General features: G+C 56.2%; 4 protein-coding genes and 1 long non-coding RNA gene across 18 annotated transcripts in view; 2 read left to right on the forward strand and 3 right to left on the reverse strand.

Moving 5' to 3' along the window:
- LOC148646697 (uncharacterized) overlaps positions 1–4662 on the forward strand; it is a 32879-nt gene extending 28217 nt beyond the window's left edge. The window contains exon 2 of the long non-coding RNA XR_015927775.1: positions 1–4662. This exon is cut by the window's left edge and continues 20466 nt beyond it. This is a non-coding gene — a long non-coding RNA (uncharacterized LOC148646697).
- A 22879-nt stretch (positions 4663–27541) lies between these two features.
- On the forward strand, positions 27542–42559 carry scyl1 (SCY1-like, kinase-like 1). Its single transcript, XM_088609439.1, has 18 exons — positions 27542–27721; positions 29844–29984; positions 30075–30197; positions 31090–31310; positions 32095–32185; positions 32699–32854; positions 33094–33252; positions 33398–33505; positions 33981–34094; positions 34745–34900; positions 35617–35805; positions 36292–36367; positions 36722–36910; positions 37282–37424; positions 38275–38379; positions 38547–38879; positions 39232–39313; positions 40598–42559. The coding sequence occupies exons 1-18, from the start codon at positions 27614–27616 to the stop codon at positions 40723–40725; spliced, it is 2622 nt and encodes an 873-aa protein (XP_088465565.1). The 5' UTR covers positions 27542–27613; the 3' UTR covers positions 40726–42559.
- Positions 42560–42710: 151 nt separating this feature from the next.
- Positions 42711–58088, reverse strand: top6bl (TOP6B like initiator of meiotic double strand breaks). Of its 5 annotated transcripts, none has more exons than XM_088609444.1 (16): positions 57449–58088; positions 54947–55073; positions 53089–53142; positions 52750–52859; positions 51848–51931; positions 51244–51299; positions 50689–50757; positions 49561–49768; positions 48771–48918; positions 47794–47922; positions 47163–47284; positions 46136–46246; positions 45707–45805; positions 44776–44902; positions 44050–44234; positions 42711–43043 (listed from the first exon to the last, which is right to left on the reverse strand). In XM_088609444.1, exons 1-16 carry the CDS (start codon positions 57467–57469, stop codon positions 42993–42995), a joined length of 1701 nt encoding a protein of 566 aa, XP_088465570.1. In that variant the 5' UTR covers positions 57470–58088; the 3' UTR covers positions 42711–42992. The 5 variants fall into 5 exon arrangements, with proteins under 5 accessions (XP_088465570.1, XP_088465569.1, XP_088465573.1 ...); XM_088609443.1 differs by having other exon boundaries at positions 42711–43275; XM_088609447.1 differs by lacking the exon at positions 57449–58088 and having other exon boundaries at positions 42711–43275; positions 54897–55018.
- A 150-nt stretch (positions 58089–58238) lies between these two features.
- Positions 58239–118874, reverse strand: sptbn2 (spectrin, beta, non-erythrocytic 2). Of its 7 annotated transcripts, XM_088609435.1 has the most exons (38): positions 118775–118848; positions 118307–118355; positions 111569–111756; positions 92350–92501; positions 91014–91187; positions 90816–90907; positions 90649–90729; positions 90291–90406; positions 89734–89846; positions 89016–89203; positions 88220–88337; positions 87733–87891; positions 86741–87043; positions 86011–86164; positions 85042–85912; positions 84642–84779; positions 82392–83148; positions 82084–82286; positions 81894–81984; positions 81572–81718; positions 80903–81166; positions 79546–79770; positions 78806–78895; positions 77676–77951; positions 76947–77077; positions 74791–74995; positions 71612–71986; positions 69589–69833; positions 69347–69485; positions 69059–69143; positions 67190–67386; positions 66654–66793; positions 66170–66245; positions 65684–65734; positions 63496–63689; positions 62649–62822; positions 62123–62165; positions 58239–61070 (listed from the first exon to the last, which is right to left on the reverse strand). In XM_088609435.1, the coding sequence occupies exons 3-38, from the start codon at positions 111723–111725 to the stop codon at positions 60849–60851; spliced, it is 7146 nt and encodes a 2381-aa protein (XP_088465561.1). In that variant the 5' UTR covers positions 111726–111756; positions 118307–118355; positions 118775–118848; the 3' UTR covers positions 58239–60848. The 7 variants fall into 7 exon arrangements, with proteins under 7 accessions (XP_088465561.1, XP_088465560.1, XP_088465559.1 ...); XM_088609434.1 differs by having other exon boundaries at positions 118307–118874; XM_088609433.1 differs by lacking the exons at positions 118307–118355; positions 118775–118848 and adding an exon at positions 117833–117966.
- Positions 118875–123631: 4757 nt separating this feature from the next.
- On the reverse strand, positions 123632–133451 carry LOC148646701 (acylphosphatase-2-like). Of its 4 annotated transcripts, none has more exons than XM_088608823.1 (4): positions 133325–133451; positions 130659–130675; positions 129116–129225; positions 123632–124935 (listed from the first exon to the last, which is right to left on the reverse strand). In XM_088608823.1, exons 1-4 carry the CDS (start codon positions 133365–133367, stop codon positions 124821–124823), a joined length of 285 nt encoding a protein of 94 aa, XP_088464949.1. In that variant the 5' UTR covers positions 133368–133451; the 3' UTR covers positions 123632–124820. The 4 variants fall into 4 exon arrangements, with proteins under 4 accessions (XP_088464949.1, XP_088464948.1, XP_088464951.1 ...); XM_088608822.1 differs by lacking the exon at positions 133325–133451 and adding an exon at positions 132652–132885; XM_088608826.1 differs by lacking the exons at positions 123632–124935; positions 133325–133451 and adding exons at positions 124942–125653; positions 132652–132897.
- Between the last annotated feature and the right edge of the window lie 5112 nt (positions 133452–138563).

Here is a 138563-nt window from a genome sequence, read left to right on the forward strand (position 1 = left end):
TCCTGTAGTTTTCAGATTTATAATTTTAGTCTCAAAAACCCCAAATTTATGGTCAGTTGTATATAATCCAGCATTTCAAATCCAGAGTGTTTTAATCGTTTAGCAATGAGCTGTAAACCTCTTTAATCTGTACGGATTATTTCATTGTCGAAAGTTCTAAAGTCAATTGGCTTTTTATCCTATGAAATTCCATTTGTTTTAAATCTTTAACATGACATTTAGATCATATTGAATTTAACGTTGCACCAGCCCACTAAAGATTCATATGATTCAGTTGCTTATAAAATACTCCTGTTAATCTGACTGTGGTTTCTAGTTCAGAGTTGAGACTTCAGTGGTCTTTATTAATGAGAGGAATTTGAGAAATCAACCATAATTAAAAATGGGTACAATTAGCTCTTTAACAAGATTTCAGTGAATCGTGGGTCAATTAAATGGTTTTTATTTGCAGACCTTTTATTTTCAAAGGGGTTTTGACACCCTGAAAATGTTCTGAACAAGTGAACATTGAATCCGATTTATTCCTAAATATTGTGAGATGTCCTAAAAACACTGGGTATCAATTTAAAATGAGTGAATTCGAAATGGGTGAAATTGTCAATCAGTGTTTAAAAAAATGATGTAGTTGGTTTCTAAAGGGTACAAATGCATCCTAAATCTCTCATTTAGTGGTCTAATGGAAATGTGGAGGTCTTCCAGTTTCATAAGGCTTTTGAAATCTTAAAAAGGTCCCAAAATATTCAATATTAACAAGATACAAATTTTAATCTGTCCTCTGTTCTGAGTTAAAACAAGGTGTCCAAAGAGGTACAGCTGTTTTGCTTTTAATAAAAAAAAGGTTTCAATGAATCGCGAGTCTGAAAAGGTTTTTTGTTAATTTTGCAGATCTTGCAGTCTCATAGGTGTTCAAGGTCCTGACAAATTCTGCTCTTGAAAAAGAAACTGCTGGTGTTCCCGACAGATCTGTCCTCTGTGCTCGGGGTACAACGTTCAGATCTACAGACCAGATTGTTCAGAAACAATGGCAAAGGTTCTGTGTCCAGTGTTGACAGAAGGTGTATTTCAGGAGCTCATCCTGGTTTAGAGAAATTGGTCTGCTCCTCTTCAATGACTGGAGACTTGCTCAATCAAATGGGCTGTGAACAAGGTTACGGTAAATTCTGTCAGGGTTATATCCCATGTGCTTCACGTGTAGAAGCACAAAGTTTAAAATTCAAAAGTGTCATCATAGAAGTTTTCTGAAGCCCTCGGTGTTGAGACCAGTAGTTTAATGTTGGAAGAAAGTCCCTCGGTTCTCCTGAGTCCGGACTGTGTTGAGAGCCGATTCCAGCTCTAGGAAGGGAATTTGTCTCCAGCTCTGTTAAGAGAAGGAGTCTTAGCCTTTCAGTATTGAGGAGTGAAAATATCAAGTTGGAAATGAATATTTAGTTGAAATCGTGAGTTCTGTTACAGTAAATGGCTGATTGTATCTTCATCTGCAGATTTCATGGTTATTATAGTTACTGCCCTAGTCATATTTAATACTCCAGGCTTGACAAAGAATGTGGTATCTATGGTTTCTCTCCCTTCAGATTTTATATTTCATTTTGTAGCTTGTAGTTTTTGGGTATCTTGAGTTTTTAAAGCCTAAATTTATTAAGGTTAACAAAATCCAGCATTTCAAATCCAGAGTATCTTACTCTCTTAGCACTGAGCAGTACAACCTTTTTTAGTCTTCAAGCCAATTTCATTGTCAAAAGTTTTATATTCGCCATCAATTGACTTTGTCTGCAAAATTCCATATTTAATGACCATTTTGAAATTTTACAACCTTTTGTAATACAAAATTTAGGTATTTAATTTGATGTACTACATACACTCTTAAAGAACTACCGATGGATATAACTGGTTCAGTTGCTTATAAAATTAAGTGTTAGTCTTATTGTGGTTTTTAGCTCAGACTACAGAGTTCTTTATTAATGAGTGAAATTCAAAGAAATTACTCTAATGGGTACAGTGAGTTCCCATGGTTGGGTTTTGCAAAGTTTCATTTTCAAAGGGGTTTTGTCATACTAAAAAAGTTCTGAACAGGTGAACATTGAATCTGATTTATTCATAAGGATCTGGTGGTGTTACTGTCAGATGTCCTCTCTGCTCTGGGTTAAACATTCTTTACAACACTGGGTAAGTTAAAAACGGAGTGAAATTGAAATGGGCGAATTCTTTCAAATGTCTAGAAATGGTCCATTTGTTTTTAAAAGGTATTAATGAATACTGAGTCTTTATTAAATGGGTTAACATTTGAGGCCTTCCACTTTCAGTTTTTTATATTCCTGAAAAGGTCACAAAATTATATTTCTTATGATGTGTTAATGAGATCATTGTTATCGATTACTCTGTCCTTTCTGGTCTGGATAGAGCATTCTTCAAAGACCCCAAAAAATGGAATAGGTAAAATGAATGGCTCCAGAGAGTATGTACAATAATGTGTTGGTTTCAATGAATTCTAAAGCTGAAATGGGTTTTAAGATTTGCAGATCCATAGGTGTTGAACTACAGAGGTCTTTATTAATGAGTATCAACTATAAGCATTAAAACTGGGTCCTGAAAAATTCTGCTCTTTAAAAAATGAAACTGCTGGTGTTCCTGAGGTCAGTCCTCTCTCTGCTCTGGGTGCAACATTTAAATGTTGACTCGTGAAGAGACAACTTGCTTAATGACAACTAATATTGAGTTACTTGTGTGAAGTCAGTCATCAGTATGAGCAGGATTTCCATTAGGCCTGTCTGGTTAATTTACTAAGTGCACATTAATTATCAACGCAAGTATAAAGCATGGAAAAGTTCCAAAGTCAGGAACTTTTCTTGGAGAAATTGGGCTACTCTTAGCTGAAGGCTTGTTAGACAAAACTGACGTAATTAGTATTCAGTAAAATCGGTTGTGAGCTGAAATAGGATTTTAGGGAGTGCTATGTGAATTATTTACTCTGTACTTAAAGAAGTGCACATCTGTTTTCCATCTTTTGTTCTTGTAAAAGCTCTAAATCAAGTAACGTTCCATAATCAAATGTTACTGTATGTGCTTGATATCATAGTCTCAGAAGCCCTGTCTCTTGAGACCAGTAGTTTAATGTTAAAGTCCCTCAGCTCTCCTGAGTTGGGACCGTTAAGAGTTGGTATTCCATGCAGATTCCAGCTCTCGGAAGGGAATTTGTCTCCAGTTCTGTTAAGTTGAGAGGGAGTCTTAGCCTTTCAGTACTGAGCAGTGAAAATATTCATTTTGAAATGAATATTTACAGTTGAAGTCAAGTGAGTTCTATCGCAAACGGCAACTGGCTGTATCTTCATCTGCAGCTTTGAAATTGGGCCTTTCTCAGAAAACAGAGTAGCAGCAAACTGGAGGGTGATAATTTTGTAGCAGATTTAATGGTTTTCATGTTTTATAGCTACAATAAAAATAACTTCTGCCCTAGTCACATTTAATACTCCAGGCTTGATGGGTGATGTGGTATCTAATGGTTTCTAATATTCAGAAAACATTCCTCAGTTTTGTTTACAGAATGAAACCTAAAAGGGAAACCTTGCTTACCTAAAACTTAATTTGTGAAGCATATGATAATTCCCTGTTTTATATATTGTAGCCCTTAAGTTGAGGTCTTTAAAAAGTCAAAATTTATGATCAGGCTTACTAAAGGATCCAGAATTTCAACGCCAGAGTGTCTTGAAGTTTTTAGCACTCAGCAGTAGAACCTATTCAGTTTGAAGATTAAATATTGCATTGTCAAGAGTTTTAAAGTCCCCATCAATTGGCTTTTTAACTACAAGATTTAATTGGTTTAAATATTTTACAACATGTAAAATGAAATTTACATGAGATTTGATGTACTGTACCACTAATTCTCTAAAGAACTAAAATGTATAGGACTGGTTCAGTTGCTTATAAAGCACCTTGTTAGTCTTGTTTTTTTTAATTCAGTTAAAGCTACATTGGTCTTTTATTAATGAGTGAAATTGGATAAATCAAACCTGAGCATTTAAACTTTAAGGTTCTAAACAACCACGAATTTGAAGTGATAAGTGAATCTGATTTATTCATAAGGAACTGAGGGTGTTAAACCTAGATGTGTCCTCTCTGCTTTTGATAAGTCTTTAAAATTGGGTTAAAATTTAAAATAAGTGATACTGAAACAGAATCAATCAACAATGAGCATGTCAAACAGGTAAAACATTTCTTCGGAATACTTGTGAAATTTAGTTTTACAACTGGCATTACATTGAGGTTTAGAATTCAGTTTAATGTAGCTGTTGCTCCTAAATTTCCCAGATTCCTGTTTTATTTGTGGGCTCTAATGAACTATTTCCCACTTACGGTTAATTTGCTTGTCATTTAGGAGATTAAATTTGAGTGGTATTTTTTTAAAGTGAAAATAATCTGCCAGAAGCATTTAAAAATGGGTTAAATCCGTTCTTATTTTTACATGATTTCAGTGAATCCAGAGTCAAATGGTTTTAATAGATTTGCGGACCTTTCACTTTTCAAAGGGTTTTTGACATCCTGAAAATATTCTGAACAAGTCAGAATTGAATCTGGTTTATTCATATGAGACTGTTACTGCTAGATGCATCCTCCCTGCTCTGGGTAAAGCATTCTTTGAAACCTAAAAAATAATGACTGAAAATGAAATGGGAAATATCAGCAAACAGCATTTAAATATGGGTAAAATCATTTTTCAAAGGTTTTAATGGATCCTGAGTTTTGTTATGGGTTTCATAGAAATCTGGAGGTCATCCCTTTTCATTGTGCTTTCCACATCCTGAAAAGGTCACAAAATATTTCTTAGGATATATTGAACCAGCAAAATGACTGATCAATCTGGGTAAAACACAAGATTTAGTGCACTGTACCTTCATGAATAAATGCACATTTTGTTTTATAAAAAAATTGAAAAGTTCCAACTCAAATAACATCGCATAACCTTTCATCAAATGTTACTATACAGTTATGTTCTTGGTATCATGTACTATTTCAAAAGTCTTCTCTTGATACCAGTAGTTGAAGAAAGTCCAGGCTCCAGACTAAGTTATTTCCTAGAAATTTCGGTTCTAGGAGGAGAATTTGTCTCCAGCTCTGTTAAGTAGAGATGGAGTCTTAGCTATTCAGTGTTATACATAGCGAAATGATCACGGTTAATATTCAGTATTTGAGTCAAATGAAATTTTAATGACCAGTGAGTGACTGGCTGATTTTGTATCTGTATCATCTGCAGTTTTGAACTTGGGACCTTGGTCCCAGGAATATACGGTACTTAAATACTTCAGTCTAGGTGAAGAAAGATGCAATAATAGTTTCTAACTCTGTTCAGAAAACAGCACAGTTTTAATTAATTTTATACTGTAGTTGCAATGGAAACCTCAGAGGTAAATCTTGCATACCTAGAAATCTAAATTGTGATGAGTTATGATGCACATTATCATTTCCAATGCTTTATCTTGTAGCATTTGGTTATTTATAATAAAAGCCCAAATTTATGATTTATGAGCATTTCAAAGCCAGAGCATCTTAATCTTTCAGTACTGAGCAGCAGAAGTATCTCATCTCCATACAAGTTTGTAAAATGACATACAATATTGAAGGATTTGGAGAAACCACGAACATTTAAAAATGAGTAGAAATGATTCTTGTTTTCAGTGAATCCTGGGTTCTAATGGGTTTTAAGTGGCTCTAATAGAAATTTGCAGACCTTTCCTTTTCAAAGGGACTTTGACATCCTGCGAAGGCTCTGAACAAGTGAGAATTGGATCTGGTTGATTCCTAAGAAACGGACAGTGTTATTGCTAGATGGGTCCTCTCTGCTCTGGGTAAAACATGTTTATACTAGTGTAAAACATGGAAATGAATGGTCAGCATTTTAAGTTGGGTAAAATCTATTATTCAAAGAGTTTAATGAATCCTGAGTGCTTTATTAAGTGGGTTTTCATAGAAATTTGGTGCATTCAAATTATCACATCCTGAAAAGGTCACAAAGTAATTTCTTAGTTTTATCAAGGTTTTAGTGACTCATATTAATTAAATGGTTTTCATAGGGATTTATAGACCAATAATTTTCTTTAATGTTTTCATCCTGAAAATGTTCTGCACAGGTGAGAAATCTGATTTATTCCTAAGAAACAGATGCTGCGTCCTTTACAAGTGGGTTAATTCTTAATGACTCAAATGGGAGAAACTCTGCAGTCAGCGTTTTATAGATGGGTAAAATCTCTTCAAAGGTTTCTGTAAATGCTAAGTGTTCAATAGAAATTTGAAGGCCTTACATTTTCATAGGGTTTAAACATGGTAAAAAGGTCACTATTTAATTGTGAAGGTGCTTTATTATTGAAGTCAGTGGTGTTACTGATAATTCAGTCCTCTGTGCTCTGGGTAAAAAGTGGCTAAAATTTAAGAACTAATGAGTGAAATTAAAATGGTGGAACTTCTAATTCGTTCTATTAATGACTGGAAAGTTTTTTCCAACTGGTTTTATGAGATCAAATCTAGAATATTTAATGGAGCAAAGACCCTAAGGTCCCTAGGAAGGGGTCCGCACGTCAAGAGGAATATTCATTTTAGAGCTCAAAGTGATAGTGATCTTTTAACAATGCAATTGTTTTTACACATTTTGAAGAGCTCATTCCCGGTCTGGTTTTGAATAAAAGGCCTTAAAGTTGGGAAAAGGCTTCTATTCCCCATTCAAGGGTTAATGTGTTGGAGTCGTTAACAGGGTCCGATTGAAAATGGAGCGATTTCATTTATCGAAATGGGTTCGAAAGACGTACAAGGTCTATTGCAGTGGCTGATCGTGGCTAGGGACTCTGGGACTTTATTACCTAATGACATCTTCCAATGCAAATTAGACTAATCATCATCATGGTGGTTTCAGCAAGTATTGGTCAAATTATTCCTCAACTTCCTGTCGGCCGTGTCTGTGGAAGTACTTTTGGGTGGGGGGTGCACAGGGAGGTACCAGCGGTTTAAAGGGGATCTGTGCTTGGGACTGGAGGGTCCTGGGTCCGAGTCCTGCCTGTCCTACCCCTGAGGAAGGCACTTCTCTAACAGGGCTTCAGAAAAAGACGTCACATGCCAAGGTGACTCTTCAGAAAGAATAGATTTAATGTGAAAACGGTACCGCTGGGTTTTAAAGTGGTGCTGATAGACTGGCATGTGAGAGAGTCTGGTTTCTCAGTCTCCAGCTACTTCCAGTCCTCTGTATTTCTCCCAGATGGGTTAAGACGGGTTCTGGTGTAGCTTAATTTTTTATTGTAGTTTTTTTTTAATCCAAAGTAACTTGGATTCAGTAGCATTGCTGTGCAGGCCGTGTGTTCGACATGGCAAAATCATACAAGATACAGCCACCACAGCAAAACCCTGCATAAGCCCTTCTAGGTATAGGGTTCATGCCTATGTTTTACAACGTAAAATCTCTAATAACCTAATGCAAACAGACGCTCCCCGACCCAAATTAAGACCTTGGAATTTTGAAGAGGTTTTTCTTTTTTCCTGGAGGGGCAAACCTCACTCTGTTCCTCCAGGTTTTGCTTTTTCTCCTTCGTGAAGACCCAACGGGGGGTGGTGGTGGGAGTGGAAAAAAAAAAGCAAAAGACGCTGGTGGTGGCACTCCTGGTCTCCGGGATGGGGTTCGACTCCCCGCGGCGTCGGTGCTGCAGCAGGGGCCCGACGGGTCATCTCCGTGGAGCTCTGGATCCCTCTCGACCGGAGCAATGAGTTCACGGTCACCGGCCCTAGACTGACCCCACACATCGGGAAAAGAAACAGGTTTAGTCCACGTTCACGTGGACTCATTCGCGGGTATATGGTAGAACGAAATGCTATTAATCTAGCCCTCAGACGATGCGTAGTACAAAAAAACAACACAATTGTATAATAAAAGAGACAACAGGCAGTGTGCAAAACAACAGATGTGCAGAAACACACATCAACAGAATGAAATAAAGGATAGACGATGACGGGGAGTGAGCTTCTTGACATGTTAGGTGAAGGTAGATTTCAGTGTGTGTTTGAGGTTTTGATGAAGAGAGAAGGCACTGTGAGGTTCTGGTCAGAGGTGAGAGGTTTACAAATGTATCCAATTGTAAGATAAATGCAGATGGTGAAAGAAGTTACACAAATTCAGATGACCGAGTCTTCTCTATTAATAAAGACATTCTACATACAGTATTTCCCCCCAAGTACGTTACTCATTTATAAACGCCACAATTCTGTCTGATCCGGATCTCACTGATGGCGAAGGAGACATTTGAAACCTTGGCCTGTCTGAATACAGCAGGTTCCCAGCGACGTCCGTCAGGGCTGCGATCCAGACAATCCGGACTCCCGTTTTCCTGCCTCTCTGCCTGCTGTTTTCCCAGGATTTCTCCCAGAGTGCAGTTCTGGGGTTTGGCTGTAGGCTAATGAGAAACGTGGTAGGTGTTTCTTCCCAGAGTCTCTCCCTCGTATTTCTCTGTAATTTCGCACACGACCAGAAGGATTTGGGCTCCGCTGGGAAATACACCTGTAACTGGGGGTTTCTGAGCAGGTTTGAGTTCAGGTGTTTGACTGGCTGAAGGAAAGGTTTCCCCAGTTGTCCAGAAACCCCACAGCCTGGACACACACTGGACACAGGCAGACCCGGCTGTCCACAGAGCACAGGCTCAGTGACCACAGCCTGGACACACACACTGGACACAGGCAGACCCAGCTGTCCACAGAGCACAGGCTCAGTGACCACAGCCTGGACACACACGCACACACTGGACACAGGCAGACCTGGCTGCCCAGAGAGGACAGGCTCAGTGACCACAGCCTGGACACACACACACACACTGGACACAGGCAGACCCGGCTGTCCACAGAGCACAGGCTCAGTACCACAGCCTGGACACACACACTGGACACAGGCAGACCCAGCTGTCCACAGAGCACAGGCTCAGTGACCACAGCCTGGACACACACACACCACACACACACACACTGGATACAGGCAGACCCAGCTGTCCACAGAGCACAGGCTCAGTGACCACAGCCTGGACACACACACACTGGACACAGGCAGACCCGGCTGTCCACAGAGCACAGGCTCAGTGACCACAGCCTGGACACACACACACACTGGACACAGGCAGACCCGGCTGTCCACAGAGCACAGGCTCAGTGACCACAGCCTGGACACACACACTGGACACAGGCAGACCCAGCTGCCCGGAGAGGACAGGCTCAGTGACCACAGGTTGGACACACACACTGGACACAGGCAGACCCAGCTGTCCACAGAGGACAGGCTCAGTGAACACAGCCTGGACACACACACACACACACACTGGACACAGGCAGACCAGGCTGCCAACAGAGGACAGGCTCAGTGAGCACAGCCTGGACACACACTGGACACAGGCAGACCCAGCTGCCCGGAGAGGACAGGCTAGATGCATCCTCCCTGCTCTGGGTAAAGCATTCTTTGAAACCTAAAAAATAATGACTGAAAATGAAATGGGAAATATCAGCAAACAGCATTTAATATCAGCACACACACTGGACACAGGCAGACCAGGCTGCCAACAGAGGACAGGCTCAGTGAACACAGCCTGGACACACACACACACACACACACATCCTGCTGGCGGAAGAAACGCAACAGAGCCGCAGCCCAGTGTGTGATCTCCTGTCCCAGCCTGAGGAACGGACAGTGAGCCTGTCTCTCAATAATAATAGTACAGTGTGAGATCTCCTGTCCCAGCCTGAGGAACAGACAGTGAGCCCGTCTCTCAATAATAGTACAGTGTGTGATCTCCTGTCCCAGCCTGAGGAACAGACAGTGAGCCCGTCTCTCAATAATAATAGTACAGTGTGTGATCTCCTGTCCCAGCCTGAGGAACAGACAGTGAGCCTGTCTCTGAATAATAATCATACAGTGTGTGATCTCCTGTCCCAGCCTGAGGAACAGACAGTGAGCCTGTCTCTCAATAATAATAATAATAATACAGTGTGTGATCTCCTGTCCCAGCCTGAAGAACAGACAGTGAGCCTGTCTCTCAATAATAATACTACAGTGTGTGATCTCCTGTCCCAGCCTGAGGAACAGAGACTTCATATTCTAAATGCGTGTTAATATGCTAAATAGTTTGCATTGTTATTGCTTTGGTAACATTAATGTCGTGTCAATAAAGTTCTCTGAATTTGCATCATTTTTTTTTCTCATCTTTGATTGAATTATTATTCACAGTTTCAACAGAAAATATGCATCCTTGCTGTGTAAGCCTAATTTCACAATTTTTATACGAGCTCAACATTTTTATACAAATTTGATGTTTGAAATTTAGTTTGTGGGGGCAGGGGGAACTGAAAAAGACATATAATCCATCCAGAGAAAATGGTTTGTTATTCACTCTGCATTTGTGACCTAAGCTTGCTGTGTTCCTTAGCTTCTAAAGGGATTCTCCCGAGATTCAGTTAATACCTTAAGGAGTGCCCAGTTCCACACTCCCAACACTCTCTGTGTAAAGCAGTCTCTCTTGTCCTCAGTCCTGAGTGATTATTTGATTTTCTGGGGGGGAGAGAAGCTGAAGATCCACTTAAAGAGCCTCAGTATATATTTTCCTTCAGGACCGGAGTTCATCTGGTCTCTCCTCTGCATTTCACCCACAGCAGTGATGTTTCTGGCAAGGTGACGTGCTGATTACATCATCAGGTGATGTCATTGCAGAAACTCACGGCTGCCATCCTAAAGTGATCACAGAATTGTGCAATAATGGGATAGATGGGTAATAGTTCTTTGTGTTAATTTAGCTTTTATTTTTATCCCACTGGTTCCCAAAAGGCTAATAGGAGGGGACCCACTTCATCCCCCAGGGGAGTGCTGCCCCACCTGGGACACACACAGTGGTCATTCTGCACCAGCAGCCCCACCTGGGAGACGCACAGTGCTCATTCTGCACCAGCAGCCCCCACCTGGGAGACACACAGTGTTCAATCTGCACCAGCAGCCCCCACCTGGGAGACACACAGTGGTCATTCTGCACCAGCAGCCCCCACCTGGGAGACACACACAGTGGTTATTCTGCACCAGCAGCCCCACCTGGGAGACGCACAGTGTTCAATCTGCACCAGCAGCCCCCACCTGGGAGACGCACAGTGTTCATTCTGCCCCAGTAGCCCCACCTGGGAGACGCACAGTGGTCATTCTGCACCAGCAGCCCCACCTGGGAGACGCACAGTGCTCATTCTGCACCAGCAGCCCCACCTGGGAGACACACAGTGCTCATTCTGCACCAGCAGCCCCCACCTGGGAGACGCACAGTGCTCATTCTGCACCAGCAGCCCCACCTGGGAGACGCACAGTGCTCATTCTGCACCAACAGCCCCCACCTGGGAGACACACAGTGGTCAATCTGCACCAACAGCCCCCACCTGGGAGACACACAGTGGTCAATCTGCACCAGCAGCCCCCACCTGGGAGACACACAGTGGTCATTCTGCACCAGCAGCCCCACCTGGGAGACACACAGTGTTCATTCTGCACCAGCAGCCCCACCTGGGAGACACACAGTGTTCATTCTGCACCAGCAGCCCCACCTGGGAGACACACAGTGTTCAATCTGCACCAGCAGCCCCACCTGGGAGACGCACAGTGCTCATTCTGCACCAGCAGCCCCCACCTGGGAGACACACAGTGTTCATTCTGCACCAGCAGCCCCCACCTGGGAGACACACAGTGTTCAATCTGCACCAGCAGCCCCACCTGGGAGACGCACAGTGCTCATTCTGCACCAGCAGCCCCCACCTGGGAGACGCACAGTGCTCATTCTGCACCAACAGCCCCCACCTGGGAGACACACAGTGGTCAATCTGCACCAGCAGCCCCCACCTGGGAGACACACAGTGGTCATTCTGCACCAGCAGCCCCACCTGGGAGACGCACAGTGCTCATTCTGCACCAGCAGCCCCACCTGGGAGACGCACAGTGTTCATTCTGCACCAGCAGCCCTACTGGAGATCCTTTGCAAGTTGTTGTTGTTGTTGTTGTTGTTTCCGTTCTAAAAAGGTTTGTCAGTTGGTGACTTTACTGTGCTTTTAGATTGTGGCACCTCTGATGTGGAGGAACGGAGATTTGGGTGTGTGTGGGGGGTATCTGAATCGTCCTGGTGTGTGTGTGCGCGTCTGCTTCTGCAGGCTCGCCGTCCGGGGAGCAGACCAGCTCTGTGACCCAGAAATACCGATGGACGGGGGGCGTTGTTTCGGTGAAGCAGTTTCTCTCTCGCCCTCCGGATCTGCTGCGCGGCGTGCGGGCGGGCACTTGGCGTTTACGTGGGGGAAGTGTTTTTAACACAGAGGCGCCGGGGCGGAGGGCTCGGTTTTTATTTGTATTTTTTAACCGGCCCCCGGGCGCCCCCTGGCGGATTTCTCCAGTAACTGCAACAAACTGGATTTACTAAATAATAATAAAACCACGCCAGCTCTCAGTGGGGAGGAGAGCAGAGTGATGGAGCCAGTTCAGAGAGGGGGGTTATTAGGAGGCCATGATGGGTAAAGGCCAGGGGGGGAATATGGCCAGGACACCGGGGTAACACCCCTACTCTTCTCGAGAAACACCCTGGGGTTTTTAATGACCACAGAGAGTCAGGACCTCGGTTTTATCAGAAGGACGGCGCCTTGTACAAGTATAGTGTCCCCGTCGCTATTGTGTCCACAGACAGTCAATAAAACGTGCCCCCTCTTCTCAGTCAGAGTTCAGTTCCCGGACCCGGGGTGCTGTCTGTGTGGAGTCTGCATGTTCTCCCCGTGTTCAAGTGGGTTCCCTCCCACAGTCCTGAGACGGGCTGGGGGGCTAATTAGGTTCTGGGGAAAACTGACCCTGGTGTGAGTGTGTGTGTCCTGTGATGGGACTGGGTTCCCGTCCAGGGTGTTCTGCACCAGTGCTTACTGGGATAGGCCCCAGCTCCCCTGTGATCCCAGTTGGACAAAGTGCTTAGAAGCTGGTTAGGCAGAGCCCCCCCTATGTATGTATTGTACTATTATTATATAATTCGTTACACTGTGGCTGTGTTGTGTTAAGCTGCTGTTATAATAATAATAATAATAAACTTTATTTTATATAGCGCCTTTAAAGGTGGCTTCTCAAAGCGCTTTACAGGATGACAATAACAATAAATAAGAAGACTACAACAATAAATAAGAAAATTTCACAAGACAGGACACAATTATAATTACAACAATACAACAATAACAATAGAGGAGACCGTGGAAGATGGTATTAAGAAGAGCAGAGGGGTGAAGAGTGGAACCAGTTAAGTAAAGGCTTTACTGAAGAAGAAGGTTTTGAGTCTGTTGCACTGCAATTTCCCTCACGGGATCAATAAAGTATCTATCTATCGCTCTGAACATTTGTGTGGTCAGTTTATGTCACAAACAACACCGCGTGTGCTGCGAAATCACTACACCCCCCCGGGGGAAAAGGGGGTAAAACACTCCGCTTGTCGTGTCAGCCTGCGTGGGGAAACTCGCAGGCGGAAAACACGGACTCCCCTATTCACACATTCTCGGCCCCCGAGTGGGTGACGAGTTAAGACAATGCCGAGCTTTCTACAGCCTCCTTCGCTGTGATGCACAGCCAGGCGGGTAGGGGTCATGGGGAGAGGGCAGATCATGGCGCATTTCTGAAAAAACTTCCCGACTCCACCGCGCTGAGTCACGTCCCCAGCATCCGGGCCCCGCCGCCAGGACGAGGCGGCGCATGCGCGCTGGGGCACTGCAGCAAAAAAAAAAAGGGAGAGACGGGAGCGAGGACGGCCAAGCCGCCGGCCGCCGCCGGTTCGAACCGGATCGCCGGGGCCTCCGAGCCGGCGCTTTCCGTATCCATCCGCCGGGCGGCCGCCTTCGCGTGTGACGTCACTCCTTGTTGTTATTTGAAACTTTTTCGGGGTCCTTAACGACGGGGGTGGGGGAGGGCGAGCGAGTCTGTTGATGTCTGTAGATCTGTGACAAACCTCGGGTTTTCTGTGGTTGTTTTGGTTTTCTTTGTCGTAAATCTGCATGAGCGAAGTCGATATCATAGATAATGAATAATAGTCGAAAATAGTCATTATTTTCTCTTCTAAAATGCGACCCCCCCCCCTCCCCCCTTTATGTGCACGTCTCTCTTTTTTTATGGAGGACGTGGAAGGTTATTGAATGAAAAATCCGGAAAAATGTTCGAACTAAAACTCGTTAACCTCACCAGAGACAAATCGCCCTTGCTGTGTTCAAATCCTGAGCTGGGCCCTTACGCACCAACCCTGCACACCAGCCCCAGATTGGCGGAGGGGGGGAGGGGATCCCCCAAAATACCGAGAATATCCCACCCTGTGATACCACACTGTGTCTTATTGGGGTGTCGGAGAAGAGAACTGACACTTTCCTGGTCAGAAATAATGTCTCCCTTTACTTAACAGCAGTGACCTTTCCTCATGTTCTCCCAACAGATACATCTGGCCTGGTCCGGTTTTGGAAAATTAAAAAACAAACAAACAAACAAACAAACAAACCGCAATTTCTATACATTGAACACCCATCTCTTTCACCCATAGACACACAGTTCCCACACAAAACCGTGCAAAACTTTTCCTGGGGAGGGGGGGATGACGGAGGTTAATGGGTCTTTTTAAGTACAATTGTTCTTTCTCAAAATGTTGATTTGAAAATAAAATCGCGGTACTGTACATTACCACCCCGTCGTTGTTACATCACTACAACGAAACTCGTTTAAAAAAGACACTCTCGATACAGTGAAAAAATGTTTTATTTTAAAATCAAGGGAGCCTTTCTCCTTAAAATGTGTTTATCTAAGCAACAATAACGACTTAAACAGCACCTACGATGCAGCCTGGAAGAGATCGTGTATCAGTATTTTTATTTCATCAAGAATAACGACGGCGATAATTACGAGCATTGAAACTGATTTATCAGTTAAATTCAATACTGTTTTCCAGTTTTAAAATAATCAGGACACATGCCAGCGTGTGGGTAAATTGAATCAATGATCCTCGACAGTGGTATGAAGTGTTAACATGTAAACTGCACAAACTCGGGCAAGGGTCAGGCGGATTTTGATCGGATTTGGGGAAATAGGACCAGTTTTTTTAACCGGTTTTATTTTATTTTTCTTAAATGTGAGACAAAAGCGACGCAGCCCTTCGCCGTCTGTCCCTGCCCTCGCTTTCAGCTCCATCTTGATTTTCAAAACTGTTGTTTCATCGGTCCGCCGCTCAGACCAATGTACCAGGGGAGCTTTTCAATTTTTATTGTTTTAAAACGCAACGTACCTATTTCTGTGTGGCACAATTAACTCGGGTTTTGGGAAACTTCTCGAACAGAGTGGCCTCCATACAGCCCATTCTAGTAGATGTCTAATGTTTTTTTAACTGTTTTTGTTTTAAAAATCAGCGTTATCACGTTCTTATTTTAATTTATTGTCGTATTCACGGGTGGTCCCTAACAGAGATTTTATTGAGCCTCTCTCACGGAGTTTAAAGGTGAAGGGAAATCCTGAAACGTGAGAGAAAAGTTAACTATTGTTCCTACATACTTCCCTTTTACGATAAGATTTAACTGGTTATAAAACAGCACACTTCAACATGCTCCACGCCAAAAACACCGTGGCGATTTATTTCGTTTCAAAATGTTAAAATACAAGAACGGCCTCCATTTTGTGACATAGACGCCATTTTGTCTCTCTGTTTACTTCAGGGAATTTGGGGGAGGGGGTCGTTGATTTTTAGACAAGTAGGGGATCTTGCCTTGCCATATAAGCAGAAAAAAACATTAGACAGTTATAAATAATAAACCGATTATTTTGCCATATCGTGTATATTGTAAAGTCCGCTATTCAACGGAAATCGGGGAACTATTTTCGAGTCGTGAGGCGGATGTAGATCCATGACGCTAGAAGTGCTGCAGCCGGTCGTGGCCTATAAAAGGGCGCTCCCAGAGCTCCGTAGCACTTTTTGTTTTGGAGAGGTGGTAGGTTTTGCGAGGTGTATTGTCGGTTTGGGTCGGTTTTTTTTCTGTTGCGGCGTCTTTAGTTTTTTTGAATTCGATGCGTTAGTGTAGATAAAAGTAGAATCATCTGAGCTCGTTTGTTTTATTTATTTTTTTTCTAGAGGGAACAGCGAGGTTTAAATAGGATTGAAGTTAGCGAAAAGGCCAGAAACGGGTGACTTTATTTAACCGTTGTTTTTAGATTTTTTTTTTTAATAAGGCGACGTAGTTCGTGAACACGGTCGTAAGACGACTCGACACAACGCTCTCGGTATTTGGTAAGCCTCGAATCGCTTTTAGTCAGTATTAACGCTTTACAGCTGACGTCTCGCCGCGTAGTCGCAGCGAAAACGTCTTAGCTATGTCTCATGCGACGAGCTACTGTAATTTCAAGCTCGTCTTTTCGGTGGAAAACATTGTAGCCTATAAAAATGGATGAGGAGGACCATAGTTTTGTGAAGAGGATTGGAGAGCTTGGAAAAAAAATAGACGTGGAAATTCAAGATGGCGCCGGGGTACCTCCCCGTCAGCAAACGGTCGCCGAAAACAAATCCTTAGAAGAGGAGAATTACTGAAGATTATTTAAGTTGTAGAGAAGAAAATAGGAAGAGGGAACTCTAAAGCGTAAACGAAGATCTCAAATCAATCGTAGCTCGATTGACTTAAGCTTGGCACGTTAGATTTAATTCGAAGAGAAACCAGAAGCGGTAGAAGGGAGGAAAACGAAGCTTTTTTTTTAAAAAAAAAATAGAAGCTGAAGATTAGAAGGTTTTAGAAGAGAGAAGGGGAAAAAGTGGCCTCGATCGAAGATTTTAATTTAAAGGCGAGGCAGAAAAGGGCTCATTCAAGACCAGGTAGTCTGAAGCAAATGTCGCAGAAGAGTGAAAAGCCAGTTGAAGTTGAGCCTGAATTTGAACAGAAGTTGAGCCTTAAATTGAAGATAGCTCTTTTTTTTTTTTCCTGTTCGAAGAAACGAAATTTCCAAAGCACGAAGTTTTAATTTTTTTTTTTTAAGCCTGAAAGCGAGTGTCTAGCGGTGGGAGAGTCACGGTCCGGGGAAACGTGAGCGCAGCGAGGTAGTGACGTCAGCGGAAGGAGCGAAGGGGGGGGCTCGGTGGGCGGAGGGCACCGCCCGGTGGTAGCGCAGGGGAACTGCAGGTCGAAGATGCAGGCTTGTGTCATTCTAGCTAGAGGAATCTGAAGCCAGCAAGCTAAATTTAAACTCAGCTTGGAAGGAAATAGGAAGAGGCGATGGCCCCCTGTCATCAGGAAAGGCTTTCAAATGGACAGTGATGTGCTATTCAATAGCGAAGATGCAGAAGATTTTTCAAGAGGAGACAGGACTGAGTGTGTACCCTTTATGAATTGGGATGGACTTAGTTGGTAGCGGTTTGTATCTGAGGAGGAGGAGGAGCACCAGCGTCAGGAGGAGGTCATGGATCGCAGGAGCCAGGGGCAGGACGAAGAGGAAGGAAGCGAGTCGTGTAGCCGGGCGCGAGGACAGCGAGGGAGGGCGGCGGTAGCGGCAGGGTGGTGACGGCCGGCTGGTGGTCGACGCGGGTAGCGGGAGCGTCCGGTGTCCCAGCAGTCCGGGGGTCGGCGTGCGTAGCTGTGTGAGGGAGGTCCACTCGCTGGAAGAGCTAGGCCACAGAATCCGAGAATTAGTGTTTGGGTTTGTATGTTTGGGTAGAGGTAACACAAGTCGTTTTTTTTTGTTTTTTTAAATTACTTTCAAGCATTTACCACCATTTCAGCCACGCTCGGGATCTGGAACACACTTGCTCGCGTAGTTCTGTTTCTTTCTTTTCCAGGCGAGGTGTAATTTTGAGTTTCTACAGCCCAGGCCCCAGTGTCGCGCCTCTCGCCTGATGTGGTCTTGTGGTTCCTGGTAGTTCTGCGGCTAATAATCGTAACGCCCTGGTCCGTGGGCTGCCCCGATTCGGAGGAGAGGACTCGTATCGGACTCCCCCCAGTGATGTAGCGAGCGGCCGGCTCGTCTTTGTGTGTGTGTGTGCGCTGTGCGACGGTTAACTCCCATAGGCCTCTGCAGTGTCGGATTGGAGAGTCTTCCTCCCCCTCCCCCTTCCTGCAGCAAAGCATAAAAGCTTCCATGGGCTGCCTTCTGAGCACGAAGGAAAGGTAACAACCCGAGGCGAAGGGAGTATCTTCTCTTCGGAGATCCTGTAAGCTCTCCGTGTTAATGAGGGAGTAACTATTCCCTTTTTGAAGATTATGCTGTTAAGGAGCCGGGGGCGATGTGGGCTTGGGGGTGGTGGGGAAAACCCAGGGTCTTGAGTTTCTTTCTCCACAGGTTCCCCCCTCTAAACTAGGCTCCAAAGAGAATTGATGGCTGAAGAGCTAAAAGGCAATTTGACCCTGGTCTGGCACGTCTGCACAGCTATTCGGTAGTGTGGCAATACTTGAGTTCTATCAGGCAGTGGCCAGTTCTCTGGATGTCTGCTCTTGTAGGCAAGTAGACTATCCTTTTAGCAGTGAATCGGGTTCCTGGAAGTTGGGTTGTAATTATTGGAAGCCCTCGGAGATTGTGATGTTAATATGAAGAGGGGTAGAATACAGCAGGGGTGGTGGTGGGCGGGGGGTAATCTTAATCTTTTCCCCAGCCTTTTTGCAGCTCTGTATGTAAAGCAGTGTAAAGCCCAGTGGATGCAATAATTTGGATGTCCCAAGCGCATGGTGGGCAAGGGAAGCAACTGAGGGACCCACAGCAGCAAATGACCAGCACAGTCCTGGTGACAGGCAGGCAGGAGCCCACTGGCGTCCTTGTAGAGAGAGGAGTGTGCGATTGTGATGGCCCTGGCACTTGATCGTGTTCAGTCTCTGGGAGTTTCGCGATTGTGAGTGAGGAGCTGTGCACCTGCATCGCCTCTGATCTGGGAGCTGTCCCGGGAGGGGTGGGGCGTCCTCTTACTGTAAAGACTCTTCCAGATGTTGGGTGGAAAAGGCAGCTTGAGGCACCTACAGGCACATCCGCCGTCACTTGGAGAGTGGTTGGATCTTCCATTACAGCTCTTAACACACAGGCATGTGCGTTTTATCATCTTACATGGGTAATCTGCTGTCTATTAACATTGTACTGTTTTGAGTAGCTTTTGGATACATTGTGGAGTGTAACTCATGTTTGTGAATTGCAGCATTTGTATGTATTACTCCTTGGGGATGTGGAGGAGGTGTGACTGCCACTAGCGTTAGTGGCATCAGTCTTGCAGCGTCTCACGATCTGGGGGTGGGATTGCAGTAATAAACAGGAAGTGGGGGGGGGGGGGTGTGTTCTTGTTCTGCCTTTTTTTCATTCTGCAGTGCCCCAGATCGCTTAAATTCCTGATGCATCAGAAGCAGTCTCCACTAGCCCATGTAATGTCTCGCTTACACAATCCAAATAGTAGCGTCCACATACCAACAATGTTCTCTGCAAAAGAAGGTATTCAAACTGATCTATTATCGAAGTCTTGTTCAATTGCATTTGTAGCTGTGCTGCTTTTTTTCCTGCACTTAGTGCTTGCAGCTGGTTTGCTAGTTCTGTACATCTTTAAAAAAAAACGCCTTGTAAACTTTGAAATGGAGGATTCTCCGTATTGAAATGTAAAGTCTTATTTTACCACGTAATCTTTAAAGAGTAATAAATACTGTTCTGAATGAGTTTTTATTTTGGTATGCATTGTTTTTTGGGGATGGGGCGGGGCCTTTTCTTCTGTTTCCACTTTTTCAGGATCTCTGTACTGCTTTCGGCTTTGTAACATAACGTTGGATGGGCTCGGTAGCAAGTCGAGGTGGAATGAGAGATAAGTGCTGGGATTTTTGCCTTGGAAAGTGATTTGGAGTAGAGCCCAGTGGGGGCGTCAGACATGGGCGTGATCTGAAGATCAGTGGAGCTTAGAGCTCTGCTGTAGTTCTGTAAAGATCTGGGAATTCAGTGACTACTGGATATGGAAGCGGCGAGTCTTGGGATTGACGGTGGGGAGTTGTGCGGCAGTTTCTTCGGAAAATTGTATCTTGCAGTGTATGGAAAAGCCCAGCTTCTTCAGTTACAAAGGATTCCTGGAAAAGGCGAGGCCTTCACAGATAAGTCCCTTTCAGGAGTTTCCTGCCCGTTGTGCTTGAATCTAGGTAAATGAACGTCGGCGGGGCAGTGGGGAAACGTGCTTTGGTAATGTCGTACACCTCTTGGGGTGGGGTATTGTTGTCTTGAGAATGTAGTAGCTGGAGGGGTGGGTGTTTCTCTTTGCATCTTTGCAGAAAAGTCGTTTCAGCTTCACGAAGACAAGACAATCCTCTCAAGTGTGGGGGAATCTCGGCTCTTGACCCCAGGAATCGGCCATCTTGTCTCTCTCTCCTAACCAGGCAGGCAAAGGATCTTAAGGTGGTAAAATGGGTAGTCTTGGTTTGGGGGGGACTGAACTCGGTTACTGTGCAGCTGTGCAAATGTGCAGCAGCGCCGTCGGTTGTGCAAATGTGCAACTGGAAATGCCCGGGTGAGGGTGGTTGCGCAACTGTGCAGCGCGCGCTGTGTGATCTGGAAGGGTAACCGAGGAAGCCGCACAACTGTGCAGCTTGTCCAAAACGCATTGCGGCCGCGCAACTGTGCGGCGCGTCTCGACGACATCGGTTGTGCAACTGCGCAGCTGCGGCTTTCTTGTCGAGGGTGGGGTTGTGTCCAGCCTGTTGTCTTTGCAGAGACCCATTTTGAATGAGCAACAAAAGTCCGAACGCAGCCCAGCAAAAAGGTTCCTCGTTCCTGGAGTGTTGAGTAAGGTCAGAACCTTAAAAGCCTTTGATTTTGGGATCCAAGGTCTAAATGCTGGAAAACTCCCAGTAAAAAAAAAGAAATTGTGAACATCTTAATTTGAGGTGAGGATTTCAATTTCTTTAGAACACCTGTGGGGAAACTTGCACGCAGCTTAAACTGGCAACTGCATAAAACACTGGCTTGAAGCCTTCAGATGTGATGCTTTCCTACTTGTCTGTCCCATACGGTAGTGTTGGGTGGAATGTTGTGAGAGAGGGCATGTGGAAACTCTTCTTCCAGATTGGCTGTACCCACTTCTAGACTGCGATTGTGTGCAACTCGGGAGCTCTTGGCAAACTGAATGACCTGAATGGAGTCTCGTGGTGTGCCTGTGCTACGGACTGATCCCCCCCTCAAGTCCCGTGTGAAGAGGCTTCTCCCTCCTGCTTTTGTGTGTGTGCGCCCCTCTCGTTTCTTCCGGTTTCAAACAGGTGAAGCGAATGCAATGTAGTGAACTTGGGGTCACGAATGTAAAACGGGCTTGGAAGAGGAGTGGAAGTTGCCCTGTTGAGATGGATCTCGGGGGGTATGGGGGAAACCTTTTCCAGTCTTTCCCTTTCAGATGAACACCATGTGGCTAATAAGCAGCAGCTCCTCCCTGCAAGTTGCTTTGTTGGAAGTTAAGTAACCCTTTCAAGTTTTTCCACTTAACAACACTGATGAGCATGCAGCTTTTAATGCTTACAAAAAGAGCATTTGGTCTTTTTTTGAAGTAGATGTGATGTAAGTGAAGCTGTACTTTCTTTCAAGTTACTCTTGTAACTGGTTACATTTAGGCTCAGGCCTGGCACTGTTGTTAAGGGGGAGGGGGGGGTGGGCACAACAAATCTTGTTTCTTTCCAGATGTTCATCTTTAGTGTACACACACCTGCCCAGCAGTGAGGCACCAGTGAATCTGGCTCCGCCAGCGTAGAGGGGCCCGGCTCTTCTCTCCTGTTTCTCAGTCACTTTAACAGGTCAAACCTCCCCCCCGGATGGAAAATCTTGACTTACTGGCATAAGCGACTCCTAACTTGGAAAACGGCCACTGGAGCAGCATGTGCTTTTGGGGAGGGGTGTTCGGGTTGCTTTTCAGATGTTTACTCTTCAGTTCGATGACTTTTCCTGGCTCCTACTTAAGCTTGAGGACAAGGCTTTGGAGAGTAAGTTAATCCAACACCAAAACTGATATTACACAGACCTTTCAGAGCCTCAAATGCCCCTAGGGCTAGACCTGGGTGTACTACCTGGTCGAATGTCTTCCATTAAAATAGGGTATTTTAAGTAGTTTAGTAGGAATACATTAGAGCTAGTTTTGAGGCTCCAGAGTTAAGTGGGGATATCCTGCACACATAAGATAATTTCAGATTAGAAGTGCATTAAATAAACTCGACTTGGCAGTACAGTAAGCTGAGATCAAATCGGCGAAGCAGTTTTGAGGTTCTAATGGATGGGGTGGGGGGGCTATAAAGTGGTTCTTTAGTTTTTTTTCCCAACAGCTCTACGTTTTGAGAGGTCACCCAGCAACATACCAACTCCCTTAAAGTGTTTGACCAAGACGCACAGACCCGTGCAGCAACGGGTTCTCCTGGTAAACCATGCAGTTCGCTCTGGTGCGCACGCGCGTGCGGCGCTGATGTTCTCTGTGGGTGCTTGTTCTGTCTCTCTTTAAGAAAAAGAAACACGAAAACGGCGGTCGGAAGACCCGTTGGCCTCTCCAGTCGTAAGACAGTCCTTCGCTTCTCTCGTTTCGATTTTTTCAAATACATTTCGGGGGTTCGGTGGGGAATGGGGGACGGCAACCCTTCTCTGTAGTTGTTGCAGGCTCCGTGCGAGGTACGCAGGGACCGTAGGCGAAGCAGCTTTATCCAAGGGTTTTTCTTTTCCTGGGGGAACAAGCTCTTGTTCCTCCAGGTTTTGCTTTTTCTCCTTTTAACGAACGCAAAAAAAGCAAAAGACGCCGGTCGTGGGGCTCCCGGTCTCCGGGATGGGGTTCGACTCCCCGCGGTGTCTCTGCTGCGCCAAGACGCTTCAGCTCTCGGACCGTTGGTCTCTGTGCCGGAGACGGTCCTCCGGGCCGAGGGTCGTTCTCCCCCTTGTGTAAAGCTGCAGTGATCGAGTCTCAATGGAGGGTTTTTCTCTTTCCCTGGGGGAACAAAAACCCTGCGTCTCTGTTCCCCCAGGTTTTGCTTTTCTCCCTTTTGATTGGCTTTATTTTTTTTGAAAAAAAGCAAAAGACTCCAGTGGTGGCACTCCTGGTCTCCAGGGTGGGGTCCGACTCCCTGAGGGGTCCTTGCTTTGAATGGGATGATCTGTATCCCGGTTTAAATTGAATTTCATAGGAATAACGGTCCAATCCCAGCCTGTATGGGTTGACCACCAGTGGGGAATAGAGGTGTGTATGAAACTAGGTCAAACCTAGCCCAAATACCTCCATTCCTCTCGGGGCGGGGGGTGAGATCACAACTCCAGGATTTCTCAGGATCTGGTTTCATTTGTACTACTGCACCATAAACCAGACAGAACTCCGGCGTTTACTACTGCGTGCTTGATGTGGAACTTGCTAACCCAATCGACACTAGATAGATACTTTATTGATCCCGTGAGGGAAATTGCAGTGCAACAGCAGCTTAACACACACAACACAGCCACAGTGTAACGAATTATATACTAATAGTACAATACAATACAAGAGTTATGCACAGTCCGGACACACAAGAGGAAACTAGAACAGAACAGTACACAGAAAATCGTATCACACGTATGAATATAAATATAGATGTAACCATAGATATAAATATAAATGTATTGCACAGGTCCCTGGCGTATATTGCACAAAAGTGGTTGTAAACGGGAAAAAGAAAGAGAACAGATGTAGCAGTATATGTGTATATGCGTTTAGTCCAGAAACAGGTCACTGAAACCTGTTTGCGCCCCGGGAGCGGTTCATAATTCACGATCCCCTGTTTGAGCACATGAACTCGGCCCGTTTCAGTCGACACGGTGCTGTTGCAGAAGACGCCTGCCATCCTGGACCTGCGGATTCGCCGTCTGCTCTTGAGCTGCTCGCCTGCTTTGGTGTGCACTTTTGTGGAGTGTGTTTTTTTTTAGTGTGGCCCACGTGACTTGGGGGGGTGTCTGTTGGACTCGAGCTTGTCCGAGACCAGTTAGGAGTGTGCCCTTGAACGCCCTCGGCGAGTACTGAAGTCGCTGCTTGGGCGGGCAGCGCGTCTTGCCTTTTCCTCAGCTGAGGATGGGCTGTGCTCCCTCTCCCCTGTGGGAGAAATGGAGACGGATGCACTGTGACAAGTATTCTGGGTTTGGAATAACATGCTTGCACAAAATAACTATTGAGCTGACTGAACAGTACATGATCTGTCCCAGCCTGAGGAACAGACAGTGAGCCTGTCTCTCAATAATCATACAGTGTGTGATCTCCTGTCCCAGCCTGAGGAACAGTGAGCCTGTCTCTCAATATTAATAATACAGTGTGTGATCTCCTGTCCCAGCCTGAGGAACAGACAGTGAGCCTGTCTCTCAATAATAATAATACAATGTGTGATCTCCTGTCCCAGCCTGAGGAACAGACAGTGAGCCTGTCTCTCAATAATAATAATACAGTGTGTGATCTCCTGTCCCAGCCTGAGGAACAGACAGTGAGCCCGTCTCTCAATAATAATAATACAGTGTGTGATCTCCTGTCCCAGCCTGAGGAACAGACAGTGAGCCTGTCTCTCAATAATAATAATAGTGTGTGATCTCCTGTCCCAGCCTGAGGAACAGACAGTGAGCCCGTCTCTCAATAATAATAACACAGCGTGTGATCTGTCCCAGCCTGAGGAACAGACAGTGAGCCTGTCTCTCAATAATAATATAGTGTGTGATCTCCTGTCCCAGCCTGAGGAACAGTGAGCCTGTCTCTCAATAATAATAATACAGTGTGTGATCTCCTGTCCCAGCCTGAGGAACAGACAGTGAGCCTGTCTCTCAATAATAATACTACAGTGTGTGATCTCCCGTCCCAGCCTGAGGAACAGACCGGGAGCCGTCTCTTAATGTTCTGTGGTGTGCGTTAACGCCAATGATGCATTTGTATTGTAAATGTAAGTAGATGCTGTATTGACTGCTTTGGCAACACTTTTTACCAATAAAGCAGTTTGAATCTGTGAACCCAGTATCTGCAGAGTCCCACTAACCCCGTCAGTCTCGACTCCTCTGCAGGGTTCCTCTTGAAGTATTGTATTGCAACGTGTAAAAGATAAACTTGTCATTTTGGTAGCAGTGATGCATTGATCGCCACTAACCAGCAACCCCCGCATTCCACATTTTACCACCATGGAAGCCAGCCCGATCTACAACCAGCTCATCTTCAACGACACAAGGGGAGAAATTCGGTTTGCTCCTTTGGAGTAGATTTCTTTAATGCGAAAGGGTGTGTTTTCTGAAGTCTTTGTGACTTTTCATTCCTCCTGGTCTGTTTGCTCTGATCCACCTGCGTGTAAGATGCATGGCCATACCTAATCGAGACTCGGGGGGGTTTCTCGCTGGGTGCCGGTTGGAACCTTTGGGTACTGGGGGCTGCCCCTAAACCAGGGTACTGCACGTGGTACCCCTCACTGGTTCACACCTTCAGCTCGGGTCCGTTTAGTGCCAGAATATTCCTCAGGGCGTGAGAGGCGGGACTCCTGTCTGCCTCCGGTTCTTGTGACCCCCCAGTCTGTGTTCCCCCACTGAAGTCTTCATTCTGTCACCTAATAATGGACTAATTAGACCTGTTGCTTGTTAAATTTACCAACCGCTATCCTGCTGAACTTGGAGAACTCCGTCTCTTCATTTTAAGCCTCCCATCTGAGGAGCTGTAGATCGGGTTTGGAAGTCGACGGATAACCGGGGTCACATGAACTGTGATTTGGGGGACCCCGTGTTTGTGATGTGTTCGTTTCCCCCGAGCAGCACTTAAGCCGATCAAACTTGGGGAAAAATGGCGATTTTAATAACTTGACATCAGCTGTCCCCATCAAGAGTGTTAATAAGACCCCTGTTGTCTTGGTTCCAAGGGGCTCAGCTCACTGGTTCAAAAGCGACAGACGCAACTTTCTGAGAATCAGAGAACAGTTCAGTAAAGGACTCAGCCGGGCTGAAGGGCAGCCAGTGTTGGGGGGGACCCCCAAGTCCAGAATAATGAGCCCCCTTTTCTCGTACACTGCACTATGGGGGCTGTAATCCAGTTAAGATGCCGTGAACTTGAATAATGCTGTTTAGAATAGGTTTGCGATAGTGTGGCAGGAGGTACTTACACGCTCGGAAGACCACAGTGAACCATAGTGGTCTTGATTAATTTTTTTCCCCCCTTGGACTGTCGGTCTGAGGGTAGTAACGCGCCTACGGCGGGCCGACCTCTTCGTCTGCCCTCGTCCCATTGAGACCCTGTGCGGGAGAACAGGGCGAGGGTTAAATAATTAAATTCGCTGAGGAGCAGGGATATCATCACAACAGTCGGACGGCCTTCTGCTTTCTGATGGCGTCTGGTCGCCCTCTCCTGGACAGAGACGGCAACGACACGTTTCTCCTCTTTTGGTGGCTCAACTGTTGAATAAAGACGGCAGATTGTTTACTTATCCTGAATTCCTGGAGAGATTTCAGTTCCCTGTCACCCCCCCCTAAGAAATATGCGATAGTTTTTGATACCATTCCGGAAGGTGTAGTGAGCTTGTTAAAAGCAAATCAAAGTGTTAATAGGACTGACCTCCTTTTGGGTCCTACAACTGATTTATTCTGGGATGGCGTGGAAATAAAGGATAAGAAATGTAACAATACTCACAGAAGGAATCTCTGTGTAGACCCCCATCATCCAGGTGGGGCTGCACATTGGTGGTGGTGGAGGGGATCCCCATTACCTGTAAAGCGCTTTGAGTGGAGTGTCCAGAAAAGCGCTATATAAGTGTAAGCAATTATTATTATTATTATCATCATATCTCTATTTGTTTATCTTTTTGGAACGCAATGTTTTGAAAATATAAACTTAGGAGTTAGTTTGGACAACTCTTGATAGAGAGTGTGTTACAAACAAAGTTAAAGAGATATCGTTGAAAGTTGTTCATAAGTTTTATCCAGTTCAATTAGTGCTCTCTAAATCGCTCTAAAGCCTGAGCAGGGTGAGCTGTGTGTTTTTTGTCGAGCTGAAGGGGAGTCTTTGGTGCAGTTATTTGTGAGGTGTCGGTTTGCGGAGGTGTGTTGGCAGGCAGTTAAAGGTGTTTTTTAGCTTGAAGGATTTTGATATTTTATTGTAGTGTTTAATAGAACATTTGGAAAAAGAGTATTTCTTTATAGTCAATTCATTAGTCATTCTGGGTAAATTTCACATCCATAAATCAAAAGGGTCTAATAATCCTCCCCTTTGTAGTTCTTTTGAGGTGGAGCTGAAACTATTTAAATTCTATTAAAAATTTGACAATAAAGCAAGGAAAACGGATGATATATGTAAAAAAAAATACAATTTAATCACATAATTTACTTCATTACCTCAGGTTTTTTTTTCCCTGTTCGTGTTTTTTCCTCTTGTACCTGTTTTTGAGCCTCGGGTTGTATTTGTAAATTCTTTATACGTTTAAATAAAAAAAATTAAAATAAAAAATTAAACCCGTGCGAGGCCGACATCCTGCGGGCGTGTCTCCACCTAGCGGCCGGACAGCAATATAACACGCAGGCTTAGCCTCCCCCCCTCTAGCGGTGGCGCTGCGGTACTGCACGGCAGCGCTGCAGACGAGCCCGCAGTTCATTCCGTGTTTTGATGTCGGTAGCAAAGGTGGGATGTGGTCCTTCTTCGCCCGGGATCCAGTTAAAGATTTTCAGTACGAAATCTTACCGGACACCCAGGAGCCGTCCGGAATATGGACTCTGCACCGGGGGAAACGGAAGGTAAGGCCCGGGTTTGATTTAAAACGGTGAACGGAGAGGCGGCGGGGGGGGGGGATCGAGGCCTAGGATTTGGCGACGCCCCGGGCTCGAGTAGCGGCTGCGGCCGAGGTGGGACGGCTTGGCGGTGCGGGGAGGGCGGGGGGGGGGGCTTGTATGGTTGTGGGGGGAAATTGTGCAGGTAGGTTTAGGGAGACGGGGCAAAAAAACAAAAAGGGGGGGCCAAAATGCCTATTCGCACGAACTGTCAATGACTTTTAAAAATAATCACCTGAATGTCCGCCTTTGTCCGCTCCCCTATCCGGTATAAACACGTCTGTTGTCGCCACGTCGCTGGGTGTAGAGGACTTGAGTGAGACGCTTGTTTAAACTCTCATCTCCCTTGACGTGTTAATTGGCAAAATCCGGTGTCGTGGGGGAGACCTGAGCCTTTTATATAGGCAGGGGAAGCACAGCTGGACTGGCGTGCTGTTAATTTCTCTCCAGGCAGGACGGACCCCCCCTCCGCATCACCCACCCCCACCCCGGTCCAGCGGTTTCCCCCCTCGTTTATTTCAAGTGCTGGGGTCCCGCTGGACCTTGACCGGCGTTGAATCCCATTGAGTGCGGAGCTGTCGCTGCAGATGAGGAGGGCAGAATTCTTTTTTTTTTTCCTCCTCCTGAGGGTGACTTGCCAACACCACGCTTTCTGAAGCGCCGCCTGTTCCCCCTGGGCCCGATAGCAGCCGGTGTTTAGATCATCGTTCCCGGAAAGTCCGTTTAGCGGCGGGCCTTGTGTACAGAGGTTGGGTCCCAATTCATTGAAGAGCTCCAGGTTCTACAGCACGATCAGGCAAGGTTTTAGTGTGGCCGGGTACGCTCCCATTACACAGCAGTCTGATCCGCTCCAGGTTTTACAGAGCCTTCAGTTAGACTCTCCCATTACACAGCAGTCTGATCCGCTCCATCTTTTACAGTGCTGTCCATCAGAGCCCCCGCTGCACAGCAGACTGATCTGCTCCAGGTTTTACAGAGCTGTCAGTTAGACTCTCTCAGTGCACAGCAGTCTGATCTGCTCCAGGTTTTACAGTGCTGTCAGTTAGACTCTCCCAGTGCACAGCAGTCTGATCTGCTCCAGGTTTTACAGTGCTGTCAGTTAGACTCTCCCAGTGCACAGCAGTCTGATCCGCTCCAGGATTTACAGAGCCGTCAGTTAGACTCTCCCATTACACAGCAGTCTGATCCGCTCCATCTTTTACAGTGCTGTCCATCAGAGCCCCTGGTGCACAGCAGACTGATCCGCTCCAGGTTTTACAGAGCTGTCAGTTAGACTCTCCCAGTGCACAGCAGTCTGATCCGCTCCAGGTTTTACAGAGCTGTCAGTTAGACTCTTCCAGTGCACAGCAGACTGATCTGCTCCAGGTTTTACAGTGCTGTCAGTTAGACTCTCCCAGTGCACAGCAGTCTGATCCGCTCCAGGTTTTACAGTGCTGTCAGTTAGACTCTCCCATTACACAGCAGACTGATCTGCTCCAGGTTTTACAGAGCTGTCAGTTAGACTCTCCCAGTGCACAGCAGTCTGATCCGCTCCAGGTTTTACAGAGCTGTCAGTTAGACTCTCCCAGTGCACAGCAGTCTGATCCGCTCCAGGTTTTACAGAGCTGTCAGTTAGACTCTCCCAGTGCACAGCAGACTGATCCGCTCCAGGTTTTCCAGCCCAGCTCAGTGGAGGTCATTCCGGTGGTTCACACTGGGTGGCACGGGCACAGCCCTGGGCTCGCTTGCGGACCCTGGGGTGCTGTCTGTGTGGAGTTTGCATGCCCCTCACGTATTCACATGGGTTTCTTCTGGGTGCTCCGATTTCCAAAGACTTCTGGGGAAAACGGACCCTGGGGTGGGAGTGTGTGGGTGTCCCGTGACGGACTGGCGTCCCGTCCAGGGCGTACCCCGCCTTGCGCCTGTTGCTTGCTGGGATAGACTCCAGCTCCCCCACAACCCTCAACTGCATACAGGGGTTCGAAAATGCCTGGGTGGGCGAATCGTGCTCACTGTGCCGTTCGGAGCAGGCTGGGGCTCAGCTCAGGCGATGCGGCTGTGACCCCTCCCCCCCTCCACCCCAACCCGTCTCTGTGTCTCCCCCGCACAGGCGACGGGCGAGCTGGTCTCGGTGTTCGCCTTCGAGGTGAAGTCGGGTTCGGACGAGCAGACGGCGCTGGCGAAGGCGGCCTTTAAGCGGACAAAGACCCTCCGTCACCCCAACATCCTGGCCTTCGTGGACGGGCTGGAGGTAAGGGCCGGGGCTCGGGGCTCGGGGCGCCCCCCCCCGTCCCCGCGGCGCCCCGCGGTGCCCTGACGCCCTCTCGCCCTGTGCCCGCAGACGGAGAGGTGCCTGTACGTGGTGACGGAGCCGGTGACGCCCCTGGCTGTCCACCTCAAGGCCCAGGCGGAGGCAGGGGGCGCCAGAGAGCTGGAGGTCTCCTGGGGGCTCCACCAGGTCGTGGTGAGTGAGTGGGGGGGGGGGGGATGTTAGAGAGGATGGACGGATGGGGGGAGGAAGATAAGATCAGATCACTGTATCGGCCCTATACAGTTTCTTGCATGAGGGATGTGTCTTTTCACAGACCCCAGCTTGCTCTCCAGGAGACACACAGACAGGGAGAGAGAAGCTGGGGGTCAGAGCGCAGGGTCGGCCATTTATACGGCGCCCCTGGAGCAGCTGGGGGTGAAGGGCCTGGCTCAGGGGCCCAGCGGAGTAGGATTCCTCTGCCGGCTGCAGGATTTGAACCGGCAACCTCCCAGCCACAGGCACAGATCCTGAGACACAGAGCCACAGCTCTGCCCAGAAGGGGAAGATGGGGAATTGTGGGATGGACGGATGGGGGGGGCGGAAGATGGGGAATTGTGGGATGGACGGATGGGGGGGGGGCGGAAGATGGGGAATTGTGGGATGGACGGATGGGGGGGGCGGAAGATGGGGAATTGTGGGATGGACGGATGGGGGGGGCGGAAGATGGGGAATTGTGGGATGGACGGATGGGGGGGGGGCGGAAGATGGGGAATTGTGGGATGGACGGATGGGGGGGGGGCGGAAGATGGGGAATTGTGGGATGGACGGATGGGGGGGGGGCGGAAGATGGGGAATTGTGGGATGGACGGATGGGGGGGGCGGAAGATGGGGAATTGTGGGATGGACGGATGGGGGGGGGCGGAAGATGGGGAATTGTGGGATGGACGGATGGGGGGGGGGAAGATGGGGAATTGTGGGATGGACGGATGGGGGGGGGGAGATGGGGAATTGTGGGATGGACGGATGGGGGGGGGGAGATGGGGAATTGTGTCTGATTTTTTCATCCCCCCCCCCCCCTGTCTCCCTTCTCCGACGGCGCCGCCAGAAAGCGCTGAGCTTCGTGGTGAACGACTGCCACCTGGTGCACAACAACGTGGGCACCTGGTCCGTCTTCGTGGACCGGGCCGGGGAGTGGAAGCTGGGCGGGCTGGAGTTCATGACCTCGGCCCGGCCCCCTGCGGACCCCGGCCCCCCCCGGCGCCCCGGCCCCGAGCTGGAGAAGTACGAGCCCCCCGAGGGAGCTGGCAGCGCCGCTGGGGAGAAGTGGTGAGGAGCCGGGGCGACTGCGCTACGGCGGGGAGAGGGATCCCCATCTTCTGGTGACCCCGGAGAATTACAGCCTGTTGTATACCCCTGTAGAATTAGGCTCTCGTTTTTGTGGGTTCCGAACTTGTTTGCCACACTGGTCCTGGTCCCACATGCAGCTCTTCATGGTGTATTTCCGGTCTCTGGGGAGGAGACCGGGCCCATAAGAACAGCAAAACAGTTTCTGAAGCCTGTTTGGTTGGATGTAGATATTAGATCTACAGGATCTCATCCAGGTGTGTCTTGGGAGAAGCCAGGGTATCGGCCTCAACCACGCCGCCGGTCGGCTTGTTCCCCGCTCCCACCTCCCTCTGTGTAATGTAGTACCTCCTGTCCTGGCCGGGGGATCTCACCCTGCCCTTTTTTTTTTGTGTGTGCAAAAGAAACAGGTGGAAATGGGCTTAAAAAAAAGACCATGTTGTTCCCCGCCCCTACCTCCCTCTGTGTAAAGAAGAGCCTCCTGTTCTCAGTTTTTCAGAGCCCCCCCCACCCCGGTTTCCTTTTGTGCCCTCTGTTTTGTGTCTCGCTGTTTCACGGCACCGAGAGAATCGGGGAGTGCCCCCCCCCCCGTGTCCCATGGTCCTCCGCACACATGTGGGGGTCCCAGAGCTGCTGTCCTTAGACGAATCCTGTACTGTCCCAGCAAGCTGCTTGGTTGCTTCCATAGAGAGTCGGTCTCCCCCTGCGTCTCGGGGGCAGTCCGGAGGAGAGGACTGGTGCTGACGGAGTGCGTGTTGTCTTGCAGGTCGGCGGACGTGTGGCGTCTGGGCTGCCTGATCTGGGAGGTGTTTAACGGACCCCTGCCTCGAGCCTCCTCCCTGCGCTCGCTGGGCAAGGTAACGGCTGTGTGTGTCCTGGCCGTGTGTGTGTGTCCTGGCCGTGTGTGTGTGTCCTGGCCGTGTGTGTCCTGGCCGCCTGGCCGTGTGTGTGTCCTGGCCGTGTGTGTGTCCTGGCTGTGTCTGTCCTGTCTGGCTGTGTGTGTGTGTCCTGGCTGTGTGTGTGTGTCCTGGCTGTGTGTGTGTGTCCTGGCTGTGTGTGTGTGTCCTGGCTGTGTGTGTGTCCTGGCTGTATCTGTCCTGTCTGGCTGTGTGGCTGTGTCTGTCCTGGCTGTGTGGCTGTGTCTGTCCTGGCTGTGTGGCTGTATCTGTCCTGTCTGGCTGTGTGGCTGTGTCTGTCCTGGCTGTCTGGCTGTCCCTGTCCTGGCTGTGTGTGTGTCCTGGCTGTCCCTGTCCTGGCTGTGTGTGTGTGTCCTGGCTGTCTGGCTGTGTGGCTGTGTCTGTCCTGGGTGTGCGTGTCTCTGCCTGCTCCCGCTCGCCCTGACCCCTGACCCCTGACGGCGTCTCTCCCAGATCCCCAAGCAGCTGGTGCCCCATTACTGCGAGCTGGTGGGGGCGAACCCCAAGGCCCGGCCCAACCCGGCCCGCTTCCTGCAGAACTGCCGCGGCCCCGGCGGCTTCATGAGCAACAGCTTCGTGGAGACCAACCTCTTCCTGGAGGAGATCCAGGTACGGCCCGGCCCGGCCCGGCCAGCTGTGTTCCTGGGGGTAGGGAGGCATGGGTACCGACGCGCTCTCTAGCGCCCCCTGCGGGGAGGGGGTGTCTCTTTGCCGTTCCGGAAACTTCGGATCGGCTCCGGCTCCGGGACACAGGGAGGTCAGTGAAGGATGGATGTTGGGGGAGGAGGGGGGAAGGGTAACATCTCATTTTACACCGTTTTCACGTCATTTACCTTTCGATTTGTCAGATCAAGGAGCCGGCGGAGAAGCAGAAGTTTTTCCAGGAGCTGAGTGACAACCTGGACTCCTTCCCGGAGGACTTCTGCCGGCACAAGGTGCTCCCGCAGCTGCTGACCGCCTTCGAGTTCGGGAACGCCGGCGCCGTGATCCTCACCCCCCTCTTCAAGGTATCAGCCGGGTCCGGGATCCGTTTTCCGGGTTTTGTTTTTGGGGGGTTTTGTCTGATCTGAAGGGTGGTCCCGGGTTCAGGATGTGCCAGCTGTGATCCGCGTTTTCCCCGTTTCCCCCCCCCCCCCCCCCCCTTACGCGCAGGTGGGGAAGTTCCTGAGCGCGGAGGAGTACCAGCAGAAGATCATCCCGGTCATCGTGAAGATGTTCTCCTCCACCGACCGGGCCATGAGGATCCGGCTACTGCAGCAGGTCGGTCCGCGGTTCTGGTCCCCCTGTTCGGTTCGGCCTGGATCCCGGGTCACCCCAAGCAAGACCGGGAAGAATCTGGGCGGCTTGTTCCCCACCCCCGCCACCCTTTGTGTAAAGAAGCGGTTTGCCTTCCCAAATATAAGAAAAGCCGTCTTCTGCTGTATCTCAGAAATATGTGCACGCTGGGCGGCATTAAAGCAGCTGAGTGGATTAAATTAAGAAGATTAAACGGGTTCTTTACACAAAGGGTGTGGAGGAGCCCGCTCAGCTGGTGTTGTTGTTGAGGCTGATCCCCTGGCTGACCCGTCTTCTGTCCAGAAACAGCTGGATGAGATCACTGATCTGGGCTGAAGGGCCTCCTCTTGTTTACAGCCTTTGTACATTATTTCTCTCTCTCTCTCTCACCTCTCTCTCTGTCTTTCTCCATCTCCCTTCCTTCTCCCTCCCCCCCTCTCCCGATCTCTCCCGCTCTCAGATGGAGAACTTCATTCAGTACCTGAACGAGGCGGCTGTGAACTCCCAGATCTTCCCCCACGTTGTCCACGGCTTCACGGACACCAACCCCGCCATCCGAGAGCAGACGGTCAAGGTGGGGGGTCAGGACTGTCCGCCCGGCCAGCGGAGCCCTGTGGACCAGAGGAAACGAGACCAGACTAGCAGAGCCAGCAAAGAGCCTGTGTTTTCAGGGGTTCAGGTCCAGTCCTGTTAGACCAGGGGGACAGCTGGTCCAGTGGTTCAGGTCCGGTCCTGTCAGACCAGGAGGACAGCTGGTCAGTTGGTTCAGGTCCAGTCCTGTTAGACCAGGAGGACAGCTGGTCCAGTGGTTCAGGTCCGGTCCCGTCACACCAGGAGGACAGCTGGTCCAGTGGTTCAGGTCCAGTCCTGTCAGACCAGGAGGACAGCTGGTCCGTTTGTTCAGGTCTGGTCTTTTTTAGACCAGGGGGACAGCTGGTCCAGTGGTTCAGGTCAAGTCCTGTCAGACCAGGGGGACAGCTGGTCAGTTGGTTCAGGTCCAGTCCTGTTAGACCGGGAGGACAGCTGGTCCGGTGGTTCAGGGCCAGTCTTGTTAGACCAGGGGGACAGCTGGTCCAGTGGTTCAGGTTCAGTCCTGTCAGACCAGGGGGACAGCTGGTCCCGTGGTTCAGGTCCAGTCCTGTAGTGACCAGGAGAACAGCTGGTCCGGTGGTTCGGGTCCAGTGGCTCAGGTCCGGTCTGGTTCTCTCTCTCTCCCTCTCCCAGTCCATGCTGCTGCTGGCTCCCAAGCTGAGCGAGACGAACCTGAACGCGGAGCTCATGCGGCACTTCGCCCGCCTGCAGGCCCGCGACGACCAGGGCCCCATCCGCTGCAACACCACCGTGTGCCTGGGCAAGATCGCCCCCTACCTCAACGCCACGGTGAGCGCACCTCCCGCTCGGAGAGGGGCTGGGCTCTCGGCGGGCTTTGTGAACGCCGTCATCCAGCCTGCTCCATGCTCCTGCCCCCCCTTTGTGTAAAGGGTCTCCTGTTCTCGTGTTTTGAAATGCTCTTCCGTGTGCTGCGGCCTCTGCTTGTGCTCCCCGGGTCCCGAAACACTGAAACCCGTCGTGTCTGATTAACTGCAGTGTCAAACCTGGACACGGATCAGGCGGCTGTGCGGGAGGAGTCTTGATTACAGCAGTGTAGAACCCGGAGCAGATCAGACTGCGGTGTGATAGAAACCTGACAACACTAAAACCTGTTGTGCAGTGGGTGTCTGATTGGACTGCATTGTAAAACCTGGAGCAGATTAGACTGCAGTGCAGTGGGATTCAGGTGAACAACATCGTAAAACCTGGAGCAGATTAGACTGCAGTGCAGTGGGATTCAGATGAACAACATTGTAAAACCCGGAGCAGATCAGACTGCTGTGTGATAGAAATCTGACAACACTAAAACCTGTTGTGCAGTGGGTGTCTGATTTGACTGCGTTGTAAAACCTGGAGGCGGATCAGACTGCAGTGCAGTGGGAGTCTGACTTAGCCAGCTGGGTTGACCCCATCCGATGCCTCAGAGGAGGCGGTATGCTTGTAATCTCCTCTGCTCAAAACTGGAAGACACTCCTTCTCACGTCTCGCCCTCCTCCCCCCCCCAGACCAGGCAGCGCGTGCTGATCTCGGCCTTCTCCCGCGCCACCAAGGACCCCTTCCCGGCATCGCGGGCCGCGGGCGTGCTGGGCTTGGCCGCCACGCACAGCTTCTACGCCGCCAGCGAGTGCGCCTGCCGCATCCTGCCGGTGCTCTGCGCCCTGACCGTCGACCCGGACAAGAGCGTCCGAGACCAGGTACTGCCCCTCCTGGAGCTGCTCGGATTCGCTGCACTGTACCACCTGGAGCGGATCACACTGCCGTGCAACAGGATTCAGGAAACACTAAACCCTGCTGTGTAGTGATTTGTCTGATAGACTGCACTGTACCACCTGGAGCGGATCACACTGCTGAGCAACAGAATTCAGGAAACACTAAACCCTGCTGTGTAGTGATTTGTCTGATAGACTGCACTGTACCACCTGGAGCGGATCACGCTGCTGTGGAACAGGAGGCTGACAACACTGAAAACTGTTTTGTGTGGGCGTGGGGGTGTCTGATTGAGTGCACTGTAAGACCTGGAGTGGGTCAGACCGCTGTGCAGTGGGAGTCTGATTCTGCTAACAGCCGAGCAGACTGCACTGTAAAATGTGGAGTCAGTGAAACTGCTGTGCATCAGGAATTTCTCCCTGGCCCTTCTCTCATCACACACTCCTCGTCTGTCTCCCGTTTTGCCCGTACAGGCGTTTAAAGCAATTAAGAGCTTCCTGAGTAAACTGGAGACGGTGTCTGAAGACCCTTCCAAGCTGGCGGAAATAGGTGAGCAGATCTGTGTGTTTTTCGGGGTCCTGTTGTGCAGAAAAGTGGGGCCACTGCACTCCTTCAGAAGAACAGTTCCCAACCCGCTTGCCCTGCTGCTGTGGCTGAAAAACTGCGATAGTGAATAGCAGATAAAGCTGGGGGGAAAAATCTTTACGCCGAGGGTGGGAGGGGCGTGGGACAGGCTGTCCCAGCTGTGCTGTAGAAGCTGGTTCCCTGGAGATCCTGCAGGAAACAGCTGGAGCAGATCCTTGGATCGTTTTCTCTTTTGTGGCGGGTGTTTTCATCTTCAGTCTCCTCTTTCCTCCCCTTTCCACCTCCCCCCCCAATCCCGGATCCCGAACTCGGCTCCAGAGAAGGACGTCCACTCTTCGGCCTCCTCTCCCGGAGCCGCGGCCGCCAGCTGGGCGGGCTGGGCCGTCACGGGCGTCTCTTCCCTCACCTCCAAGCTCATCCGCACCGCGCCCGACCACGCCCCGCCCGCCACCGCGGCACCAGCGCCCCCCGCAGGGCCGCCCCCCAACGGCACAAGCGGGAGCAGAGGTACGGGGGACAGGAGGGGGTCAGAATGCCGGGATACCCATCCCAGAGCCCATGTTGAACTCCGCTTTGCAGTGGTGAGGAAGAGCGGGGAGGGAAAGTAGTACGATCCCACAGCAGATCGGATCAATGAGTGAATTAATTGATTCCACATCTGCTTAAAATTGCCATTTGTGCAGTGACGCTAACTCACCTGGTCGAATTCTTCTGGGCCTCCCAGGGGGGCGTCTTTCTTTCTGTGTGACTCAAGGAGTCCCCCCCCCCCAATCCCCCCTCCCCCATTTCCCCCCGAAAACAAGTTGAAGTTTGTCGGCCGTAGAAAATCTCCTGTTGCTTGTTCGGCTCCGTGTTTCCATCATCCCTCTGCCCGACAGTGGAGGAGGCCAAGAAGGAAGCTCCCCGCCCCCAGCCCGCCTCCTCCGGCCTCGCTGACCAATGGGGAGCCGCCAAAGAGCAGGAGGAAGAGGAGGAGCCTGCGAGCGACCGCTGGGAGGAAGAGGACTGGGGAAGCCTGGAGGTGAACGACAGACAGGATGTGCACCATCCTCACTCTGATGGGTTGCTCGGGACCAATCGTCCAGCCACCTTGGCTGAGCTGGTGAACTCTAGCAAGGGGCGCGATGGCTGGCTGCGTTTGCAAAATGCGCACGGCGCAGAATCGGCTCTCGCTTGGGGCGGCTTTTGTGTTTGGGTTGCAGGCGTTATTTCCCATGAATCATGTCCCAGGCTGGAACTGTAGGTTCCGTCAGGGGCTGAGTCCATGTGGAGGATGGCACAGAGTACAAAAGAAAACGAGACTTGTTATAAATAAGCAATGACGTGGTTTTCCGTGAAATAAAGCCCAGAGCGGGCAGAGAGACGCAGGCCGACAGTGGCGTGATTGGGGGGGGGGTTGTCTGCTGGCAGAAGAGACAGGCAGGCGTGGTTCAGAGCTGTAAATAGAGGGCCAGCAAAACTCCAAAACAAGAGACACAGTATAATTTGCCGGAGGAGAATCCAGAGAGCAAAGACAGAGGAGAATAAACCAGGGACCAGAATACAGGAAAAAAGAGAGAATTTGGGAACACGGAACGAAGCTGGAGACGTAGCGAATTCTGCGACTCCTGAGCTCCTGATCGCTGCCAGATCACGACTTATGTAGTCCTGAACCACCTGAGGCGGACGTAGTGGATAGTTGCCTCCAGGTGGTACAGGACTCCTGCGGCATTAATTACCATGGTAACCGGAGCAGAAAGACAGGAGACCGGCCATCTCCACTTATCCGTGGCGACGAGCGTACTGGGAAGAGGCGGGGAAGTTACGAGCCGTGTAAATGAGCAGCAGGCTGGAGGCTGAACAGATCTCTCTCTCCATCTCTTAACGTGCAGGAGCAGGACCCCGAGCCCTTGAAAGTGCAGGTGGACCCCGACGACTGGAACTCCTCCGATTGGTCGGCAGTGTCGTCAGTCACCAAGAAGGCCAATGAGAAAGGAGTAAGTAACCCGGAAGGAGTTCCCTCTGTGTTCGCCAGCTGCACGGCCCTCTGAGCCGTGTTCTCCCGGCTGGGTCGCGTGCGTTGTTGCGCCTAGAGACCAACCGCTCGATCAGAACCTTTTTGGGTTGCCGACTGGCCCAGTGCGAACCTGCCTGTGCCCCGCAGGTGGCCGGGACGTCCTCCACCTCCTCGGCGGTGAAGAAGCAGAGCTCGGACTGGAGCAGCTCGGGCTGGGAGGCGGACGACAGCTGGTCCAACGAGAAGGAGGCGGACGGGCAGGGCCAGAGCTCGCCGGGGGACGAGGGCTGGGGCCAGGACTGGGAGGAGGACCCCGGCTCGCGCCGGGAGGCCGCGCCCCTGGCCCTGCCCGAGGGCACGCGGCTTGCCAGCGAGTACAACTGGGACAGCGGCGGTGGCAACGGCGGCGGCGGCGGCGGAAAGGGCTCCCAGAATGACTTCTTCCTGGGAATATCCCAGAGAGCTGGTCCCACCAGCACGGTGAGTGAGCTGCCCGCAGAGTGGGTGCAGAGGGCGGGAATGGGGGTGCTGGATTAGAGGAGGCTGCAGTGGGTTTCCTCCCACAGGCCAAAGACAGGCTGGTGGGTTAGTTGGCTTCTGGGAAGACTGGCCCTGGTGTGAGTGTCTGTGGGTGCCCTGTGATAGACTGGTGTCCTGCCCAGGGCGTAGCCCGCCTTGTGCCCGGTGCTGGCTGGGACAGACTCCAGCTCCCCCTGCGACCCTGAACTGGAAGAGGCTGTTAGAAAGTGGCTGGCTGAAACGAACCCCAAAGCCTCCACCCCTGGCCTCTCCTGTAACCCGTGTGCGTCCGCGCGCTCTCTCTCTCTCGCAGAAAACGGGGGACCCCTGGGGTGCCGACACAGCTGGGGACTGGGGCGCCGAGGAGAACTGGGAGTCTCTGGAGGCCGAACAGGGTGAGTTGTTGATCTGAGTTTCGGTTTACCCCCACTTGCGCGCTGAGCTCCCTGTCGTTTGTTGATGAGAAACTCTGTCTGGAAACAGAAACAGTGTTTTCTTCAGTGTGACCATCCAGTCACTTCGGTGTTTGAATCGATACCCTGCTCGATTGCATAGATTTAATCAATGTCTACGATACATTGTCCAGCCAGAAGTACTGGCATAGTACTGCAGCCACTGGCCACGGTTTCTGGAGAGAACCAATTCCACGTTCGCGAGACACTGTTTTCGGAATTATGCTCATAAAGCAACAAATGAGGCAGTTTCTGTGGTCAGTCTGGCTGTGCACTGATAGAACAGTCTTCAACAAAATGCCAGACAAAATGACTGTCTGGTTGCCAGTCCACCAGCCAGGGCTTCGGGTGTGTGTGTGTGTGTGTGCGCGTGTACGCCCTGCGGAAGGCAACAGCAGACCTGGCTCAATTCAGGCTTGCGGCCGGAACTGGGAGCCGCCAGCGGGAAGCACCGAGGCCGCGTTCCCCCCCAACCCCTCACAGAGCAGCCTTGCCTGCGATTGGCCGGGGGGGTCCAAGATGCGCCCAGACCGTGTAGTGGGGTTGATAATAATTGCTTACACTTATATAGCGCTTTTCTGGACACTCCACTCAAAGCGCTTTACAGGTAATGGGGATCGCCTCCACCACCAGCAGTGTGTACCCCCACCTGGATGATGCGACGGCAGCCATAGTGCGCCAGAACGCTCCCCACACCCCAGCTCTCAGTGGGGAGGAGAGCAGAGTGATGGAGCCAGTTCAGAGAGGGGGGTTATTAGGAGGCCATGATGGGTAAAGGCCAGGGGGGGAATTTGGCCAGGACACTGGGGTAGCACCCCTACTCTTCTCGAGAAACACCCTGGGATTTTTAATGACCACAGAGAGTCAGGACCTCGGTTTTATGTCTCATCCGAAGGACGGCACCTGTTTACAGTTTAGTGTCCCCCGTCACTATACTGGGGCATCAGGACCCACACAGACCGCAGGATGAGCGCCCCCTGCTGGCCCCACTCACACCTCTTCCAGCAGCAGCCTCAGCTCTCCCAGGAGTCTCCCCTCCAGGTACTGGCCAGGCTCACACTGCTGGGCTCCAGTGGGGCTGCCAGTTGTGAGTTGCAGGGTGATATGGCTGCTGGTTGATGCCTCAGCTGTTGCTGTTGAAGAGGCTCTGCTGGTGGGCTGGTGCTTCTCTTTTTTTTTTCTTTTTTATTACCAACAACGTCTCTGTCGCCCCCCCCCCCCACCCAGGGCTGACCAAGGCTGAGCTGGCGAAGAAGAAGAAACGGGAGGATCGGAGGAAGGAGCTGGAGGCCAAACGGGCAGAGAGGAAGGGGGCGAAGGGTCCCCTGAAACTGGGTGCCCGCAAGCTGGACTGAGAGGAGGGGGTGGCCTGCCTGCAATCACCCTACCCCCCTCAATTACCCCACCTCTCCCCCCCTCACGTGCCCTCGGAGGGAGGAGAAGAGTGATGAAGTTTCTCCCATCTTTCGTTCCTGTTGCGATGCCCTCGCGGGCCGGTGAGCCCTGGGGAGGGGGGGCAGACGTTTTGCGGGTGGGGGTGTTCACTCGTGTGTGGGGGGTGGGAGTTTTCCGTGTTGGTAGTCCGAGAAGGGGGGGGGAGGGGGTGTTTGATGACAGAAGCTGAAGGCCTAGGGCGAGGCGCGGGCGAACTCTGTGACCAACACAAATTCACGGTACCGATTTCCTCCTGAGCCGGCCGTGCCCGACTCCAGTGCCCGAGGCCAGCAGAGGGCGTGCGTTTGTGTTCCACCTGTGCTATTAGTTCCCTGCTGGAGTTGATCCTTAGTTTAATTGGACCAGTTCAACTCTTTTTTTTTTCAAAGGCCTCCGAGAGAAAGCCGAGTCAAGTTGGTCATGTCTGAGAAGTCATTTGATTCGTTTGTTTGTTTTTAATACGGCCCTTAAGCCAGTTGGAAGTGTTTTGCAATGCTTGAGGCGTAACCCGATGTCTTTGTGCCTCTTTCGGGGGCTGAGATCAACCATTTCAGTGAGGAAATTGAGTAGGTCAGTGAATGAAGCAGCACGTGCCCTGATTAAAACCAGCTGGGAGTTGTGTTGAGGGTGGGCTGGGGAAACGTCTCTATCGAAGTCTGCTTTAGCAGGCTGCAGGACCTCAGACCAGCCCAAGCCCCCAGTAATCTGCCCAGTTAGCACGGGTTTTGGCTTTTCCGTTTCGCTGTATTGTTCCCTTCCCCGGAAAAAAACAAACTGGAAAGTCAGGATAAAAAAAAGAGAGAGAGGCAGAGCACAGAGGGGACAGCAGGTGTGTCCTGGCTTCAGGCCCGGAGGCCGACCCAGGAACTTGCCGAGCTCTCGGGACAGATGGAGGGGTAGCAGGTGCCGCTGCCGAACGTTGTGCAGAATGTGTTTTCGTGAACTCCTGCCCCCTGCGGTGCGACCCTGTGACCCCCCAGCCTCGGCTGGAGGGAAGGCGCCGTGGGGGGTCTCGCCGGGGGCGAGGAAGTGCTGGCTCGGCCTCCCCTGGGTTGAGCGATCCTGGCTCGCCCTGGGGTTGGGTGGCCCTGTCCCAGCGGGCCGTCCAGCTTTCCCACCTGGTATGGAGCCAGCCCAGGGGCAGGTCTCGAACCCTGGCCCTGGAGACCCCCCCCGGGTCCAGAAGGGTGGACAGGTAGTTTCCCAGTCCTGGTCCTGCTGTTCCCACTCCCCCCCCCCCCCCCCGCTGGTCTTCAATCCCTCCCTCCTTCACGAGACCACTGACGCCCGACCCGATCGGAGAAGTTTATTTCCAGTCACACGTCTGGGATTCTATTTCACTGACCAAACACAACAGCTGGAGCTCCAGCACCTGTACGAGCTGGGGGGGGGACACAGTTCCTGTCCATCTTGTTTTGAGGGGGGATGTTATTGGGGGGGGTAGGACTTGGGGGACACCCAGATTTTGGCAGAAGATGACTTGAAGGACCACGTATCGCTCCTGTTGCTTTTGGCTGGCCCCGGCTCTGGGCCAGGGCACCGCCAGCGCGTGCTACAATCCCCCCCCCCCCCAAAAAAAAAGACGTTCCTATAGCTGCTGTTTCCACATGTGACAAAAAAACAAACAAATACTTGCCTTGTTTTAAAAAGAAGAATCACATGATGTATATGTGTACATATGTAATACAATCAGGTGATCTCGAAGCACGTCCTGTTCGGTTTTATTTGTATTTGTATTAAATGAACTGCACAGCCCGTGTGATGTTTGAACCCGTGGGAGGGACAGGACAGCCGTTTTTCACGACTTGCCAAAGGGTACAGGGCTTTTTCTGAGCCTGACTGGAGCAGGCCATCAGGAGTCTGTATATTTCAGGTCTGAAAAAAAAAAAAGAGCAATCGTGCATCGTTTCCATTGAATGTTAATTTTATTTTCAAATCCTTGCAACACATCCAGTCAAGATAGCTGCTTTCCAAGAGGGGGAAAACACAAAACGCAGCCATCAGAAACGAAACATTAAAAACAAGACTTACCCTATATCGAACCTGTTTGAACATGGCTATTTTTATATAACTGTAAGATGTACTTTCACCATACGAGCACTACTGTTCACTTCTGCTCAAGGAGGAGATCCGTGTCTGGATCCTGGTCGCCTTCTCCTGGGCCTTGTAGCACCCCAGACCCTGCCTCTCACTCCCACTCGGGAAGGCTGGAGATGCCCTGTAGCCACAGCACCTCATCCTGCGAAAACCGGGACACCGGGCAATCAGCTCGGACGCCACAGGACACAAGTACTCCACCTGCAGGCTTCCTGTCTTCTTCCACTCAGGGCTGCTGAGCCCGGGGCACGACCCTCGTTCTAGTCGTGAAGCTGTACCTGACACGTTGCAGAGCACGGGCAAACTGAAGACGGACAGCAGGAGGCCTCTTCTGAGCTCGGAGCAGCTTTCCACAGGTGTAGGAATACTGATTTCTTAACGGCAGTTTAAAAAAAATAGAACGTGCTATAAAATGTGCACAATCGCAAGAAACGTAAAAAGGGAATACAAATACAATTTTAAATCCCTTAGAACAGAACCAGAAAGTTATGTTGAATAACTGTAATTCAAATTCCCAATTCATGGTAGCAGGGGAGCCGGAGTCTATCCCAGCAAGCTACAGGCAAAAGGCAGGGTACACCCTGGACAGGACGCTAGTCCATCACAGGACACACACACCAGGGCCAGTTTTCCCAGGAGCCCATTAACCCAGCAGCATGTCTTTGGACTGTGTGGGAGGAAACCCCACAACAATGTGGAGAGAACGTGCAAACTCCACACAGACAGCACCCCAGGTCTAGCCTGGAACCCAGGGCCCCCAGCACTGCGCCCCCCCATGCCAGCCGAATCACAGAAATATAAACGAGAATACCCATACAAGTGAGATCGGAGAGACTTGCAACAATGAGGCTTCGGGCTGGAAAAGGACTGGATTCCCAGGTGCCGCGGTACTGGTTTGGGGGGGGTTGTTGGTTCACCAGTGTACCCCAGACTTGCTGGGGGCCGGCTGTGGGCTGCAGTGAGGTCAGATAGAGGGGCCCACTCTCCCACTCGCAGCTCGACTCTGGCTGCGTGGCCCCAGCAGGGGTGGCCACCCCCCCATCCCCCCCGACACGGCTTGGGACACCCATGTGAAGGGGAAAGGGGGGTTCCCCTGTTCCCCGAGAGCCGATCCACCTGCTTCCCAGCTACCCCCTCCCACCCCTCACCTCCTGGAGCGCCGGGGCGACGGGGCAGGGCCTCCTTTTGGAAGGGCTGGGCCGGCTCTGGTCCGGGGCTGGGCAGGGGGGGCTGGCCTTCCTCCTGGCCCCCGGGCGTCTGAGCTTCCGGGCCTCTGTCCCCCAGCGCCGTCCCGCCCCGCCGAGCTCGCTGTCCAGCTCGCCGGGAGGCACCACTGCGCACGAGAAGAGGGAGGCGGTTTGGAAGAGCGTCTCAGAGCACCCCCCCTACCTGGTGAAAGGTTACTTCTGCGGGTCGATTGAGGACGAGATGGAAGTTAGCCAGGACAGCGGGATGAGCTCCACCGAAATACCCCAAATGAACGTGGACCATCGGGTTTGACGATTCACCCGGACAACAGCAGCTCCCAACAGCACGGAATCCCCCTGTGGTCCCTGTACTGGGGCACTGGGTTTGGAATTTAATTTCAAAACACAGCAAGCGAGCCGGACTGGCTGAACAGCTTTGTTTGTGTCTGGTCTCATGTTCTTGCGACATGCAGCTCGCTGAGCAGATCTCTCACAGCAGCAAACACTGGAGCCTTCTGGGGCTTCACCTGACCTTGGTGTTTTGACTTCCTGTGTTTGCTAGGTTTCCTCCCACAGTCCAAAGACAGGCTGGTGGGTTCATGGGCTTCTGGGAAAACTGGCCCTGGCGTGAGTGTACGTCCGTCTGTGCTCATCTCCCGGCCCTGGGATTTAATCTGGTTACTCAACCTTCCTCTGGACTCCGGCTCCGCAGAACCGCGTCCATGTCCTCTTCCTCATCCTCATCCTCGTCCCCTCTCTCCTCCCGGTGGCCCCGGATCGGAGCAGCGGCGTCGGCGGCGACATCTGGGGGCAGCTGGTGGGAGACAACAGCACAGCTGGGGGCAGAAGAGGGCTTAACGGGCCAGACGGCTCGCTGTAACTGCCTCTTGATTTTCCCCCGGTTCACACAAGGCCGCGAGCCGCCATCCTGCATGCGTGGGGCTATGTGGTATAAACACAGGAAGAGAAGCTCGAAACAGGCTGAATCTGCTCCAGAGGTCTGCGCGGGCTTGAAACTGAAGCCCGAACCCGGCCCCCCTCCAAGACCTTGAGACCCCACTCGACCGAGCCCGGATGGTGCTTGCCAAATTTGAAACCCGAACCCGAAAGCCGTCCCCTCTCTTTTTCCTCTCAGGGCGAGGAGCGCGCGCGCGGAGACAGGATTCTCACGTTCGCGGTTTTACAAGCGTTGGGAGACAGACGATGCCCGTGCGCCGAGGAAAACCGGCATTTTACAAATCAGTAATGCTTTTTCAAAGCGGGGAACTGATCACCCTATTAGGCCTGCTAAAAAAAAACGGGCGCTATAAGCGACTCATTTGGCATTTTGAGCAGTTCCCCCTTTGTGAGTTTTCATTTTATTTCATTTGTTGCGAACAGTTAGCCAGGCAGGCTCTGTCACACACACACACACACAAAATGAGTTACAAATTCCTTCTAAAAGAAACAGATTTAAAAACATAAAATAATAAGGATTCATTTTCACTTACTGGAAAACAAACCCGAACCCGGCCCCGAGCTCGCAGCTGTATGGGACAAACAGGCCTGAAGCCCGATGCGGACCTCGATCCTGCTCCCTCGGCCGGCCGCCGTGACAACCGAAACCACGGTGACTCACCCTCCTGTGGTCACTCCTGTGGCTGGGCAGGAAGCGGGCCTCGGTCACCCTCACCAGGGACTGCCGGACAGAGGCCACCAGCTCCTGTGTGTCCCGGACCTGCGGCCCAAGGACATAAATATATGTAAATATATGGGAATAAAGCACCAGTGATGAATTGTGGGATGGAGGGCATGAACAGGACTCGAGCAGCCACGCGGGGAGGGGGTACGGGTTCGATTCCAACCTCGGGGGCATAGCTGCACCCTGTCTGTGGCCGCCCACAGAGCAGAATCGGGGAGTCTCTTTAGGTGACCCTGTAGATCTCTGGATGGTGCGCATTTCACGTCTTGCGTGAGGGTCGGAGTGAACTGCTATTCAGGACCTTACTGACAGCCGCGGCCGTTCGCTCTGGAGAACACCGCAGGTCCCCCTGGACACCCCGGCTACCTTCATGCTGCGGAAGCAGGACGTCCTGAAGTCCAGGCAGGCGCTGCTGGACACCACGCTGGCGACCGAGCTCAGGATGACCGGCAGGGCCGAGCGCAGCCTCGCCTGGGCCTGGGAGGAGGAGAGTGAGACCACATCGACCCCTGCTCGCACCCCTTCACCCTGCACGACGAGGCCTGGGGGGGGGGGGGGCTCTGAAACTGAGCTTTATAATGAGTGCACTTATGGCTTACCCATCTGTCCATCTGTATTCCAGTAGCTTTATCCAATTCAGAGTCTATCCCAGCAAGCAACGGGCACAAGGCAGGACACACACGGGACACACACGGGACACACGCACCAGGGCCAGTTTTCCCAGAAGTCAGTTAACCCAGCAGCCTGTCTTTGGCCCGGGGGAGGAAACCCACACAAACCCAGGGAGAACATGCAAACTCCACGCAGACAGCACCCCAGGCCCGGTACTGAACCTTCGAGGCACCAATTCTAACCACTATTGCCACCAGGCCACTTACACATAGCTAAAGATATAATCAATATAAATCACTAGCTAGGCCCCCAATTTACCAAAACACCATTTACTACAAAGCACCTGAATTCTGGAACGCAGCACCTGCAGCGATTCTGCAGAGACCTGAGATTACGTTTACATGTTATTCAATGCATTTCTTCTCCCTTAAGAAATGGAGCCTGAGACTGTGACAGACATGCGATGACTAAAGAGGAACCGTCTGGAAAAACTGCACCCGAAAAACAAGTTGTGTTTTGTTTTTTTTTTAAACTGACTACGTCAATTCCTTCAATCGACAGAGTTTAATCTAGGGAACCATTTCAATCTGCAGAGTTGAGACACTGCAAATGAGCAGGGTGTTCTGTTTGATACCGAAACCCCATCGGATTCGACAGCGTGGCTGGGCGGCTGGTGTCACCCTCCCACCTCCCTTTGTGTAAAGGAAGGGAGGTGTTCAGCCCGTTCCTCTTCCTGTGGACGTGTGAGGCCCTACCAGCGTGCAGTGGACATGGCACCTGCCTTCTGTGCCTTGAGCCAATCCTGCAGGGCAGAGTCCAGCAGGAGGTGGATGGCCGACATCACCGCCTCCTCGTTGTACCGGAGGAGAGGGTCCAAATTCTGCTGCACCGTCTCCGCAGAGGCTGGGCAAGGTGGGTGGGGTGGGGGGGGGGGGAGAGAAAGAGAACGGGCGAGACGTGTGTGACTTATCGTCCTTTATTAAAGCGACCTGCTGTAAAGCACTGCGTCCTCCGTCACGCCCACAGGCCGGGGTGGCAGGACAGGGCGCGCAGTTCACAAGGCGGTGAAATATCTGCAGCAGGAATCCAGGCCCACTCTCTCATCAGGACTGCCTCCACCCCAGGACTTGACGTTTGGGGTGGGACTGAGAAGCTGGTCCTGCTCTGACCGGTCAGGGCGAGGGAAGAGGATGAAGATGGGATTCAAGCCTACCCCCGAGAGGCTGTGTTCGTCTAAGTTCAGATGTGGGCGTACTGGATTAACGGCTACAAACCTCCCTGGATTCGTGAGGGAGACAAACGTTGATTTACGCTGCGAAACCTGATCTTGGACGCCGATATAACGGGCGACCGTTTAGCTCTACTCGAAAGGAGCTCCGCAGCGAACCCCGGCCAGCGGCCCCGTCATTCACCCACGAAGTCGCCCAGCTCGGACTGGAAGGGGTCAGCGTGCTCGACGAAGAGGAAGAGGAGGAGGGTCTGTCGCGCAGCCGGGCTCCTGCGACCGGCGACGGTGAAGACGGCATCGGGCCACGGCGAACCTGGGGGGGGGGTAACACCTTCAGCAGACCTGCCGCGGGCAGACCTCTACGCCCCGCCAAGACACACCGACGACCCCCCCTCAATCGGTCCCAGGCTCCGCGAAACCGTCCCTGGACTTCCAGGCCACAGGGGAGTTTGGTTGATCGAGGGTCCCCGAGCTTCACAGTTGCTGCTCCAGCGCCGCCCGGGAGAGACTGAGAAGTGGTGTTAGTGGGGCCAGCAGGGGGCGCTCACCCTGCGGTCTGTGTGGGTCCTGATGCCCCAGTATAGTGACGGGGACACTAGACTGTAAACAGGCGCCGTCCTTCGGATGAGACTTCAGACCGAGGTCCTGACTCTCTGTGGTCATTAAAAATCCCGGGGTGTTTCTCGAGAAGAGTAGGGGTGTTACCCCGGTGTCCTGGCCAAATTTCCCCCCTGGCCTTCACCCATCATGGCCTCCTAATAACCCCCCCTCTCTGAACTGGCTCCATCACTCTGCTCTCCTCCCCACTGAGAGCTGGTGTGTGGGGAGTGTTCTGGCGCACTATGGCTGCCGTCGCATCATCCAGGTGGGGCTGCACACTGGTGGTGGTGGAGGGGATCCCCATGAGCTGTAAAGCGCTTTGAGTGGAGGGTCCAGAAAAGCGCTATATAAGTGTAAGCAATTATTATTATTACTACAGCCGTAGGGGTCGAGTCCAGCAGCGACTGGAGGGTCGGCTCTTGCCCGGCAGCGAGAAAACCCAAACCACGCTGTCGCTGGCAAGAGCTGGCAGGAGGAAACTCGGGACGAGTCGGGGGGCCAGGAAGGAGTGAAATAAAAAAAAAGAGCCCGCTCGAGGCGGTGGTCACCGAGGGGCGGTACCTGCTGGTAGCTGCCCGTCCTCGCACTGCACCCCCTCCAGGCCGTACGTCTCCCAGCGCACGGCCCGCGCCAGGCCTCGGAAGAAATCCGGGGGGCGTTCCCGCCCGCTGGCCAGCAGGGGCAGGCCGTGGGGGCCGTGAGCGAACAGGTGCGCGCGGTCAAGGAATGCGTCGGGGCCGCTGGCGATGTCTGCGACGACCTCTTCTCCCACCCCTGGGGGGCTGGCTTCGCATTTTTCCTTCGCACGTGCCTGCCTGGCCCGCGTTGCTGGCCAGAGAGCTGACAGTCACATGATTGAAAACAGATATGGGGGGGGTTGCGTGTGGCTCATCCAGGGCCTCCCTGCTCCTGGGGCACCCCACCGCAGCACGTTCCCCTGCTGGTAACCACTAAGTCATCCATTTCTATTTCAACAATCGATGAACCAGTGGTGCGTTTAGAGATTTATTTAGAGATCATCCTTGCCATCTTCTAACCAGCTTTGTCCAGTTCAGGGTCACAGGGGAGCTGGAGCCTATCCCAGCAAGCAATGGGCGCAAGGCAGGGCACACCCTGGGTGGGGACGCCAGTCCGTCGCCGTCCACACGCAGACACAGACACACTCACTCACACCAGGGCCAGTTTCCCGGATTCCGATGAATCCACCAGCCTGTTTTTGGGCTGTGGGAGGAACCGGAGCACCTGGAGGAAACCGGGGAGGGAGGGGGAACATGCAAACTCCCCACAGACAGCACCCCAGGTCTGGAATTGAACCCAGGCCGAGACAGAGCGGACGCTCCTGAAAGGATATGTGGACAGCTGCAATCCCGGCAGGCCGGTTGGGGTACTGCTGGAGGCACGGACACAGGGCCGCCACGGGGTGCAGGGCCACCTCCCCGCACTGCCCCAGCTCGGCCACCTCCGGGGGCAGGAGGAGAGAGACTGCCCTGCCCGCCACGGGGTGGAGCTGACCACACGGCGCCCCCCAGGGGCCGGGCATGGGCACGGGCAGGGGACACCTAGGGCACAGGACACAGGAGAAAGGTAAACACGTCGGAGGGGCAGCTTGCTTTGCCATCACACCGTTTCAAACCAGTTTCACACCAGTGCTGAGAAGCAAGGAGTCACAGAGCAGTTCTGTGAAGATGCTAAGACACTTCTATAGCGCTTTTCTGGACACTCCACTCCAAGAGCTTTAGGGTCCTGGGGGTCCCCTCCACCCCCAGCAGTGTGTACCCCCACCTGGATGAGGCGCCAGTCCGCTCCCCACACTCCAGCTCTCAGTGGGGAGCAGAGCAGAGTGATGGAGCCAGTTCAGAGAGGGGGGTTATTAGGAGGCCATGATTGGTAAGGGCCAATGGGAAATTGGGCCAGGACACTGGGGTAACACCCCTACTCTTCTCGAGAAACGCCCCGGGATTTTTAATGACCACAGAGAGTCAGGACCTCGGTTTGACGTCTCATCCGAAGGACGGCGCCTGTTTACAGTCTAGTGTCCCCGTCACTATACTGGGGCATCAGGACCCACACGGACCGCAGGGTGAGCGCCCCCTGCTGGTCCCACTAACACCTCTTCCAGCAGCTCTCCTGCTGAGCTCCAGTGGGGCTGCCAGTGGTGAGCTGCAGGGTGATATAGCTGCTGGCAAGATTTGTCCTGGACTGTTTCCTCCCAAAGTTGGAAAAAATATACATGAATTTCCTCACATCTTATGCAGGCGATAGCGCTGAACATTCTCTTTATTAGAAGTACGGTTAATTATAAAATACCTGACAGTGTAGCTAGAAGCATCAGAATGAGGTATCATACCATCATCAGAAGTATCATAATGAAGCAATAAATAATTTAATCAACTATGCAACAACGGACACTCCCGGCTCACTGGAAGGAACAGGACAGCAGTTATTTCTTATGAAGAGGTCCCACGGTATTCCCACTTACTGCAGGTAGGGGGCGCTCTCTGCAAGCAGACTTCTGCCCTGCAGGAGAGCTCTTCTCTTCTGCTTGCCCCTGTGAGAAAAAGGCAGGGGGCTCAGCGCGAATGTGCTGGGGTGACACAGCACAGTCAAACTGCAGCGAAAGCACAGCAGTACAGGAAGCCCATGACCGCTTCTTCAAGAAAACTTTAGGTGCCTTTAATTAAAATAAAAAAGTGAAAAGAATTTCCAAGGATATTGGATTTACCAGTACAAAAGTTTGGGAACAGAGCCTCCAGCACTGACTCTGATGATTACCTCAATGCGATGCAGAAAAGAAACACAATATTGGAATTTGATGACGCAGCGTTATGGTCTGATAAATCACAGCCCATAATTAATTAATTGCATCTGGCACCCTTGATCTCTCCGTAAGATCGACACACACACACACACACACACACACACACACACACACACACACACCGCGGTGTGCGAGACTCATCAGGGGTGTGTATTTCGGTCTGAAAAGCTCAGTGCTTCAGGGGAACAGACTGTCAGGGGGTGATGGTCAGCTCACCCATAGACCTGCGAAATCTCTGTCCCGTCCACCTTCCACTCGTAATGAATTTTCACCTACGGGAAGACACACTGAAGTCAGTGGAGCCTGCTTCCCGGTCCAACACACACAGCTCGTGAAACTTGCACACACGGACACACGGACACACGGACACACGGACACACGGACACACCAGGGCCAGTTTTCCCAGAAGCCAACGTACCCACCAGCCTGTCTCTGGACTGTGGGAGGAGACCCACACAAACAGGGGGGAGAACATCATAAGGAGCCCTGGGTTTGAATCTGGACTGTCTGTGTGGAGTCTGTATGTTCTCCCTGTGTCTGTGTGGGTTTCCCCTGGGACCTCTGGTTCCCTCCCACAGTCTGGTTGGACTGGCGTCCTGTCCAGGGCGTACCCTGCCTCACTCCCGTTGCATACTGGGATAGCTCCCCCCCCCACCCTGACCCTGAATTGTTTGAAGCAGTTAGAAAATGGATGGAGGGGTATTCCCAATACACTGTACTGATGAATCCCCATTTTGCCTAATTCCAAAAGGACAGCACAAGGAATACTCATCCTCGCCCAGGTGCGTGAGAGTTGGGAGGGGGAGGGGGGGGGTCGTACCTGTGGCAGCACCAGGCTGAGGCGCAGCAGGAGCCTCTCCAGTCCCAGGCAGGCCCCCCGCACGGCCTGACCTCTGTCGCTCACCTGAGGGGGGACAGCACAGACCAGACAGCAGACCTGTCAGACAGCCAGGCAGACGGACGGACACACACACACACACACACTGTCCCCCCCGCCTTTAAAACTCTAAAACTGTAGTGCTAATGCTTAGGAGATCTTAGGGGGCTCAAGAATTCAACTGTTTTCCTCTTACGCTGCCAAATTGTGCTGGACTGGCAAAAACTATGAGCCATGTCAAGCCAGAAATGTGAAAAAAAAGATGTAAATATTGGCATGAAAAGCGTGGCGTTTCAGGTCATTTCTATCTCCCAGTGGCTTTAAGTTTTAAAGCGATATATAAATGACAACATCTGCAGACAAATGGGGTTAAAAAGAGCAGACAGTTCTGCTGAACAGTTCTGCAGAACTGTTTTGACAAAATAAAATCAAATATCCAGCATACTTCTAATTTTTTGGGGGTTAGTTGTTAAGATGGTCCTGGACGTTAATCCTGGATGGGGACCTGCTTGGGGAGCCCGGCTTGTTTTCCAGCAGGCCGGGCTGCTGGGACCTGTCAGGAGGAACAGGGGCCCGTGGGCTCGTGGGCTCGTGGACCCCCCCCGGTGAGTGGGGGTCCGGGTTGGCCTGTGGGCGCCAGGGCAGCACACAGCAGGACGGGGCTCCAGGCCACAGCCCTCCCTCCGTGTGTGTTTCTGCTGCCCGTAAGGCCAAGGAAACCCAGATTCCTTCAACGCCACCCCCTCCCCGCGCTTCCAGCCTGTCACGGCAGGGAACAAATCGTTTCGCTCCACGACTCCAGGGGAAAGGGGACCCCCCCTTCACCAACCCGCCCCCAAGCTGACCTGGAACGCCAGGTGGAGCCGCGGCGATCGGGAGTCGTCGGGGAGGTCGCCGAGCTCCTCCGGGTCGGCCGGGGAAGTCAGCGCGAGGGGCGCCAGCCTCTTCGCCGCCTCTGCGGGTCAGAAACGACAACCGGGCGGGGCCCCCTTGAAAACGACGGCGAGAGGAACACGCGCGCGCGCCCGGGGGGCCCCCGAGCGGGGATACCCAGCCCCTCTGGCCAGCGGGGGCCAGCCGAGAGACTGAGCTCTTTTAAAACCTGCCCGCTGGGGCTCTTCGGCCGAGGGGGCAGGGCCGAGCTGATTCACGGGGAAGGGAATTAAAAAAAAACGCCCCCTTACCTTTCTCTACCTCTTCCATGGGGACCCCCACACACCACGAGCCTGCAGCCGCAACTGCAGTTGATGAGAGAAAACAACGTTTCGGTCTGCGCTCTCTCTCTCTCACACACACACACACACGAGGAAGCTGCACATACAGAATAACTGTGCCTTTCCTTCATCCTCCTCACTTTTCTACATGGGATCAAGACCTACGGTGCCTGTCCACCCCTGCTGCAGACACACTGACCCCTCCAGGACCAGGCCTGTCCACCTCTGCTGCAGTCACACTGACCCCCTCCAGGACCAGGCCTGTCCACCCCTGCTGCAGACACACTGACCCCTCCAGGACCAGGACTGGACACCCCTGCTGCAGACACACTGACCCCTCCAGGACCAGGACCGGACACCCCTGCTGCAGACACACTGACCCCTCCAGGACCAGGACTGGACACCCCTGCTGCAGACACACTGACCCCTCCAGGACCAGGACCGGACACCCCTGCTGCAGACACACTGACCCCTCCAGGACCAGGACCGGACACCCCTGCTGCAGACACACTGACCCCTCCTGGACCAGGCCTGTCCACCCCTGCTGCAGACACACTGACCCCTCCAGGACCAGGACCGGACACCCCTGCTGCAGACACACTGACCACTCCTGGACCAGGACTGGACACCCCTGCTGCAGACACACTGACCCCCTCCTGGACCAGGACTGGACACCCCTGCTGCAGACACACTGACCCCTCCAGGACCAGGACCGGACACCCCTGCTGCAGACACACTGACCCCTCCTGGACCAGGACTGGACACCCCTGCTGCAGACACACTGACCCCCTCCTGGACCAGGACCGGACACCCCTGCTGCAGACACACTGACCACTCCTGGACCAGGACTGGACAGCCCTGCTGCAGACACACTGACCCCCTCCAGGACCAGGACTGGACAGCCCTGCTGCAGACACACTGACCCCTCCTGGACCAGGACTGGACAGCCCTGCTGCAGACACACTGACCCCTCCTGGACCAGGCCTGTCCACCCCTGCTGCAGACACACTGACCCCTCCTGGACCAGGACCGGACACCCCTGCTGCAGACACACTGACCCCTCCAGGACCAGGCCTGTCCACCCCTGCTGCAGACACACTGACCACTCCTGGACCAGGACCGGACACCCTGCTGCAGACACACTGACCCCTCCTGGACCAGGACTGGACACCCCTGCTGCAGACACACTGACCCCTCCTGGACAGGACCGGACACCCCTGCTGCAGACACACTGACCCCTCCAGGACCAGGCCTGTCAACCCCTGCTGCAGACACACTGACCCCTCCTGGACCAGGACTGGACAGCCCTGCTGCAGTCACACTGACCCCCTCCTGGACCAGGACTGGACAGCCCTGCTGCAGACACACTGACCCCTCCTGGACCAGGCCTGTCCACCCCTGCTGCAGACACACTGACCCCTCCAGGACCAGGCCTGTCCACCCCTGCTGCAGACACACTGACCCCTCCTGGACCAGGACTGGACACCCCTGCTGCAGACACACAGACCCCTTCTGGACCAGGACTGGACAGCCCTGCTGCAGACACACTGACCCCTCCTGGACAGGACTGGACAGCCCTGCTGCAGACACACTGACCCCTCCAGGACCAGGCCTGTCCACCCCTGCTGCAAACACACTGACCCCCTCCTAGACCAGGACTGGACACCCCTGCTGCAGACACACAGACCCCCTTCTAGACCAGGACTGGACACCCCTGCTGCAGACACACTGACCCCTCCTGGAGCAGGACTGGACACCCCTGTTCTGAAAGCCCAAACCTCTCGGTTGCTCTTGATCAGGACTCGTCCGGAGTCACATGGCTCCTTACTTGACACTCTGCAGCCGAGGCGGTCAGGGGAGCCCGGCGCACTACCCCCCGACACCAGGACAAACAGCGCCCCGTCTCGGGCCCCGGGCCGGCATCGCTGGATCTGCACCAGCAGCAGACTGACGGCCTGCGGGCAGAGAGAGAGACCGCCTCACCACCCCGTTTCCCTCTACCGCGCGAGCCCCTGAACTGAGGGTAGGCGCAGGCCTGAAAAACGAAGTGGCGATCGTTGATGGGCGCAGGGCGGTGGGGCAGGGGTCAGCACTGCTGCCTCGCAGCGCTGGCGCCCTGGGTTCAATTCTGGACCCGGGGTGCTGTCTGGGTGGAGTTTGCATGTTCTCCCCCCCCCCCGTTCATGTAGTTTCCTCCAGGGGGCCCTGCTGTGAGCCTGTGTGGATCTGTGCCCATGTGGGCCGGTGTCCGTGGAGGGTCGCTCCCCTGCCACCCTCAAGTGGAAGAAGCAGTCAGAAAACGGGTGGATAGATCATTCACGGAAAATCGCTCCAAAAGAGCTCCGCCTTACCGCCGTTTCAAGCGCTCTCGTTAAGTTCGGCAGCCTGTCTGTTGTGACCTTTGCATTTTCACACGGAAGCTCTGTAAGACGTATAAGCCGGTCCGGGGCGGAGCGGTGGCTCTGTGGCTCAGGATCTGCGCCTGTGGCTGGGAGGTTGCCGGTTCAAATCCCGCGGCTGGCAGAGGAATCCTACTCCATTGGGCCCCTGAGCAAGGCCCTTAACCCTAACTGCTCCGGTGGCGCCGTACAATGGCTGACCCTGCGCTCTGACCCCCAGCTTCTCTCTCCCTGTCTGTGTCTCCATGGAGAAAAGCTGGGGTATGCAAAAAGACGAATTCCTAATGCAAGAAATTGTATAGGGCTAATAAAGAAACATTATTATTATTATGGATATGGGTGGCAGCTCGGCCAATAATGATCTCCGAGTAGAATTAAATCAAATGCAGAATAAATTCACATGAGAAGAAAATGACTGAAAAGAGGCCGGCTGACCGCTGGCAGCTCCGCCGTGACATAAACCGGCTCCATCGCAACAGAAACGGGTTCTGGCGCGACGTGATCCGACGCTGTCGGGACAGACACTGGCTCCGTGGTGGCAGGACCAGTGCCTGTGTTTGGAAGCCCCCCCCGTTCGTCCGCGCTGTGGCGGAGCGGTCCTGTCGGCGTGGTGCTGCCCCTTTCCGACAGCCCCTCTGGTGCGGTTTCCCCCACAGAGTTAACGATCCAGACGGGAGACACGCCGGAGGAGGAGGAGATCCAGGACTCGCTCGTCAACCAAAAACACGACGACATCATCTGCTGCTGCACTACAGGACCTCTGAGGTGGGCAAACCTGGGTACAGCACTGGGCGCTCATATAGCGCCTGTCGCTTCTGCTCACAGAACAACATACGTGGCTCAGTCAGTCTTCCTCCCTCCCTCCCTCTCTCTCGCAGACCCCTCCGTCTCCTCCTCCTCCTCCCAGCGATCTCAGCCCGGAGCATTGGACACCAAGTGCTCAGGACAACGATCATCAGGGATCAAAATCCCAGGGTGTTTCTCGAGAAGAGTAGGGGTGTTACCCCAGTGTCCTGGCCAAATTTCCCCCCCTGGCCTTTACCCATCACGGCCTCCTAATAACCCCCCTCTCTGAACTGGCTCCATCACTCTGCTCTCCTCCCCACTGAGAGCTGGGGTTTGGGGAGCGGACTGGCGCCTCCAGGTGGGGGGTACACACTGGTGGAGGTGGAGGGGATCCCCATGACCTGTAAAGCGCTTTGAGTGGAGGGTCCAGAAAAGCGCTATATAAGTGTAAGCAATTATTATTATCATCATCATCATCATCCCGGTTTATCCCTCTTCTCTCCTCTGCCAAGCGTTACAGGAGCAGAAACCCTCCAGATTCCAGGACAGCCCCAGAGCCATGATTGAATTCTACCCGACTGATTTCTCTTCTCGCACTGCTTGTGTTAACTTACGTTGTACGATATTTTTACTTGCTGCTGTTGTGTGTTTGTGTGTGTGGGGCGATCCCTTTAATCCCTTTAACCGCCCCTGTGCGCTCGACGGATACAGACTGAACTGGATTCGGGGGAGTCATCTACAGAACCAGCCCCTCTCTTGTCATTTTCTTTCATTTCTCTACAATACAGACAAATGACACCTCTCTATACGAACCCCTAAGTGTTAAGTGGTCAGCACTCGCTCGGCCTTCTTCATTGTATATAGAAAATAAACAGAGAAATCTACACTTCGCGCAACTTGACGTTGAAGCCCACGGCGATGCCGCGTCTGTATTTTTTTTTTTGTACACATACATGAAATAAACTTCAGAAAACCGACTCCAGCCCGGTTCCTCGGTCTGTGAAATTGATTTTAATGAAAACGTCCCCCCGACTTCTCAAGCAAACCTGAGGCCACGTATCCCGCTTCATGTCAAATAATGACGCCGAAATCTATTACAGGTCATTGTTTTCCCCCACTTTTGGGGGGAATAGACTCATTCTTACCTGATATATCGCTCCCTGCATGACGTGGACGCTTTCCAAACAACAGCAGCTATAATTAACAACAAATTATAATAAACTTTTAAAAGAAAACTCTCGGCTCGAAAGGGCCTGGTTGCTATATGGCCTCGAGGTGACCCCCGACGGTTACCTAGCAACCTTAGCCCGGAGGCCCGGGCCTCCGTTTCGACCGACACAATCATTTATTTTAATTCTTGTTTTATTGTTTACTTCTCAAATGTGTTTTGGCCACACGTAGCCGCAAATTTATTTCATTTCGAGAGAGGGAAAAAAACAAAACAATCGAGCACGTAGAACAGAAACTATACACTCTTTAAGCGAAGATAAAAGAAAAGCGACTGCCCCCTGCTGGCCGGGAGGCTGACGGCACCAGCTTTGAGGGCTCAAGGCCGGATCGCTGCAGGGGGGTACATGGATCGATCCGGTTCTCTCAGTTCAGTTTCTTCGGGGCTTGTCGGCGTTGCAGTACCGCTCTCCCAGGTGCAGTGCAGGAGTTTCCTCTTCTGCCAAGGCGATACGCCTTGACAAGCCCAGCGCCAGCAAGACAGGAAAGAGAAGGGTTCAGGGTTTCGGTGGGGGTTGAAGCACCGTGCCTGAGATCAGACTTCAAAGTCGAGGGCTAGGGACGACTGTCGGAACCAGCACCTTTTCCTCTTGCCTTTCGACAGCATGCAGCTCGAGTAATCTACACCTATCCGTAAAGTACAGACCCCCATAAAAACGGGAGCAACTGGGAATGCGCTTAAATTGAATAAAACCACATCAACATAGCTTTTATTTGGGGCTTTTGCTCTCTTGTCTTTTAAACCATAACTTTTTTTTATTTTTGTTTTAATATAGATACACACGTCAACAAACATCGTCGGTCCTGGAATGAGATGCGCCACACTGCACAGCACTGCCATCTGGTGGCAACAGGGTGTCATTACAGTGAGATACCTGAACATGAACAGCAGGGAATGATTCTGCAGTTCGTGGAGGTGACAGCAGGAGTAATAACCATCTTAATAATAATAATAATAATAATAGTAAGAGTAGTACTAATCTGCATTGAGTTATCACAAAAAAATGAAGGCCCGATCTGGGCAGGAGGCAGGGCGGGTGTGAGCTTTATCGAAGCCCAGCAGAACGGTAGCACTGAAGCAACAGCGCAGTGGGGCTCCCGGTCCTTCTTGGGGGCTCCCGCTTGTGCTGGACCGGGGTTCACAGTCAGAGCAGGAGCAAGCCCGGCCCGACCTCAGCCCAAGACGAAGGCATCCCTGCTTTCCCACGTCCCACCATTCCCTTCCTCTCTCCTCTGCGATACCAAGGACACGCCCCCCTCCGGCATCACCCTCTACTGGCGTTTCCCGGGCGAGAGTCTCGAGCTCAAACCAAGACAGCCCAAGCTGCCCAGCGTGGGGCACGGGGGGCCCCTCACAGCGGTGGGCGGGAGCAGCCAACGCCGGCAGGGAGAACGGGCGATGGCGCGGAGGACCTGGAGCTGGGAAAAGCACGCAGCTGGCGAACGGCGTCGAACACCCTGCGAGCGGCGCCCAGACTCTCGGACAGCGCCGAGACCTGGGGGGGCGAGGGAAGAAGGCTCGTGTTGGTTTTGGGCGGAGGCTCCTGGTGCCACCGCCTGCCGTGACGTAGTGCCAGGAGAGGGCCACGCTGGAGACCCGCGTGGAGTGGTTCGACTCAACTCGGGGGGGGGGCACTGGTGAAGCACTGCTCCTGCTGTAGCGGAGGGATCGGAGGACGGCCTGCCTGCTGCACAGGGCCGCCAGGGGAGAGGACGAGGCCAAAGCTATGGGCTGCTCCAATTCTTCTCCCGCCAAGTCTCTCCTGTGCCCCCCCCCCCCCCCATGTCCTGTATGCCCTTCGGGGCAGCGGAACTGGCGCCAGAGGAATTCAAGCACCCAAGGAGGGGAGGGGAGGGGAGGGGGATCGTAATCGGAGCTGGACCAGCCCACCCCCTCTCCCCTGCGGACCAACACTCCACCCCCCCCCCACTGGGCTTCACAGTATTGTGCGTCACAGTATGTCTCCCCCCCAGCCCCAGTTTTAACACCTCCAAAACGGAGGACAGAGACCGCGCGACAGGAGAGCGCAGGGGAACAGGGCTCAGGCTGGAGCTGAACCCAAAAGGCAGAAGATCGACGGGCTTTTCCTGCACCCTTGCGGGTTTTTTCATTCTAAATACAACGGCAGCGAGGTCGCGGCGATGCGGCCGGCCTTTTTTAAAACGGCGCTGCTGGATGAGCGCGGCGTCGCCACCCGCTCTTAACGGGGGGGAGCGCTTGGGAAAGGAAGGCACCACACCACTGCAGGCGATTAATTTCAGGGCAGATTTCAAATCGGGGCCCAAGACCCCCCGAGACCTCGCTTCTACAAAGCAGGGTGCATGGCGGACAGCACACACGAGGGCTCAGCAGGCCACGTCATGAGATGGATCCATTACGGGGGCTTTAAATGCAGGGGGTTGGAAAAAAACAACCCAGAATCGGGTTTTATTCCTGACAAAAGCCCATCCAAGGATCCCTCATCGCTCCCCGGCCCCAAAATGCCCCCGAGGTCCGATCTCGGATCACAGCTCCGCTAGCGGATGGGAAAAGGAGACAGGAGGGAAGAAGCCAGCGGAACCCGGACTGCAGGTGCTCTCGCAGCAGGGAAACTATGCTCACAATGTTCCTACACACGCCCAGACCACCTTTGACCTCCCTGACCCCTGACCCCTAACACCACCCCTCCAGACATTTCCCTTGTTTATTTAGTGTTTGACAGCGGGACACTGGCGTTGGGGAGGGGGGGGGGGTCTGGGGAAAAAAAAACTGCAAGGAAACACCCCCCTCCACCCCAAAAAAGGCTGAGAAAGTAGTTAATTAGCAAGTTTGGTAAATTAATTTAAATTAAAGCGGCACATAAAACAGTGTCAAACCAACCCCCAACCCCCCCAGAAAGAAATCTCACCTTTCAAAAATAAAAGAAGCATCTGACACAAGCCTACAGTCCTAAAAGAGAGCCCCCCCCACCCACCCACCCCCCTCCCGCGCCCACCCCCCTGTAAAACAAACCGCGTCAGCCCGACCCCGAGCCGGAGCCCAGGGCCGTCAACACCACCCTTCCCGGAAATCCCAACGCCACCCGGCCCCGGAATCCTGGGATTGTCCCCCCCGGCCGCGCCTCCCGGCGGCCCTCGCCCCCGAAACGGAATTCTGTCTTCCGGACACGGCCGACGGCAAAAGGGATCGGATACAGTAGAGAGAGAGAGAGAGAGAGAGAGAAAGTGCGACTTCAGTTTCTGACGAGGGGGGGGTTCCTGGTGGCGTCGCGGCCGGTGCCCTGCCCCCCCCCCCAGCCCAGGGCTCTCAGCTGCTGTCCCGCGGGGGGGGCACCCCCCTCACTTCTTCTTCCCGAAGAAGCTGAACCTCTTCTCCCGGTCGCGCTCCCTGCCCTCCTTGCTGCGCAGCGTCACCCCTGCCTCACCCCCGCTGGGGGAGATGGGGGGCATCGTCATGGCGCGGCTCAGGCCCTTGGGCGCCCCGGGGGAGCGGTCGTCCCCCCCCCCACCCGCCGGCTGGATGGAGGCCGTCACCGCCTGGATCCAGGAGCTCATCTCGGCCTGGGAGAGGAGACAGGAGAGAGGGGGGAGGAGAGAGGAGAGAGGAGAGAGACAGGAGGGAGGGGGGAGAGGAGAGAGGAGAGAGGAGAGAGACAGGAGGGAGGAGAGAGGAGAGAGAGGGGGGAGAGAGGGAGACAGGAGACAGGAGGGAGGGGGGAGAGGAGAGAGGAGAGAGGAGAGAGACAGGAGAGAGGATGGAAGAGGAGAGAGGAGAGAGGAGAGAGAGAGACAGGAGAGAGGATGGAAGAGGAGAGAGGAGAGAGAGGGGGGAGAGAGGAGAGAGGAGAGAGAGAGACAGGAGGGAGGGGGGAGAGGAGAAAGGAGAGAGACAGGAGAGAGGGGGGAAGAGGAGAGAGGAGAGAGACAGGAGAGAGGAGAGAGAGGGGGGAGAGAGGGAGACAGGAGACAGGAGGGAGGGGGGAGAGGAGAGAGGAGAGAGACAGGAGAGAGGAGGGAGAGGGGGGAAGAGAGAGACAGGAGACAGGAGGGAGGGGGGAGAGGAGGGGGGGAGAGGAGAGGAAAGAGGAGAGAGGAGGGAGAGGGGAAGAGGAGAGAAACAGGAGACAGGAGAGAGGAGAGAGGAGAAAGAGGGGAAAAGGAGAGACAGGAGAGAGGAAAGACAGGAGAGGGGGGGAGAGGAGAGAGGAGAGAGAGGAGAGAAAGGAGAGAAACAGCACAAGAGAGGGATGGTGAGGATCTAGATCACAGAACTTTCTGCAAGTGTTAGAAAACTATCCTGCTTTTCAAACTTGCATCGAGCTTAAACACGGCTGTTCTGTTGATTCTGGTACGTCGTCTACAATCCTTCACCTGCCACATCTACAACTTCTATTACTACAGCTATCGCTCTGTGGCTGGAAAGTTGCCAGTTCAAATCCCATGGCCGGCAGAGGAATCCTACTCCGTTGGGCCCCTGAGCCAGGCCCTTCACCCCAGGGGTGCTGTACAATGGCTGACCCTGCGCTCTGACCCCCAGCTTCTCTCTCCCTGTCTGTGTGTCTCATGGAGAGCAAGCTGGGGTCTGTGAAAAAGTTATACCAACAACAACTCACCTCGTCTTTAGCCTGGAAGAGATATTCCTTTCCGTCGGTCAGCCTGTGGAGCAGACAGAAAGTTCCATCAGTGCCCAGGCACCGGTGAGGGCTTCTCCGCGGGGAAAATTCGGAACGGCTCACTTCTGGATTGGGCAGCTGTGACAAAACGGCTTTCCCGCTGCCCCGGAATCTGTCCGGAGAGCAGCAGCCAGGAGACGTTCTGGGGCCCCTGCGGACTGGCTGGAGGGGCTGGACCTCTGCAGAGACGATACCTGAGGTATTCGCAGTACTGACAGAGGACACAAGTGGAACCGACTCGGGGAAAGTCGGTCTGAAAACCCAGAAGGGGGGCGGGGCGGGGGGGTCACTTCTTTACACAGAGAGTGGCGGGAGTGTGGACAAAGCTTCCCAGCCTCGCTGTCAAAGCCAAGTCCTTGGCGTCTTCCAAGAAACAGGGGGATGAGACGTTTGGATCAGCCTGGAACCTGTTCTTATGCCGACGGCGTGAATTCCAGAGTCCTGGCTCCCCTCCCCTCCCCCTTACCGCAGCTTGAAGACGTGTTTCCTCTTCTTGTAGTCGTGCGCCACCTCGCACGCGGCGTCCGCCAGGCTGAGGGGCACCTCGCCGTGGTAGGGCACGCCGTTGGCCGCGCTCTTGTTGTCCTTGTAGAAGCCCAGGCTGCCCTTGCGCAGGACGCAGTAGACGTTTTGCCAGGACCTGCCCCCGCCGGGGGGAGAGAGACAGGGAGAGACTGGGTGAGGCAGAGCCACTGGGCTCCACTCCCACTCCCACACGCGCATGCGTCTCATCTGCGGTCATTAAAAACCCCAGGGCGTTTCTTGAGAAGAGTAGGGGTGTCACCCCAGTGTCCTGGCCAAATTCCCCCCCTGGCCTTCACCCATCATGGCCTCCTGATAACCCCCCTCTCTGAACTGGCTCCATCACTCTGCTCTCCTCCCCACTGAGAGCTGGGGTGTGGGGAGCGGACTGGCGCCTCCTCCAGGTGGGGGTACACACTGCTGGGGGTGGGAGGGGATCCCCAGGACCTGTACGGAGCTCAGGTCCAGAAAGGCGCTCTAGAAGGGTCAGGGATTATTACACACACGAGTGCGACGTCGATGCCGAACGGCGCACGCGCCCTGCCTCCTGCAGGAGCTGGGCCATTCAAGAGGTGCCGCCGCCTTGCGTCCACCAGGGGGCAGCACTGCGGGGCCCGAGCTCATGGAGTGAAGAGAGCACTACAACTACACGGGCCCCTGACCCACTGACTAAGTGACACCCTGTCCAAACCAGGGATGGACCCTGCTGGTCCGGGCGACACCGTGATTGACCGGCACACCGGCAATGCGCTGCCAAGCCCTTCCTGGGGGATCATCCTGACGGGACTCACCTGCTCGCGGCCTTCTTGGCGTGGGACTCCATCTCCTGCTTGCGGCACAGCATGCCCTCGATGTGCTCGTCCGCCGGGGGCTCCGTGGCCTTGCCGGGCAGCGTGGCGAAGGGCGCCGGCTCCAGCCGCGAGGAGGAGGCCAGCCCGCTGTCCCGCTCGCGGCCCGGCCCGTTGGCCGACTCCGACTCCGAGCCCTGGGGGTACGGCGGAAGTCAGCGATTCCCGCTGCCGGGCCTCGATTTCTCCCATCCCCACCCATTCCACCTCTCTTCAGAGGGGAGCTGCCGTCCCAGTTTCTCAGACCGGTGATTAAATAGAGTCACTGACGGTATCATCAAGCACAAAATCGTGAACTTTTTCAAAAGACTAAGTTGCCAAATTGACGCAACCCGCGATCGAGTTCCCATAAAGTCCGATGTGAGGCAGCCCTTCCTGCTCACTAGTCCCTGTACTGACTAATGTACTGAGATGTGAACCAGCCCTTCCTGCTCACTAGTCCCCGTACTGACTAATGTACTGAGATGTGAATCAGCCCTTCCAACTCACTAGTCCCTGTACTGACTAATGTACTGAGATGTGAATCAGCCCTTCCAACTCACTAGTCCCTGTACTGACTAATGTACTGAGATGTGAAGCGGCCCTTCCTGCTCACTAGTCCCTGTACTGACTAATGTACTGAGATGTGAAGCGGCCCTTCCTGCTCACTAGTCCCTGTACTGACTAATGTACTGAGATGTGAACCAGCCCTTCCAACTCACTAGTCCCTGTGATGACTAATGTACTGAGATGTGAACCAGCCCTTCCTGCTCACTAGTCCCCGTACTGACTAATGTACTGAGATGTGAACCAGCCCTTCCTGCTCACTAGTCCCCGTACTGACTAATGTACTGAGATGTGAAGCGGCCCTTCCTGCTCACTAGTCCCTGTACTGACTAATGTACTGAGATGTGAAGCGGCCCTTCCTGCTCACTAGTCCCTGTACTGACTAATGCACTGAGATGTGAAGCGGCCCTTCCTGCTCACTAGTCCCTGTACTGACTAATGTACTGCGATGTGCTGCAGCCCTTCCTGCTCACTAGTCCCTGTACTGACTAATGTACTGAGATGTGAGGCAGCCCTTCCTGCTCACTAGTCCCTGTGATGACTAATGGACTGAGATGTGAACCAGCTCTTCCTGCTCACTAGTCCCTGTACTGACTAATGGACTGTGATGTATGAGCAAATAAGTACAGGCTGTGCAGCAGATATTTCACCACAGAAATGTTCCAGCGTGATCCGCAGGCAGAGTTAACCAGTGAGCAGTATTTGCCAGTGAAACCGTCTGGGAGAGGAGAGCAGTATTTCTACTGGATCAGAAGAGCTGGATCCACAAGCCTGCTTGTTTACAGGGTCACAGGGCCGCTCCACCTCACCAGAAGTCCTGCTGCCTCGTTCTGAATCCCAGAACATGGCGCTGAGCAGACCTGGAAACTTCCTCTATTTTAAATTAAAATCCCACGGCACGGAATTGCAGAGTACGTAAAAGGAGGCTGTGAGCCATCTATAAACCAAAGGAAAGATTCTGCCCCGTTTTTTCCGACGCTCACCATCAACAGGTCTCACCCGGCTACACAGTCACGGACAGGACACGGACAGACACAGGGACGCAGACGGACACAGCACAGGTGACATGGAGGGCAAGGTGTTGAGGCTCCGTGCTCCGTGGCCGAAAAGGGCAGGGGGGTGTGACCTCTCGCACAAGAGCCATGCAAGACGCCGGGAGGCCATGACTTCGTTCAGCGCAGGCAGAAAATCTCAACCGTCCCCAACACACCCACTCCCCCCCCCCCCACACCGCGCCTCGATCGCTGCAGGTGCCTGTAGCCCGCCCGGACCACCAGACCGCGGCAGGACGGATCCGCTCTCCTTGATCTCCGTCCCGGGCCCCCGGAGCTAGAGGCTAGACCAGACCTGCAGCAAATCTGGGAATACTGGGAAGTCTCTGGGAGATTCCTCTCCTCCGCCCCCCCAATGCCTCCCATTCAATCCCCTTCCTGTTAATGCCCAAGTCTTTAATCAATAGGCACAGCTCTGGCGTGTGGCATGCAGCTATGCAGGCGTGGCAATGGCTCCCCCTGGTGGCCAGGTACGGCAGTGCAGTGGGGGCAATGGTGGGGGAAGCGGAGCTGATGCACTACTGGGTACTCACTGGCTCCGGCGACAGTGGTTTAGGCTCAGGGGTCTTGGCCACTGACGCTGGCTGTGGACAGAAAGGGCGACAGATGTTAACGCGTCTGCCACACCCCTGCGCCTCGCACAGAGCCTCCAGCCTTCAGTCCAACCCTGCTGGGGGCTCTGCTGCACCTCCCCACCTCTACTGACAGTCCGCGAACAGCCCCGGTTCGGAAGCAGGGCTCTCTCTCTCTCCGACCCGCTGGCTGCCAGACTCACGAGTGAAGGCGACAGCACAACACCAAGGGGCACGACCAGAAACAGGACACAGACAGGACGAGAAGACAGCGGACAGACGACAGGCTTGCAAAGAAGATCTGCATCGCACGCAACGGGGCGTGGTGCCGATTTTCCGATTTAGGGCACCTCAGGCCGGCCTCGCTCGCCTAGAAACGCAAAACGGTCGGGTCTGGCAAAAGACAAGGGCGCGGTTCCCCGCGGCGGCCACCAGGGCGGCGCTCACCTGGGAGGTGTCGTGGTCGCTGTGGACGCCGTTCACCGAGACGGACTGGTTCAGGGTGGTCTGGTCCAGGCTGGTCCTGCCAGCGGGGAAAGGGAAAGGGGAGAAGGTCAATCCCAGACGAGCCCGACTCCACAAGACGGGGCACCGGGTGCTACATCTCCTAAGGGGGGGATTCTGGATAGATTCCGGCCTTCTTGAACCGGGCGAGCAAAACCCAGCCATCCGGAAATCCGTTCTCTCTCCAGCACAGGGTCCCGACAGCGGCGCTAACGGACCGACTGTGGGGAAAGCTGCCGTTGCAGAGACAAGCGTGGCAGCCGGCGCTCAAACTGGGGGGACCCCCAGCCCGCTTCTGGAGGCCGACGTTCCTTCCTGCAGGTGGTTTTTTTTCTTCCCAGAAGCCCCTCTACCTGCTCTTTCCAATCTACCCCTGTTAGGTTCTTATTGTTGTCCCCCCCCCCGGTAATCACGAAGGTGGTTTTACCCAGCGGCGGACTCCTGTGAAGCCTGGCTCTTGTCCTCGGCCTCGGGCTGCGCCACCTCGGGCTCGGCGGGGGGGGGCGTGGGGGGCCGCCGCAGCCGCTCCTCTTCCTCCTGCCTCCTCTTCCTCTCCTGCTCCTCCAGCTGAGGGGAACAGAGAGGCGGGGGGGTCACGAGAGCGAAGCGGACGAGACTATAGACACGTGAAAATGTGCAACGAAGGAGACTGTTCACCAACTGCAAATGAAACACCTTCTCTGTATAAAGGAGGGGGGGGGGGAGAAACATGCGTTAACCAATGGGGATGCAGATCTTGTCCTGTAGAGCTGTTACTCTGGGGGCCACGTCAAGCGATTCAGCCAATAGGAGAGCAGGGCGTCTGCGGACCAATTAACCAATAGGAAGGCTGCTAGTCAACCTGGTTAAACAGCAGAAGCGTTCGTCTAGGTGGGTCTGGCGATGAATGGAAACAAAACTCCGCCACGACCGGCAGAACAGCGAGACCCGGATGCGGAGCTGCGGCGGAGCGCTTGAACGCACCGTGGTGAGTCTCTCCAGCAGCGTGAAGCGCTCCTCCCAGCCGGCCGCGAGCTTCTCGAAGGCCTCGTGCCTCTTGATCAGGCTCTCCACCTCGTCCACGTTGCAGCCCAGCTCGGCCGCCCGCACGATGGGCTCCTGGCCGGCCAGCCACGACTCGGCCACCGAGGCGTCCCGCCCGAACTGCAGGACTTCCAGCACTGCGGGCACAGGGGGGGGGGGCGGTCAGGCCGCGGGCCAGAGAGAGGGAGAGACAGAGGGACCCCCACAGACACGCAGAGAGAGAGAGACCGACAGAGGGACCCCCACAGACACGCAGAGAGAGAGAGAGACAGAGGGACCCCCACAGACACGCAGAGAGAGAGAGACTGACAGAGGGACCCCCACAGACACGCAGAGAGAGAGAGACTGACAGAGGGACCCCCACAGACACGCAGAGAGAGAGAGAGACTGACAGAGGGACCCCCACAGACACGCAGAGAGAGAGAGACTGACAGAGGGACCCCCACAGACACGCAGAGAGAGAGAGACTGACAGAGGGACCCCCACAGACACGCAGAGAGAGAGACTGACAGAGGGACCCCCACAGACACGCAGAGAGAGAGACAGAGGGACCCCCACAGACACGCAGAGAGAGAGAGACTGACAGAGGGACCCCCACAGACACGCAGAGAGAGAGAGACTGACAGAGGGACCCCCACAGACACGCAGAGAGAGAGAGACTGACAGAGGGACCCCCACAGACACGCAGAGAGAGAGAGACTGACAGAGGGACCCCCACAGACACGCAGAGAGAGAGACTGACAGAGGGACCCCCACAGACACGCAGAGAGAGAGAGAGACAGAGGGACCCCCACAGACACGCAGAGAGAGAGAGAGACAGAGGGACCCCCACAGACACGCAGAGAGAGAGAGAGACAGAGGGACCCCCACAGACACGCAGAGAGGGAGACTGACAGAGGGACCCCCACAGACACGCAGAGAGAGAGACTGACAGAGGGACCCCCACAGACACGCAGAGAGAGAGAGAGACAGAGGGACCCCCACAGACACGCAGAGAGAGAGACTGACAGAGGGACCCCCACAGACACGCAGAGAGAGAGAGAGACAGAGGGACCCCCACAGACACGCAGAGAGGGAGACTGACAGAGGGACCCCCACAGACACGCAGAGAGAGAGAGAGACTGACAGAGGGACCCCCACAGACACGCAGAGAGAGAGAGACTGACAGAGGGACCCCCACAGACATGCAGAGAGAGAGACTGACAGAGGGACCCCCACAGACACGCAGAGAGAGGCTGACAGACAGAGGGACCCCCACAGACACGCAGAGAGAGAGAGACCGACAGAGGGACACCCACAGACACGCAGAGAGAGAGAGACCGACAGAGGGACCCCCACAGACACGCAGAGAGAGAGACTGACAGAGGGACCCCCACAGACACGCAGAGAGAGAGAGACTGACAGAGGGACCCCCACAGACACGCAGAGAGAGAGAGAGACTGACAGAGGGACCCCCACAGACACGCAGAGAGAGAGAGAGACTGACAGAGGGACCCCCACAGACACGCAGAGAGAGAGAGAGACTGACAGAGGGACCCCCACAGACACGCAGAGAGAGAGACTGACAGAGGGACACCCACAGACACGCAGAGAGAGAGAGAGACCGACAGAGGGACACCCACAGACACGCAGAGAGAGAGAGACCGACAGAGGGACCCCCACAGACACGCAGAGAGAGAGAGACAGAGGGACACCCACAGACACGCAGAGAGAGAGAGACCGACAGAGGGACCTCCACAGACACGCAGAGAGAGGCTGACGGACAGAAAGAGGGACAGACAGACAGAGGGACAGACAGACGAGACCCACCGATCTGCAGCCAGTTCATCTTTTCCTGCCATTTGTTATTGATCTCCGCACGTTTCTCCTGCAGCTGGTCGAGCTTCTCTTGGATCTGGAAAAGCAGCGAGGCGCAGAATCGCAGAGGGTGTGAGCCAGAAGGCACAATCTCGTGTGATATTGTAAACATCAGAGGGGGGCGACAAAAGAGAGGAGAAACGGGAAAGACGAGGGAAGAGGGTGGGCCTGAACCAACCAATGGAAACGCTGAACGGGGAGGGCGTGGCAAAGGAAGGAGCCAATGGGGGGCCGCAGTACCTCGTCGGAGGCGTAGTGGTTGTTGTCGATGAGCGCGGTGCCCGTCTCGATGCAGGTGGTGAAGCTGTCGGCGCGCGCCTCGATCTCGCTCTTGATGTCCTGGTGATTGCCGATGACCAGGTCAGCCGAGGACACGTCCCTGCGGAGGAGAGGGGGACAGCTGGCCATCAGCCCACGGGGGAACGAGAGAGTCTACTTTCGACCCACAGTCGGAGACAGGGGTGGGGGCTCCTGGGGGTTACCTGGGGTTGTCGTGGGCGTCGATCTGCAGGTTGACCCCGTCCATCCAGAGCACGAGGTCGCGCACCATGCTGAAGAAGCGGAACTTGTCCACCGTGTCCAGCAGGGCCTGCCGGCGCTCCTCGCTGGCGGCCAGCAGGGCGGCCCAGGCCTCCGCCACCGCCTGCTCGTGCCGCTGGATGTCCTCTGCCTTCTCCCCGGCGTACGCCTTCTGGAGCCGCGCGGCGTCGTCCTGCACCTGCCGCACCTGCGGGGGGCGGGGGGCACAGCCAGACTGACGTCACCCGCTCCCTCTCCTTCTCCCCCCAGCCTCTCTCCTGTCTTCGGACACCTGCCTGTAAACTGCCTTCTTATCTCCTTCCTCTGTCCTCTAGTCCACCCGGTTCCCCCATGTCTCTGTCCTCTAGTCCACCTGGTTCCCCCATGTCTCTGTCCTCTCGTCCACCTGGTCCCCTGGCCCTCCCTGTGTTTCTGTCCTCTCGTCCACCTGGTCCCCCCGTGTCTCTGTCCTCTAGTCCACCTGGTTCCCCCATGTCTCTGTCCTCTAGTCCACCTGGTCCCCTCGCCCTCCCTGTGTTTCTGTCCTCTCGTCCACCTGGTCCCCCCGTGTCTCTGTCCTCTAGTCCACCTGGTCCCCTGGCCCTCCCCGTGTCTCTGTCCTCTCGTCCACCTGGTCCCCCCTGTGTCTCTGTCCTCTAGTCCACCTGGTCCCCCGGCCCTCCCCGTATTTCTGTCCTCTCGTCCACCTGGTCCCCCCGTGTCTCTGTCCTCTCGTCCACCTGGTCCCCCGACCCTCCCCGTATCCCTGTGCTCTTGTCCAGCTGGTCCCCCCTGTGTCTCTGTCCTCTCGTCCACCTGGTCCCCCCGTGTCTCTGTCCTCTCGTCCACCTGGTCCCCCGCCCCTCCCCGTATCCCTGTCCTCTAGTCCACTTGGTTCCCCTCCCCTCCCCGTGTCTCTGTCCTCTAGTCTGCCTGGTCCCCCTCCCCTCCCCGTGTCTCTGTCCTCTAGTCTGCCTGGTCCCCTGTCCCCCCCGTGCCTCTGTCCTCTAGTCTGCCTGGTCCCCCTCCCCTCCCCGTGTCTCTGTCCTCTAGTCTGCCTGGTCCCCCTCCCCTCCCCGTGTCTCTGTCCTCTAGTCTGCCTGGTCCCCCTCCCCTCCCCGTGTCTCTGTCCTCTAGTCTGCCTGGTCCCCTGTCCCCCCCCTGTGTCTCTGTCCTCTAGTCTGCCTGCTCCTTCACCCCTCCCTGTGTCTCTGTCCTCTAGTCTGCCTGGTCCCCCTCCCCTCCCTGTGTCTCTGTCCTCTAGTCTGCCTGGTCCCCCTCCCCTCCCCGTGTCTCTGTCCTCTAGTCTGCCTGGTCCCCCTCCCCTCCCCGTGTCTCTGTCCTCTAGTCTGCCTGGTCCCCCTCCCCGTGTCTCTGTCCTCTAGTCTGCCTGGTCCCCCTCCCCTCCCCGTGTCTCTGTCCTCTAGTCCACCTGGTCCCCCTCCCCTCCCCGTGTCCCTGTCCTCTAGTCTGCCTGGTCCCCCTCCCCTCCCCGTGTCCCTGTCCTCTAGTCTGCCTGGTCCCCCTCCCCTCCCCTCCCCGTGTCTCTGTCCTCTAGTCCACCTGGTCCCCCTCCCCTCCCCGTGTCCCTGTCCTCTAGTCTGCCTGGTCCCCCTCCCCTCCCCGTGTCCCTGTCCTCTAGTCTGCCTGGTCCCCCTCCCCTCCCCGTGTCTCTGTCCTCTAGTCTGCCTGGTTCCCTGTCCCCCCCGTGCCTCTGTCCTCTCGTCCACCTGGTCCCCCTCCCCTCCCCGTGTCTCTGTCCTCTCGTCCACCTGGTCCCCCTCCCCTCCCCGTGTCTCTGTCCTCTAGTCCGACTGGTCCCCCTCCCCTCCCCGTGTCTCTGTCCTCTAGTCTGCCTGGTCCCCCTCCCCTCCCCGTGTCTCTGTCCTCTAGTCTGCCTGCTCCCTCACACCTCCCTGTGTCTCTGTCCTCTCGTCCGCCCGGTCCCCTGTCCCCCCCGTGCCTCTGTCCTCTCGTCTGCCCCACCTGTCCGCTCAGGGCCTGGATGTCGTGCTCGAAGGCGGTGTGCTGCCGGTGCAGGTGCTGCACGGTGTTCAGGTCGCGGCCCAGGTCGGCCGGCAGGGCGGCGCTCTTCTCCTGCACCCGGCCCAGGGTCTCCTTGGCGTCCTGGTAGAAGCGGTGCAGCTCGTAGGAGGCGGAGAGCATCTGGGTGCGCGTGTCGATGAGCTCCAGCAGGTCGGCCCAGGCCTCGTTCAGCCCGTCCTTCCACTCCGCCACCGTGGCGTTCTCCGGGTGGCCCGACTCGATCAGCTCGTCCGCCAGCGCGTTCACGCCGTCCACCCGCTCCTGCCCGATGGCGCTGGTGTCCCGCGCAAACTCCCGGAACTTGTCCCGCAGCATCTGAGGAACAGACAGTGAGCCTGCCTCTCAATAATAATAATACAGTGTGTGATCTCCTGTCCCAGCCTGAGGAACAGTGAGCCTGTCTCTCAATAATAATAATAATACAGTGTGTGATCTCCTGTCCCAGCCTGAGGAACAGTGAGCCTGTCTCTCTATAATAATAATACAGTGTGTGATCTCCTGTCCCAGCCTGAGGAACAGACAGTGAGCCTGTCTCTCAATAATAATAATACAGTGTGTGATCTCCTGTCCCAGCCTGAGGAACAGACAGTGAGCCTGTCTCTCAGTAATAATAATACAGTGTGTGATCTCCTGTCCCAGCCTGAGGAACAGACAGTGAGCCTGTCTCCCAATAATAATAATACAGTGTGTGATCTCCTGTCCCAGCCTGAGGAACAGACAGTGAGCCTGTCTCCCAATAATAATAATACAGAGTGTGATCTCCTGTCCCAGCCTGAGGAACAGACAGTGAGCCTGTCTCTCAAGAATAATAATACAGTGTGTGATCTCCTGTCCCAGCCTGAGGAACAGACAGTGAGCCCGTCTCTCAATAATAATAATATAGTGTGTGATCTCCTGTCCCAGCCTGAGGAACAGACAGTGAGCCTGTCTCTCAATAATAATAATAATAATAATAATACAGTGTGTGATCTCCTGTCCCAGCCTGAGGAACAGACAGTGAGCCCGTCTCTCAATAATAATACAGTGTGTGATCTCCTGTCCCAGCCTGAGGAACAGACAGTGAGCCTGTCTCTCAATAATAATAATACAGTGTGTGATCTCCTGTCCCAGACTGAGGAACAGACAGTGAGCCTGTCTCTCAATAATAATCATACAGTGTGTGATCTCCTGTCCCAGCCTGAGGAACAGAGAGTGAGCCTGTCTCTCAATAATAATAATACAGTGTGTGATCTCCTGTCCCAGCCTGAGGAACAGACAGTGAGCCCGTCTCTCAATAATAATAATACAGTGTGTGATCTCCTGTCCCAGCCTGAGGAACAGACAGTGAGCCTGTCTCTCAATAATAATAATACAGTGTGTGATCTCCTGTCCCAGCCTGAGGAACAGACAGTGAGCCCGTCTCTCAATAATAATAATACAGTGTGTGATCTCCTGTCCCAGCCTGAGGAACAGACAGTGAGCCTGTCTCTCAATAATAATAATACAGTGTGTGATCTCCTGTCCCAGCCTGAGGAACAGACAGTGAGCCTGTCTCTCAATAATAATAATACAGTGTGTGATCTCCTGTCCCAGCCTGAGGAACAGACAGTGAGCCTGTCTCTCAATAATAATAATACAGTGTGTGATCTCCTGTCCCAGCCTGAGGAACAGACAGTGAGCCTGTCTCTCAATAATAATAATACTACAGTGTGTGATCTCCTGTCCCAGCCTGAGGAACAGACAGTGAGCCTGTCTCTCAGTAATAATAATACAGTGTGTGATCTCCTGTCCCAGCCTGAGGAACAGACAGTGAGCCTGTCTCTCAATAATAATACAGTGTGTGATCTCCTGTCCCAGCCTGAGGAACAGACAGTGAGCCCGTCTCTCAATAATAATAATACAGTGTGTGATCTCCTGTCCCAGCCTGAGGAACAGACAGTGAGCCCGTCTCTCAATAATAATAATACAGTGTGTGATCTCCTGTCCCAGCCTGAGGAACAGTGAGCCTGTCTCTCAATAATAATAATACAGTGTGTGATCTCCTGTCCCAGCCTGAGGAACAGACAGTGAGCCTGTCTCTCAATAATAATAATACAGTGTGTGATCTCCTGTCCCAGCCTGAGGAACAGACAGTGAGCCTGTCTCTCAATAATAATAATACAGTGTGTGATCTCCTGTCCCAGCCTGAGGAACAGACAGTGAGTCTGTCTCCCAATAATAATAATACAGTGTGTGATCTCCTGTCCCAGCCTGAGGAACAGAGAGTGAGCCTGTCTCTCAATAATAATAATACAGTGTGTGATCTCCTGTCCCAGCCTGAGGAACAGACAGTGAGCCCGTCTCTCAATAATAATAATACAGTGTGTGATCTCCTGTCCCAGCCTGAGGAACAGACAGTGAGCCTGTCTCTCAATAATAATAATACAGTGTGTGATCTCCTGTCCCAGCCTGAGGAACAGACAGTGAGCCCGTCTCTCAATAATAATAATACAGTGTGTGATCTCCTGTCCCAGCCTGAGGAACAGACAGTGAGCCTGTCTCTCAATAATAATAATACAGTGTGTGATCTCCTGTCCCAGCCTGAGGAACAGACAGTGAGCCTGTCTCTCAATAATAATAATACAGTGTGTGATCTCCTGTCCCAGCCTGAGGAACAGACAGTGAGCCTGTCTCTCAATAATAATAATACAGTGTGTGATCTCCTGTCCCAGCCTGAGGAACAGACAGTGAGCCTGTCTCTCAATAATAATACAGTGTGTGATCTCCTGTCCCAGCCTGAGGAACAGACAGTGAGCCTGTCTCTCAATAATAATAATACAGTGTGTGATCTCCTGTCCCAGCCTGAGGAACAGACAGTGAGCCTGTCTCTCAATAATAATAATACAGTGTGTGATCTCCTGTCCCAGCCTGAGGAACAGACAGTGAGCCTGTCTCTCAATAATAATAATACAGTGTGTGACCTCCTGTCCCAGCCTGAGGAACAGACAGTGAGCCTGTCTCTCAATAATAATAATACAGTGTGTGATCTCCTGTCCCAGCCTGAGGAACAGACAGTGAGCCTGTCTCTCAATAATAATAATAATAATAATACTACAGAGTGCTGCTGGGGAGGGTGATGGCAGGAGAGGTGGCCCAGGTACCGTGACGTGCTCGTAGTCCTGGCCCAGCTCGTGCGAGCCGGCCACCACCTCCCGCTCGGCGATCCACTGCTCCAGGTCGTCCACCTCCTTCTTGAGCTGGCAGAGCCGCAGGCGCTCCTGCAGCTTGCCCCGGCGCTCCTCCGCCAGGTCCTTCAGCCCCGCGTACAGCTTGTCCACCTGGGCCTGCCGCATGGTGATCCGCTCGCTGGAGACAACACAGCACAGGGTGAGAGAGGGGAGAGAGAGAGGAGACAACACAGCACAGGGTGAGAGAGGGGAGAGAGGAGAGAGGAGACAACACAGCACAGGGTGAGAGAGGAGAGAGAGGAGAGAGGAGACAACACAGCACAGGGTGAGAGAGGAGAGAGAGGAGAGAGGAGACAACACAGCACAGGGTGAGAGAGGGGAGAGAGAGAGGAGACAACACAGCACAGGGTGAGAGAGGGGAGAGAGGAGAGAGGAGACAACACAGCACAGGGTGAGAGAGGGGAGAGAGAGAGAGAGAGAGAGAGGAGACAACACAGCACAGGGTGAGAGAGGGGAGAGAGAGAGAGAGGAGACAACACAGCACAGGGTGAGAGAGGGGAGAGAGAGAGAGAGGAGACAACACAGCACAGGGTGAGAGAGGGGAGAGAGAGAGAGAGGAGACAACACAGCACAGGGTGAGAGAGGAGAGAGGAGACAACACGGCACAGGGTGAGAGAGGAGAGAGAGAGAGAGAGAGGAGACAACACAGCACAGGGTGAGAGAGGGGAGAGAGAGAGAGAGAGAGGAGACAACACAGCACAGGGTGAGAGAGGAGAGAGAGAGAGAGAGAGGAGACAACACAGCACAGGGTGAGAGAGGGGAGAGAGAGAGAGAGGAGACAACACAGCACAGGGTGAGAGAGGGGAGAGAGAGAGAGAGGAGACAACACAGCACAGGGTGAGAGAGGGGAGAGAGAGAGAGAGGAGACAACACAGCACAGGGTGAGAGAGGGGAGAGAGAGAGAGAGGAGACAACACAGCACAGGGTGAGAGAGGGGAGAGAGAGAGAGAGGAGACAACACGGCACAGGGTGAGAGAGGGGAGAGAGAGAGAGAGAGGAGACAACACAGCACAGGGTGAGAGAGGAGAGAGGAGACAACACGGCACAGGGTGAGAGAGGAGAGAGAGAGAGAGAGAGGAGACAACACGGCACAGGGTGAGAGAGGGGAGAGAGAGAGAGAGAGGAGACAACACGGCACAGGGTGAGAGAGGAGAGAGGAGACAACACAGCACAGGGTGAGAGAGGGGAGAGAGAGAGGGGTGTACACATGGCACAGGGTGAGAGGGGAGAGAGAGAGAGGAGACAACACAGCACAGGGTGAGAGAGGGGAGAGAGAGAGGGGTGTACACATGGCACAGGGTGAGAGAGAGAGAGGAGAGGGGTGAACACATGGCACAGGGTGAGAGAGAGAGAGGAGAGGGGTGTACACATGGCACAGGGTGAGAGAGAGGAGAGGGGTGTACACATGGCACAGGGTGAGAGAGAGGAGAGGGGTGTACACATGGCACAGGGTGAGAGAGAGGAGAGGGGTGTACACATGGCACAGGGTGAGAGAGGGGAGAGAGGAGAGAGGAGACAACACAGCACAGGGTGAGAGAGAGAGAGGAGAGGGGTGTACACATGGCACAGGGTGAGAGGGGAGAGAGAGAGAGAGGAGACAACAGAGCACAGGGTGAGAGAGGGGAGAGAGAGAGGGGTGTACACATGGCACAGGGTGAGAGAGGGGAGAGAGGAGAGAGGAGACAACACAGCACAGGGTGAGAGAGAGAGAGGAGAGGGGTGTACACATGGCACAGGGTGAGAGAGAGGAGAGGGGTGTACACATGGCACAGGGTGAGAGAGAGGAGAGGGGTGTACACATGGCACAGGGTGAGAGAGGGGAGAGAGAGAGGAGTGAACACAGCACAGGGTGAGAGAGAGCGGAGAGAGAGAGGAGTGAACACAGCACAGGGTGAGAGAGAGAGAGGAGAGAGGTGTACACATGGCACAGGGTGAGAGAGGGGAGAGAGAGAGGAGTGAACACAGCACAGGGTGAGAGAGAGAGAGGAGAGGGGTGAACACCAGAGTATTATCACTGCAATGCGAGAGGAGAGGGTTCACGCAGCCCCTCCTCCTGCCCTGGTGCCCACCTTTCAGGGTGCTCGCCGGTCACCATCTGGCGGCTGCTGTTGGCCAGCTGGTGGATGGTCTGGGCGTAGTCCTCCAGCGCCTGCTCCACTATCTGGTGCTTCTTCACCATGGCCATGGCACTCTGCTCGTCCTGTGGGCCAACAGCACCCGGCGGTCAGCACTGAGCACCGCTGGCCTCAGCACTGAGCACCGCTGCCCACGCTGAGGTCAGCACTGAGCACCGCTGGCCACAGCACTGAGCACCGCTGGCCATGCTTAGGTCAGCACTGAGCACCGCTGGCCTCAGCACTGAGCACCGCTGGCCTCAGCACTGAGCACCGCTGCCCACGCTGAGGTCAGCACTGAGCACCGCTGGCCACAGCACTGAGCACCGCTGGCCACGCCGAGGTCAGCACTGAGCACCGCTGGCCACGCCGAGGTCAGCACTGAACACCGCTGCCCACGCCGGGGTCAGCACTGAACACCGCTGCCCACGCCGGCCTCAGCACTGAACACCACTGCCCACGCCGGCCTCAGCACTGAACACCACTGCCCACGCTGAGGTGAGCACTGAACACCACTGCCCACGCTGAGGTCAGCACTGAACACCGCTGCCCACGCCGGCCTCAGCACTGAACACCGCTGCCCACGCCGGGCTCAGCACTGAACACCGCTGCCCACGCTGAGGTCAGCACCGCTGGTCCCCGTGGCCCGGTCAGCACTGCACGAGAGCCGGCCTGCACCCCCACCTTCGCCTTCTCCTCCGACATCATGTGCAGCTCCTGCTCCCCCATCCAGGCCTCCGCCTCGGCCGCGTCGGCGTAGAACTGCTGGGCGCGGTGGGCCTCGGCCAGACGCTCCCGCCGCCGGTCCGCCTCGGCGATCAGCAGGGCCCAGGACCCCCGCAGCTCCGCCAGCCGGCCCCCCAGGCCCGGCTGGCCCCCCTCCTCCTGCACCATGGCGGCGCCGTGGCCCTGGATGTCGTCGATGCGCGGCTGGTGGCCCTGGATCTCCTTCTGCAGCGTCTGCGCGGGTCACGGCGGAGAGCGTTACAACAACGACAGGGCCACGTGGCTGTATAGCGCCTTTCATCCCACTAGGGGTGTGCCTCCATGATTTATCTTAATATCTTGCATTCATATAGCGCCTTTCATCCCCCAGTGGCTCTGAGGAGCTGGGGGGGTGTGCCTTCAACATTATGTATTACCTCGTATTTATATAGCGCCTTTCATCCCCCAGTGACTCTGAGGAGCTGGAGGGGTGTGCCTCCAACATTTATTATCTATTATCTTGTATTCATATAGCGCCTTTCATCCCCCAGTGGCTCTGAGGAGTTGGAGGGGTGTGCCTTCAACATTATCTATCATCTCGTATTTATATAGCGCCTTTCATTCCCCAGTGGCTCTGAGGAGCTGGGGGGGGGGTGTGCCTTCAACATGATCTATTATCTCGTATTTATATAGCGCCTTTCATCCCCCAGTGGCTCTGAGGAGCTGGAGGGGTGTGCCCTCAACATTATCTATTATCTCATATTTATATAGCGCCTTTCATTCCCCAGTGGCTCTGAGGAGCTGGAGGGGTGTGCCTTCAACATTATCTATCATCTCGTATTTATATAGCGCCTTTCATTCCCCAGTGGCTCTGAGGAGCTGGGGGGGGGTGCCTTCAACATGATCTATTATCTCGTATTTATATAGCGCCTTTCATCCCCCAGTGGCTCTGAGGAGCTGGAGGGGTGTGCCCTCAACATGATCTATTATCTCGTATTTATATAGCGCCTTTCATCCCCCAGTGGCTCTGAGGAGCTGGAGGGGTGTGCCTCCAACATTATCTATTATCTCGTATTTATATAGCGCCTTTCATCCCCCAGTGGCCTCACCTGGTTCTTCTTGATGAGCATCTGGACGGAGGGCAGGTCCTTCCCGTGGTCAGTGGAGGTGGCCAGGGGCATCCTCTCCTTCACCCAGAGCTGGGAGAGAGAGGGAGAGAGAGAGGGGGGGGGGGGGTCACTCACTGAAAGATCACTAAGCTCCGGGAATGTCCATCCTTGCTACTGCTGGGCTCAATAAGCGGGGCTCTGTGCGAAGTCATTCAACACAGTATAGCACAGGGCCAGTCTCCATCAACGCATGAATTGATCCTTAATTGGCTAATTAACCAAGGTGCTGAAGACGATCTTTGCCCGATTCCAAAGGAAAGCCCAAGGTTGTCCCCCTCTGCATCTCGAAGCTCCACTAGCTTTTCCCCGCCCACCCAAACCTTAATTGAGACCGATCTGATCTATTAATCGGGGCGGAGTGGTGGCTCTGTGGCTGGGAGGTTGCCGGTTCGAATCCCACAGCCAGCAGAGGATACTCCGTTGGGGCCCCTGAGCCAGGCCCTTCACCCCCCAGCTGCTCCAGGGTCGCCGTATAAATGGCCGACCCTGCGCTCTGACCCCCAGCTTCTCTCTCCCTGTCTGTGTGTCCCCTGGAGAGCAAGCTGGGGTCTGTGAAAAGACACATCCCTCATGCAAGACATTGTATAGGGCCGATAAAGTGATCTGATCTTCTCTTATGGACAGAGAGGGACACACGCTCGCGCACACACACACACTAGGGGGCGCCGGCGCGCACTCACGATCTCGTCCTCCAGGTCGCGGTTGAACTGGTGAGCCTCCTTGGAGGCGAGCAGCTGCAGCCGGCGCTGCTGCAGGGGCGCCTGCAGCTGGCAGAAGCTCTCCTGCATGCCGCGCTGCCGGCCGTCCACCTCGGCCAGCCCGCCGTCCTCCTGGGACAGCGCCTGCGCCTGGCTCTGCAGGGCCTCCACCTCCTTCTCGCGCACCGACATCTGGTTCTCCAGCATCTGGGGGGGTTATGACGGCCACGGATTGCCTCATTAACCAAGGTGCTCTTGGTTAAAAAAAACCACTTAATACAGAAACATTCCAACGCATTAAAATACACTTAATAAGCAAGATCATGCGGGTCTGTAACCTTTTCCCTTCCCCAACTGCACCATCTTTGCTCAAGGTTGTCCCACTAGCCTTCCCCCCTACCCAAACCTTAAATGACAAATCTGGATGACGCCAGCGCTGGAGGGCTGAAGACGCCTGTCCCCAGGTGTCCAGGACACGCAGCGTCCACGCGGCTCTCTGTGACCGCACACCCCAGGACCGCAGGTACCCCCATGCGGTCAACATGGCCCCGAAGATCATCGGCTGTGCTCTCACCGGGATCAAACAGCTCTATGGGGGCCGCGGCCGTGGTAGAATTCTGGCCATCACAGAGGACAGTCGCCACCCCCCGGGCATGAGCTCTTCACCCCGCTGCCCTCAGGCAAGAGAGCAATAGAGCAGCCGGACACTGACCACCAGATTCTTCAATAGCTCCTACCCACAAGCAGTGAGACTGGCGAACACATTTAGCCACCCCCCTCGGACCACACCTACACCATCACCATCTGCCTCTTTATGATTTCTTATCTATTGCACATCTCCAGGCATTGTTTACACATCTGTATTGTTTACATTCAAACTGTCCACATGTTTACTTGCACATTGTCTATTGTTTGTTTGTACACTGTCTTGATGCACCGTTTGCACTTTGTCTTCTTTTTTACACTGGTTTTACAATCGAGAGACTTTCTGTCAGTAAGAATTCCATTGTACCAGTACCGGTTACATATGGCAATAAAGTTCAAGTTCAAGTTCATCATGATTTCTTATTTATCGCACGTCTCCAGTCATTGTTTACTTGTACACTGTCTGCTGTGTGTTTGTCTATTGTCTTGCTGCACTGTCGGCACTTTGTGTTTTTACACTTGTTTTACAACCGAGAGACTTACTGTGAGAATTCCCTTGTACCAGTACATGCACCGGTTACATATGGCAATAAAGTTCAAGTTCACAGGGGGGCGGCGACGTCTCACTGTAACAGGTGTGCCCCCGATCGCCCCTCGAGAATCCGGCCCCGGACCCCCCCCCCCCTCCCCTCACCTGGTGCTTCTTGAGCAGGATGTTGACGCTGGTCAGGTCCTTGCCGTAGTCGTCGCTCTGAAGCTGCGCGGACAGGTTCTCCAGCCAGGAGCCCAGGGCGGCGCAGCTCTGGGTGAACAGCTCGGCCCGGTTGGCGTCGAACAGGCACTGGGCCTTGGTCTGGGTGGTGCTCTCCAGCTCCTCCCACAGGCGCTGCAGGTCCGCCAGCGTGCGCGCCACCACGGGCTCCTGCTCGGGCTTCTCCCTCACCAGGGCCTTGCCCTCCTGCACGGGGGGGGAGGGAGGCAGCACGGTGTAGGATGAGGACCTTCCCCGCTGCATGACCGAGCCAAAACCATCAAGCGCCAACACGTCACCGCGCTGGTCAGAACTGGGATTCCTCCTCCAGATGATGGGAGAGGCGCCCATCAAACCTAACCTAGCGGGACCTCCGAGAGGGAGCTGGAGTGGCCAGGGTTCGCATCAGCGGGCGGAGAACGTGCAAACTCCCCACAGACTGGCGGCAAAGTCTAGTGCTGACCGCCGAGCTGCCTCGGGCGACAAGAGCCGAGGGCCACGCTTTCATTGGACAGTCCTCATGGACCTTGCTGTCCGATCTCGCCAGCAGCCAGAGCACAGCCCCACCCCCCCTACGCTCCTGGCCAGCAGACCCCCCCCGACCCCCCCTACCTTGTCGATCTTGTCCAGCCAGTCCTTGTTGGATGCCAGCTCTGCTGTGAAGGCCTGGTGCTTCTGCCACTTGCTGTGCAGGTTCCTCGCCTCGTCGTACGACATGTCCTGGGCCGTCAGCATCTTCTCGTTGATCCACAGGGTCAGCTGGGGGGGGGGGGGAGACACGGGAGGACGGCACTGAGATGTCAAGCACAAAACGTTCTCTGGCTCGAGAGAAGGCCTAACGGCGTCAGAAGCCACGAGGGGCCTCGCTGCTGTTCGAGGGCAGGGCTAACCCCTAGCTGACCCCCCCCCCCATGACCCTTGACCTCCACCCTACCTCCTGACTGTCCTGCAGGAAGTGCTGCAGCTCGCGATTGTCCTTCAGCTTCGCCAGGAGCTCGCTAGCGGCCTGCTTATTCTTCTGGTGCCTGGTGGGGGAGAGAGGGAACCAGTTCAGAGCGCGCTCCGAGAGGAAGAGAGAAGGAAAAGAGGAAGAGGAGCGCGCCGGGCAGGAAGGCGGCGCAGACCTTTCCTGGATGGAGTCGGCCTTCTCCTGGATCTTGTCGGCGTTGGCGTTGCCCTCGGCCATGAGCCGCCGCCCGCTGTCCACCACGCCGTGGATCTTCTCCTCGCTGGCCTCCATGGTGGTCAGGAAGTCCTCGTGCTTCCTGATGGCCGCCTCCGCGCCCTGCAGCGTGGAGGGCATCTCCGTGTGGGACAGGACGTACTCCTGGGGAGCCGCAGAGATGGGGGGGGAGAGTTAGCGGGGCTGAAGGTAGGGATCGTTCGCCGGCTCCCCCCCCCACGGTCTCCGCCGGCCCTCGCCCGCTCTCACCTGGTTGTTGAGAAAGCCCTCGGCCTGCATGGCGTCCCTCAGGAAGGTCTGGAAGTCGAAGGCCTGGGCCAGCAGGTTGTGCCGGTTCTCCCACATGCGGCGCAGCTCGTTCCAGCCCGTGTCCAGCGCCTGCAGCCGCTGGCCCAGGAACATGTACTGGGCGTCCGTCTGGCCCCGGGTCACCTCCTCGCCCACCGCCCGCATCTTCTGGTAGTCCTCGCGGTAGTTGTCCACCTCGTTCTTGATGCCCTCGTGCTGGGCCAGCAGCCGCTCGGCCTCGGCCAGCGAGGTGGGGATGTCCTCGGAGGCCACGGCCGTCTGGGTGCGCGACAGCCAGGCCTGGAAGTCGTCCAGGTCCCGGAGGAAGCCCTGCAGCTTGCTGGCCTCCCCCAGGCTCTCTTCCCGCCTCTTCATGGTGCCGTTCAGCTCCTCCCACACCTCCTGGATCTCGGCCAGCCGGGCCTGGATCTGCTCCCCCTGCTCCGGGTGCTCCCGGGCCAGCTTGTGGGCCTCCCCGCGCAGGCCGTCCAGCTTGCCCTGGATGGCCTCCAGGTCGCGCTCCATGCCGGTCAGCTTGCGCTGCAGGGCCATCACCCCGGCCAGGTCGTTGCCCAGCCCCTGGGTGGACTCGATGACCTTGGTCTTCTCCCTCATCCACGTCCGGCTCTCGTTGCACTCCAGGTGGTAGTTCTGGATGTTGAGGGCCGACTCCAGGGCCTGCTTCTTCTGGTCCGCCAGCCTCTGGAACTCGCTCCACCTTGGGAAGGCGGGTGGGGGGGGTCAGTGGGCACGGTTGGAAAGCGCCTGCCTGCTGTGTTACTCTAGGAACGCTCTACATAGGATCAGTGTGACACTGAGCAGGGCAGGATCAGTGTGTACTGGTGTACCAGTCTCCAGAGCGCCGCACTGCAGCTTGTCAGGGGATCAGCACCACTGAGCAGGGCAGGATCAGTGTGTACTGGTGTACCAGTGTCCAGAGCGCCGCACTGCAGCTTGTCAGGGATCAGCGCCACTGAGCAGGGTGGGATCAGTGTGTACTGGTGTACCAGTGTCCAGAGCACTACACTGCAGCTTGTCAGGGGATCAGCACCACTGAGCAGGGCAGGATCAGTGTGTACTGGTGTACCAGTGTCCAGAGCGCCGCACTGCAGCTTGTCAGGGATCAGCGCCACTGAGCAGGGCAGGATCAGTGTGTACTGGTGTACCAGTGTGCAGAGCACTACACTGCAGCTTGTCAGGGGATCAGCACCACTGAGCAGGGCAGGATCAGTGTGTACTGGTGTACCAGTGTCCAGAGCACTGCACTGCAGCTTGTCAGGGGATCAGCACCACTGAGCAGGGCAGGATCAGTGTGTACTGGTGTACCAGTGTTCAGAGCACTGCACTGCAGCTTGTCAGGGGATCAACACCACTGAGCAGGGTGGGATCAGTGTGTACTGGTGTACCAGTGTTCAGAGCGCCGCACTGCAGCTTGTCAGGGGATCAGCACCACTGAGCAGGGCAGGATCAGTGTGTACTGGTGTACCAGTGTCCAGAGCGCCGCACTGCAGCTTGTCAGGGGATCAGCACCACTGAGCAGGGCAGGATCAGTGTGTACTGGTGTACCAGTGTGTAGAGCGCCGCACTGCAGCTTGTCAGGGGATCAGCACCACTGAGCAGGGCAGGATCAGTGTGTACTGGTGTACCAGTGTGCAGAGCACTGCACTGCAGCTTGTCAGGGATCAGCGCCACTGAGCAGGGCAGGATCAGTGTGTACTGGTGTACCAGTGTGCAGAGCACTACACTGCAGCTTGTCAGGGGATCAGCACCACTGAGCAGGGCAGGATCAGTGTGTACTGGTGTACCAGTGTCCAGAGCACTGCACTGCAGCTTGTCAGGGGATCAGCACCACTGAGCAGGGCAGGATCAGTGTGTACTGGTGTACCAGTGTTCAGAGCACTGCACTGCAGCTTGTCAGGGGATCAACACCACTGAGCAGGGTGGGATCAGTGTGTACTGGTGTACCAGTGTCCAGAGCGCCGCACTGCAGCTTGTCAGGGGATCAGCACCACTGAGCAGGGCAGGATCAGTGTGTACTGGTGTACCAGTGTGCAGAGCACTGCACTGCAGCTTGTCAGGGGATCAGTGTGTAGCAGTCTGTGTATGAAGGTGTTGTGCGGTGTGTACCAGTGTGCAGAGCGCTGCACTGCGGCCCGTCAGTGGATCAGTGTGTAGCAGGCCGTGTACGAAGGTGTTGTGCAGAGTGCCCACCTGGTGTTGAGCTGGTCCTGGGTGCTGTGTATCTGCTCCTTGTTGCAGTTGTCCGTGCCCAGGAGCTGCTGCGACACCTGGTTGACGTCGCTGATGCGCGCGCCCAGGTTGTTCATCTCGGGTTCCAGGGTCTCGAACCTGCAGACGCACAGAACCGGGGTGGGGGAGGAGGGGGGGGACACCTTGTTACAGCCTGGCAAGGCCTGGCAGAAGACGAAGGGTGTGTCCAGGGCTGGACAGAGGAACCACTTCCGAGCTGAGCATCTCGACGTCACTGGGACACTGTCCTCGTGGTCTGAACCGCGCTCGTCCCTGCCCACAAAACCTGCAGCGCCCCCTCCACCCCACCCCCCCCTTTCAAACCAACGGCGGGCCGGCGAGAGGAACCACGACCCCTCACCTCTGCTGCACCACCTCCAGGTCCTCCAGCTTCTCCGGGATCTCCATGGCGTGCAGCCACTGCTCCTTCTCGCCCACCCACAGCAGGCAGGCGCCCGCCTCGCTGAACATGCGGTACAGCGCCAGCGCCCCCTCCAGGGCCTGCCGCCGGGCGGCGGCCAGGGCCCCCAGCTCCTCGTAGCGCTGCTCGATGGCGGGCAGCCGGCCCTCCACCTGGGGGGCCCGGGCCCGGGCCGGGGGCAGGGCGAGGGCCTGCTCGTGCAGGGAGTCGATGAGCGGCCGGTGGCTGTGGATCTCGTCCTCCACCTCCCTCTGCTTCCTGGCCAGCGCCTGGGTGGAGAACTCGTCGTGGCCCACCTCCGGGCCGGCCACGCGCCGCAGCGTCTCCAGGATCCAGGCCTCCATGTCGTTGGCGTCGGCCTCGAACTGGTGCAGGGCCACGGCCTCCCGCAGGCGCCGTTCCCGCTGCCCGGCCAGCTCCTCCAGCTGCGCCCACTGCTCCCGGGCCTCCGCCGCCCGCCCGCGCACCTGCGGCGCCCCCGGGTGGCCCTCCCGGATCAGGCCCTCCCCGGCCGCCAGGGTGGCCCCCAGCGGGCCGTAGCGGGCGCCCATCTCGCCCCGGAGGGCCTCGTGCTTGCTGAGCAGCCGCAGGGCGGAGGTCAGGTCGCGGCCGCAGTCCTCCGAGGCCAGGATCTGGCCCTGCTCGCGCATCCAGGCCGCCTCCTCGCCCAGCTCCCACAGGAAGCGCCAGAGCCGCCGGGACTCCTCCAGCTTGGCCCGGCGCTCGGCCGCCAGCCGGCCCAGCTCCTGGTAAGCGCTGCCCAGCAGGGCCACCTTCTCTCGCACCAGCGCGGGGTCGCAGGGCTTGCAGCCTGAGAGACGGGGGGACAGGTTCCGTGAAGGGGGCCGATCCGAGCCGATCAGAACCCCCCCCCCCCACGTCGGACCGGCCCCCCCAGGCGTCACTCACTCTCGTCCTCGGCAGTGAACTTGTCGGCGCCGGCCTGCACGGCCCTCACTCTCTCTGCCTGGGCCGAGATGTCGGCCTCCACCAGGGTGTGGGTCTGCAGCAGGTCCTCCACGTCGTGCAGGTGCCTGCCGCTGTCCTGGGACTGGAGCCGGCCCTGGGGGGGGGGGAGGAGGAGGTGAGGACACGAGGACGCGTCTCGTCTCGCCCCTCTGCCCCTCCGCGAGGACGTTCCCAGGTAGTCTAGGACGCCCGACGCCCCACGATCCTGCCCGCGGTGCCGGAGAGGCACGGTTTTTTGGGCTACAAAGTCGCGCCCCGCGTGATCCTTCATTTCCCGGCTCGCTGCCCACCCAGCCCACCCTCCCCGCTCCTCTCTCACGACGGCGCCTGGCTGGGAGGGGGGGGGGGGGTCTTTTTTCATTGGAGTCACAGGAGGGTCGACCAGCCCCCCAAAAAAGTTCCCTTTCCCGAGAGAGTCCTGGTCTACTCGCCCCCCCACCCCGGAATCGCTGCAACACCATACCCGGAATCAGAATCCGGAATTCCCCCCGGCGACAGGACCCAGGCCCGAACCCGCTCGGGAGCCCCCCACCCTGCCCCCCCCCCACAGGAGGGTCACCCCCCCAAAAAAGTTTCCCGAGAGAGCCCTGGTCTACTCGATCCCCCCCCGGCGGCGACAGGACCCAGGCTCGAACCCGCTCGGGAGCCCCCCACCCCTGCCCCCCCTGACCTTCATGTCGGCCATCCAGTCCATGATGTAGCCCATCTCCTGCAGGACCCTCTGCAGGTCCAGGTGGCGGTGCAGCCGCTCGCGCCGCGCGGCCAGCAGCTCCCGCAGGTACTCCCACAGGCGGCGCACGTTGTCCCGCCGCGCCAGCACCCGCCGCACGTCGTGGTAGCGCTCCGCCTCCAGCTCCTGCGCCACCGCCACCACGGCCGCCACGCGCTCGCCGTAGGCGCCGATGTCCGTCTCGATGGCCTCGTGCTTCCGCGTGGCCGCCTCCACCGCCCCCAGGTCCAGCCCGAAGTTGTCCTGGGAGGAGGAGGAGGAGGAGAGAGGAGGGTGAAACTCCCAGCTGGCAGCCCCCCACTGGAGCTCAGCAGGTGTGAGCCTGGCCAGTACCTGGAGGGGAGACTCCTGGGAGAGCTGAGGCTGCTGCTGGAAGAGGTGTTAGTGGGGCCAGCAGGGGGCGCTCACCCTGGGGTCTGTGTGGGTTCCGATGCCCCAGTATAGTGACGGGGACACTAGACTGTAAACAGGCGCTGTACTTTGGATGAGACGTAAAACCGAGGTCCTGACTCTCTGTGGTCATTAAAAACCCCAGGGTGTTTCTCGAGAAGAGTAGGGGTGTTACCCCGGTGTCCTGGCCAAATTTCCCCCCTGGCCTTTACCCCTCATGGCCTCCTAATAACCCCCCTCTCTGAACTGGCTCCATCACTCTGCTCTGCTCCCCACTGAGAGCTGGGGTGTGGGGAGCGGACTGGCGCCTCATCCAGGTGGGGGTACACACTGCTGGGGGTGGGTGAGGGGATCCCCATGACCTGCTCTGAGTGAAGTGGCCAGGAAAGATCTATGGCAGTGTGAGGATTGCAATAATAATTATAGCACTGACTGTTATCCCCATCCACGGTTAGGGCCAGGAATGAACCACCCCTTTGGGGAAGAGATCTGGAAGAGACCCCCCCCCCCCCAGAAGCAGAGCCCGATCGCTCCCCCAGTACCTGCGAGACGAGCCGCTGGTTCTCGCTCAGCCAGGTTTCCCTCATGGCTGCCTTGCGGTCGAACCGGGCGGCCAGCTGCTCCAGCTTCTCCTGGCGAATCAGCTCGTTGCGCAGGGCCAGCTCCCTCTCGTGCTCCGCCTTCTCCAGACGCTCCCAGGCCTGAGAGCGCAACCCAAGCAGAGGCAGCCAATCACTGGAGAGATCCTGCCCTTCCGCCCGCCTCCCCCCTCTCTCATACAGCCAATCGCCAGGGACCTCAGATCGAACCTCCCGTCCTTCTCTCCCTAACTGCCAATCACAGCAGAGCGGGGAGGCGGTCCCACTGTCGCCCGGGGCCAATCGCTGCCCCGTCAATCAGGCCAAAACCCTCCCCCCTTTCTGCCAAACCGCCAATCAAAGGAAAGCTCAGAGCAAACCTCTGCCTCGCGTGCAGCCCCTAAGGTTCGCCATCACCCGCAGCCTCCCTCCGGGAACCCGGCCCCCCCACCTTGTTGATGTCCGAGATCAGCTTCCCCTCTCGCGGCACGTAGACCTTCTGGTTGTTGGCCCTCATCTTGCTCTGGATGGTGAACAGGAGGACCTCCAGGTTGCCCTTCTCGGTGAACCTGCGCACGCAGCGGGGCGTGGAACAGAACAGAGCCCGGCGATCAGCGCGGCTGTAGCCTACAGCAGCCATATCGCCCTGCAACTCCCCACTGGCAGCCCCACTGGAGCTCAGCAGGTGTGAGCCTGGTCAGTACCTGGAGGGGAGACCTCCTGGGAAAAACTAAGGTTGCTGCTGGAAGTGTGTGAGTGGGGCCAGCAGGGGGCGCTCACCCTGTGGTCTGTGTGGGTCCTAATGCCCCAGTATAGTGACGGGGGACACTAGACTGTAAACAGGCGCCGTCCTTCGGATGAGACGTAAAACCGAGGTCCTGACTCTCTGTGGTCATTAAAAACCCCAGGGTGTCTCTCGAGAAGAGTAGGGGTGTTACCCCAGTGTCCTGGCCAAATTCCCCCCCTGGCCTTCACCCATCATGGCCTCCTAATAACCCCCCTCTCTGAACTGGCCCCATCACTCTGCTCTCCTCCCCACTGAGAGCTGGGGTGTGGGGAGCGTTCTGGCGCATTATGGCTGCTGTCGCATCATCCAGGTGGGGGTACACACTGGTGGTGGTGGAGGGGATCCCCATGACCTGTAAAGCGCTTTGAGTGGAGTGTCCAGAAAAGCGCTATATAAGTGTAAGCAATTATTATTATTAGTATTATTATCCCCATACACTTCAATTACCCCCCCTCCTCACTTGGGCGGCTTCTCCACAGTGCGGTAGGTGTTGAAGCCCTGCAGCTGGTTCTGCACGCCACCCAGCGAGTTGGCCAGCTGCCGGTCGTTCAGCGTCAGGATGGTCTGCTCGATCCACTGCAGCAGGTCGGAGGCCAGCGTCTCGTACTTCTCGATCAGCTTGTCGGCCTCGATGGCGTAGTCCAGCACCTGGCGGGCGAACACAGGGGGCGCCGCCGTCACTCCTCCGCCCCCTCGGACCCCCCGATCCAGTTCGGGGGTCGTGGGGGGAGCCGGGGCCTGTCCCAGCGAAGCAATGGGGCACGAGGCGGGGTACACCCCGGGTGGGACGCCAGTCCATCACAGGGCACACACACACACACACACACACACACCTGGGCCGGTTCCTCCAGAGGCCAAATAACCCACCAGCCCGTCTCGGGACTGCGGGAGGAAACCGGAGCATCCTGAGGAAAACCCACACAGACGCAGGGGAACACGCAGACTCCGCCCGGACAGCACCCCAGGTCCGGAATTGAACCCGGGAATCCAGCGCTGTGGGGCAGTGATACCCACCATAGCACCTCGCACTCTATTCAAACCAGGGCTCGAACCCGAGGTGCCTGGGGCGCAGGACTCAACCTGCGCTGGGAGGGGGGCGCGTCTTCGCAGGCTCTTGAAAACAACCGGATAACGGAAAAGGGAAATAACTGGAAAGGATCCCCCCGGATATCCCTTACCTTCCCGATCCTCTTCCCCTCCACGGCCAGAGCCTTCATCTTGGAGAAGTAGTGATAGTAGGTGGCCACGTAGGTGATGATGGACTTCTCGTCCGGCTGGTCCACGTTCACGTCTGCACGGGGACAGAGAGACAGAGAGAGGGAGGGAGTCTCCAAGGCGCTTTGGTTCCACACCTCCCAACTCAGGGGAGAGAAAAATCCCCGTCCTTCCCTGCCGCACAAACACAACTCCACACAAACACAACGGGAGACGTGTCTTTACGCCGAGAGAGGGGGGTGTCTGGAGCAGGCCGCCCCACGTTAGAGATGTCCTTTCTGGGATCCTCGGAGAAGCAGGGACACGGCCGACCCCGTGACCGACGACGGATCAAAGGGGTGGGACAGACTCCCTCTTCCCCCCCGAACGCACAGCCCACCCCCGATCGGGAAGCAGGACAGCAGCTGGGGGCCGTGACTCCTGCTGCCAAGCCTGGGGGTCCCTGGTAAGGACGAGCCCCCCCCCCCACCACCGGATTGCACCAGCCCCAGGGCCCCCTCCAGCCCCCCGGCGTGCCTACCCTCGGGGTCCAGCAGCTTGGTGAGCCCCAGCTCCTTCTCAGCCACATTGAAGGCGTTCTGCAGGTTGTAGTGGGCGTTGGACCTCTTCAGGGTGTCGAACTCAATCAGGTCCGGTCTACGGGGGGGGAGGGGGGGGGGAACATGCTCGATTACTCCACCATTATTTAACACTCTCAGCTGTCGCCGTCAGGCCCTGCTGTGGACCCCAGCCTCGGCACTGGCGGGTTTGGTTTTCAGGCAAGTGCCAGCAGTATTGGGGAATATGGGCTGAGCGCCCCCCCTGGCTAGATCTGGCAGTGGATGGGAGCCGGGCCCGTGTCTGGGAGGCGCGCGGGCCGGGGCAGACGGGAGGCGCACCTGTGCTTGTGGACGATGGCGTTGAAGGCCAGGCCGTCCCGCCAGCTGGTGGTGAAGTTGTGGACGTTGACGTTGGGGTACCTGCGAAGAGGAAGAGGAGGGTGTCAGCGTCACGGCGTGGGCTCTCTGGGACAGGAGGGGTCGGGCCAGCCCCCCCCCCCCCTCACCCGGCGGTCTTCATCTGGCACCACAGCAGCAGCGCGTCCTTGGCCGACTTCTTCTCCTTGTTGTCCTCCGTCTCCACGCTGATGTCCTGGATCTGTGGGCAGAGGGACGCGGTCAGGCGCTTCGGGGGCCCCTCCTCTCGGGGGCCTCACCCGCCCCCCCCCCCGGAAGAAACGGGAGCCCCCCCCCACCCCCCGCACCTGGAAGCGGAGGATGATGGTCCAGATGAGCCCCAGGGTGAGGCGGTGGTTGCCGTCGACGATGTCGTGGGAGCCCATGTTCTCCAGGTGCACCTTCTGCTCCTTGAGGAACTGCAGGGCCTTGTCCACGTTCTCCAGGCAGTGGATCCGCATGCGGCCCTTCGTGGGCTTGGGCTGGGAGAGAGGAGAGAGGACAGGGTTCGAGCAGGAGAGAAGAGGGAGGAGAGGACAGGGTTCGAGCAGGAGAGGGGAGAGAGGACAGGGTTCGAGCAGGAGAGGGGAGAGAGGCGCTTTCAGAGCAGTTCGAGCAGGAGAGAGGAGAGAGGAGAGGACAGGGTTCGAGCAGGAGGAGAGGAGAGGGAACAGGGTTCAAGTAGGAGAGAAGAGAGAGGACAGGGTTCGAGCAGGAGAGAAGAGGGAGGAGAGGACAGGATTCGAGCAGGAGAGAAGAGGGAGGAGAGAGGAGAGAGGACAGGGTTCGAGTAGGAGAGAGGAGAGAGGAGAGAGGAGAGGGTTCAAGCAGGAGAGGGGAGAGGGGAGAGAGGACAGGGTTCGAGCAGGAGAGGGGAGAGGGGAGAGAGGACATGGTTCGAGCAGGAGAGGGGAGAGGGGAGAGAGGAGAGAGGCGCTTTCAGAGCGGTTTGAGCAGGAGAGAGAAGAGAGGACAGGGTTCGAGCAGGAGAGAGGACAGGGTTCGAGCAGGAGAGAGGAGAGAGGACAGAGTTCGAGCAGGAGGAGAGGAGAGGGAACAGGGTTCAAGTAGGAAAGAGGAGGGAGGAGAGGACAGGATTCGAGGAGGAGAGATGAGAGAGGAAAGAGGACAGGGTTCGAGCAGGTGAGAAGAGAGAGGAGAGAGGAGAGAAAAGGGAGGAGAGAGGACAGGTTTCGAGCAGGAGAGAAAAGGGAGGAGAGAGGAGAGAGGAGAGAGGACAGGGTTCGAGCAGGAGGAGAGGAGAGGGAACAGGGTTCAAGCAGGAGAGAGAAGAGAGAAGGGAGGAGGGAGGAGAGGACAGGGTTCGAGCAGGAGAGAAAAGGGAGGAGAGAGGAGAGAGGAGAGAGGACAGGGTTCGAGCAGGAGGAGAGGAGAGGGCACAGGGTTCAAGTAGGAGAGAGGAGAGAGGAGGGAGGAGAGGACAGGGTTCGAGGAGGAGGAGAGGAGAGGGAACAGGGTTCAAGGAGGAGAGAGGAGAGAGGACAGGGTTCGAGGAGGACCAAGGGGACAGCGCAGTGGGTCTGACGGAGGAATCCGAGAAGAGGGAGAGGGAGAGGGCCTGGTAGGCGCGAGAGCGTCAGGGACAGGGACAGGGACAGGGACAGGAGGCGGGGGCGCACTGACCAGCTGCTCTCCGGACAGCACCTCCAGCAGGCGGATGAGCATCCGGCCATCGCGCAGGTCGGTGTAGAGGTCCCCGATGCGGCACGTCACTCTGGCCAGGTGCGAGTTCACCCACTTGGTGAAGGTTTTCTTCTGCACCGCCTCGCGCTCGTCTGGGGGAGGACAGACACAGGCGGGTTAAAGGGACAGAGTCCCCTCGAGAAGACGGCGGAAAGGGGAACCTGCTCCGATCGCCCAGGGCAAGGCGGGGCGAGAGAGCGAGAGAGAATCGGGGCTTTATTTCTCTCGCGTTTCAAACCTGCTCGACGAGCCGGCGCCCGGAGAGAAACATCCTAGAAATGTCCAGGACTGTCGCTCCCGAGACGAGACGGTGCCCTTATCTCTCCCCGCCGGCTGCCGATGACAGATAGACCCTCCTTCAGACGTCGGACGCCAAACGGCTTTCGGATTCTTGAAAACCCTCGGTTTCCACGTGCTCTCAGAACAGCTGAGAACATTTAAAACGTATTTTTTTTTTGTTGCTATAGTTGACGTAGCTGGCACATTCCTGGGCCCTGCCCTGGCCCCATGATTCCGCTTTCTGAACGCGGATGATGATCCGATGTCCCATCGCCCCAGGGCACTTCCCGAGCAAAAACAAATAACCCGCTAAAATCGCACCCGAGCAGATAAAAAGCCAGAATATCAACAGCTTTCAATTTTGCTGCAAAGGCGCAAGCAGTGCGTCTCGTCCTTCAGGTCTCGGAGGCTCGCCACAGAGGACACTGGTCACGGGAGAATTACTGCTCAGGCACGGGTTCAAGAGCAAGGAAGCTCGTCTTCCCTAATTAGTATCAAGGCTGCTCGTTCATCCCTCTAATCTGCACTTGCAATGTGAGCTTGGTTTTGTTAATCTTACACTCACGATGGCAGGAAGCGGTATTGCTTCAGCCTTGCTCAAGAGGACCACAAGCAGCCCCAAGGGCTCCAAGATCCTCAAAGGTTACCGACGGAGTACTTCTCCGGGATCAACACAAGACCAGAGGACGCAAGACCAGAAAAACAGGACCTGACTTTACACAGAGGGTGGCGGGAGCGTGGAACAAACTACCGCCCGTGTTGTTTGAAGCCAACACCCCGGCTTCCTTTTTTTAACTACCAAATGAGCCGGAAACTTCTGCAACCGGACCGAGCGCGCTTCTGGATAAGCGAGCGACAGGGCGGTGCACGAGTTCCCTCTTTCACAACGCAGCCTTTGCACAAGCATCCTTTTGTCACGAGGGGCCAACGGGGCCACGCTTTCAGGGGACACGGTTCCGCACTGCGAAACAGCTCGGCTTAAACACTCTCCTACCCCCCCACCCCCTCCCACCGCCGTACAGGGGGGTCACGGGATGAGGGGTCACTTGGCCGAGCAGGAAGAAGCTGCGATCTGAGCCAAGGCACCGTCAGCCGCAAAGGTCTGTGGGAGAAACACGAGAGAGGCCCTGGGAGTTGCCGCTCTCCCCCATTGGCGGCTGGGAGCCTCCTCGGCAGCCAATCGCGGGACGGAAAAGAAGTACTGTCAGATCCCCCCCCCAACAGACTTCCAGCTTGGCTTCCTCCCGAGCGACCTTGAGCACTCTTGGCCGGTGTTGCTCTGTTACTGAGCAGGTTCTGCACAGAGAGTGCCGCGCGGACCCCGGTTACTGGAGAATCCGGGTTCGAGACCCCCCCACCCAGTGCTAACACTGCTGCAGCCTCTGTTTCTCCAGTCCAGCCCTGCGGACCGCCGGGGTGATCCACGAGGGGGACTGTAGCGCCCCCCGCAGGGGGAGGCCTGCAGTCGCGGCCGTCTTTGATGGCCACAGGACCTGGGATCGGCTCCAGCGGCGGAGGGAGCCCCCTGAGGCCACCGTCTCCAAATAACTTGCACGTCAGGATGATACAAATATCGGCGGAGTTTTGGAAGCAGATCTGGGGACGAGGAGCCAGAATCCGCCCACACCTGGAAGGGACTCGAACCTCAGTCTGTCTCGAGCCCAGGAGATCCAGGGCTTCAGCCTCCTGCAAGGGCTGAAGGGGCTGGGACTTCAGCTCGAGGGGAAGGCGGGGCTGGAGGGGGTCGGACGAGGGGACGAGGGGCACACGGGGCGCACGAAGTGCCGAGAAACAGAGGAACAGGCCAACGGCTGGCAGGAACTGACTCGCCCCCGCCGCGCGGCAGTACAAACACGGCGCCTTGCGTCTGCCTCCCGAGAGCCAGCTGCTTTGCAATGCAAATACGAGGGAGCCGAGCTGAGCTGAGCTGCAAGCTCACGCAGATCTGCAGGACTGCTCCCCTCCGAGTGCATGTGCAGCACAAAAACAAGTTCTACTGTGTGCAGCGGTTTTCCCTAGTCTAGAGCTAGGGAAAACCGGAGCCTGCTTAAAATGATTCCCACCCAAAAAACAAAAACAAAGGAAAACCGAGCCAGGGCAGGGCGCGCTCGGATCTCGGCTCGGACGCCGACAGGAGGGCTGGTTTCTGCGCGGACGGCGCCGTGACCGGGCCAGTGATGGGGGGGGGGGGGGCTGGAGGAACGTTGTCCTGGACAGGAAAAGGATGAGAGATGCTCATCTAAGGTTCTGGGGGGGGGTTGGGGAACCCACCGGCGGGCTTGGGTTCCGTCTCCCAGTTCACGTCATTTACGGGAGCTGACGCAGGGGAACCCGGGTTCGAAGCCTCACGCCCCCACCCCAGCGTCTCGGGCAGGTATCGGCTGTGCCCCCCCTGCAGCCCCCCAGCGTCTCAGGCAGGTATCGCCTGTGCCCCCCCTGCAGCCCCCCAGCGTCTCGGGCAGGTATCGCCTGTGCCCTCCCTGCAGCCCCCCCCATCTGTCCCACCCCGTGAGATCACTACCCCCCCCTCTGCCCTGTGAAAGTGCAGCCACCCCCATCCCCACCCCCCGGCAGGACAGGCCCAGTGGACACGAGAGGCTTGTTGCCGTCCCCGGCTGATAAGACCCTGACCTGTCACGCTGGGGCGCGTTTGATCTCCCTGTGCACGTGGCTAGGACAGCCCCCCCCCACCCGATAAAACCATTAACAGCTTAAAAATCCCCCCCACTGTGCAGCAGGAACAAGCGAGCACGCGTCTGCGTTCCCATCTTTGTGGGGACTCTCCCCGTCCCCCCCCACAGACGACACAAGGTGAGATCAGGCCGCTGCAGGGGTGCGCCGTGAGACTGACGAGACCCTGCCCCTTGGACACACACACACACACACACACACACACACACAGCAGCAGCAGCAACCCTGCGTGTGTGTGTGCGTGCCCTTGAGGAGTCACAGGGCTGGGAGAGGAACGCCAAGGAGGACTGGAAAGACAGGTTCGAGGCAGGAGGAGGTCTCGCGCGCACACCTGCACGCAGGAACGCACACACAAATGCCCGGACAAGAGCCGGCGCGAGCCGCTCGGAGCGAGGTGGCGGCCCCACCCCGGATCGGCCGCGGCTTTCCTTGGAAGATCTGCAGGTGACACCCAAAGGAGAGGACTCAGGGAGGGGGGAGGGAGGGAGGAGGGGAGGGACACCCTGCGATGGCCGATACGAGCCCTTGGGGACCCCAAGAGCCTGCTGGAGTCTATTACACAGGTGTGGGGCGGGCAGGAGCACAGGGAAGAGTTTCGGAATCGACACCTGCCCACGGCTCAGGGCGCTCTTAAACTTCCAAAGCTTGTGTCCTCGGCCCAGCTCTCTGGACCCGCCGGCTCTGCCCGCCGGTAGGTTCAGCCCCTGTCCCGATCCCGTGGAGGTGTTCCGGTCCCGGCGTGGAGGGGCGACACGCGCCTCGATTTTGCTCCCTTTCCGACAGTCCGAATTCCGCCGCCCCCCCGAGAAGACCCCCGATTAAAAGAGCCGCCCTCTCCCGCACCAACAGGAACGCTCCTCCTCCTCCTCCTCCTCCGGCGGATTCGCGGCTTTGCGGAGGGCCGAGCCGAGCGCCGCCCCCCCCCCGGATCAGGCCATGGCCGAGGTGCGAGAGCAGCAGCAGCAGGGAGAAGCGTGTTTTCCGCGATTCGGGCCGCTGCCGACAGTTCCAGCGAGCAGGGAACATTCCAGCCGAACAGCTTTCGTGTCACGACAGCGCCTGGGCCCCCCCGAGGGGGGGAGATGGGGGGCATGTCGACACTCCTGCGGCGATAATAACAGGGTCAGCGGCGCCGAGATGACAGGGCTCCGCGCTGACAGAGGCTGGGGGGAGGGGGGGGGGGTTCAGAGCCCAAAAAAACAAACGGTGTCGCAACTGAAGATTTCAAAAGACCCCCCCCCCCCAAAAAAAAACGATCAGCTTTCCCTAACATGCTTCACCCCCACCCCCCATATATGGGCTCCTCCGTCCCACGGTGGCCAGAGAGAGGGCACTTCTGCCAGCCCTGATCGGCCCTGCGGGTCGCTCGCCCAGGCTGTGGGGGAATTGGGGGCCGGAGACGAGGAGGAGGAGGAGGCCTGGACAGCCGGGGACAGAACTCGCTCTGTCTGCCAAGGCTCTTTCTGAGGGGGGGGGAGGAATTGTGCAACATTCCAGCCGATTTCCCAAACCGATGCCCCACGATGCACGCCGGTCGCACGCTCACCCACAGCGCGAGCCAGGAAAGGAACTGGATGTCTCCAGCCAGGAGCAGGCTGCACAGCAGGGGCCCGGGCCCGTGTGTCTGAACGCCCTGCACACACCCTGACAAAGTGATCTCAAGGGCACTGTCACTAAAGTTGAAGGACGAAACAGGGAAGAGTCTGAAGGTGGTTTTCAGGAGGCCCTGGTCACACGTGGAAACAGAGGGCGGGCATTCAGGACCCCGGAGACATTTCTTTACACAGAGAGTGGCAGATGATGGGAACATATCCCCCCCCGGGGAGAGACATAATGGGGTTTGTGGGGAGATGTCGATGAAGCGCCCTTTTTCTTTAAAGAAGAAAGCAGATGAAACAAGTCAAGTGTAACCAGACCGCGACCTCGCCACGTCTCGGACACGCAACAGGGCTCTCCCTACTGCAGCCCCAGCCAGGCATCTAATTAATCTAACGTACTCGTTAACCAAACACAAGCGCGCGCACACACGCCAAGCACCTTCTTCGCACGCACATCGACGACAACTCACAGAAACGCACAAGCAGGCAGGCCGTCGCAGACACAAAGCTGTCTTCAGGCCCAGAAGCTCCCCTCCCCCTGCTCTCCGGTGAGGAGATACTGCGTTAGCTTGCCCTGTCATCACCCACATCCACACACACACCCTCCAGACTGCGAGCTCAAACCCGTAATTCCAGCTCCAGCAGGAGGGTACCACGCACTGGCCAGCCAGGACGGAGCGAGGACCGGGAGGCCGACAGGAAATCAGGCCCCCCCCCCCCCACAAGAGCCCCCTGAGCCAGTGCGAACGCCGACTCTCCCCCCCCGAGCCCACGGGCTCCTGAGCGCCCACCCCAGGGCTGGGGCAGGGCTGGAACGACCTTGCCCAGATCCCACTCCCGGTCGCTTCCCAGCAGCCCCTGCGGGGCGAGGTTTGTCAAGCGAAACGCCAGAAGGCCCTCACGGCACGCCCCGGAGGAACGAGCCGAAACGGCGGCTCTCTGGCCCGGTTCTGAACGGGTCGCCTGCTCTGCTCTCCCTCTGGAGCAAAGTGGCGCGTGCCGATCGGGGAGCCCTGGGGTGGGGGGGAATGAACTTTCACCAATTGCGTCATACCAGCGTTGCGAGAGAGAGAGAGAGAAAAACAAAAGCTGAGTCCAGGCTGCTTGTGTTACACACACACACACACACACACACACACATGTGGCAGCCAAGGTCGAGCCAGGGAGCAGAGGCTGCTCCTTTCCCCCCTCCTCTCCCCACAGCCCCACACGGGCCGCGCGATTCCGCCCTCCCAGAAAAACAGATCCCGAAAACCCGGGAACACCTCCCTCCCCGATCCCACAGAACCACAGCCTCTTCGCCCGACTTCCACCTGGGAACGGGCTCCGGGGTGGCTGGATACCGCACACTCGCTTGTTTCGACCGGCGGGCACGGTTATCTTTCCAGTCCCCCCTCCCCACCCCACCTCCTCCCCGGCTCACGGACTATTCAAACCTGCTTAATCTCTCCGGCCCGGCGCACAATCCTGTTATTCATCCCAGTCATTCAGGGAGCCCTGCTCGCACAGCCGCAGACAGTGGGAATGAGTCGGGGCTTTGTAATGAGCTACTGTAGCTGACTGCTGACTGCACGGCCTGCTGGGCCCGTGAGGAGACGAGCCGCCCAGACAGTCACCGGCGCCCCAGCTCCCCGGCAGACCCCCAGAAACCCCCGGAGCGATCGAGCCGGACAGCTGAGGTCTGGGCTAATTTCACAAGAACTGGCTCCGGGGCAGACCCGACCGGCCTGCCCCACGTGGGGCGGTTTTAACGAGGGATGGCGGGGGCTCGTTACGCTCAGGAGTGGGAGATGGGCCAGCCCCTCCACCTCCCCTCCACAGCAGCCCAAACCGCTCTGACCGGGCCTGCCGGACTGGGCAGGACACGCTCCCCGGATAGGCTGGTGTACCTCTTTACACAAAGAGTGGTGGGAGCGTGGAAGAACCTGCCCGTCCTCGAGCTGGATCACTGAAGCCGAGACGCTGGGCCTCTTTCAAGAAAGGGCCGGAGGTGAGGCCCGAATCGAGCCACACGGGCCGAACAACCTCCTCTTGCTCCTGTCCTGACCTCCAGCTGTGAGAGACTTCCTTTCCCTGGCCAGAGCACCCCTCCCAGGCTGAGCCCTTCTGGAAGCTGGTGGAACCAGTACAACAGGCGCTTGATTCCCAGCCCTCCTCCTGCCAGAGCAACTGGAACGGCATGAGGGCTGCAGGTAGATCCGAGCCACGTGGAGGCCACGCCCACATTCCTGCCCCGGGGCTGCGCCGTGTTCAGGCTGAGAGAGAGCGCGCGTCAACCCTGTGCCTGCGCCGTGTTCAGGCTGAGAGAGAGCGCGCGTCGACCCCGTGCCTGAGCCGTGTTCAGGCTGAGAGAGAGGGCGCGTCGACCCTGTGCCTGCGCCGTGTTCAGGCTGTGCGAGAGCCCGTGCCTGCGCCGTGTTCAGGCTGAGAGAGAGCGCGCGTCGACCCCGTGCCTGCGCCGTGTTCAGGCTGAGAGAGAGGGCGCTCGTCGACCCCGTGCCTGCGCCGTGTTCAGGCTGTGCGAGAGCCCGCGTCGACCCCGTGCCTGCGCCGTGTTCAGGCTGTGCGAGAGGGCGCGTCGACCCCGTGCCTGCGCCGTGTTCAGGCTGTGCGAGAGGTCGCGTCGACCCCGTGCCTGCGCCGTGTTCAGGCTGTGCGAGAGGGCGCGCGTCGACCCCGTGCCTGCGCCGTGTTCAGGCTGAGAGAGAGCGCGCGTCGACCCCGTGCCTGCGCCGTGTTCAGGCTGAGAGAGAGCCCGTGCCTGCGCCGTGTTCAGGCTGAGAGAGAGCGCGCGTCGACCCCGTGCCTGCACCGTGTTCAGGCTGTGCGAGAGGGCGTGCGTCGACCCTGTGCCTGCGCCGTGTTCAGGCTGTGCGAGAGGGCGCGTCGACCCCGTGCCTGCGCCGTGTTCAGGCTGTGCGAGAGGGCGCGTGTCGACCCCGTGCCTGCGCCGTGTTCAGGCTGAGAGAGAGGGCGCATCGACCCCGTGCCTGCGCCGTGTTCAGGCTGAGAGAGAGCGCGCGTCGACTCTGTGCCTGCACCGTGTTCAGGCTGTGCGAGAGCCCGTGCCTGCGCCGTGTTCAGGCTGTGCGAGAGCCCGCGTCGACCTTGTGCCTGCGCCGTGTTCAGGCTGTGCGAGAGGGCGCGTCGACCCCGTGCCTGCGCCGTGTTCAGGCTGTGCGAGAGGGCGCGTGTCGACCCCGTGCCTGCGCCGTGTTCAGGCTGAGAGAGAGGGCGCATCGACCCCGTGCCTGCGCCGTGTTCAGGCTGAGAGAGAGCGCGCGTCGACTCTGTGCCTGCACCGTGTTCAGGCTGTGCGAGAACCCGTGCCTGCGCCGTGTTCAGGCTGTGCGAGAGCCCGCGTCGACCTTGTGCCTGCGCCGTGTTCAGGCTGTGCGAGAGCCCGCGTCGACCCCGTGCCTACGCCGTGTTCAGGCTGTGCGAGAGCCCGTGCCTGGGCCGTGTTCAGGCTGTGCGAGAGGGCGCGCGTCGACCCCGTGCCTGCGCCGTGTTCAGGCTGTGCGAGAGCCCGTGCCTGCGCCGTGTTCAGGCTGTGCGAGAGGGCGCGTCGACCTTGTGCCTGCGCCGTGTTCAGGCTGAGAGAGAGCCCGCGTCGACCCCGTGCCTGCGCTGTGTTCAGGCTGAGAGAGAGCTTGCGTCAACCCTGTGCCTGCGCCGTGTTCAGGCTGTGCGAGAGGGAGCGCGTCGACCCCGTGCCTGCATGGTGTTCAGGCTGTGCGAGAGCCCGTGCCTGCGCCGTGTTCAGGCTGTGCGAGAGGGCGCACCTCGACCCTGGGCCTGCGCGGTGTTCAGGCTGGAGTGATCAGGAGCCACAGGTCCCAGACCCCTTCTCTGGTTCCCAGGATCACAGTGCTCTCCCGGGAGGAGCGATCGGGGGTCACAGTCCCCTCCGTGTCCGGGACGCTCCAGTCAGTCGCTATCTCACGGCGGGGCCCTGTCAGATTCCCAGTCCTCTCTCTCCTGCCCCTGGTCCCCGCCAGTCCGCTGGGCTCTGAGAGGGCCTCTCAGGCTGGGCTCCACTTGCTCTTGCACTCAGCGGTTTTCTGCGTGACGCCTTTCTGCGGACACCGCTCTGTTTATTCTTCGCCATTCGCAATACTGCGCGGCCGCATTCACGCTCGGAGACGAAATTGGGCAGTCTAAACTTGGGAAATTTGTCAGGTCCAGTCCTTCAGCCCCCCCCAGTTTTCAAACTGGATAGCTGGTCCGGTGGTTCAGGTCCAGTCCTGTTATACCAAGGGGACAGCTGGTCCAGTGGTTCAGGTCCAGTCCCGTCAGACCAGGAGGACAGCTGGTCCAGTTGTTCAGGTCCAGTCCTGTCAGCCCAGGAGGACAGCTGGTCCGGTGGTTCAGGTCCAGTCCTGTCACACCAAGAGGACAGCTGGTCCAGTGGTTCAGGTCCAGTCCTGTCACACCAAGAGGACAGCTGGTCCAGTGGTTCAGGTCCAGTCCTGTTATACCAAGAGGACAGCTAGTCCAGTGGTTCAGGTCCAGTCCTGTCAGCCCATAGGACAGCTAGTCCAGTGGTTCAGGTCCAGTCCTGTTATACCAAGGGGACAGCTGGTCCGGTGGTTCAGGTCCAGTCCTGTTACACCAGTAGGACAGCTGGTCCGGTGGTTCAGGTCCAGTCCTGTCAGCCCAGTAGGACAGCTGGTCCAGTGGTTCAGGTCTAGTCCTGTCACACCAAGAGGACAGCTGGTCCAGTGGTTCAGGTCCAGTCCTGTCACACCAAGAGGACAGCTGGTCCAGTGGTTCAGGTCCAGTCCTGTCACACCAAGAGGACAGCCCCCCCCCCCCCCAGATGTGCGAGGTTGCTGAACTTCCTCTGCTCCGTCCCCTCAGAAGAGGCACAGATCCGAGGCGCTGCCGGAGCAGATGTTTATGCATAACTCACCCCGGCCCCCGTTCCCCGCGAGCCAGTCTGGAGAAAAGTCATCTGCTGCGCTGGCCCCACGCTAACCTCCTCTTCACCACCATACGACTTCCATCCGCGAGAGGACGCCGACTTACCCGAGGCACACGTCCAGTTCGCAAGGGAACCGGGGTCCCGTCTGGGCCGCGATCCCAAAAAGTGCTTTTTAAAAGCAAGGGGGATTTTTGGAGTGCCCGTGTCTGGGAAAAGCACACCACCAACCGAGCTCGGAGCGGGTGCCGGCAAGAAACCGAACGCGCCCCATTCCGGGGATCCCCGAACGGATCCGGGGAGTTGATCCCGCGCGCTGCGCCCCGTCGGACCCCCGGAGACCAACGCGGTCCGGGAGCCAATATCCTCTCCTCCGGCGGAAACCGGTTCTGCGCCCCCCCCCGCCCGCTCCAACAGTTGAAAGAGCCGCCCGATCAAAGCGTGGATCCGGGATTCGTGTCGGCGCTGGGAATCGCCCCCCCCACACACACACACACACCTCCTCCAGCGAGGAGAACGCCCCACCCGATCGCGGCTCCGCGCACCTGCTGTCCCAAAGCCCCTCCTCCTTCCGCCACCACCTCTCCATCTTTCCTGGGAATAAGGGGGGGGGACACCATACGGCAGGCGAGAACGACGCATCGCTGTCTCCCGCCAGATCCGTGGGTACACCCGCGCGCCGTCAGGAAGAAACCACGGTGGTCGCGAGGACGAAACGAGGAGGAAGAATCGTAGGGCCACACGCAGGACCCAGTGACCCCCAAGACTGAACTGAAGATGAAGCCTGCCACACACACACACACACACACACACACACCCCCCTGTCAACAACCCCACTGCCCGGGAGAGAGCAGCCCCACTCCACATGAGGACGCTATTAACTGGTCCCGGAAAATGCCTTGAAGCCACTGGAGGATCTTGAGCAGAGAACGTTTCGGGGGGCCACCGACAGAGCCAACCCCCCCAAAGGGGGGAGCTTGATGCCCAGCAGCGACAGAACGACAAAGCCCGGGCCCGAGACCGTCGGGCGCGTCTTTACACCAAGGGGGGTGGGTGTCTGGAACAAGCCAGCTGTGTCGCTCGGACCGGCACCCCCCCGGGGGGGGGGGGGGGGGGATCCTTCAAAAACGAGAAGAGCGCGGCGGGGGTCCCCACGCCGATCGGCGGCGGGGCGGCCACACGGCAGCAGAAACCCGGGGGGGGGCAGCGCTCGGCCACTTTCTAGATGGGAGAGGCGGAGCAGCAGGTGAAGACGGAACGCGCCCCTCTCTCTCGCTCGCGCTCCCCCGGGAATGGAAGAGGGGATCCGGGAGGGGAGAGGAGGACAGGGAGAGAGAGAGAGAGAGAGGAGCTGGGAGACAGCCCGAGGCGGGTCTCTCCGGCTGGGCAGCCGTCTTACCTTGGAGCTGCTTGAACCTGCCCTCCAGCACGTTGGCGTACTGCGCCGCGTTGACGAAGGCGGCCGGGGACAGCGGAGGGGGCTGGCCGGCCCGGCGCTGCAGGTCGGCGTGGCTCGGCTCGTACATCGTCCGGGCTGCGGTCCGGCCAAAAAAATTCCACAAAAAAAAACACCACTGCCCGGCGGCTCAGGAGCCGGAGAGAAACTCCGAATGATTCCCCCGGGGGGGGGGGGGTCAAACCCCCCCAAAAAAAAGAAATCCGAAAGCGGGATGGGGGTCGAAGAAAAGGTTTTCCCGGGAGCGATCCCAATCCGGGGGCTCAGCTGGGTCTTGCCCACGAGGCCATGCTCCTGCTCTCCAGTTCGTCTCTCTTGCTCAGGCTTCTCCTCTCTCTCCCCCTCTGTCCGGGCTGTGCCCTTCTCCTCCCCGGGAAACCCGCAGGAGCGAGCCAAGGGAGGGAGGGAGGGAGGGAAATGTCTCCCTGGTCCTCACCTGGTCCTCTTTTCCCCCCTTTGCTCCGGCCAGAAAGCGCCGATCCCTCTCTCTCTCTCCTTGCGTCTCCGAGCTCAGCTCAGCCACAACCTTCTCCCACACGCAGAGAGAGAGGGAGAGACTCAGCACACACACACACAAACACACCGGCGTGTGCGCGCACACACACCAAAACGAATGAGGCTTTGCCTCGTCCCCTCTAAAACCTCTTTGCGCGCGAGTGTGCGCCCGAGCACACCCACACACGCACGCACGCACACACACACAACAAACAGCACCCTGTTGGAAAGCCACAGCCGAAGTGCCTTGTAAACAGCGGAGCAGGCTGCACAATGGGGCAGGCCGATCAGCATAAGGTGTGCTCTGGAGTGGCTGGGGGGGGGAGGGGAGGGGCCGTACCACTCTGAAAGGTGTTGCGGGGGGGGAGGAGGGGGGGGGGGAGGGGCGCGCCACTCCGCAGGAGACCGGTAGCAAACAAGTGAAAGAGTGCAGAAAGTACTGGGTGTTTCTCTCTCTCTCTCTCACTCTTTCGCTCTCTCTCATCCTCTTCCGCCGCCCTGCACACCCCGCGGAACCGCGCAAAAAGAATTTAAAAAAAAAAAAGATTCAGACGTTAACTCCGGAAGGAAGCTTGCACCACTGTGCAGCTTTTGTCTTTCCTCCCCCACCCCCACAAGAAAAAAAAAGAAAAAGGGGGGGGGCAGTTTACATTCGTCTTCACCACCCCCCCCCTCTCGCAGGACGAGGCGCGAGCTGGACCGCCGACACCCGCCAGCCCCCAGCGCGCAGGGGGGCCGGGGCGGCAGGCGTCTGCTCTGAAATAACACCCTGTTGCCCACCCGTTCCTGCCCGCGTCCCTCCCCCCCCCCCCCCTAGCTGACAGAAGGATGTGAACGCGCGGGGCCCGACGCACCCGCACCCACACCCACACACACACAGACGCACAGCGCGCCACGGCGACGGGTTGCCACGGGAACCGCATCACGGACGGCACCGAGGAGCGGAGCACCAGTGGATGCTCTTGGACTGCTAGAGAGAGGATTCTTTTCTTTTTCGACCTCCACACACACACACAGGGGGGGGGGGCAGACCTGGAGAACATCCAGAGGACACCTGTGATTCCCACCCCTGGTGACACGCCGGTATCGGCCCAGTGCCCCGGTTCCGCTCCGACCCGGTGGGAAGGAACACGGACAGGGTGAGGCCCGGGCGCGCGACAGCTACAGGCCCACGACAGCGTTGGCACTGGGCACCCCACGATTCAACTCCCGGGGAAGCTTCTGTGCTCCCACACTTTTCCCCCCAACCCCCGCTCGTCTCCGGATCCTGTGGCCGGACCCGGATGGAGCCGGGTCCAACCCGATGGCTCTGCAAAAGGCCACAGATCAGGGCGGGTTACGGGGACCCCCCCCCTGCTTCCCAAGAGCAAAGCAGAAACAAGTGGGGCTCCCACTGCAGCCTGCGCAACACTCCCACCCACGCGGGACAGTGGGAGAGGCCGGAAAGAGCAGCACGGCACGTCCGGAACAGAACCTCTCCAGCGCCGTTATCACCTCAGGCGGTTTAAACAACAACCAGGGAGACAGGGGGGGGCCCTGTCCCGCTGGACTTCGGACCCCAGAGCCTGGGGGGGGTGGGTATCCGCAGGCAGTAGATCACGCCCTCCTCCCCCACCCCTCCAACGACTTTCCCTGTACAACACGGCTCCGCAGCTTGTGACACACACCTGCAACTCTTAGTGTACAGAACACGCCTTCTGTGCCTGCTCGCTCCTTGACGGGCTGCCAGTCAAACGCCTCGGTTGGGCCGACCCGGCCCCCCGGGCTCTCCCGGGAGTTTAGAACGCGCTCCTTTTTCAAAACGGTTTTTGAGCGGTCAAGGCCGCCGGTCTCGTCGCCTCGCGCCCTACTGGGCAAAACGCCAACCCGTCCATCTCCCCCACCCGCGAGGGAGAAACGCGCCTTTAATCGAGGACGAGTTTTTTTAAAGGAGCGGCGGCTCTGTGTCTCAGGGCCCGCGCCTGTGGCCGGGAGGTTGCCGGTTCGAATCCCGCGGCCGGCAGAGGAATCCTACTCCGTCAGGCCCCTGAGCCAGGCCCTTCACCCCAGCTGCTCCAGGGGCGCCGTATAAATGGCCGACCCTGCGCTCTGACCCCCAGCTTCTCTCCCTGTCTGTGTGTCTCATGGAGAGCAAGCTGGGGTCTGTGAGAAGATGAATTCCTCATGCAAGAAATCATATAGGGCCAATAAAGTGATCTTCTCTTATAGATATAGTGCCTTTTCCATGGCAGCACACCGAGAAGAAAAAAGCAGTTTCTAAACGGAGCAGCACTCGCAGGTCGATGTGTATGGCACTTTGACTGACATGTCCCGATCAGTCACAAACGTAAGCAGTGCTCATTTGTTAAAGAAGAGCTCGTCCGCTGTGCTGCGTCGCTAGGGCGACCGGGGGGGGGCAGGGGGGAATTAAAAGGGTGCTGCTTCAAAATCCTCAGCTGGAAGAGGGAGGCGTGGAACTGGCAGAAGCTGCTGTGCGCCGAGAGGGGGCGGGGGCGGGGCGCGCGCCGGGGAGAAAGAGGGTGGCGTCACCGGGCAGGCGAAACGCAGGGCATCCCCCAACGGGACGCTTTCGGGATCCCAAATCCCAAGAAAAGAGGGAGAAGACGGAGGAAAAGAAGGGGCGTGAGAGAGGGAGAAGGAGAGAGAGGTGGAAGGCTTCTGCTCTTTGTTCTCAGAATCACGAGGGACAATTACAGCTGCCCAGGAGCGGGCAGTTCCCATACTGAAATACATTTAATTAGGGTTGGTCAATTCTTTGGGGGGGGGGGGGCGGGGGGGTGTAATTATACGATGAAGGAATAGTGCAGATGGTTTCATTTGAATACAAAAGGGCACAAAAAAAGTTCCGACCGAGAGGGACCCATTTTAGCCTGTTCCCTGCTCCCACCTCCCTTTGTGTACAGAGGCACCCCCCCCTCCCCCCCCGATTTCTGATCGCCGGGTGCTTGTGGACACTGGACTCCCCCCTCAACACCACTTGTGCGGACCTGTATTTCAGGTGGACGTTATTTAGCTTGGCGGCTTCTCTGCGTTTAAGCTTGGCGTCGCCCGAATGTCTCTGCACTGGAGATCAGGCAAGCGCTTCGCTGCCCTCGCGGGCACTGGCGGGCGATCCGAACCTGGCTGAGGGCCACAGAGCCGAAACGCCAGCTCCGGATCCAATCCGGATCCGGGTGAGGCGCGGACGGGAGGGCGAGGAAGAAAGGGAGAGGCTGTACCCCCACTCAGCCGCCCGAGAATAAATCTCTCTCATCCCTGCTCCCCCGCGGAGAGATGAAAGACAGAGACGTGGGAGAGAGAGGGACCCTCAAACCACACCGAGCCAGCGCAGCCGGTCATGATCCTATGCCGGGGACCTGCACGGGTGGCTGGGAAAGGAGGGGAGACCTCTTCACCTCCTGTTAACGGCCGGGTCTTTCCTACAGCGCGTGCTCGGGTCCCGAGGGGAAGGAAACCGCTGTCCCACAAGCCACCGAAACCCATTTTCGCTGCACTAAAAGTGAGGCCTTGTGCGACACTAAACTCCCCCCCACCCCACCCCACCCTCATTTCCGGACGCACTGCTGTACAGAGCGCCGTCTTCCTCTCATTAATCTTTATGGCTCTAATTGCTCAGCCTTCGCAGCAGAGAGCTGCAGGCCCCGGAGCAGAACTCCGCGGGAGGCGGCGCGAAACCTTCGGCGCTGGGGGGAAATGAGAAACAGATCCTCTCCACCCCAGCTCTGCGGTCAGTGCCCACACGCTCCCTCTGCGGGGGGGGGAGGACACAGAGAGAGAGAGATCCGCAGTCCGGAAACCGCCGGATCCAGAGCGCTCTCACACCCCACCCCAAGAGGTGGCAGGCCCTGAGCCAGCCAGGGCAGACCGGGCGTGTTGCTCAACAGCGCCGCCCCTGTGGTTTGGCATGGGTAGGGCAACTGTGCACATGGAGTGGGATGAGGGAGAGCTGCGGGCGGGCGTGCACACGGAGAGTGTGAAAAGACAACACGCGCCCTGCACACACCTCTAAGCCCGCACAAGTCTGGTACCGAGATCCCTCCCCCCCCCAAACACTGCACAGATCATGCCCGCAAATCACACTCTCACAACAGGGGCGTTTTCTGTTCTGCCCCACGTCGGAGATCCAGATCTCCTCCCACCCAGAGACCTCCAAGGGTTCGGCCTGGGTCAGAGGGTTCAGCACGCACAGAACAACGCGCACGGAGCACATCGGGGAAAAAAACCCACAGCATTTTCCACGCGATGCCAACTTCCCCCACTGCAACAGTGGGACTCACAGGCCGCCACCATGCAGGCAGAGGGACAGCTCGGGGGGGGGGGGGGGGGGGGGCGTTACGAGCTGATCGGGCCAGATTGTGGCATTCCTGCCCTGCGTGCGCAAGAATGCCGTGCTCAAGTCCTCTCTCGCCCCGCAGGGGGAACAGGCAGATCGTATCAGCGACGGCGGAAAACAGGTCAGAATGCAACAGGCCCCAGGCCTACGCGGAGAGCAACGGGGGTCAGCCCCTTCCAACACCCCGGGGGGAGGGGGGGGGGGGTCTCACGATCTCACAGGACACAAAAGACACGCCAAAGAGGGGGAGACGTCTGCAGGTGGCTAACAAAATAAACAAACGGCTTTTTCACCCTCCCCCAGCTGAGCCATTTCAGCAGGTTTTCCTAGTCCTGCCGACGGGAAAAGGTGGCCTCTCCGAGCAGCCGGTTCGTTAGGGCCATTCCGAGAGTTTGCATCCGTACAGAGTAACGGATACTGGAATGCGTGCGCACGCAGACTCAAATGATTTGAAAGCCCTTCGTTCGTTTACCCAGGGATAATCAGAGGCTCGTCAGGTTGCTTGTGCTGGAGGGCTGCATATATACTTACTGCTCAAAGCGTGTCACACTTGGGCGCCGAGACAAGAGGAGGAGGAGGCCAGGCTCTCCCGCCTCCTGGGCTCGGACACAGTACCCGGCCCACCCCCCCGTCGTTCCTACCCGCGTCCTGCGGGCTCACGCCCCGCTCGGCCCCCCCCCCGACGAAGGGACGGTCTCGGAAAAAACACAGCTGGTCTCCTCCATCAGGACTGACGCCTTCGAACTGGCGCCCGACCAGTGACTGGACACCCCAGACCCAGAGAGGGCTGATCTCAACTTCCTAATCTTGACCTTTCCTAGGTGCTTCTCCGGATGGTCTGCACGGGATCTCCGTGCCAGGACAGCCGAGCTGTTTTTTTTAGAAGGGCTCAGGATCTGCGCCCGGGGCTGGAAGGTGGCTGGTTCGAATCGGAGGGATCCTACTCCGTTTGGGGCCCCTGAGCCAGGCCCTTCACCCCAGGGGTGCTGTACAATGGCTGACCCTGCGCTCTGACCCCCCAGCTTCTCTCTCCCTGTCTGTGTGTCTCCTGGAGAGCAAGCTGGGGTCTGCGAAAAGACAGATTTGCAAGAATGTAAAGGTGTATGAGGTTGGACGGCCAATAAAGTGATCCGATCTTTTCCGGGTGGGCCGCCAGCTCCCTGCTGAGGGGCAGGTGTCAGGTGGAGGTGGCTGGCAGCTCCCAGCGCAAACCGGCCCGACAGGTCTGGGGGGGAGAGGAGGGGGGGAGGGGCAGGGAGGGGGGGTGGTGCTGTGCCCTTTCAGAGCACCGCGGTCCCCTCTCTCAGCCTCCTGACCCGGCCCGGCCCGGACGAGCCCGCCGGCTGGCCACCGGCACCGCCAGGCTATCGGGACAGCTTCCCAGCATGCTTTGCTCGGCTTGCGCTTTTTCTGGATGCCGGCTGGCGGCAGCCAGAGAGAGAGGGAGAGGGGCGATAGGACTGTTCCCGGGCCGTCCGCAGAACGCCACGCTTCAGCCGTGTCCTCCAAGTGTCCCCGGAATGTGAATCCGGGAGAGACCGCGGCGAGCCGGAAGGGAGCGCGGTCCAAGAGCCGACGGGCTCGGGAGACGAGAAGCGGACCCGAGGAGCTGGCCGGGAGGGAGAGGCGGGTGGCGATTTCAGCGCCTGACCAGCGCGGGCGGTGGCGAGAGGAGTCGAGCGCCCCCCCCGATTTGTACGCACGCGCCCCCCAGCGACAGGCCCCACGCTACCAGGGCGCCGCGGGCTCAGAAGCGCGAGGGATCAGGGACACAATGGGCCGAGCGAGGCGCTGGGTGGGGGAGCAGGATTCATTTCAACCCCACGGAGGCCTGGAGCACGGCAACACCCCCTCGCACACCTGACGAGCACGCACATACCCCCCCCCCCACCACTGAAAGAAGCGTCAAGGGAACTTTGCCATCTACCAAGCATGACTCAGACTGTTTGAAAGCCCGCCTGCCCGCAGCGCATGTGAGCTCTGTTGTTGTCAACACTCGCATCACGTGCCTCACGTGTATCCCCCCCACCTCCCTGTGACAAGCTCCTCTCCTGCCGGCTCAGACGCTGAACGCTGCCGCCCTCTGCTGGCCGCCCCACGTCACTGCAGGCCCGCTGAACTCTGGGGAGGGGAACGTCAGGCCATGACACACACACACACCTCCTGCTTGAAGCAGAGCTTCATGCACAGATCACCTATTTCTGCTTCAGGTGGCAGAAATATCCCCCCTCACAGCACCCCCCCCCCGGCATCCAGGAACACGGAGGAGCACCCTCATTCCAGAGATTTCCCAGACAGGCTGTGGGCTGGGCCGGCACTGTTGTCCGGAAGACCAGGACCGCTATGCACCGGGATTCGTTTCCTGGGAGGGGGGGCACACACAGCTGAGCTCGCGCGGAAACGCTGAATACATATCGCAGATATATCGGAATCGCCACGCCCGACTCGATCTAAGAAGCAGCTTCACCGGAATGGCTGCAACTTGCTGGGAGTAAACAGCTCAGTCATCTCACTGTTAAGTGATCGATCCTTCTTATTTTCCGGAACATTTCTGGATTTCTCAAGCTCCTCCCCTCCCCCACCACGCGAGGTCGCTGCACATAGCGAGGAAGAAAAAAAAACAAAAAGCAAATGAAAATCAAAATCAAAATTCAGGTGGGCAAAGGGGGGCGATTGTGTCACTGGGGGGGGGATCGGCTGGAACGCAGACCAGCAGGAGTCAAGTACCGGGAGTGGGGGGGGTCACGCAGGAGAAATCCGACCAGTCCCCCGGCTGTCGAGCGGGGCAGAGGCCCAGGAGAGGCTTATAATAATAATATTAATAATAACAATACTAATTGCTTACACTTATATAGCGCTTTTCTGGACACTCCACTCAAAGCACTTTACAGGTAATGGGGATCCCCTCCACCCCCAGCAGTGTGTACCCCCACCTGGATGAGGCGCCAGTCCGCTCCCCACACCCCAGCTCTCAGTGGGGAGGAGAGCAGAGTGATGGAGCCAGTTCAGAGAGGGGGGTTATTAGGAGGCCATGATGGGTAAAGGCCAGGGGGGAAATTTGGCCAGGACACTGGGGTAGCACCCCTACTCTTCTCAAGAAACACCCTGGGGTTTTTAATGACCACAGAGAGTCAGGACCTCGGTTTGACGTCTCATCCGAAGGACGGCGCCTGTTTACAGTCTAGTGTCCCCCGTCACTATACTGGGGCATCAGGACCCACACAGACCGCAGGGTGAGCGCCCCCTGCTGGCCCCACTAACACCTCTTCCAGCAGCAGCCTCAGCTCTCCTGGGAGTCTCCCCTCCAGGTACTGGCCAGGCTCACACTGCTGGGCTCCAGTGGGGCTGCCAGTGGGGAGCTGCAGGGCGATATGGCGCCTTACCGGCCAGCGCCTTGATGCGCGAGCGCTCGAAGAGGCGGGCCGAGCTGTTCTCGTTGTCCCAGTCGGTCTCGGCGGCCAGGTCCCAGCGGTTGTTGATGTCATTGTACTGCTGCTGAATCTCCAGGTTGTCGTAGTCGGTAGGCGAGATGGTGCTCATGGCGACGGCGGCGGCGGGCACAGCATCCAACCTGCAGGGGGCGACAGAGAGGGGAGACACACCGGGTTTAGAAAGGGGCTTCCCAGTCCGGCCACACGAGCGAGGTAGGGCCGGAGAGCGGACCCCCCCCCCCAGACCCTGACCCGCGGCGCCCGCTGGGGAGCGAATCTGAAGAGGTCGGGGTATGTGACCGCCCCCCCCCAGAAGGGCATGGCCTACAGCCGCAGGACAGGGGGAGGGACGTCCATCTGTAGTGGACCAGCCCCTACTGCTCCCCTGGCGCTCGGCGAGAAACCCAGAAACCCTGGGAGCGCCCCGGAGACAGCAGAGGAAAATCCCATTAGGCGGAGATTACGTTTTCCGAGACAAGAATAGGAACGGCCTGGGCAATTAGCCCTGGGATTAGCACAGAGGAGGCACATCAAACAGCAGCCAGTGAGCAGGCAGGCGGGTAAGGCTCTTATCAACCTGCCTGAGGGGGACAGGAGCACTGGACTGGACTGGACTGCGGATAGGAGCACAGGGCACTGGACTGGACTGTGGATAGGAGACAGCAGACAGGAGCACAGGGCACTGGACTGGACTGGACTGCGGATAGGAGCACAGGGCACTGGACTGGACTGCAGATAGGAGCACAGGGCACTGGACTGGACTGCAGATAGGAGCACAGGGCACTGGACTGGACTGCAGATAGGAGACAGCAGACAGGAGCACAGGGCACTGGACTGGACTGGACTGCGGACAGGAGACAGTGGACAGGAGCACAGGGCACTGGACTGGACTGGACTGGACTGCGGATAGGAGCACAGGGCACTGGACTGGACTGCAGATAGGAGCACAGGGCACTGGACTGCAGATAGGAGCACAGGGCACTGGACTGGACTGCAGATAGGAGACAGCAGACAGGAGCACAGGGCACTGGACTGGACTGGACTGCGGACAGGAGCACAGGGCACTGGACTGGACTGGACTGCGGACAGGAGCACAGGGCACTGGACTGGACTGCAGATAGGAGCACAGGGCACTGGACTGGACTGCAGATAGGAGCACAGGGCACTGGACTGGACTGCAGATAGGAGCACAGGGCACTGGACTGGACTGCAGATAGGAGACAGCAGACAGGAGCACAGGGCACTGGACTGGACTGTGGACAGGAGACAGTGGACAGGAGCACAGGCCACTGGACTGGACTGCAGATAGGAGCACAGGGCACTGGACTGGACTGTGGATAGGAGACAGTGGACAGGAGCAAAGGGCACTGGACTGGACTGTGGATAGGAAACAGTGGACAGGAGCAGAGGGCACTGGACTGGGCCGGACTGGGAGGAAAACGCCAACGCCACCCGCCTGCTCGCAACACCCTACTCTAACAGGACTGTCAGATGTGCGCAGGCACGCACGCACACACACACCAAAGAAACAGGGCGGATTCTAAAAAAAAAAAGAAATCTGTAAAAGACCGGAAAAAAAGCTGCGCCCCAGAATGAGGACGCGGGCAGCTGGAGGCGTCACAGAAACCTCATTCGGAAAGTTTCGCCAGCTAGGGAGACACAGCAGTGGGACAAAACTGGGTCGGCCTTTTTTATAAGGAAAGCAGCTTTAAAAAAAAACCCTGAACGATCCCGTTCCTGTATTGACGTCTGCGCGCCTGGAGGAAAGTCTTCCCATCGGGCCTTGGGGGATACAGCGCCGGAGGGGGGAAAGTTTAAGACCCTTGAGCAGGGGTGGGGCAGGGGCGCCTCCTGAGACCTGGCGTACAGAAGGGTGGAGATCCGGGATTAATCAGGCAGAATTGGATCAGGATGAAGGTCCTGGACAGCAGCAGGAGGGCACACGCCAACAGAGGAGGCTTGATGGGAGGCGACAGCTGACGAGCCCGGCGCTGATCGGTCCCGAGGCGGGACGGAGGGTGGGGGGGGGTGGGGGGTGTAGGAAGAAAGAGCTTCGGTCTCTTCCTCATCGCAGTCACCCGACATTCACCCCGAACCCGGCTGCACGCTTTCCCCCCGAATCGCAGCCTTCCCAGCTGTCAGTAACGGGACAAGTGGTGCTTCTCCTGCTGCGTTCAGCTCGGGTTCGAGACGAACGCAGGCTTGATCGCCGAGGCCCTAAGCGTGCCAGCTGTGGGGCGTGGTGAAATAGCTGGGTGGGGGGGGCGCCTCGAAACGGGCAGTGCATCAGCGCGATCTGTAATCCCCAGCTCAGCAGCGCTGTGAATAGGCCAGCCTGCCCCTATTGTGGAGCTGTACTCTCCTGTTAATCAGACACAGCAGCGCCTCATCCGACAACCCCCCCCCGGCTGACACCAGCAGCAACGCACACACCGCCACTGGCACAGACACGTGGACAGATGCTCGCTGGCACTGACAAACACACAGCTTAAATTAAGGCCATCGAGCTGCCCCAGCCCGGTCCAGTCCACTCCGATCCCCTGCAGCCCAGTCCAGGCCAGTCCACTCTGATCCCCTGCAGCCAGGCACAGTCCAGTCCACTCCACTCCACTCTGATCCCCTGCAGCGAGGCACAGTCCAGTCCAGTCCACTCCACTCCGATCCCCTGCAGCCCAGTCCAGTCCACTCCACTTCGATCCCCTGCAGCCAGGCCCAGTCCAGTCCACTCCGATCCCCTGCAGGCCAGCCCAGTCCAGCCCAGTCCACTCCGATCCCCTGCAGCCCAGCCCAGTCCAGTCCACTCCGATCCCCTGCAGGCTGGCCCAGTCCAGTCCAGTCCACTCCGATCCCCTGCAGCCCGGCCCAGTCCAGTCCACTCCGATCCCCTGCAGCCCGGCCCGGCCCAGTCCAGTCCAGTCCAGTCCAGTCCAGTCCAGTCCGATCCCCTGCAGCCCGGCCCGGTCCACTCCGATCCCCTGCAGCCCGGCCCGGTCCAGTGCGGGATAAGCACCTAAATTTCCCGCGTCAACACTGTCCGGTCCCATATTTCCCCAAACCGATTCCCATCAGGATGTGGCCCTGGCCCCAGGGGCCAAACCAGCACCCGCGACCAGAAACTGTTGGGCTGGGCCAGGCCGGGCCGGGCTTGCACCCCGGCGCTCGGAGATCGGGCTCCGATGACTTCCTCGCCCCGGAGGAAGGAGAGCGGTGATCCGATCCGCGCTCCTGGCCCGCCGCCCTGACCTCGGGGATCAGCCCTGCTCTCCGAACGCCGCCGGCTCCCGTTTCCCGCGGCAGCTCAAGAGGAAAAAAACGAATCACCCCCAGAGCAGGACTGCAGTCAAATCCCGCCGGGATCTTCCTCCCGGATACGGGAATACCACAATGCGCCGCAGCAGAGCGGTTTCTGCCCTCCACCCCCTCCTGGAGACGGAGACCGGGAACGACCGCACGCAGCCGGGAATCGAACCCGGGCACGAGGAGTTGCAACGCAAGCGCACATCTGCGCGCAGGATGGAAAACTGCCCCCCCTTCCCCTCGAGCGAGGCGGACAGAGCTCTTGCCGGGAAGAGACCACCGAGCACTGTGAAAGACTCCCCCCTCCCCCGGCTGGGACCTGAGCTCCCGGTGCACTCTGCTAAAACACCCCAGCCTCCAGCATGTCTGCGATTGAACTGGTGTCCATTTCATCTCCATCCCCCATCGTCCATCGTCCCTCTCTCCAGCTCCCCTGGGCAGGCCAGCTGCTCTGCCCTTCACATCTCTTCAAATACAGACACACCTGGAGTCCACCTGTGTGTCCACTGTGTCCAGCCCTCTACCTGTGATATCTGTGTCAGGAGCTGCTGCAGCACAGACACACCTGGAGTCCACCTGTGTGTCCACTGTGTCTGTCCCTCTACCTGTGACATCTGTGTCAGGAGCTGCTTTAACTAAGAACACATGGGGTCTTCCTGTGTGTCCACTGTGTCTGTCCCTCTACCTGTAATATCTGTGTCAGGAGCTGCTACAGCAGACACACCTGGAGTCCACCTGTGTGTCCACTGTGTCCAGCCCTCTACCTGTAATATCTGTGTCAGGAGCTGCTGCAGCACAGACACACCTGGAGTCCACCTGTGTGTCCACTGTGTCTGTCCCTCTACCTGTGATATCTGTGTCAGGAGCTGCTACAGCACAGACACACCTGGAGTCCACCTGTGTGTCCACAGTGTCCAGCCCTCTACCTGTAATATCAGTGTCAGGAGCTGCTACAGCACAGACACACCTGGAGTCCACCTGTGTGTCCACTGTGTCCAGCCCTCTACCTGTAATATCTGTGTCAGGAGCTGCTACAGCACAGACACACCTGGAGTCCACCTGTGTGTCCACTGTGTCCATCCCTCTACCTGTAATATCTGTGTCAAGAGCTGCTACAGCATAGACACACCTGGAGTCCACCTGTGTGTCCACTGTGTCCAGCCCTCTACCTGTGACATCAGTGTCAGGAGCTGCTACAGCACAGACACACCTGGAGCTCCACGAGTCATCTTCATAACAAGGCAGGAGCAGCAAAGACAACATGAACACACCCCCATAAACACGTCCGCTGGGAGCTCAGTGTTGTCACCGAGTTCCAAGAAGACCAGACACGCAGAGGCAGGGACGTGACCCAGCTGTCCGGAGCTCGGTCCAGTTGAGAAGCCGGACACGACCGGTCCGGCTCCACAGAGCCCTCTGTCGTCTTTTCCGGCCCAGTCCAAGCACGAGAGAAACTGCCGGCGCTCTATACCAAGGCCTGATGGACGGGCTCCTGCCGCACCAGAGCTGCACCTGAAACCGGGTCGGGTTTCGATCCGAGAAGTCAGCAGGGAGACAAAGGGAACTCTGCTCCTGCAGATTTATCCCAAACGAGTTCTGATTGAGGCGAGAGCCCAGCGGGGCTTTGTTTTAAAACATACGGTTCAATGGCATCCTGACGGGCTTTGTCGTGGTAGGGTAGGGGTGTGTGTGTGTAGGGGGGGGGGGGGGGATATATTGTCCTCCTGTTTAATATTAGACCCCCAAGTCTCGTTATGAAGAAGAAAAGGGTCAATCAGCATCTCGGTTTGAGGAGGAGGAGGAGAGGGGGGAGGTGAGGGGTCGGCCGCCGGCGAGCCGAACAAAGGCAGCGGATACCGACCGGTACACCAAGGGGGTTCGGCTGGGCTCGGTTCGGTTCTCTGCCTCCTATTTCCTCACCCCAATATTGGCCGGCGCCGTGTTCGCACAAGCCCACGGCCATGGGCCGCGCCGGCCCAAATCCCAAATCCGTCGCCGGCGTCCCCGAAGCCGAGGCGACGCACCAATATTTATCTAGAGACGAAACAACGTTTCACAAAAGCTGTTGGCCGCCATCCTTTGTCTCTCCCCCCCCACTACGGAGAGGGAGGAGGTGGTGGTGGTGGTGGTGGTGGTAAGGGGTAATTCGTTTTCACCGGCCTGACAGGAAAAAAATAAAACCTTCGTCGTGTCACCCGGCCCGCCTCACAACCCAACCCCGAACCCCGACACGACGGCCTCCACAATCGCGCTCCCTCCCCCTCTGTCGGGGGAACAGGTAGAAAACACGGCCTGAGGGGCTGTTATCACACAGCGATACCGCCCCCCCCCCCCCCCATCCACCTCCACCGGATCGGGGCACTAATGAAATCAAAGCCGGCTTAACACCCCTCCGAGTTCCCCTCAGTAATCCCGGATCCCCAGGAAAGATAAAAAAAAAAATCAACCTAATTTGACGCCGGGGCATCTCGGTATGTGCGTGTGTTTGACTGAGTGGCGGAGGGGGGGGCACAACGTTAGAAATAAACGGGAATTGGGGTGAAAAAAACCGCGATCGGATCTGATAATCCTCTCATTAACCCCCTCACACACACACTCACACCTCCCCAGCCCGGCTCTCTCTCTCTCTCCCTCCGGCCGCCCGCGTGCTGCCATCCCGCAGTTCAAACCCTAACGGACGGCCCGGACCGCGGCGCGTGCCCGCCTCCCGCCCGCACCGGGGGAGACCGGGGAGGACCAGAGCCTCACAAGGTGGCGGCGGCGGCGGCGGCGACAGACGCGGGCCGCCTTTTCCCTCTCGTCGTTTTGTCACCCCCCGCCCCCCAGCACCACAGGCAGCCCCGGTTTCACCCACAGCGGACCCGCCTGTCGTTATCATTCGCGGCAGCGGCGAACGGGGCGACACCCGCGGCGCTTTACCTGCGCGGGGGGCTCCAGTAACAGACGACTGTCTCTCTCTCTGTCCTTATTACAAGCGCTGCCTTTTTTAAAAAAAACAAACAGAGACGGGTTCTGAGGACAGGCGTCTCTTCCCGACGTGTGACAGCGCGACCACCACCACCACCACACCAACGACGACAAAAAAAAAAGAAAAATAGCGAGACGGGTCCCCGAAGGCTCTCCGCGCCCGGAGCCAGACGCGTCTGACACATCCCGACCCGCTGTCCCAGACAAAGGCAGCCCTCGCCACCGCCACCGCCACGCCGAGGCCAGCGCATCATAAATCTCAGGCGGTTAAAAAAAAAAAACAACAACAACAACCACCCCCCCCAAAAAACATCAATCGATCCATCGGCCGCCAACAAAGCTGCGCAAGCGCCGGCGTCCGCCGAGCGGGCGAGACATTGCCGGCGGAGCGACGTCGTTTTTTGTCCGGACGGCACACGTCCTTACCTCAAGCCTGGTGGGGGTCAGGGTGCCTTCGCGGCGGCGCCTCCTCTCGCTTTGCGATCAGGTGAAAGAAAGGAGAGGAAACGGGGAGAGATGAGCGCAGGCAGGCAGGCAGGCAGGCAGGGAGGGGGGGGGGTCCCTCTTCAGGCTCCGCTGCGCACCCCCTCAACAACAAAAAAAGCCCCCCAAAACCCTGCAATCTACAGCCTCGATTTCCCGGTCCTTCCCTGCGCCTGTGTGTGTTTTTTTTTGTTGTTGTTGTTGATTGCTTTAATTCCCGGTCCCCGGGCTTTTAAATCTGCGCTCTCTCCTCTGCCTCTTCAGCGGGGCTGGTGCAGCAGCAGCAGCGCCGCATGTTTTGGAAGCATTTATCAAATCTCCCCCCCCACCACCACCAAAATCACGGAGGAAAAAAAAAAGAGAAGAAGCGTGCGGCAGGAGGAAAAAAAAAACCCAGCAGCGGTTGGAAACCTCGTCTTGTCTCTCTCTTTCTTTCTTTTCCTCCTCGATTCAATCAATCAATCAGCCGCTGTTGTGCGTGTGCGCTTGGCGCGCCGTCCCTCTGCAATGAATGAACGGCCGAGCGACGGGCGCTCGTTCACGCTCTCGCTCGCTCTCTCTCTCTCACGCACGCACGCAGGCACGCACACGTACACGCGCGGGTGCGAGCACGCACGCCCCCCCTTCGGCGTTGAAGATAACAGCCTCGTCCAATTGACGGGATCGGGAGTCCCGTTATCTCTGACGCTGCACCCCCCTCAACCCGCGCACAGAACTGGGTCTTCGAGCCCTGATTTGTATGTTCATGCAGAAAATGCAGGTATTGTCTCCCCGGTGATTTTGCGGTCCGACGTGCGACCCCCCGCGTCTGGCGGACGGTATACGGCTCTCCGGGTCTGTCGGGGCTGCAGATAAGCTGGGGGGGGGGCATCGGCTCACACGCTGCCGGCTCCGCATAGTCCCCAGCGAGCACAGCTCCCCGCCTCTTTCTGTGGGCTCACCTGGAGAGCACAGGAGCACGGCGACAACCGGCTTTCAACCCGAGCACACTGGCGCTTTCCTGTCGGCGACTGCGTGTGTGACTCTCCTGCCCGGCCCGGCTGCGTGAACGCCCGTGGCTTTAGATGAACGCCACAGCCGAATTGATGGGGATCGGGGCGCCGGGGCCCAAGCGGTGACCCTGTAGGTCAAGGAGGTGTCGTACAAACGTGTTGACCGCATCTACCCTGCCCAGAACGTGGTCGTGCACGGCTCAGAAGCGAACGAAGGAGAGCACCGTGTCTTTTGCGAAAGCAGTCCGGTTAAAACTGTTTAAAACACTCTGGACTGACCTGCGCAAGTACACAAAGAAGGATGCCGATATTGACGTTTCTTTCGGAGAAATCGGTGTTATTTTAGTTTTTAATCCCATCCAAAAATACCAAAATATCATTTTGTCATTGATTTAGTCGTTATACCTGCTCCTGAGTATAGACATGACATGGTTTGGGAAATGACCTACATTTGAACAATTTAAAAATAGGCTTAAGAGCGTATCTGCAGACCATTTCTAAATGTAAGAACACGAAAGCTGTCCGTAGCCTATTTTTATTCACATCATTCACTCTTTTTTGGGGTGTAAAATGCAGCATTACCCCTGATGATGTTATACGTACTCTTGTGCGTATTGTACACATATATTATTGCAACAAAAAAGTTGAAAAAATATCACTTTCCTAGATATCTCGAAGGAAAATCATAATCGTAATCTTAAAAGTGCTCCCTTATGTTCAGAGCATATCCTGTTGTTTCGGTCACTCAATAATTTATAGATTATTGAAAAATCCACAGAGAATCGGCTTCATCGACTTGGTGTTGGGCAGCATGTTACAGACACCCACCACCCTTTGTGCAAAGCAGCGCTTGTCAAACGTTCCTGCCTCTTTATTTGACGCAAAGGCTAAAAGAAGCGCTAACGGGAATGTAATTTGTGTCCTTTTGAGCCGCCAGTTATGATGTTTTGTGTATTACACACCCTTTCCGAGTGGAGTCGCTCGCAGCGACGACGACGACTCCTCGCCCCCCCGGAAGACACGCCCCCGCCCCGTCAGAGCCAATCACCTTTCGGCACGCTGCGCAGTGCCTGCTGGGAGAGCGAACGCCGAGTGGAGGAGCGGCACGTGTTTCGCTGACGTCACCGCAGGCGCCCCGGAAGTCGCAGGACCTGGCTGTTTTGCTTAGACCCCGCCCCCCCCCCCCCGACCGACTCCCCGCAACTCGTCCCCAGCGCCCGGGGCGTGGAAAGAACGCAATGCAAAGCGCTGCTTCTGTAACCCCCTCCAAGAAAACCACCCCTGTGCCCCCCCCCCGGTCGCCAGGGCAATATCTCGGCGCCGAGACTTCAGGAGCGTGTATAAAATCCATCACAGTTTGTTTACATTCCGGGGAGGGCAGCCAAAAGCGCGCCGTGTACCCTGCGCTGTCTTAAAGCGGCGCTGTGTGTGTTCCGTACCTCGCTCTGACAGACCGGCGCGTCGCTTCGTGAGAGCACACACACACACAGAGTCGCTATGAATCACGGGCCATGCTTTCCCCAGCCCGGGGGTCACGGAGGAGCCAAGGGTTGGCAACGCGCGATTGTTATTGTTCGAGTATTGATTGACGCTGCGGCTGCCAACGTTGTCTTTCTATACAGAAAGGGCCGGAATGTGGCGCCCCCCCCCCCTCCGGCAACCTCGGGGATTGGGTGGGCTTGGAAGAGCAAGCAAGGCTCTAGGAGTCGGGGGAGTTTGAGGAGCGGTGGGCCCTGCTGGGCAGCCGGAACCAGAACCAGTCCTTATAAGGGCAGAGCAGCTGGCTGGGGCTGGCAGGCTGGGGCTGCCTATACACCAGGTGGGAGCAGGACCCCTGCCTAGTCTCCGCCGTCTCGGCATGGTGAAGGCGGGGCTCGGGCCTGTTCACCCGTAGGGTCGATCCCCCGTCTACACTGCGCCCCGGCACCGGAGGGGGGGTCAACCGCCCCCTTCTTAACACGAATCCAGCGTTCAGAGCTGTGGTACCTGCCTGCCTCTTTGGCGCGCTCACTGCAGTTATATATACGCCAGCCGCCATATCACTCTGCAGCTCACCACTGGCAGCCCCACTGGAGCTCAGCAGGGGGTGAGCCTGGTCAGTACCTGGAGGGGAGACTCCTGGGAGAGCTGAGGCTGCTGCTGGAAGAGGTGTTAGTGGGGCCAGCAGGGGGAGCTCACTCTGAGGTCCATGTGGGTCCTAATGCCCCAGTATAGTGACGGGGGACACTAGACTGTAAACAGGCGCCGTCCTTCGGATGAGACGTCAAACCGAGGTCCTGACTCTCTGGGGTCATTAAAAATCCCAGGGTGTTTCTTGAGAAGAGTAGGGGTGTTACCCCAGTGTCCTGGCCAAATTTCCCATTGGCCCTTACCAATCATGGCCTCCTGATAATCCCCATCTATGAATAAATAGGCATCATTACTCTGCTCTCCTCCCCACTGAGAGCTGGTGTGTGGGGTGTGGACTAGGACATCATCCAGGTGGGGCTGCACACTGCTGGGAGTGGAGGGGATCCCCATTACCTGTAAAGCGCTTTGAGTGGAGTGTCCAGAAAAGGGCTATATAAGTGTAAGCAATTAGTATTATTATAAATCATGCCATTGATGCAAAGCATTCATGACATCAAGGGGAGAAAGGGGGCTTCTGTCTCAGAGATTGAGGTACTGTGTGGCCTCCTGGTAAGGTGGACCTAATAAAATGGCCAGAGGGGTGGGTGTGTGTGTGTGTGACTGGAGGCCCATTCTCTGTGGTATGTCTGTTCTAATCCGACATGACAAAAGCCAGCGAGAGCCCAGCGCAGAATAACAGTGGGGGTTACTGGCCGTCTGGCCAGCGCAGTGCTTACACAACCCGACTTTCTGCAGATCCCAGCAAATTGTGTCTGTCCCCCCTCCCCCCACTAGCAGGCCCCCCAGATACAGCCTGGTGCTCCCCACCTTGTGTGGCAGTGTGTGACTGGGCCGGGGGGGGGGGTGCATGTGTTAGGTTTGGCAAGGGGGGGGGTGTGTGTGAGGGGGGGGGGGGTGCGTGAGTCTGCAAATTCCAATGCAATTATCTCCTTCCTGTTTTTGCAAACTACACAAATCCTGCAAACACAACTCCCCCCCCCCAACCCGCCCTCCCCGACACACACACACACACACCAGAAATGATTGGCTGGGTGAATCCAGTGGTCTGGTGGCCTCTAATCCCAGAACCTATCTGACTGGACTCTCAGTCCTGCAGTTTCGCAGTTCTAACCCAGAGACCTGTGTTACTGGACACAGACACTGGACACAGGCAGACCTGGCTGCCCAGAGAGGACAGGCTCAGTGACCACAGCCTGGACACACACACACACACTGGACTCAGGCAGATGTGGCTGCCCAGAGAGGACAGGCTCAGTGACCACAGCCTGGACACACACACACTGGACACAGGCAGACCTGGCTGCCCAGAGAGGACAGGCTCAGTGACCACAGCCTGGACACACACACTGGACACAGACAGAGAGGACAGGCTCAGTGACCACAGCCTGGACACACACACACTGGACACAGGCAGACCTGGCTGCCCAGAGAGGACAGGCTCAGTGACCACAGCCTGGACACACACACACTGGACACAGACAGAGAGGACAGGCTCAGTGAAAACACCCTGGACACAGACAGAGAGGACAGGCTCAATGACCACAGCCTGGCCATAGAAACTGGACACAACAGACCTGGCTGTCCAGAGAGGACAGGCTCAGCAGGCTGTGCTCCCATTGCCAGCGGGGAGAAGCAGAGACAGAGGTGCACTTCCTACTGCACTGTGAGAAATATTCTGGGATCAGACAGAGATTCTTCCCTCAAATAATTCTAATCCCAGAATTCCCACACCTGCCACCTTCCAGAACAGCTCCCGATCCTACTGGGGGAGGAAACTCAAAAGAGCTGCTGCCCAACGTGTGATCGTCTGTCACAGCCCAGAAACAGCAGATCGTACTGTAGTGTCTTGTAAACGTCTAATATAAATGTTTTTTGTTCTAAATGTCTTGTAATTGTTCTTACTTTGGGAATACTGTAATTCACCAGCCACGCCGATAAAGCTCTTTGAGTGTGACTTTGAGGAGAGAGAAAGGAGGAAGAGGAGAGAGAGAGAGTGAGGAAGACTCCTGTGCCAGTACAGACCCAGGGCTCGAACCCGGGCTGGGCTGGTGTTTCTGACCCCGGAGCAGTGGATGCCAGAGTGGAACGTAACAAAACAAAATAACGGGCAGGCAGAATGATTACAGGAAGCACGAAAACAGCAGCAGGTGTTCCAGTTTCAGTTTAATGCTTTTTAATACAGATTTACACAGGGACATTGCACAGACCCACGGAGTAGTCACCAAAGATCCCAGTTTGATCCAAGCGGTTCGTGTTACTTCACTAGTTTCCTGAGGAATCCTGCTACTGGTTCTGCCTGGGTTGCCAACAGGCTTTCTGTTTCGAAAGAGTTAAAGAACGACTGTTCTTGAGAAGGATGCTCATTGGTTTGAGAGTTCGTTCGGCGACCCAGTTCAACCCTGAAATACATCAGAAGCACTCAAGGGACAGTCCAACAAGGTGGGGGGGGGTCTTTTCACAGAATGTCTTATACAGAAATAATCATGTAGTTGGCAGTTTCACGTGAATTGATTTCTGGAGGATAATCAGCTGTCCTCCCGGTCTAACAAGACCAGACCTGAACCCCTGGACCAGCTGTCCTCCCGGTCTGACAAGACTGGATCTGAACCCCTGGACCAGCTGTCCTCCTGGTCTAACAAGACCAGACCTGAACCCCTGGACCAGCTGTCCTCCTGGTCTAACAAGACCAGACCTGAAGCGCAGGATCAGCTGTCCTCCCGGTCTAACAAGACTGGATCTGAACCACCAGACCAGCTGTCCTCCTGGTCTAACAAGACCAGACCTGAACCGCAGGACCAGCTGTCCTCCCAGTCCAACAAGACCGGACATGGACCACCGGACCAGCTGTCCTCCCGGTCTAACAAGACTGGATCTGAACCACCAGACCAGCTGTCCTCCTGGTCTAACAAGACCGGACCTGAACCGCAGGACCAGCTGTCCTCCCAGTCCAACAAGACTGGACATGGACCACTGGACCAGCTGTCCTCCCGGTCTAACAAGACCGGACCTGGACCACCGGACCAGCTGTCCATCTCTAAAGAAGCTCTGATTCCTCTGCTTGCTTCTGGTTTCCATGGGATTGAATCCATCAGGGCCGAAAGTCCAGGGGTCCCACCCTCTGGTTGGGGGGTTCAGGGTTGGTTGTCAAGAGGCACCTCAGACGGTGAGGGTGGCTGAAAACACCGTTGGAAAAAGGGGGTTCCAATCCGTCCCCCCCAACCTCCCCAAATCCCAATCACATCAAATCTCAACCCCACCCAACAGCACCCAGGCAGAAACGGTCGGAGAATCCCTCGGGATCTGTGGAGGAACGGCCCGTGGCACAGCGGCCCCCGTCAGTACTTGGTGGTGAAGGATTTGAACTCGAGAGCCGGGATCTCCCGCTCGTTGCTGAAGGTGGCCTTGTCGATGCGGGACATCGGGCTTCCTATCCTTCTCAGCCAGTCCTTCCTGTTGGGATGGAGGGGGGGACACAGGGGTAGGCCGTTACAAAAATGATCCCATCTACCCGTCCGTCCATATTCCAACTGCTCATTCCCGGAAAATCGCCCATGAGCCCAGAGGACCATTTCCCTGTCCCACAGTCCCCAGCTCCTCCTGGGGGGGGGTTCCCAGGCCAGCCGGGAGAGAGACTCCCATCCGCATGACCTCTTCCCAGCGGGCTGCGCGCAGTCACAAGAATCCGAATCGGGAATTCCTCTTCTCCCGTGTCCCAGATGGAAAAGCGTCCCGGGCCGTGCCCCCCCAGGAGGAGGCATGTCCCAACGCCCGATCGAGAAGAAAGCAGAGTGGCTGCGTGGGGGAAAAAAAAAAACAGGGGGCAACATGCAGACTCCACACAGTCAGGCATCTGCCCAGAATCACACAGCTGGGGAAACTGCTGGTTGAGTGTGACGCCTCCCTCCATAAAAATATGAACCCTAATTTGCCCAGGAATTCTCCCTGCCAAGTGAGTCGCGGGGGTGCCGAGAGTCGTCAGCCAGGTCAGGCTTGGACAGCACGAGGTGCGCCGCGGCTCATCCGCGCGGGGGACAGGGGTCAGATCTCGCGTTGCAAGACCGGGTGCTGGGCGGGGGGCCAGGACGCTAACGGGACAGGCGCACCGGGGGCCTCGGAGGAACGTCTCCCGCGAATCCGTCTGAGAGACAGCGGATGACAAGCGAAACACCTGCGGACAACAGTATAAATGCTAAGGGGCGGGGGGGGCTCTCCTTTACACTAAGAGAGGCGGATGTCTGGAACGAGCAACCCCCCCCCAAGGATAAGTTGCTGAGGCGAATCCTCTGGGTGTCCTTCAGGAAGCGATTGGGAGAGGTGTCCGGATCAATACGTTCCCGAACAACGAAATGATCCCGGCTCTGCGGCCCAGTTCTGCAGCTGGGTATAAATACTTACTCAAAGTATCCCTGGCAGCGTGAAAGAAAGCTATAACACGAAAAAGGTGACAAAGAGACCCCACACACACACACACACACACACACACACACACACACACACAGAAAACTGAATTCTCGTTGTTTCAGAGGTTTCTGAACTGGAAAAATGAGCCTTTCAGTGAAGACTCCAGGAGGAGGTTTGCGAGAGATACTGGGAGAGGCGGAATATTTCTGAAACCCGACTTTACGCAGGAGTATGATACAGGCAGACTTTCTACTCATTTAGACTTGGAATACTTGAGCTTGTGAGATGACTGGACACACTTTTACCGGTTACCTTTGTATGTTAATGAAAAATAAGTTAAAAACAGGCAGCCAGCGCACAGCGGGTTAACCCCCTCCTGCAGCCTGCGACCCACTAAACAGGGATATATTAAAAAAATCGCGTTCCGAGAGAAGCTTCCCCGGACGGCCTATTTCTGGCGCCTTCCCTCTCCTTCTCTCCTTTTCTGCCTTTTTCCTCCCAACAGGCCGCTCAAGGTCACCGCGCCCCAGTTTGGACTGGAACACAGTCGGCTCGAACGAAACCAGGACAGGGGCTGGGGGAGGCGGTGACTGGGGGGGGGTGTGTGTGTGCGCGTGCGCGCTCGGGGTTAGCACACGTGTCTGTGTGTGTGTGTGTGTGTGTGTGTGTGTGTGTGTGTCTGTGTGTCTGTGTGTGTGTGTGTGTTTTAAGAGCAGCCACCTGACGTGGGGAGACACATCTCCCGGTTCTGGACACTAACGAGCCGCTAACGAGGTGCTAACGAGCGTCTCTCTCTCTCTCGCAGGGGCCCGGGTGGGTAGGACTGGTGTGATGAGGATGAAACAGGCCCGCAGATGGCCCCACTCCTGAAACACGGCAGCGCAGTTCGGCCTCCTGCCCGCCCTCAGACGGAGGTTGCTGTTGTAGCATGCAGGCCACACACACACACACGCGCGCGCGCGCGTGGGCCAGGCTGAGGGATAATAATTATAATGTTGGTATATAGCGCCTCTCAAGGTGAGGTTTGAGTGCGGCTCTGTGCGGACTGCTAGCTAGCTCATCCACAGACCTGGAGGGGCAGGCTGGGCGAACCAAGGTCTCGAAAGGAGGGCAGTGGGGGCAGTACAGCCCCGGTCCTGCAGGGGGCACTGTGTCAGCAGCGGGTACCAGGTCTCACTAAAGCAGCATTGCCTGTAAAGGCTGGGATGGAGCCAGTTACCGACACACACACACACACACACACACACACACACACACACACACACGGGACTCGGACAGGACACCCAGCTTGAGTCCAGGCCCATCGCCCTGAGTGCGTCCCGCAAAGCACCCCGTGCGGCCCTGCCCCAGATCCCCGCCACCCAGTGGGACTGCCGGCCCAGCCCAATTAACAGCCCCTCTAATTGGAAGCAGAACGAGGCGCCCCCACGGGGGACCCCTCGCCCCGGAATGCAGGCCCTTGCCTCAAAACGCCGCTTCCTGTCACGCCCACCCCCTCCCCCAAACTCCAGGAAGGGGGACTTGATCTCTTCGGTCGCCGTGGCCGCCCCCGTCTGAAGAGGCAGGTTGAAAAATGTGGCGCGCCCCAGACGGGGGGTTCGAATGCGCCGCCCGCTGCCCAAGCCGAGACCCACAATTTCACCCCCAGCCGGGTGGGCTGCGGTGGGCCGGTCTCGTCTCGACGACCCCGCTAATTAGCAATTAAAGAAACGAGGAGAGGGCGGCGGCAGGGGCTCTGGAAAGCGCCGCGCTGGGAGCTGTTTAAATTAATCCGTCACGGATTCAGGCGCGTCGCCAGAGAGCTATCCTCATTTTCCTGGAGGGGAAGGGGGGAGGAGGGGGGGGGGGTGGAGACCCCCCTACACCCCCAGGAGTCATCCAAGCGGAGAGCAACAAACGCCTCGTCAGGCATCCAGGCATGTCTGCGCCAGGCGGAGGAAGAGAGGGAGGACTCTAACACCGTCGCGCTGGAAGCGAAAGGCTTCACGCTTCAGAATGTCTCCGGTCGCACGGCGCCCTCTAGTGGCCCCCCTCGGGATACACAGCCGCAGGCCCGAGGCGGAGAAGCGCTCTCGGCTCTGCAGGAAGCAGGGTGTGTTCTCCCCCCCCCCCCTTCCCCAGACCCCCGGTTCTCTCCCCCGTGACCCCTCACCCCTCAACGGGAGGCCCTGCCACATGAACCTCTCATCTATAAGGCTCTGGCATGGCTTGGCACCTCTGTACCTGTCTGAACTTTTATCGCCCTACTCCCCACCTCGCAACCTCCGCTCTTCGAATTCTGCCCTCCTTACTGTCCCTCCCAAGCCCCGTCTACATTGTAGGGGTGACAGGGCCTTCTCCTGTTATGCCCCCAAGCTCTGGAACTCTCTGCCCAAGGATATCAGAGAGTCACCTTCTCTAAACTCCTTCAAATCCAGACTCCAGACCCTCTTCTTCAGAAGAGCCTTTACTGAACTGGTTCCATTCTTCATCCCTCTGCTTTTCTTAATACCACCTTCCACGGTCTCCTCTATTGTTACTGTTGTATTGTTGTAATTATAATTGTGTCCTATCTTGTGAAATCTTAATTATTGTTGTAGTCTTCTTATTTATTGTTATTGTCATCCTGTAAAGCGCTTTGAGAAGCCACCTTTAAAGGCGCTATATAAAATAAAGTTTATTATTATTATTATTATTATTATTATTATTATTATCTGCACAGGAGCACAGCGGAAACCCAGGAAAGAGCTACAGACGTGTCAGGGATTCATCATCGTGCTGTACATCCTGGCTGGCTGTGATTGTCGTCGTTCGTCAGGCCCTCTTTTGTAGCGTGCTGTGCACTGTGGGTGGAAGCGTGGCCTGCTGTCCTGTGCACGTCCCGAGACGATCCCCCTGGACAAGCGCAGGTGGCGCATGAACTCCTGTCCTCCAGCGACCTGACGTCAAGCCTCTGTCCGCTCTGTGGGCCTCTATCACCCTGGGGGACTGGGGCTCACCTGGAAGACCTGGGTGGGAATGTGGCCCTCTGGGACCTGGAGTGACCATCAGTGATGTCAGTGGGGGCCAGAGGAGGTGTTTGGGGGTGGGGGGGCACGTGAAGGAGAACGAGAGGTCCCGATGAGACACGATGGGGAACAGATCAGGGCCTGGGGGATCAGAGAGGGGGATGCAGGAAGCAGGAAGAGGGGGTGCTATGTCACAGATTGCAAGGAGCTGTGGGGCGGGCTAGGTCAGAGGGGTCACTCACATGATCTCCACGATGTCCTGGGGCCCCTGCACCTGGCCCTCCACGGTGTCCCGGTTGGTGTTCCTCACCCAGCCCACCAGCTTGAGCCTGCGGCCCTGCTCCTCTGTGTACTGACAGACAGACAGACACTGTGATCAGACTCCTCTGTGTACTGACAGACAGACACTAGACTCCTCTGTGTACTGACAGACACTGTGATCAGACTCCTCTGTGTACTGACAGACACTGTGATCAGACTCCTCTGTGTACTGACAGACAGACAGACACTGTGATCAGACTCCTCTGTGTACTGACAGACAGACACTGTGATCAGACTCCTCTGTGTACTGACAGACAGACAGACACTGTGATCAGACTCCTCTGTGTACTGACAGTCAGAGAGACAGACACTGTGATCAGACTCCTCTGTGTACTGACACAGACAGACACTATGATCAGACTCCTCTGTGTACTGACAGACACTGTGATCAGACTCCTCTGTGTACTGACAGACAGACAGACACTGTGATCAGACTCCTCTGTGTACTGACAGACAGACACTGTGATCAGTCTCCTCTGTGTACTGACAGACACTGTGATCAGACTCCTCTGTGTACTGACAGACAGACACTGTGATCAGACTCCTCTGTGTACTGACAGACAGACAGACACTGTGATCAGACTCCTCTGTGTACTGACAGACAGACACTGTGATCAGACTCCTCTGTGTACTGACAGACAGACACTGTGATCAGTCTCCTCTGTGTACTGACAGACACTGTGATCAGACTCCTCTGTGTACTGACAGACACTGTGATCAGACTCCTCTGTGTACAGACAGACAGACAGACAGACACTGTGATCAGACTCCTCTGTGTGTCCTGACAGACACTGTGATCAGACTCCTCTGTGTACTGACAGACACTGTGATCAGACTCCTCTGTGTGTCCTGACAGACAGATGCTGTGATAAGACCTCAGACCCCTGTGTGTCCTGACAGACAGATGCTGTGATAAGACCTCAGACCCCTGTGTGTCCTGACAGACAGACGCTGTGATCAGACCTCAGACCCGTGTGTCCTGACAGACAGACGCTGTGATCAGACCTCAGACCCGTGTGTCCTGACAGACGCTGTGATCAGACCTCAGACCCCTATGTGTCCTGACAGACAGACGCGGTGATCAGACCTCAGACCCGTGTGTCCTGATGGACAAGACACTGTGATCAGACTCCTCTGTGTGTCCTGACAGACAAGACACTGTGATCAGACTCCTCTGTGTGTCCTGACAGACACTGTGATCAGACCTCAGACTCCTGTGTGTCCTGACAGACACTGTGATCAGACTCCTCTGTGTGTCCTGACAGACAAGACACTGTGATCAGACTCCTCTGTGTCCTGACAGACAGACACTGTGATCAGACTCCTCTGTGTCCTGACAGACAGACTACAGTCAGACGATCACTGCTGAAGAATCTGCAGGAGCCTCCTTCAGGACACTGGCTGGAGGGTGAGTTTCTGAGCTCAAACGTGACCCAGTTCCCTCGGGGCTCGTCTGGGACATACCTTTCTGAAGAACACGCCTGCGGGAGGGGGGAGGAGAGGAAGAGCTCCGTCAAAAACGGCACCGGACCGGACTGGACCGCAGCTCGCAAGCCCACAGCGGGAACCCAGAGCTTCGCCGAACACCAGGCCCCTCGGAGGGGGGACACGCGTTTCTCCGGACGCGGCCACAGGAAGCCCCCAGCAAACGCACACACGCCAGCCCCCCCCCCCGAGCCTGGGCCGGCCCGCCACATCTTCTCTGCCGGACCCAAACGTTCAGGGAACCCAAGAGCTGGAACACCACCTCCAGGGGGCAGGTCAGCGCTGCAGACTTGTGGCCTCAGAGGAAGAGTTTTAGCATTTACCCACACGTTCACATGTACAAAATAGGAACCATTTCTTCTTGCTAATATTTTTTGTTCTGCCTAGTGACAGGAGGCAAGGATCAACGGCAGGCACATGGTTCGATCTGTTGATGCCCACGCTAGAACCACAGACGGTTTAGCTAAACATCACACCTTCTATCGGTATACTTCCTTCAGACCAAATAAAAAGGGGAAATGTCATTTCTTAAACAAAATAAAGGGGTCAAGACAGCAGCCACATCACCCTGCAGCTCCCCACTGGCAGCCCCACTGGAGCTCAGCAGTGTGAGCCTGGCCAGTACCTGGAGGGGAGACTCCTGGGAGAGCTGAGGCTGCTGCTGGAAGAGGTGTGAGTGGGCCCAGCAGGGGGCGCTCACCCTGCGGTCTGTGTGGGTCCTGATGCCCCAGTATAGTGACGGGGGACACTAGACTGTAAACAGGCACCGTCCTTCGGATGAGACGTCAAACCAAGGTCCTGACTCTCTGTGCTCATTAAAAATCCCACGGTGTTTCTCGGAAAGAGTAGGGGTGTAACCCTGGTGTCCTGGCCAAATTTCCCATGCCTCCTAATAATCCCCCTCTGTGAATTGGCTACATTACTTTGTTCTATAAAGGACCACGCCGAACCCGAGTCCAGACTCTTCTTTGACACGTCTTAACCTATCAGCCCATCACATCCTGGGAAAGGCCTCGTCTGCTACTACTTTACAGTCCTCAGGAGGGACGATACGCACTGTACCGGGACTTTCCCCACACTTTGGACAGAACGGCTTTATCCCACAGAGCCTGGCCGTCCCCTAACAATCCGGGTGGCCAGTCCATAATGAAGCTCTCTGCTCTATTTCATACCGTAGTTTTCCAGCACATTACTCCAGAGTCGACAGGATACTGCCAACATCAGAGTAATCAGAACAGCGCCGGAGTTCGCCTTCGTAAACCGCGATATACATGGTGTCTTCCAGCAATCTCGCACAAATCACCCAATAACTTACCCGGACCCACCCAAAATACATATATATATTGTAACGCAACGGGGGCTCAGGCGGGCGCCCTTGCCGCATCTGGTCGGCCCCATCCCGACTGGAGGCTCGAACCCGGGCCTTCCGCGTCTCTCTGCAGCGACCTAGCCCCGTGAGCTAAAGAGAGATCTCTCCACAGCCCAGTAGCTGTGGTCCTGCTATCACAGGGAAGGGCGGTGACGTCACCCGCTCTGGTACGCCGGCTCTTACACACAGTGCTTGTCGGCCGTAAGCGTTACAATATATTTGACTGGCATCTATGCGGGGGCCGACTCCTCTCTGAATAATCTCGGGAGTATCAGGACCCCCCCACAAACCACTAATTGATATAACGCTGCGTTGCGTTAATTACCGGCGGTCCATGCAATTTATAAACCCCGGCGTGTGTGCAGCGTGCATTGTTATACGGGACACGTCGCCCGCTGGGCCAGGAAATGACAGGTCAATTTTATTGTCTTTCATCGTCACCTCGTCGATAAATAAATTACGCGTTTCCTATTGGTTTTGGTACCAAAGGCACGTTTGCCCAAAATTCCCATTCTAAACGAGTCCTTGCGCGCTTTATAGAGCTGTCCATGTAAATAATGTACAGAACCAAGGAAATGAAGGCTTGTACTGGGACCATCGTACCTTGCACATCACCGAACACCTCATAGTCCACGGAAACCAGCCCCGACGCAGAACTCATGGTCGTTTTTTACCCTTAAACCACCTATTATATTTACTGCAGTGTCATGCCGGCGCTGACCGAAGGAGGCAGCTGCACTGGACCCGTGTCAGCGACTTTGATTGACAGAAAACCAGACGGCTCAGCAACTGTCAAGCTGCCACTGCACAGACATTTCTTGAGCCAAAATGGCAGCTGCCGCTCTCACCGCCCCCTCCTCCTCCTCCTCCTCCGGGGAGCCCACCCGCCAATCACGGCCCGGGAGCCGCCGTGATGTCACTCCTAAAGGACCAATCACACTGCAGAGTAATATTTGAGTCCGCCAATGAAAGGACAGAGTGGTGTGCAGGTGCCGCGCGTGCAGAGTGTAAACACGGCGCAGGTCGGGGAATTATCGCGTTTGACCCGCGATAAGTGGATCTTTCCCCCCAAACAGAACTGCGTTCAATAAAGTCATTAGAGTTCAGTATTTGAAAAATATCGGAGTGGAAAAGCGACTTTTAAAACCACAGTTTCATTTATTTTAACGTATTACTCGCCAAAGAGCGCCATTAGGTCCGTTTCATATTTGTCCATGCGAAAGCAATATTTTATTCGACGTTTGAGTGGAGTTACACACAGAGTGTAGTAGATTACCTGCACAGGCACACCGCAGTGAGCAGCTCCAACAGGTGGTCATCTCCTCCACGGACAGAAGTGACCACACAGATGAGCCTAGAAGCCGAATAACTCATTCCCAGGGCCTCGGAGGGCGAATTTACACTGTACGTGTTACCGGCTGGAAGGTGTACAGGACAAAGGGATATCAACATTCAGGAACTTTCAGAAAGTCAGTTTGGAAAGAGCCCAGAGGAACACCAGGACCGCCCCAGGGAACGTTTCTGGGACAAACAGCCCTTAACTGAGTTTTCAAATCCTCTGCTTAATCTTAATCGTTTACAACCAGTTTTTGTGCAATATACGCCAGGGACCTGTGCAACACATTTATATTTATATCTATAGTTATATCTATATTTATATTCATATGTGCGATACGATTTTCTGTGTACTGTTCTGTTCTAGTTTGTTCTTGTGTGTCCGGACTGTGAGTAACTCTTGTATTGTATTGTATTATTATTATATAATTTGTTACACTGTGGCTGTGTTGTGTTAAGCTGCTGTTGCGCTGCAATTTCCCTCATGGGATCAATAAAGTATCTATCTTAATCTGTCCTGATCCCCTTCAATAAGAGGTGACGCCCCCCTTATGCAGAAGCAGCCTCACTGAAAGGATTTCTCCCATTTCTCCATCGTAAGACCTTCCCCTCCAGGGCCTGAGAGCTTCCATCCCAGAGTCCTCCTCCGCTCCGGGCCTGGCGATGTGTTCAGGCCCAGACTCGTGCCCACCTCATCCCTGGTTTTTCACCCCGAGCAGCATCATCGGCTCTCTGCTGCGGCCGGGCCGCTGGGCTGGCCAGCAGGGCACAGGGCACAGTGGGCGTGAAGGACTCATTCCTTCAAATCTCTGCGAACCTGATTCACAGGAGAGGGGGGGTGCGGAGGACGGGACTCTCGGGGGGGGGGGGGGGGGAGGTGTGAGAGGCCAGGTGTGCGCGGGCGGGTGAAAGGAACTCGGTCTCTTTAGTCTTGAACTGGCAGGGAGCGGGGATTTCGAGGTGGTGGTGGTGGGGGGGTGTCGCAGGCAGGTGGAGCTGCAGACGCCAGCAGGCTGGTGGCGCAGCGGGAAGGATCTGGGAGGAACCCCCCCCCCCGATTTCCCGGCACGCAGAGCCTGGCCGGTCAGCACAGCCGGGGCCAGATGACACTCCAGGACTGGCCGGCTCGCAGCCTCGGCTCATGAATATGCATGAGCAAGGCCGAGGGGCGGAACGCGGAAGGGGGCTACCGGTCCAGGTGTTTGTGTTCAAGGCGGATCTCCGTCTTAACTGTTGCAAGAGCGAAGCTGCCTCAGGGCCAAGGGTGGCCCTACTCCCCTGAATAAAGACACACAGACCCACTGAGTGGACAAACTGCCCCGAATAAAGACACACAGACACACTGAGTGGACAAACTGCCCCGAATAAAGACACACAGACACACTGAGTGGACAAACTGCCCCGAATAAAGACACACAGACCCACTGAGTGGACAAACTGCCCCGAATAAAGACACACAGACACACTGAGTGGACAAACTGCCCCGAATAAAGACACACAGACCCACTGAGTGGACAAACTGCCCCGAATAAAGACACACAGACCCACTGAGTGGACAAACTGCCCCGAATAAAGACACACAGACCCACTGAGTGGACAAACTGCCCCGAATAAAGACACACAGACCCACTGAGTGGACAAACTGCCCCGAATAAAGACACACAGACCCACTGAGTGGACAAACTGCCCCGAGTAAAGACACACAGACCCACTGAGTGGACAAACTGCCCTGAATAAAGACACACAGACACACTGAGTGGACAAACTGCCCCGAATAAAGACACACAGACCCACTGAGTGGACAAACTGCCCTGAATAAAGACACACAGACCCACTGAGTGGACAAACTGCCCCGAATAAAGTCACACAGACACACTGAGTGGACAAACTGCCCCGAATAAAGACACACAGACCCACTGAGTGGACAAACTGCCCCGAATAAAGACACACAGACACACTGAGTGGACAAACTGCCCCGAATAAAGACACACAGACACACTGAGTGGACAAACTGCCCCGAATAAAGACACACAGACACACTGAGTGGACAAACTGCCCCGAATAAAGACACACAGACCCACTGAGTGGACAAACTGCCCCGAATAAAGACACACAGATACACTGAGTGGACAAACTGCCCCGAATAAAGACACACAGACCCACTGAGTGGACAAACTGCCCCGAATAAAGACACACAGACCCACTGAGTGGACAAACTGCCCCGAATAAAGACACACAGACCCACTGAGTGGACAAACTGCCCCAAATAAAGACACAGACCCACTGAGTGGACAAACTGCCCTGAATAAAGACACACAGATACACTGAGTGGACAAACTGCCCCGAATAAAGACATGAATGTAGCCCCTATTGTAACAGGACTGTCCTACTGCACTGGGACTGTAGCCCCTATTGTATCAGGACTATCCTACTGGACTGGGACTGTAGCTCCTATTGTAACAGGACTGTTCTACTGCACTGGGACTGTAGCCCCTATTGTATCAGGACTATCCTACTGGACTGGGACTGTAGCTCCTATTGTAACAGGACTGTTCTACTGCACTGGGACTGTAGCCCCTATTGGAACAGGACTGTCCTACTGCACTGGGACTGTAGCCCCTATTGTATCAGGACTATCCTACTGGACTGGGACTGTAGCTCCTATTGTAACAGGACTGTTCTACTGCACTGGGACTGTAGCCCCTATTGGAACAGGACTGTTCTACTGGACTGGGACTGTAGCTCCTATTGTAACAGGACTGTTCTTCTGGACTGGGACTGTTCTACTGTACTGGGACTGTAGCTCCTATTGTAACAGGACTGTTCTACTGGACTGGGACTGTTCTACTGTACTGGGACTGTAGCTCCTATTGTAACAGGACTGTTCTACTGTACTGGGACTGTAGCTCCTATTGTAACATGATTATTCTACCATAAAATATTCTACTAGGATTTCGTGGATTGTTCATGTGTTTTATTGGAAAATGACACACAAAAAGCACCCGATGGAAAAATGCTGCAATACAACGAATGACCACCAGAGGTCACTGATGATTCATAGGACCTACCAGCTCCTATTAGCCGGATTCTTTAGATCTGCAGACCTGAGGTCACCACCCCTGAACTCCACTGCACAGGGGAACTTCCTCCTACCTGCGTGGTGATCTTTCCACTGAAGGAGTCAGTCTGTCAGGAGGGGGAGCGTGCCTGACTGTCTCTCTCCTCTCCCCCCTTGCCTGCAGGTTTAAGGTGTTTGCGGATTACGAGTCGTACATCAAGTGCCAGGACGCCCTCGGCGCGCTCTACAAGGTGAGTGCAGAGGTCGAAGGTCACCCCGGGGGTCAGGGGTCAGGGGTTTTGTTTTGTCAGCGGTCGGTGGTTTCCTGTCCCCCCTCCTCCCGTCATCACCACCCCCACCTCCTCCTGTCCCCCCTCCTCCCGTCACCCCCCTCACCTCCTCCTGTCCCCTCTCCTCCCGTCCCCACCACCCCCTCACCTCCTCCTGTCCCCCCTCCTCCCGTCCCCACCACCCCCACCTCCTCCTGTCCCCCCTCCTCCTGTCACCCCCCTCACCTCCTCCCGTCACCCCCCTCACCTCCTCCTGTCCCCTCACCTCCTCCTGTCCCCCCTCCTCCCATCATCACCACCCCCACCTCCTCCTGTCCCCCCTCCTCCCGTCACCCCCCTCACCTCCTCCTGTCCCCCCTCCTCCCATCACCCACCTCACCTCCTCCTGACCCCCCACCCCCCTGGTCACCCTGATGACCCATCTCCCATCACCCCTCACCCCCTATCCCTGTCTCACTGTACCCCTCACCGCTGCTGTGCTCTGATAACAACAGGCCTGCCTGGGCTGTTCCTTCTCGTGTGCGGTCTGGGGAAACTCCCTCCTCACCTGCAGAGGCCTGTGACAGGCGTGGACAGCGCGATCGCTGAAGATAAAACCCAGAGGTCATGTTTCGCGGCTGCTTGTTTTCACGCCTTGTTTTTAACACCGAAGGGACCAGACGGGTCTATAATGTAGAGGCGCGGTCAGAGAGACGTGTGAAGCACAACCAAATCAGGTGTGAATTTGCTCAAACTTTTCCAAAAGTGAGACTGGGGATTTAGTCAGCACAACAGGCATTAGGATCTGGTCAGAAATGCATCCTGGGTTATTCGATTTCCACTGAAATCGGCTACTTGATTTTATTTGAATGCACCGCTCAGATCTTCATACGGTATGTCTGTCCCTGATCAGTCTCTTCTCAGTTCTGTCCGTGAAACCATGGCGTGCAGTTATTAATAGAGTGCTCACTGTGACAGTGTGTTCAACAGATCAGAGGCGAGGGCCCTGCTGCTGTGTTCAGTAGCGCAGAGGCGAGTGCTGTGCTGCAGTGTGTTCAGGAGCTCGGAAAGCGAGTGTTGTGCTGCAGTGTGTTCAGCAGATCAGAGGCGAGTGTTGTGCTGCAGTGTGTTCAGCAGATCGGAAAGCAAGTGTTGTGCTGCAGTGTGTTCAGCAGATCAGAAAGCAAGTGTTGTGCTGCAGTGTGTTCAGAAGATCAGAAAGCGAGTGTTGTGCTGCAGTGTGTTCAGCAGATCGGAAAGCAAGTGTTGTGCTGCAGTGTGTTCAGCAGATCAGAAAGCAAGTGTTGTGCTGCAGTGTGTTCAGTAGATCAGAGGCAAGTGTTGTGCTGCAGTGTGTTCAGCAGATCGGAAGCAAGTGTTGTGCTGCAGTGTGTTCAGAAGATCAGAAAGCAAGTGTTGTGCTGCAGTGTGTTCAGCAGATCGGAAAGCAAGTGTTGTGCTGCAGTGTGTTCAGAAGATCAGAAAGCGAGTGTTGTGCTGCAGTGTGTTCAGCAGATCGGAAAGCAAGTGTTGTGCTGCAGTGTGTTCAGCAGATCAGAAAGCAAGTGTTGTGCTGCAGTGTGTTCAGTAGATCAGAGGCGAGTGTTGTGCTGCAGTGTGTTCAGCAGATCGGAAAGCAAGTGTTGTGCTGCAGTGTGTTCAGTAGATCAGAGGCAAGTGTTGTGCTGCAGTGTGTTCAGCAGATCGGAAGCAAGTGTTGTGCTGCAGTGTGTTCAGAAGATCAGAAAGCGAGTGTTGTGCTGCAGTGTGTTCAGCAGATCGGAAAGCAAGTGTTGTGCTGCAGTGTGTTCAGCAGATCAGAAAGCAAGTGTTGTGCTGCAGTGTGTTCAGTA

Source organism: Lepisosteus platostomus, chromosome 16, assembly GCF_059453375.1.
Source record: "Lepisosteus platostomus isolate fLepPlt1 chromosome 16, fLepPlt1.hap1, whole genome shotgun sequence".
NCBI classification, from domain to species: Eukaryota; Metazoa; Chordata; class Actinopteri; order Semionotiformes; family Lepisosteidae; genus Lepisosteus; species Lepisosteus platostomus.

Excerpts from the sequence above, each read along its gene's own strand:
- scyl1 (XM_088609439.1), top strand. The coding sequence starts at position 27,614 with ATGTGGTCCTTCTTCGCCCGGGATCCAGTTAAAGATTTTCAGTACGAA. Across the intron at positions 29,985-30,074 it reads CCTTCGTGGACGGGCTGGAG|ACGGAGAGGTGCCTGTACGT; the intron begins GTAAGGGCCGGG and ends CTGTGCCCGCAG. Across the intron at positions 31,311-32,094 it reads AGCGCCGCTGGGGAGAAGTG|GTCGGCGGACGTGTGGCGTC; the intron begins GTGAGGAGCCGG and ends GTTGTCTTGCAG.
- top6bl (XM_088609443.1), bottom strand. The coding sequence starts at position 57,469 with ATGCAGGGAGCGATATATCAG. Across the intron at positions 47,285-47,793 it reads CGAGCTGGGCGACTTCGTGG|CCTCTGCGGAGACGGTGCAG; the intron begins GTGAATGACGGG and ends CACCTTGCCCAG. Across the intron at positions 44,903-45,706 it reads ACAGGAGTGACCACAGGAGG|CTGCCCCCAGATGTCGCCGC; the intron begins GTGAGTCACCGT and ends GTCTCCCACCAG.
- sptbn2 (XM_088609431.1), bottom strand. The coding sequence starts at position 102,543 with ATGCGTCGTTCTCGCCTGCCGTATGGTGTCCCCCCCCCTTATTCCCAG. Across the intron at positions 89,847-90,290 it reads CAAGCTGCTGGACCCCGAGG|ACGTGAACGTGGACCAGCCG; the intron begins GTAGGCACGCCG and ends GTCCCCGTGCAG. Across the intron at positions 77,078-77,675 it reads TGTCGGAGGAGAAGGCGAAG|GACGAGCAGAGTGCCATGGC; the intron begins GTGGGGGTGCAG and ends GTTGGCCCACAG.
- LOC148646701 (XM_088608826.1), bottom strand. The coding sequence starts at position 132,709 with ATGAGTTCTGCGTCGGGGCTGGTTTCCGTGGACTATGAGGTGTTCGGT. Across the intron at positions 125,654-129,115 it reads CAGGACATCGTGGAGATCAT|GTGTTTCGCTTGTCATCCGC; the intron begins GTGAGTGACCCC and ends TGTTGTCCGCAG.